The following is a 111,120-nucleotide window of genomic DNA, read 5'->3' on the forward strand; positions in this document are numbered from 1 at the left end:
AGAACTTCTAATATCTCGGATCTGTATATGTAAACAAGGGCAGTAACTTACAATGTGTTGAAGCAAGAGCATGTAGCCAGCCCTGGCAATATCCAAATATGTCCTGTTACAGGTAAAACTCTTTTCTTTTATATCCATCTGATTTTCAGATTAACAGTACTGAGGGTTAGCAGGACAGTTGGGTATGACAGGCTCAGCCTTTATTCACCATGTTAAGGTATCAATGAAAGAGCTGCCATGACTAAATGAACATGGGTTATTAACGTATATTTGGTATAGAATTGAGATTTACCACCATTTTGAAATACACCAGTACTTTCCTAACTGGTAAAAGGTCCACATCTGTTTTCTAACCCTCATTCTCACTAGCAATATGGCATTTTCTGCAAATTGACAGGTGCACTTTAACACACCTGTGTTCTCACCCTCCTTTTAACACACCTAACACATTTAACTTGTTTTTGGGAAAGTCATGTGTCAGAACATTCCGAACATGGAACAGTTTTTCTTTCTTCTCTGTGTGTCACTGACCATACCTGGGAACTTAGCAGCTGACCCGTCACTTATGGACACAATACATAATTTCCAGATGTAAGATTGTCCTTTACCGAATCTCTTATCTCCACCCATCTGTATTAAGGAATTCTTTTCAAAAACACATTGACGGTGCCCATGTACCTAGAATTCTAGAATTCGAGGACGGTGGTCAGCTGATTGTTTTCCCAGGCATGATGCAAAATATTAGCTTTATATGTTGCTTTGATTGCTTTATCATGAATGTGTGTGGGTACAAAGGTGTATGATTGGATTTTCTGTCCATTTTGGGGTTTAATGGCTTAGCAGGTGAAGGGGCTTATTTTATATTGCAATAAGTAAGTTTTGTTTTTTTGCTTTGTATTAATTGTAAGCTTAGGTTAATTTAAAAATGTAGTTAGGTTTAGATGTAATATCTAAAGTGTATACTTATGTGTGCCACATCCACAAAAAGTTGTTAGAATGTGTTATACAACTCCAAAATGAATAATGGAACTGAAATGTACATTTTTTTGCTGTTAAGTGTATAGTTTATTATTAAATATAAATAAATAAAACAAACGATTATAAACAAAAACGTTTTTTACTACAAAAGCAACAAACTGTACTGTGTCCCATACATTTCCTCTGGGCTTTGCTAGTAGTTAAACTGCATAAACACCTGGTCAGTTTATTGAATTCTGAGTTTCCATTTGGTAAAATCATTGATTCTTTATGCTTGGTCTACGTATTTACAGAAACTATTGCCATCCTTCCTAACAGCGACAACCTGAGTTGGCTGATATGTTCGAGGGAATAAATCAGGACTGTAAAAAATATTTAATTACATCTAAAAATACACTATGGGCCTGCATTTTGGTGTGCTGTTTCTCCACAGCCACCAGTCAGATTGAAAGTAGCTTATATTCTGGGGGGTAAGTAACATGGTGGTACAGCAGGCCTTTAGTTTAATTTTCAGATAACAGGAAATTGAATAGGGGCATGAAACAGTAAAAGAAATTAGAGATTTAGGCTACTGAGTCACTTCTCTGGATCATACAAATGAGTTCACAAAAACCTTACATGGGAAATATATCCATTCTGAGTGTAACAATACATTTGGTCAAATGTAAGTCATCTATTTATAATGCACTGTTACAATTGTTACTTCTTCCAACCCCTGAAGAAAGAACTTGGGAAAAAAATGATTGTTGCCAGTGTGTTTGGTTTTTGGTGTTATTCATGCTTCAGCAAACTTAAAGCTGAACTCCAGGATGAGCAAATATTGCCTGAGATGTGGTCACACTTGAAACTTGGTGTGCTAGTTTAGAAATTCACATTGTTTGTAAGTTTCCTGTATTAAAGACCAGTCACTCCGGCTCTTTCTTGTTGTGTAATGACTGGTTTTGTATTTGACCCTCCTCTAGTTTTCTGCCTGTAGTGGGTGCAATACAATAGTGATGCCACTGTTACTTTTACAAGGTAATACTTGGGTTTGCAATGACATTTTGTATTCACAAAGTTGATTTATATCCTTTGTGGGTATTGAGGAATATAGATAAATGAAAGCTTTTCTGCCTGGCGTTCAGCTTCAATGTAGTGGCATTAGTTGCATTTTTGAGTGATTTAGTGTGTGTCTTCTGCATGTTTCTGTAAACATCTGAGTGTGCTCAGTGTGAATAGGAGACTGTGAATATGCTGTAATTAAACACATAATCTTTTGTTGCAGATGGTGTCTGCAATTTAAATGCACATGTATATTATAGTGTTTCAGTTGATATTAGCCATAGTCAATATATACGGAATTGTATCTCATTAAAAAACACTTCTTACCTACATCTTTCACAGTACTTTACCTGGAAAAGGAGGGGTGTATTGTTCTGCCAGTACATATACACACATAACCGTATATAAAATGTTGCAGGACTTTTCATTATCTGCCAGTGCACATCTGAAAATGTCTCTATAAGTTAAATGTATACCTTCATTGTTGAAAACTCAGATGTTTATAGAATCATGTGAGTTGTGGTGGTTGTGATTAGACAGGTGACAACACTGAGGTTTGCCTTTGCTGATTATCATTTTATACTGTAAGGTGTGGATCCCGAGTTATATGCGTTGACAACATCAAAGGTGGAATGTTCAAGTGCCAGCAACAAAGTGACGGATGCATTTGCACGACTGATGTCTACAGCAGAGACAACGAGCACATCGGCAAGGTGAGCTAAACTGAGTTGCAAGTTATTCTTGTTTTTATATCTTTAATTGTTTTGGTATAGCATAGAACTACATTATTACTATTTATCTTAAAGTACATTAATGTAGTTTTAATATTTTGTAATGGGGAAAAGCAGGACGCTCATCTAAGTGTTGTGTAAAATTTTTGGCAGAATGGAGCCCAAAATAGCTAAATCAACAATTGCATGTATGATCTGTAATTGCAACACTGTGCCCACATAAAGATGAGGAGGATTGCTCTGCCCTTCACGTAGGATCCTATCTTCAAAGGGAATTTTCTATCATTCTTAAAATCCTCTTTAAAGCCAAACTGAGCTTTATTACGCTTAGCCACCCCATGGTAGCTATGGGTTCAGGGTCCTTGTCCTTTTTTTTTTTTTTTTTTTTTTTTAGCAGGCACAGGATGATGTAACTGCTGCACATGGGCACAAGAAATAAACCTGACAAGTTTTGGGATTGTGCACTAGCTGCGTTCCCCCTAGTCCCTTTTAGCTGGGTGCAGCACCCGGCACTTTTCAGTAACCACCCGGGCTGTTTTTGGGTGGTTACGGAAGAGTTAGGTCACAATATAGGGGTTGCCACCCGCCCCTATATTGTGCTTGGGTTGAACACTGACCTTATAATCTATGAATGTTCAGCTTGGTGCACAGTTATAAATTGCAAGAAGGAAGGTAAAAAGACTGTCTTTTCAGAAGAGGCCTAGTTTAGTAATGAAAAATGTTCCTGCTTTTAATTTTTTTTTTCGTTTTTAGGCCACTGTTCTGCTCTAATGTTTCCCTGTAACATACTTGAGCTAAAAAGTAAACATATTTATGTTAAAGTTTTTTTGTGGTGACATTTTTAAATGATCAGTGGATCCATTAATATAGACAGCTAAAAGTATCTGCAAATCCTGACTTTTTAAAAATGTTAGCTTTGCTAGCCCTTGTGTAGAGCAGGGAGGTAAGTTAAGCTTTTAAAGGACCAGCAGTGTGATTCAGAATATTAGAATGGTAAAGGCAAGGTGAATATTTATTAAAAATTAAAAGCAGTAAATGTACAAAATACGATTATGCCTTTACCCTAAGATTCATATTAAGCTGAATCTACTAGTTTGATTACTTTCTTTTTATGTAGGTTTTTTTACACACCTGCCTAATTCCAGAAAAACATTATGGCACCTTGAAACTTAACACTTAGTATCAAAAGGGGCCATAAAGTATTTTCTGAATTGTTCAGCTGTAAAAATGTTAAATAAATGTTAATGTATAACAACATTTTTTGTAATCCTTAATCCTGTCTTCTGAAAAGGAGTTAGCAGTAGGCATCTCAAATTTGTATTTAATGGAAAAATGACATACACGAGTATGAGAATCCTACTCTAGAGGTAGAATTTGCTAATCTGAGTATAAAATTCAGACATGAAAACATGGAACATTCAGTACATAGAGTGATTAGTTTCAGAAAATGGTTACAATAATGTGTATCACCGAAAATCTATCATTGTTCCACAGTCAGGTCATTCTTGAGATCTCCATAGATAAGAAAATTAGAAATCAAATTAGTATGTCAGTTTAGGCAGAGCGGACATTTGCAAATAGACATGTAAACAGCTTTGCCATTAAAACTATAGAATAGTTTTTATTTAGATCAGAGTACTCTTCATTAGAAGCCTCTTCTAAATCATTCTGTCCTGGGCAATAATGAAAAATGATTCTCTATTGTGTTATGACTTTTTTTTTTTTAAATTAATGCTGGGATTTGCTATTGGAGGTAGAATGTATAAAAGAATATTTTCAGCAATACAGAGCGACAGCAGGAAATGGAGAGCTAGGAAAAATAGCCGTATGTTTCTAAAACTCTGAAGATCAATCTGACTCCTCAATATTCCCTGAACCTCTTTTTTCCCCACAGTTTGCTCTAACACCACAAATGTCTAAAGTTGGCAAGAATAGGGAAGTAAAAAAAGAAAAAAATATTCACATTTGTCATTCTAGAGGTCTGCTGCTCTAGGCATTGGTCCTTTAAACAGGTATGTTAGGTACATTCATTAACTGAGCCCATATAGGGCAAAGTTCTTTGTAAAAATATTTAATCCAGTAACAGCCAGGCAATTGGAATTGTCAGGAATTTATCGATGGCAGCATCTGTATTTTTGTCTTATCCAAAGGTTTAAGTGTCAAGGCAACTTCTAATTTTATGGTGTTCAGCATCTACAGAATGGAGTTTGAATCAGATTATGAATACGTTTTTTTTGGGCTGTACAAAGAATGCAGCTGTGGAAAAAAAAGGCAGGGAATGGTCTGTTTTACTCATTGTAGATGTCTTGTTGAGTAGTTTTGGTTATGGGGTTAGTAAATGCAGTGTATCTATATATATCTTTATGCAGTCAACTCAGAAATACATTTCCAGAAAGGCAAATGCAGTGCATGTGTCAAACATAAATATAAAAAATATAAGCAGTACATGGGTTGTAGGAGTGGACACAGGTGTACTTGTCAACATCCAACAACTTATTACAGAATATAATTAGTCAAAATCATCATCAATATACCTGTTTTCATTGTTCCTAATAAAACTTTGCATAACAACCATAGTTGATGCAGTAAAAACAGAAACTTTATGTTTGACATTCTATGCTATCCCCATTCTTCTTAAAAAGAAATAGATACAATAAAAATTCTGGTTTCTGTCCTGAAATGCAAAACTATATATATATATATATATATATATATTCACCTATATACCATGTATGATGCCAAACCAACAATGTAGAAAGGGCATTTGTGATTGAGTCAGTGCACACACAATGCAAATATCTGAGCACAAATGTTCAAGCGAATAAAAGTTTTGCAAACCACACTCAGTGTAACAGTGATAAATATCCCCATGTGTAAATTTATACAGAAACAGGTAATTTTGTTAACCTGTAAACTAGTTCTGGCTAACTAATTCTAAGTGTATCTATAATACAAATTTCCTTTTAGGCCCTGTAAACTGTAGGAAAGAACATTAACACCTTAACCCACACCACTAACATTTTGTTTGTAATTTGTATTCAGACATGTAAGCAATAATTGCTGCAAGAAACAACTTCCTTCTCTTTGTTTGATACATAAGGTTCAATGGGTTGTCATGCCTATTTCAACATGGAAACTGTCATAATACAGTATATTATTAATCATGTATGAACTCTGCTTGCCATCCCTGTTTTTTCCATGTTCTTAATTATGTATGCTTCTAGTTGGGTTAACACACTGCTCTGTTCTCTTCTACTTAACAGGAAACCGCGGAGAGATGAGAACCTTAGCAAAGAGGCTGGCAAAGTTATTGCCAGCCTCCCTGACTTGTCTTTCATGCATGCCAAGGTGTTGATGTTCCCTGTCTCATTAACACCTTCAACAAGTTCTCAAGACAAGGTAGACTGATCAGACAAGGAAAAGAAATCCAAAAAGCATTGGATGTTTTATATCCAAACCTTTTTAAAGAGGAAGAACGTATCTGCTACATACAATCACTTCAGATGAAGTGTTGGTAAGCAGAATGACAAAGGGTATATATACACTCTGATGTATAGTTCAACACTGAATCTTTCATTTATACAAGAATTATTCCAATTAATTTGTATATAATAGCAAGGGGAACTTTTTTTTCCTGATGTGCTGGGTTACATACACTGGTGGATCCTTTCTTAGAAAAAAAAAAAATCAAAAACAGATAAACGTGAACATGCAAAACCTTCACTGCCTGTGAGCCTGTTGCGGTGACATCTTCTTACCCTTCTCCAGTTGTATTACTGTTGTTGTACTGCTACATATAAGTGTTCAGTGTTGCATTTTATGTGTTAATTTGACTTTAACAAATGTGGAGCTGACTCCAGTGCATAACCCACTCTCTGTAAACAGCAGCCCATTTGATAAAGATTGAGTGAAAGCATAATGCTGATGTTTCTGTAAAACTTGCTATTTCAAAAAGGCAGCAATGTTCATTTCATACAAAATTTTTGTCTGGTTTCCTCTTTTAGCGTGCACAGTTGGGCGTGCACATCATGGAACTTTATATAAAAATATACAGGCAGTCTGTGTTGCCCATATAGTCAGGAGTTGTGGAACTCCGGGAGGCTTGCATACACCAATCCCATTTTCTTATCTTTATTCATTACATTACAGCAAGTATAATGTCAGAATTGCAAGTGAGGACCTGAAAGGTTATTCAATATCAAATTACTGACATTCAATTTCTCTTGTTTGTAACTTCAACAATATTTCATCATACATACCAACTCTACAATAAATCACCCATACCATTGAAGGTGTCCACCCAATTTGAATCTCAGAACCAAATCGCATCTCGGAACCCATCAATACGGTCTCTACTATGCCCTGAGGAAGCCAAATGGCGAAACATCCCTGTATCTTGATGTTATTCTGAGATAAGATTTCATGCTTTTTGATTACCTATGACACTTTCTGTTTGGAATTACAAATTTGTTGAGCTTTGTTGAAATTAGGATGTCAAATATGATAAATATATAAAATAGTAAAGCACTTAAATATTGGGAGGCAGGGCCCTTATGATTGCAGGCAGCAGTCTAATCAGGTAGGTAGAACTAACAGGCAATGCACACATGTTTCCTGCATCTGTCGCAGAAAAAAGTCTTATTCATTTGTTTTCTGTGACAGATGAATGAACGAGCACTGTAAATTGGAGAAGAGAGAGGGTAGAACACACCAGTGGTAACTCCCTGTGCTCTCCTCGCTAGGAGTGAACAGTGGTTGTTTCCAATCAGTTGTTCCTCAGCCCACCGTGGTGGATTGATGAAACATTGGGGGACTGCTGTACACTTCATATTTAAAACTTTAGCTGACAATCATTTGATGTCCTTCATAGCCAAAACAATGTATTCACAATAATTTACATATTGTGAAAATTGATGAAGGTAATAATGAGTGCTCCTTTCTTTTGGGTGGGGCAGTACATGAGTGCAGTTAAAAGCTTTATAACACGACAGTCTTTATGGGACTAAAATGTTTAGAAAAGATTTCAGTGAAACCAATACAGGAATCTGCACCTTTTTTTTATCAAAGCTTTAAACCTGTATAAATTGCAGTTGTAGCAAAAGAAGAATGTTTGCAAATAAGTATAAACGGACCGACGGCAGCATAACCCCGTAATTATGGGCTGCAGCACAGATTAGACATTGCTGCAGTGGTTTTTGTCAAAAATGTCTCATAAGGTTATAACAAAGGTGTCACTGACTTGCAAATTTCCAGTTATAGAGAATCTCTTGTGGGCACCCAACACCAAAATTAGAGTAGGCACATACAATGTCTCATTCACTGCTTTGCATAAGCCTGCTCATTTCTCCTATGACATGTACCCTGAGTAACATTACATATTACTAGTAACACAATAGATTTAAACCTAACATTTCATTTGCATTTCACAGGCTATTGTTCTTGTAAGAACACCATCGCCAATGGTGTCGCCTTTTTTTCCTGTGGTGTGGGAAAATCTACCTGGTTGTCCAAAACTTTACTAACCTATAGATTTCTTACTTGTATGAAGTTATTGGAGCCCAGATGATAATAAAAATCTCAAAGGTCCTTTAAAAGTCCCCCTCCCTCCCTGCGCCCTATCCCTGCAAAGACCGGAGTGCTAACCACGGAGCCTGCCGTGCTCCTGCCCAGATTGAGCTAAGATTCATAGTTCAAAATAATGAGGATGATTACGGTAGTATTATGTTAAACTATTGCATGTGTTCGAATCGCTGTCCTGGTCCAGACACCAATGACAAAGCAGTTGCACAATAAACATATTTAATTGTGCCCCATAAAAAAAAGACCATAGGTGTAAGGCCTTCTGAACGAAGGGGCTATTCATTGCTACCTATTTGTCCAAACAGATGTTTTCTTCAAGATAGGCCCTTACTTCACAATAGTAGTGAGGAGATGGGTCAATCTTGCTGGAAATAAAAGCACTGCCAACCCATGACATGATGGATTCTCGCAGCAAAGTGAAACAATCAGCACCAGCTACAGTATCAAAAAGTGGTCCAAATATGCCCAACACTGACAATCTACACTACATTGTAAGCTTGGTAAGTTCACATCGCTGGTCTCTATAAGGCAGTGGTTTTCAACTAGGGTTCTGTGAAGTATTGCCAGCAGATCCCTAAACAATAAGCAGTTTGTGCCTCTCAGGTCAGTTTAGCTGGTAACCAATGATCATTTCGGGTATCTGCACGGGTCACGTTCTTCCCACTGGCAAGCAATGTAAGAGGTATTCTTTTCACTGATCACTTATGTACTGTGAGCTGTATAGTATATATAGAAAAAGCGTTCCCTAGGACCTGAAAGTCATTTCAAGGGTCCCCCATCTTACCAAGGTTGATAAAGCCTGCTGGAACATGCGGGCTTTTAGTTGCCCGGTTGCAATTGTGGCATTTGCAATGAATGTAGCCTCAACACCCCAAACACTCTCTAAATTCAGTTAGGTCCATAAATATTTGGACAGACTTTTTTCTAATTTTGCTTCTGTACATTACCACAATTAATGTTAAATGAAACAAGTCAGATGCAGCTGAACTGCAGACTTTCAGCTTTAATTCAATGGGTTGATATATCTGTACAAATATTTATGGACCTAACTGTATCCATGCACTTTATGTACATTCTCATATTTCCAGCAGCACTTAAGGATACATTTTTATTGTACAAACCTTAATATCACTTTAGTCACTATTAATATTCGGTGGCATCCGAGAAAGAAGAATTTATAGTTTTGTGCCTTTTGCACTGCAAAAGTGTCCATAGTGTATACAGTATTACTTTAGGATAATTTTCCTTTCTTAGGAGCCATTTCATTATAATATTAAAGTGTGTATACTTTGATTCAAAAAAATTCTATTTTATTTACATATATATTATAAACCTGTATATACTGGAGGGGGAAAACCTCTCCCTAGCTACACCTCTCTCGAGTTTTCATAAAATTGCCTTGCTAATGAGATGGATGGCTGTTAAAATTCTGCAAAACCTTTTAAGATTTCTGCACATACCCTGAAAGCTTGATTTTACTGTATGGCACTTTCAGTAATGATTGCAAGGAGCTATAAAACACCAGTAGGTATGTGGCACGACTGTATCCCATAAAAATGCCTTACCTTAATTCAACTCTTGCTAGCAGATGTGCTTTGTTCTGAAAACATGGACTGCAGATTACATTTTTTCTCACTAGGTGGTGCTGTTACACCTCCATTGACAAGACACTGGCTTCCAGATCACTGGACAGTTTTATGTGATCTGCATTACAATAATCATAGCAGTGTAAAGTGTCTATCAACAATGGAGACTGCATAGGCAAACAAGCCTGATAAAACCACCCTCAGGTGTCTGGCAGCAGCTCCCATAAATGCAATGAGAGGGGTCTTATTCAAAAATGCAAGAACTAGCTTTTTTTTTGAGAGAACAATAGAAATCAGATAATCATATACTAACTCCCTAATTGCTACCATTTAATAAATAGCTAAGGCTCTTTAATGAACATTTAAAGCTTGGTTATGGTGCATCGCTACCCACTTTTTAATGCCCCAGCAAGCCAACAGAAGCAGGTAATTCTCCTGTACCGCAAAAACTGCTACTCTGGTCTCCTGCTATAGTCAGATTTCATGACCAGCACCATTCGTTCCTAGCATGGCTTCCAACAAAAAGTCAGTTTTCCACCTATCCTTAACACCCTTTCTATCATCAGAGACCCCCTGACCAATACTGTGCATTGTAAAAATGTGATGCGTTGGGCAATAGAGCAAGGGGAAAAGAGGGTATAAACAGACTTCATTCATGCATTTCCCTCATTGTCAGCTGGTAATGTTAATGCCAGCTCCACTGATAACCTGATGGATTCAACACTTTAGTGTGCACAGTCTGTATCAAATATCATGCCTACATGAGAAACTGCACCAACATTACCAAAATGCACCAAAAAAAAAAAAACATTTTTTCGTTACCAAACCCAGTGATACTTGCCAGGTATAGGGGGCTCATTTGAAGTCCTCGATGTCAGCAAGGAGACTACCCATAAGATTCTTTACATGTAATGCCTAAGAAGACTAATCGAAACACTAGACAAAATTTTAGGGAATGCAAACATGCTACAGGGGTGGATGGAGAAAAGGTTTTCCATAAACAAAAATGTATAGACTAAAACATATAGTTGGGAAAATACATTTTTAAAGCCACTTTTTTAATTGTTAAACAATCATTTTACCAAATATGCTTTAACTTCATGTTGCTTCCTCTACTGACTGCCCAAGTAAAAAAAAGGTCCAGGCCACATGTGGGGTCCAGTCTCCAGCACTATTTTCAATGCTCATCTGAGAACTAAAAATCTGACCCTGAATAAACTTTTTCAAGTCTTTAAACTCATCAGTTTAATAAACATTTTTTAATGTTTTCACATACAGAAATCTTTATAGGTGCACTCTACTCAAACATAAAGGTAAATTTAGGTTACACAGTCTTCATGCTCTAGTACTATGCCTATGGTTGCTGGTTCTGATATGAAGCCAATGAATATTGTTTATGTATATGTTTTCTTTATTGTGGTTAGGAATTAATTAGGAATTATTGTCCTAATATACATGTGATTTAAATGTTTTATATTTACTTTTCAATGGGATACGGTACAGTGCTCGCCCCCAGCTACAGATCATATCAGAGATAATTTGAGACCTAGCAATAAACAATGAACTCCAATTGATTGGGTGAAATTTTATCAAATATAGAGAAATGCTGGAATAGTGAAAATAGTAATCAGTTAAAAGTTGTGTTTCAATTCTTAGTGATACAAATGGAGCACCTTTCATGCGTGCACAGTAAAGGAAGATAATGTTATTATTATTACACAATAATTATATTGCGCCAACATATTACGCATAGCTGTACAAAGTCTGTAGACATTTCACGATTCATACCTGATGAGCCATCCTATTGTGATACAAATTTAGTCTAAAACATGTATTCTTTTGTGCTTACTAATAAATATCAAATTATTAAGGGACACTTCATGTCTGTGTATAAAGCAGTGAATCTGACATTCCCTGGTGGAGAGTCATTTACTGTCATTTGAAACACAGGCACCTGGAAGATTCTCCACTGGGGAATGTTTCACCGAACGTCTGACTCACTGCTTTATAAATAGACCCCTTGGACAGCTTTGACACATTAAATTTTAGACACAATTCAGCAAAAACTTTCTAACTATATTCAGAGGACCAATAATGTATACATACTTTAACATGAAAATATCTGTATAATCTGTAATATTAACAATAATATGTATTAATTATTAATAATAATAATAATAATAATAATAATAATACAGACAATAAATTGTAGTTTCAGGTCATCTTTGACTTCTGCAGTCACAGGTATACAAAGTGGGTCCCCATTACCATCCACACAAATCTGATTTTACAAACTGCTGCACATAAAACATTCACTACATGACTACAAGACTGCTCCGCACAACATTTTAATTTCTTCTTGTAGTGCAGCCAGTACTTTAGCAACTATTCAAATACTGACATCTTTACAGCATAATACTACACATGTGCACATTCTTTAGGCCCCTCTGTATTCCTCATCATATATTGCAAAACTCAGAAATATCACAAAAGTTGAACATTGACAGGGTTTATGCTATGAAATAAAAACTCACAAGTATCCTTGGTGATATTCATGGAGTTTTGGCATATATGGCAATGTTGGATGCAATATACACACCATACTACCAAACCTAACAGCTTTACCTATATTGTTCTATATTCTTCCTCTTCTTGCCTTTAAACTCTCTCCATGATCTTGGTGATCCTACACAACAACCTCCGACTGACCGATGGTGAGAATGTGGCACCCACACCCATCCAGAATCAGATGTCCAGATCGATGGCATTGTCATGTGAATCAAGGGCTCACTGTTTCAATCCATGCAATGAAGTTGGAAGAAGAGGAGCAGTGATCTCCAGTTCTGCTGCAGCTCTCATTCTCATGGCCCACATTCCCGAGTCACCCTATGACGGTGAAAGTTGTGGGGGTGATATGTTCACTGCTGCTGTACACTTTGTGACATAGAAGTATCCTGGACATATATTTTCATGTAGTCCTAAATGAACTCACACTAGTAATCTATTTTTTCACTTGTTGTCTATTGCAATTTCATAGAAATTTAGAATTATGGCCTGGAATTGTTATTTCAGAGTCACATCAGAAAATACTTTTTAGTAGAAATTGTTCAAAATGTGTACTCACAAAAATGGTACATGGCTTGATTTAATAAAGCTCTCCAAGGCTGGAGAGGATTCACTCATCAGTGAACCTGGGTGATCCAATCTGGAATAAATCTGGTCCAGGAACAAACTTTTGCTAACGAATAGCAAATTACTTTAGGAAATCCATTCCGGGTTTGTAGGATCACCCAGCTTCACTGATGAAAGTGTATCCTGTCCAGCCTTGGAGAACTTAATAAATCAGGACCATTGACTTTAAAATCACAGTGACATAAATCCTTGCAAAACCTTAACTGACATTGCAATTAAAACTTTGACCAACCTACTTTTGTAAAGCACTTAGTGTAAAGATTATAACACAATGATAATATTTATATCATACAATATATGCCTGAAAAATGATCAGGGGTGGTAAGTAGTGCAAAAGTGAACAAATCAGTAATAAATAAAGCCAGCTGTTTATTGGGCCAGGTGTTTGCCCCTATAGGGGCAGTAGAGGCAGAGTAAGCCCTTCACAAATTGACACAAATATGGATAAAATGCACAATGTATTTGTTTTCTCTTTTATTAGAATTAGATTATTTTTAAGAAAAAATAGTAGTTATATTGTGAAGTTATATAAAATAAATTGTCCTATTTCAACCAAAATTAAAATGATATTTCTGGTAAAAAGTAAACTCTTTAAGGCAGGGTCTTATCCTCCTCCTGTGTCACTGTCTGTCTCTGTCTGTCATTGGCAACCCCTATTTATTGTACAGTGTATACAGTGTGTAATATGTTGGTACTATATATATCCTGCTTATTATTATTAAAAAATAGTAATAATAATAATTACTTTGTGCTGTTTTTGTCTTTTTTGTACATGTTCTAGTCTTCAAATATTACATTGTATGAAGGGGTGCTAAGAAGTTCCTGGCTTTGCCCAGAAAGAAGAGAGCCAGAGTTATGAAATAGCACATTTATTCAACAAATTCCCCCCTGAGACCTATGCACTTGGTACAGCATAGTTGCAGCTTTTCTAGACTGTTCAAATAAAAGTCCTTAGGTAGGGCCGCAAACCAGCTCTCAGCAGCATCTTTGACGTCAGAACTGTCCTCAAAATGTTGCCCCTTCAGGTGTTTCTTCAAATTTGGGAACAGATAATAGTCCGAAGGGGCCAGGTTAGGTGAGTAGGGGGGATGGTGGACCAATTGGAAACCTAGGGTGTTTAATTTGGCAGCCACAACGTTGGACGTGTGCACAGGTGCATTGTCCTGGAAAATTAAGGATCCCTTTGGTCAACTTTACACAGCATTTCATCCCAATTGCCTCCTTCACCTGGTCCAGGAGGTTAGCATAATACTGTCAGGTGATACTAGAGCCCTGAGGTAGGTAGTCCACCAACAGAATATGGTCTTTGTCCCAGAAAACGGACGCCATGACTTTTTTGGATCAGAAATTGATTTCAAGGGTTCCTCTGGGGTAAAACCGCTGAGAAAGGCTGATCTATACACTAGATGTGCTATCTACTTCGCTGTCATGTTCAGGATTGTCACAGTAGGCCCATGAAGCTGCGTTTGCATGTTAGTAGCTATGCCTGAAACAGAAGAAAGGCAGCCACAATGAGTTTGTTTTGGCTGTGACTTCCTATGTGGAATCCGTAGCCTTCCGTCAGTGTTTTTCTTGGAAAAACGGGATACACAAGAGAAGATTTCAGTTAACAACAATACAGTGGAGTGATACAGATCTGAGCCTCTAACCAGCAGGGACTCCCTGTGATAATTTGAGAGGAAGAAGATTGATTCTATCTGTGTGTGAGTGTTTATAACTCCCATAATACTTGAGGCAAGCACAGAGGGAGGGGGGATTCAGTGAATTGAACAGATGTTAACAAGCCAGAGATAATGAGACTGACTGTTCAGGCAGGACAATAACTAGATTGCAATGGTACTGCAATGAGACTGTGAGGTAATGCAGTTTATTATTAATACATTTATAAATGAAGAGTTTTATGTTACAAATATGAAATAAAAACTCAAAAAAATAAATAAATAAACATATATCTACATACATATATAATGCATTTTCAAAGTGATTTCCTTTAAAAGCTTTTATTGAAGAATACAGGTAGTCCCCGGGTTACATACGAGATGGGGACTGTAGGTTTGTTCTTAAGTTGAATTTGTAAGTAAGTCGGAAAAGGTGCATTATTTTAGTAAATGCAATTAGGACAGATGTTTTTCTCAACATATATTTAGGCAGCATGGTGTTAGTTACTGTAAAAAAATCCTCACTGTGAGTTAATCACAAACAAAGCAAAAAAAAAGCTGTGCTTTGATATATACAAATAAACAGCTGCAGAATTTGTCTGGGTTTTAAAGAGTTACAAGATGTTGCAGAACAGCAAAAGAATTCTTCCGCAAATCACGCGGAACCGCCCCCCATGAAGCCTCTGTGCTGCACACGAAGACCAGGGAATCCCCGTTCTATCTAGGAGTCATCCGTATGTCGTATGTCCTTAATTCAGGGACTACTTGTATGTGGTTGTGTTTAAGAGGAGTCTCTAGATACTAGGGCAAATTTAAAGGGATCAGAAAATGGTTTGGGGTCAATTTTATTTTGGGTTATTTAAAATAAATAATTTGTTTTATTCCTCTAAAACTGTTTGTGACTGTCCTGTGGATAAACATTACACACATCAAAAAATTTTCCCAATGTAATATGAGTCAGCTTACTTTGCAGCTCCCTTTGCCTAAATAAAACCTCCTGCCCTAAAAAAAGGGCGGAGCCTCTGCTGTGATGGTTCAGCAAAGCTAAAATAGCTCCAAATTTAAAAAAAGGAGACTAGAGCTCCATCTGGTGGTTGGATAAATGACAGCATTATATTATAATGCAAAATCATGTTTAAAATGTTATGTCTGTCTTAAAAAATGTTAGCAATGTTAACAATAGGATTGTTAATTAGCCTTAATATTATGGTATACATTCCCTACTAGCTCTGTAAGATAGCAAGGGGAGGTAAGGGCTCTGCATCGCAGCAAGGTGTGCAAATCCCATGAGGGGCTGGATAGAGATAAAAAGATTCACATACAATATATGTATTTCCCTGTGAAACAGCCTATGACAGCACTCATAAAAAAAAAGGATGTCACCAAAACAGGAAGACACGAACGGTTATAAAAACTTGACAAGGATTCTAGATGTTGTTGCAGTTTGTATTCCCACTTAAGAAAGGAATTGAGAAAAAATCTCTCCAAATGGGACACAAATTGCAGAAAAATACTGACTGAAGGTGTAAAATTGTTTGTGAAAATATTGATGAGCTTCTTTAAGAAGTGGTGCTGTGGTGCTTGAGTGGCAAGTTGCTAGCCGCCGGAAACCGTGTGTGATCACCTAATTGTCAGACTTAACTTTGAAGTGGAATTTCCATAGAAAAAAATAGAAATTTACCTTTACCAATTGCAAGCTTTCAATCCATCCAGAAACCAAGCCTAGTGCTGAACCCAAACTGGCTCAGTTTTCCTCTTTTTTCGGGGCCTCCTCCGGGTTCTTCTCACTTTGCCCAAACTTGCACTCTTCAGGTGTGAAATCTTGTGACGTTTCTTCCTGAAAATTTTAAAAAAATGTGCTGATCTCACTGCACTTGCATAAAATCTGCAATTTTTTTACCTTACAGAAAAGCCTCTGATGACCGGGCATGCATAAGATTGGACGTGTGCAGAAGGTGCAGTGCACATCCTCCTGGGATATGTGACGTATGTATCCCAGGAGGCTGCGGGTCTTCCCTTTAGCCTTTACAGCAGTAGTGTTAATGACAGAAGGGGAGCGATCCTCCCCGAAAAATTTAAAAAAAAACAAAAATAAAAAAGAACATTTTTACATTATATATAGTGTATTATATATAAGGATAGCAACATTTTTATATAATAATAAAATGTGGTGACAGGCCTGCTTTAAGGTGGTAAAACTAGTTATATTACTTGGACTGGTATCGGTTATATGAGTGATGCTGAAACAGTTCTACCCTAAAGCTGTATGCAGGTACCAAATTATACCCACTAGGAACTATCATTAGTAATCATTTGTAGTATAGTAACAATGAAAAAGTGATGTACAGATATTGCTGTTTTGTTTTATGGAGAGTAAATGAGGGGGTGCCCAGAGGGCTTCCATAGGGGAGTCATGGTGCTCAGTGGCTAGCACTCTCGCCTTTGTAGCACTAGTATTCCAGATTTAAAACTTGGCCAGGACACTATATACATACAGTTTGTAAAGTTTCCACAACCCAAAAATATGCAGATAGGTTAATTGGCTTCTCTCTAAAAATTGGCTTTGTTAATGACATGACTATAGAAAGATTGTAAGCACCATGGGGGGAGAGGACAGTGACATGACTATCGACTTTGCCAAAGATATAAGATAATATTAGGAAAAAACAGTGTTTGGTCTTGTTGGTGGTTTAGTGATCCATTTGGACAGATCAATAGACAATGTTGGTGACAACTAGATTTTTCCTTGAGATACTCCTGAATGTTCATGGCAAAAATCTAGCTTTAGCAGCAAAAAACTGATCTCTGTTGTATCATTTCTAATAAATAAATAATACATTTTAATTAATAAAATATACTACAAAAGAAATTCTGTAGAAAACTGCCAACATCTATTGAAAATTGTACTGGAAAAAGTCTGGTTCAAGCAGAATTGTTTTCATTAAAATTGTGTTTTCAGACCCCTATTATTTTTCTCATCCTATACTGGCCAAATAATTAGAACATTACCTGTGGAGCTTGTGAAGGAATTCTGTACATGACTTTTGGTATTTAATGCAGGTTTCTTATCTTTTAAGTGGATAACTCACCTTCCTTCAGGCTTTTCCATTTCTTAAAGTAAATTATATATTAGTAATATAAATTAGTATATTGATTTTTATTACCTTGTTTTTTTTTAATACAGACATCATCTAAAGCGCTTTACAACGTCTATATTTATAACACTAACTGTCCCTCAAAGTCTCTCACAATCATATGCCCCATAGTCTAATATTTCTAACAAAGTTTAAGGTCAATTATGGGGGGAGGATGATTTTGGATGTTTTTTGGATGCAGCAGAAAACCAGAATGCCCAGAGAAGACGCAGATAAACACAGCAGAACATACAACTTTTATGCAGGTAGTGTTCTGTTCTGGGAATGTCAGCAACTATCTGACTTTAGAGACTCCATTGCCAGACTAATCATTTCAACAACAACTTTCTCATTAGATTATACATTTTTTTGTCATTTTTGACCTAAGAAAGTCTCCCATAGGTTATTCAAAAGTCCTGTTCTGGACCCTGTTATCTTGTGTGGTGTCAGCAGCTCCCGCACACCATATTCCAGAGGACTTTTTATACAATAGAGGGGGTGCACACATACATTTGCAGCCCCCACCTCCTATCCATAAAGGTCCCAAGTCTAATAAAGGATCTGGTTTCAAAAACTAGGAGGGACCTCACGCAATTTAATGGGTGGATGGCTGGGTGTTTATGACGTCATCCACCCCTATAGGTGGGCAATACCATATGCCATTCAATGAAATGTTGAAATGTTGCACGGTTTTCTATTTCTTGTATAAATATCAAAACTTTTTTCATTAGCATTAGTAATTAGGAACTGGTGTACATAACCTTACCAGCTTTCAATTTACTGATCATTAAAAAACTTTCCCCAAGGAAGAGCACTTGAGAATGCAGAACTGAACTAATTAGATAAATATGTTTTTGCAAAAATGATCAATGTTTGTAATGCTAAATTTAGTGTAGACACAGACAAATGGAATGATAATTTCTAGCAGCAGCCGTCTGAGAAGCCAGTTTTGCCACTAGTTGGATAATAAATAGACACCACTACTGATTTCAATGGGGCATAATTAAAAAAAAAGTATATATGGCTTTTGTATGCTGTGCAACAATGTCATCTAGTATCATTTTAAGAAAACCAAACTTTGCTGTACTGCACGAAGCCAGATCCATTGTAGAGATTTATGTGTTAAATCAGCTGCAGCTGTCACATTCTGAATTGTTGGCTTTATTTTTAGCCATAAAAACTTCCCTAAAAAAATGCCCTGCATCTACCAGAACTAGCTATCAGAAATGCTGCAACATACCTCACGCAAAGAATATCTATAAATAGAAAGTGCTGTGGAAACCAACAATGTACTGGGTCCATGCTTTGCATCTATCAGGTTCCTTATTTGTAGCACATGTCCAGGATCACGAGACTTCTGTAATACAGACTCAACTTGTGTCGTACAAGCAGCAGTAAGATGCCTATAGCAGTCTCTGTATGTACTATTCCTAACAAAACATTTTACTATTACAAATAGTTATCTGTGGTATCAGATTTTCTGGGAATCAGGGAATCAGTCCAGAAATATTGGAGTTACCTTTACAATTATTTTGAAATCATCCAAGCTTGTCATGCGGATCTATTTTTACTACCTACTGTAGTTTATATCTAACAAATGTAGGACACGAGTCCTGAAGCGTATCTGTATGTGTTAGAAAACTTTCATCTGATGATTGGTAATGGTTGTTGAAGCCCCTAGAAATGCTACATGCACCTCAAAACTCACTTGATCATCTAGGTCAAACTTTTTTGGCCACTAGGCCATTTTAGGGGTAGGCAGGAGCACACTAGGCCGGACTCTCTCTCGAGTTCCACCCTAATGGCCCTGTCCCCCAACAGGAATGCCCCCTGAAGAGAAATCCCTCTCCTCCGTATGCATTGCATAGGAGAGGGATTTCCGTTCAGAAGGCGTTCCCTATTTACCCCGGCAGCGGAAGTGTTAACGATGGCTGCGGTAAATAGGGAAGGGAGACACCACACAGAGGCTCAACAGCCGCATGAGACTTCGGAGCTCCGGTAGTTTGTTCCAGCTCTGCCGCGGGTTGCCGGCCGGCATTAGGCCGGATCAGCCAGGGGGCCTTAGACCGTAACAAACAACCAGCTAGGCCATATCTGGCCTAAAGGCCAGAGTTTGCCGACCCCTGATGTAGGTGGTGTTTGCTATATCGTTGATAAACCCTTGTCTCCAACCATCTTTTATTATTATTCAGAGTACATTGAAGCAGGGAAGAGTATTTAAATTGTTACAGCGAAGGTTGGACAAGAATGGGGTCTTGATTATGACCTTGGTTGATAACAGACTCTCTCATTGACCCGGCCTAACACCATTTTGTGTTCATGTAAAGCAGTGTGACAACAATTCAACAACTGCCAACTGCTAAATGACAATACTGAACATTATCAAGTACACAATCTACTGTATATGTTGGGACATTTGCCTGACACTTATTAGAACTGAAGTTGACAGGGTAAACTACAAAAACAATCTTTAAAAAAAAATTACAAGGAGAATTGATAGTGGGTCACTACTACAAGCTTTGCCATGACCTGGATAAATGAGAACCTTTATAGGCACAATTAATGTAGTTTTAACCAGAATGACACATACACATTTATATTGCCTTTTGCAAAAGTAAAGAAACAATCGGCTTTCCGAATAGGTTGGGGAAAAAATAATTGGTATCATGCTAAGGATAGGAGTACCTTTCTAGGACTGCACTAAGAAACAAAAAAGATGGAAGGGGAAAAGTGAAACATTCCTAGACACAAAAACATAATTTTTAAAAATGGATGATTGAAGTAGCCCAGAGGGGCACATTGTAGCAGCAAAATGTTACAATAAAAGCCACACATTTGGGCACAACCTAATTCACTTTCACACACCTAGATTGACCAAATTCAGTTAAACTAACATAAAAAAACATATCAGTTCAATGATACAATATCTATTTATATAAATATATTTCTGGTTGATTTTTCTTTTGTTTTATTAACAAAGGGAAGCTAAATGTATGAAGAACACACATAACAAGATATGAATGTACAAATAGGAGGTGGTGCTAATCCTGTCTCCTGTTTATGTAATGGAGAGGTTCCCTATGTAACATAATTTGTTGAAGGAACGACATAGGAAAAAAAATGGGGTAAGAACAAAGCAAAGGGGCTTCCAGGCTATTTTAAGGTAATTTTTTTTTACATTTTCATTTACAGCATTTGGGTCAATACGTCAGTACATTGGTATAATAAATATAATAGGCCCCCTCCCAATATGTAGTCATGGGGTGGGCATTGCTAAACTGAACATACACATTCTAATCTAGAAAACTTGCTTGTCCTTAAGTATAGACAGGCGCCTTGTTACCCGACGCGTTTAGCCACAGGGGATTCCTCAGGAGTATGCAACAAGCGTTTATATTGTCAGACCGTTGTAATTGAATGCCACAGTCTATTTAGCTAATGATGGTGAATATAGGTGGTGAACTGATGTAAAGTTTAAAATTGTTAATGTGTTAGATTGAACAATATACTCATGTTCCAAATTCAGGAAGTCTCAAGTATATAGGATACCAGACTTTATAGGTTTTCCAAGGTTCAAGAGAAAATTATCAGAAGAATTTTCCCTGGGTCCTGCAATCAACAGACTGCAGGAGTGCTTGTCCGGCAGTCAAAAGGGTTTTCTGTGGCAAATCAAGATTGTATTGTAAATAAATAATCACATGAAATAACTTTTTTATGTAAAAGACATACAGTGCTTGCTTAGTCATTTTCATTATAAAGTCATGGGACGTTTGACCAGTTGACTAGACAAAGTGAACCCTGATCAATAATAGCGCAAAACATCTCGTATCAATGATACTAGATAAATTTATGGCATAAATTACATTTATTACCTAATGTATTTATTTGCTTGCATGCAATGCATTTATTATCCTAATGTAAGGAGAACATTTATATATATATATATATATATATATATATTTTCTCTAGAATCTACCTGGATCCTATCCAACCAAGGAAACCCTTTACCTCCTGTCCAATGGAAATCCCTGTCAACACTTAGTAAGTGTCTTTTTCTCGAATAACAATAATTACATTTATTAAGCAATCATTCTAAACACATGTAACACTTTTTCTAGTTCAACACGTAAATATACAATACATTACTGATCAAACATACTTTTATACACATTTATTACACACACAAATTGATCAACATACATTTATTCATATACAAACAAACATACTTTTAACAATACAAGAAACAACTTATGACAATTTTTTTAACAATCTAAAAAATTATCCATTCAATAATTTACTTTTCCATGTATTACTTTCCAATATATGACTAAGCTTTCTAAACAGCATTGAATGTTGTATTAGTATTTCTATATATTTTTGAACAAGCTCCGAATTGTTGCATTGTATCTTTGCTATACAGTCTGATAAAAGCTCTGGGTACGTCCCCTGAGGAAGCCTATTGGCAAAACGCGTCAAGGTATGAGAAGTTTTGTGCTATTACTTGATCAGGGTTCACTTTGTCTAGTCAATTTGTCAAACATCTCATGACTTTATAATAGATATGACTAAGCAAGCACTGTATGTCTATTATGTATGAAAGTTATTATTTCATGTGATTATTTATTTACAATACAATCTTGATTTGCCGCACAAAACCCTAGCTTTTTTCTGTCCCTCCTTCAACAAAGAAATGAATGTAAACTGTATGGAAGCAGTAATGGTGGTTGGATAATCCATGACAAGCTACGATTGTCCTGACACAGACGATGGAATTATAATGACATAAAGACAACTTATGCTAAATATTTGTTCCTTAAAAAGTAGGTGTATAAAAAGAAATATATACTTATAAATTACCTTTGAAATATACTTTATATCTAAAACAAAAATTTGGTCAATTTTGTAAATGTATTAAAAAGTAAAAACTGAAATATCACATTTACATAATTACTCAGACTTTTTGCAACAAAAATTGAAATTTAACTTAGGTGCCTCCCATTTCTCCTGGTTGCTGTCAAGATGTTTCTGCACCTTGATTTGAGTCCATTTGTGGTAGATTAAATTAATTGGACAAGAATTAAGGCATACACCTCTCTATAGAAAGCTAACAATGCATATCAGAAGAAAAACCAAGCCATGAGGTTAAAGACTACACAGGAGTGGCATAGCGGGAGCCCTAATTTGAATCCTACTGAACATATCTGGAAAAACATGAATATGGCTATCCATCCGACCTGACTGAGCTTGAAAGGGTTTGCAAAGAAGAGCAGCAGAAAATCCCCCAATCCAGGTCTTCAAAGTTTGTTGCATCATATCCAAAAAGATTCAAGGCTGTAATTGCTGTCAAAGGTGCTTCAACAAAGTACTAAGTAAAGGGTCTGAAAACTTATGTAAATGTAATATTTCAGTTTTTTTCTTTTTCATAAATTTACACAATTGTCTAAAATTCTGTTTTCACTTTGTGATTATTGGGTGCAAAATGTAAATTATGGGAAAAAAAAAAAAACGATTGTAGCATGTAGAATGCAAGATAACAAACTTGAAAAAAAGTGAATACTTTCTGAAGCAACTGTATATATGTATTAAACCTAAGAAGGGGAATTTATGTTAAAAAGGTATAAACAGATAAAGGGATGTGGTCCCTCCATACAATAGGATAGTTGAGATCCATGCAAGGTATAGCCTGTTTTAAATATTAAAAGACATGCGGATTAGTGCTTTGATATACTATGTATTTCATAAGGAGCTAAACAATTTTCGTATATATAGATCATCTACTAAAGAAAAAGGTTTACATTATAATGGGTGAATGTTAGAGGCTGATGTATGGTTTTACCATTACATGATCATTTCCAAAGCAGAGATTCAGCTTGTGAATGAAATGCGAGTCATCTGCTGCTGGAAGGTGTCTGCTAACATAAGACAGTTTTGTAAATACAGAATTTAATGTTTCCATGGTAACCAAATATTTGTGAGAATTTCCAAAATCCAAGAGTATTTTATAAAATGCATCCTCATAAGCGGCATTTGTGGAGATGCAGCTCAGTAAGCATTTTAAAATTCTACACTATCTTTTCAAAAGCTAGATCAATAATACGCATTATTATAGAGGCTAACATATAGAATAACTTGCTGAGCACCCTTCCTGTGATTCTCTGCTCTTTATTCCTATTACATTTCTTTAGTTATTCAGTTTTTAAGGTTCACTTGTGGTCTGTTTTATCTTTTTGTATGAAAACTCCCTGGTGGAATCAATGTGGACCTGCTCCCTCCCAGAGCTATTCCATTATAAGGAATCTGGCTGATCTCACAGTTCTGTCTCTTTATCATGCAGACAGATTTAAAGTGCACCTGTCATTAGAGAAATGCCTCCTTTGACAGCTGGATGTAGCAGCTGCAAAAGACATAAAGCCAGAGTGGGAAGCTACAGGGTGATTCCAAATATTCCAAATAAAACTAGGTGTGGGTGGATAACAATTATCCTGTGGTCCAGCAGGCCTGAAGCAAGGAGCTAGGCAAGGGCCTCATGACAGGGGGAGTAGGGAAGGCTGAGCGGTTGGGGTTAAAAGGTAATAAAAAAAAAATAGTTTAAAAAAAAAGAGAAGAAAAGAGCGGGAAAATAGGAGTTTTGGATTGCAGGGTAAGGGAAGGGGGGAGGGAGAAGGTTAGGAGTTAAAAGAGGGGTCCCAGGGGTGGGGGGTCAGCATTTGTAAAATCTCCAGGGACTGAGCGCTCCCACCCTTCCTCTCTAAAGTTAAGTATAGGGGGGGCTATTGTCATAACAGCTGGCTGGGGATGTTTTTGTTTGGGTCCATGAAAGTTAAAGGTGGGGTAATGAAAAATATAGGGGAGATGGGGGCACAAAGAATGGTTTGGGTTCGGACAGTAAGGTTGGCCTTGCATGACACTTGGTTGTTGTGGAGGCTAAGTTGAGGAGGGAGATCCGCTAACTGTCCCCGAGGCGGTGTATGGGCGTCTGGGGGCCTGGCGGTGGATCGGAGACAGCAAGATGATGAAGGAGGATTGGTGACTTTCATGGACCTATATGTATAAGAGATGTACGATAATAATAATTGTATGTTGATAAAGAGACATGGTGTTAAAAAAAGGGGCTGCTGTGGCCAATTTTTTCTAACACAATGGTGTCCTTTCTTGGTAAAGGGGTGGTTTTGGGGGTGGAAGGGATTGGTCGGGCAGCAAAGGCTTCTTGTACTGTACCCCTGTCATGCAGTTTATTAGAACAGATTGTGTGGAATATTATTGTTACAGCATTGAAACATAGAATGCAGACAATGCACAGTGCATGTATCAATTAGAAGTACATCTTACAAAATTAGGGAAGAATGACAACTGACAACAATAGTGCCCACAATTTTTAACAATAATCAGTGAATAGGGTTGCAAGTCCATGAAATAGATCAAACCTGAGCTAACACCAAGTACTTAGTATTGCTGGTTTAGGGGGCTGGAACTGGTATCTATAACAAAGAAATCATAACGGAGCCCCTCAAGAGAATAGGGTAGTGGTGAGGGCATGTAAGGAACTACAGAGGAGTGAAGATTTCAGGTCGGGTAGATACAAGGAGAGAAAGATTGGAAGGAAGAAAACGGGGGAGAATTAGAAGCAAGGGTTGACATATATACTTTGTGAGGTGTGCCACTGAATGAGGACCTCAGATTTTCCTCAGCCAATGGGGATTCTATGGGGCCCCCAGGTAAGTTCAGTAAAGGGGGTGCCAGTTAATTCTGCACAGGGGTCTATTGGTGGCTAATGTTACGAAATTGTTTGAGGTTCAGTAAGAACAGTATTCAGGTAAAAGCAGAAACTCTGACCAGTAAAACCACGTTACAAAACTTTTGGGTGGTATCCATGAGAGAGCTAGTTGTGCCTCTGTTTTTTACTACACCGCACTGCAAAGTTTTAATAATAATTAAAGGATAGATAGATAGATAGATAGATAGATAGACAGACAGACAGATTTACCTGAAGCATCCTATTTAAAATCTCATTCTAGTGGATCCTGTTCATCAGTTGTGTTCTGGGAAGAGTTCCCCTCTCCATTTCTCCCTTTATTGCTTTGTGATAGGTATGTTGTTTGTCACCTATTAGGGCTATATTTATAAAACAGGGATTCCGGCATTCCCTCTGACATTCCCTCGTGGGAATCAATTACTGCCATTGAAACACATGGACCTGGAAGATTCCCATGAGGGAATGTTTGAGAGAGTATCAGATTCCCTGTATTGTAGCCCTAAGAGATGATTGATTATTCAGTGTTATGGATTTGTGTAGCTGTATGCTTGAGCTTTTGTAGCTAATCATTAGTTAGTAATGTTCGGGAATTTTCGAGAGTTTTGCTAATTTAAGGTTTTTGAGAGTTTTGTATTTTAAAATAACCAATAATGGCGCTGCAAATTTGATGCCAATCAACTGGTATTCTGTGTATTTATCAGTTTGAGGTTAGTTGTATGGCTGTATTGCTCTAGGGGTGTGATTTGCCTTTCTCAGCTATTGCGTACCCAAGAGGGGAAAGTGAGTCAGTCCATTACCTTCTTCCATCCTGTGGCTATAATGGTCTGTGTTTGGTCTCCTGTGCTGTGTGCAACCCTTCTAGCACTTTTTTATGCAGGACCTGATTATGAAGTTGATCGCCCTCTATTTTTTTGGCTACAACCAGCCTTTGTATCTGGGCCTGCCTGCCATTTTAGATCTATTTTCAGGTATATCCTTGATATTTATTATTAAGTCGAATATGTTGATAAGGGGATGCACTGAATGTATAAGATAGTTTGGGGTGTTTTCAGTGCACAATATTTGTGCATTTTTTATTTTAAGCCACAATAGTACCAGTGCTCTGCAAACAAAAGGCAGCTACTAGATCAGATTGTCAGAAAATTTTCAATGGTGTTCACTTATTACTCCACATTCAGCTAAAAAGTTTTTATCAACACCAATTTTAAATACAAGATTAACTAAGAATGTTATATAATGGGTTTAGTCCATACTTTGCTTTTGTGCAATCGGTCAGCACAAGTGGACAGAGAAACATGTTTATGATGGCATTATGCATTAGATTTGGCTATGAATTGTTTTTATAGTCTGCAAGATTACCATTTTTTTCTTAAATATTTATTTTTAACTATATTAAGCCCCAATGTGTAAAATGTTCTAAATTTGCCAGATAATTTTCATGGGAATGGGTGCCATTACAAATGTAATGCAATGTCGCTCCTAATGTACAAATATTTACATTATAAGCATTGGTACAATGGGATCTTGAGTTTAAATTCTTCCATAGATGGGTCAGGTATCTTTCAGATGTGTGGTCTAAAATTGCACAGTTAGCAGGTCACAGGTGCATAGTAACCTGATGTTATAAGCCCATCAAAGCACTCCAAGTAAAAGCGTTAGCATGCATTGCCCTTGGGTTTGCAGTGGTGGAGTGGTTCTTCCTCCAGAGCAGAGCATCCAGAAGCAACATATTTCTTCCAGGAACTGTGCCGCAATGCAAACTCAACTACATGCAAACACACGCACAAAATGATTCCCAGCTGCTCCTATTTGGTTGAGTGGAAATGGTTGGGAGCATGATTGTAGGCCACTGCAGTTTACCACAAGTATGAAATTGACCTTAGAACCTCTGTTGAGGTTTTAATGCAGTTAAAGCTTCACAGAGATTCTAACCCTTCCCCTGCTCCTACTAAAACTAAGTTACATTAGGAATAGCTACAAAACTGCACCTACATCAACTTTTATAAGCAATGACCTTCCTCTAAACAATGTTCCCGAAACAATGCTTTCTCCACTCTGCTTCAGCAGTATATGGTAGAAATGATTACAGCTACATATTGATGCATTAGATAACAAGCATTGTTGAACAGGTTAGAATTTTGAACTTTAGTGAAAATGAAAGTTTGTCTTGTCTAGTTTCTCTGCCCTGTTTCCTGTTTCTGATGAAGTGCATCTAAAAATAGATTTTTTTTTCTCTACATGAAGGTCATGAAATAAGAATTTCCGTGTGCAGCCATGAATATGTTCCATAAGAGGCTACAGAGAAACATTTGTTGAAGTGCTATACTAATCACCTAGGGCCCATTTTCACTGTTCTTAGTGTGATGACATGGGCGCTTTTTAACACATCTGTACACCTAAAATGTACCTAACTTATTGTTTGCCAAAAGAAGACACAACAATACATTTGTACCCAATTTTGCATTGTAGTGTTCTGTAGGGTGATACGCATTGTGTACAATTTAACATGCACTGGGGTGTATTACAAATATATATAGGATGCTGTCCATAAGGCACATGTAATACACGTTACCAACACACATTATTACATATGAAAATTTGTATCAATGTGCATGAAAATACACTTTAATTCATGTGATAACACACATAAAACAATATGTTTACCAACCCATTAAATACAAAATAATTGGTATTTCTTTGGATTTCTTTTATTTTGAGCAAATACTGTAGAATACTGTCTGTTAATCCAGAATTCCACTTTATTAACCTGAATTGTAACAATGGAAAAATGGGTTTTGTTATTCTAAAAAGAAAATATAAGTTTGTTAAGCAAAATAAACTATTAAGCAAAATAAATTATTAAGAAAAACACTTACAAATAATTTCCCTGCCTTTACAATATTTGTAATAAAATGATATAAAAATACCAATACCATGTTTGTTCTTTGTCATTTTTTAGGTTACTTTTTGGGTCTTGCTGGATAGCCAAGATTTGGAATACATGGATGAAGGCTAATAGGTACCTGAGAGTTAGGCATTTCATTCTTCCAAGTCTTTTGCAGTTAATTTGAACGTATTGCAATGCAATTTATTATATGTTTTCTTTGCAAAACTGTTGACTATACAAAACAAAACATTTGATTACACCGAAGTCATACCTCAATATTTAGCAATTTCTTATATTGTCTGGATTACATTTTACAATTTTTACTTTTTAGTTGACATATTACATTGCCTCTGCAAAGGACAGACCCTGATCCCCAAACACTCATCTGGCCTGCGATCTTTACTTCAGCTGGCACTGAATCGATTGTGTTGTGACCTGGGTATTATTAATAATAATTATAAACAGTATTTATATAGCGCTAACATATTACACAGCGCTGTACATTAAATAGGGTTTGCAAATGACAGACAGATACAGACAATGACACAGGAGGAGGAGATAACCCTCCCCAGAAGAGCTTACAATCTAAGAGGAGGGGGAAGTAGCACACAATACACAATAGGGGAGGGGTAATGTTGGCACCATCGTCCAGGTCATGTCACTGTACTCAGTCCTAGCAATTTGCATGCTGATATGCTACGAAAGGAGAAGGAGTGTCTAAGGATCAAAGATGGGATGAGTATAAAGGGGTCAAGACATGCTCTTGGAGACAGCTTTACATTTACCGGCATGGCTGTGTTCTGCCCTTCTACAATAGTCATGACAAAACACACCAGAATTGAAACATTATAAGAAAAAGCACTCTAGATGTGATATTGGTTTTCCTGAGCTCTTTGGAAGCTAGCTGAACCAGTACTGGTTGGCACACTGGAAAGCAACAAGTCTGTTGCCTGTCAATGGTGGTGAAAGTTTGCCTTGAACTATTACCAAGTCTTTGTGAGTTTGTGCCAGAACAGCAAATTCTGAACAATAACTGCACTGTGGAGAAAGGTTCAGCGGATCAATAAAATAGTTCAAACTGCTTCACTGACCTAAAACAAATATGCAAATTTGTAAAGTCAGAGCAAAGCAGAACTATTTGGCTGCATACTTGCTCCTGTTTGGTGACTGTATTTAAAAAAACATATTTAGCATAATACTCAGGCAGTTTGCATTTTAAGATTAACAATTTTATAGTATAGCATTAATGTTTCTCCCGAGAAAGTTTTCCAATATGACACAATTGTCACTATGTTTGCCTGTGCGAGATTTGTATTTTCTGTGTTAGAAATATAGGTGACATTGTAGCAGTTTATTGCACCCATGATATTATTTTCTGTGTAGATGGCATCATGTCTTACCGTTTACAGTTTTCCTAAATAGTTTTTTTCAAATCTGCTGCAGGCATTCTTGGCTGTAGCTGCTGTCACTAAATGCATTCCCCATTCTATATTGACAACGTTACTAGATAAGCACCCCAACGGCCAACCAGAGAAGCTCATATGGTCGACTGATAATGAATTGTGAGACAATGGCATACATTTCTCCCAATATTAGAACTTAAGAAAGAAGGGACACCCTTAGGAGGGGTAAACATGCAATACACGCTGTGAACAATAGAGTGGTTATGAATACATTGTGGTCAGTTCGAGCAAAAATACCCTGGTATTGGGGGGTTAGTGGGAGGAAAAGGTTTCCCAGTATCAAAGGTCAATGAAAAGAGAACAAATGCCTCAGTGGTCAGTGGGACGAAAAAATGTCCTTGTGTTATTGGTCGGTGTAGGGAAAGATGCCCGACTGTCATTGTCACTGTTATACCCCGGTGTTGGTGTTCGGTAAGGGACAAGAAATTTTATAATAGATTGTATCACCACAGATATGTAGTCCAAAAAAAGGGACAGGAGATGCCAGCTGATCATAATGAGGGATATGCGGTGGGAGTTCTGTGTTAGGGGATCAGAAGAGAAGGTGGCAGTAAGTCACTGGCTTCAAGTCTGGTTCTGTTCTTTTGAAAATCCCATTACTGTGGTTCCATACTAACACTGTCCAATGACTGTGATTCCCTTTATCAAGACAGTGAACACAACCGGTTTTGTTAAATGGGACCGCTGCTTCTCCAAAACATGTTGGTTTGGAAGTAAAGGGAAAAGCTGCGAGTGCTTACATCACTGCTATTCAGATTTGTATGGTTTCATTGTTGTCATGTGCATGCACTTGTTAATTATGTGAGGATTTTGTGTAGGATAGTATATGATTTTTTTTTCTTCCAACTCATAACTGGTAGTTGCCATGCAAGCTATGTCACTTCTGTATTTGCAGGAATAGGAGAAGGTCCTAGGTCCCAGGGTTGCAACCTGACCATTGGTCTCTTCTCTCTCCCTGCCATGCTAGTCAACCAAGCGGCAAGAGAGAAGAAACAGAGTGTTTTGCTACTTGGTTACCTGGGGTGAATATCCTGGGGTCCAAGGGATCCTGTGATCCCCCCCCCCCCCATATATTAGAAAACAATCACAATAAATCCAGGACTGTTGGGAGGCATTGAAGGATGTTTTTGAGGAAAAACAACTTTTTACTCAGGTGCTATGAACTGCTATAGCTTTTGCTATTCTCTTCAGATTGCAATGTTTCAAAAAGAAAGAAAAAAAATGACAGTAATACAACCCCCTTCAGAGTATACAGATCACTGAGGGGATTGCTGAAAGCAAAATCTTTTCAGTGAGCTCCGATTATCCCGAACTCAATGGGGAGTATTTACACTGTTGTCAGCAGTAGCTTTGTCATCTTGCTGTGGCATCTATTATATAGATATATATATTTTTCTTTTTCTGATGATTGAGTTTGTCGTGGGATGAAGCTCCCTCATCTGGTGATAGAGTGGGACAATCTGGCCATGTGTTATATGGTGGTGTCATGTGAATAGGAATCTATCTGACAAAGTCATCAAAGTGTTTTTGAACAGAACTTGCATGTTAAAAAACAACAAGGTAGATTTGTAAAAAAAAAAAAAAAAAAAAAAAAAAGGCAGCTATTATTTTTCCAGTGTAGCTTATAGTCACATGTAAATCCAAAAAACACAATGCAAAACATAACTGGAACAGAAGTGCAAGTTGAAGCTGAAAGTGTTCTACAAAGGTGTTGTTTACTAGGGTTGGGCTGCAGTGAATAATCCACAACAGGTGAATATGCCCTTATTTTAGTAAATTTCTCCGGAGTTGGTTGCATTTACTCCTTGTATGCTTTGGATTATACGTTCCAAAAGGTACTGAGATGTCAGATGCCGCATTAGGGGAATTCTCAATTTTATGTGTATCTCTGACACATTTAGGCAACACACAAAACTTATTTAGTAGAACTGTTGAGGTGGGGCCTCGCCACAAATCCTAGAAGAGATCGACTCATCTGCACTGCCATGACTCTTACCACCTAGGAAGACTTCTCTAAGTTCATCAAGTAGAAGGGGGAGGGAGACCTTCATTTCTTACTTGGCAAGATAGAATATCTGCATATGGTATTTCAGAACCAGGGGATAAGAGGAATGATGCTGCAGATGGTTTTGCAGGGACTTAAAAATGGACCCATCACAGCTTCCTGCATTTCCATAACACCTGGGACAGGCAGAAGAAAGAATCCCAGTTGTGTGGCCAAGCACTTAGACTGCCCCTTCCTTTCAAAGCTCCTTTCTACTAGCTCCTACAATAAAGACAAAGTTAAAGTGAGACTGTGATGCTAAATTTGTCCATGGCCACTGGTCACAGCCAAAGCCAGGCACCCCCCAAATGAGAGAGAAACCCCAGAGTTCCACAAGGTAAAAATACATCAACAAGTAGCTCCCAAAATGACTGACAAATATATCCCTATGTTGTAGTAGCTGCCACAGTTTCTCCCCCCCTAGTCCCTACAAGGTTAGGAGTAGCAAACATTAATTCCCGTGATGCACATGGACAACATATATTGCCATCACTGTCCCCCCTCTCAGAGAGGAGAAGCACTCTCTGAAGGAGGCTAAAAATGGAGGAAAACAGGTCTCCTACCACACTGCTGCCCAGACCAGGATCATACTTTACAACCATTCTTATATAAGTGGGACTCCCCTGTAGACCAACTCCATATCCTGGTGATGGGTGCTGGAATGCTTGTTGGTCATTTCTGCAGTATTGGGAAAAGAGCAGAAATTGGTGCAAAGGACAATCACATTTGTTTAAGATAGTTGATATAAATAAGGTCTTTGCAGAAATATTCCCTTTTTCGAATACATTCAGCTGCTTGTCAGGTGCTAAGATGTTTGTCAGTTTTTTATCTTTTAGTGTTGGGAATTCCAGCCGCTCTGAGTCAGTGGGTGAGTTGGGTGCTCTTATGGGTATTCCTTGGGATTCTGGAGGTCTTGGGTAACCATTCCTAATCAGCTTTCCTTTCAATTTCAGTCTAGTTCTTCTATGTTCCAATTTTTGTTCTCTCAGAGATAAGGGAAACCATGTCTGCAGAGACACCATTATCATGATGTGTGGCTTCTGTGGGCATTTGAAAATGTAAACTGATCATTTTTATGTATTTGAAGAAATGTTTTTAGGGGACATTTTGATATACTAGATGGCCAAACTGTGTGCTGAATGTTTTTATGACCTTGCAATAAATAACCCATTCAATGTTCACCTTCTCTTTTATTTTAATTATCAAGCTTCTTGCCATTTTATTCTTTCTTAATTGCTGAACCATAGTCACTGACATCAGGCAGTACAGTACTTCAGAAAGATATATGATCCACTATAAACTAGAATAGTATCTTTTACAAGGACCAACAGATTGCCAAATTATCCATACTGGATACACATGAATGAATCTACAAGTATCCTTTCAGATACCATAAATCTTCTATTTGTTTTCAGTTTATAACTGTTCAATGCACTTGTACAGCAGCAGGGCCTTCTGCCTATAAGCATTCACTTAAATGTCAAAGAAAAGTGTGATTCTGAGTCTTGTGAATGAGCAGGTGATCTGTTCCAAGGCTGCTGTCACATTGTTCTTCCCATGATCTGTGTCCTACAAATCTCCAGTCATTTGTTCCCTGTGCTGAGAAACAGTTCCAATGTTACCAGCAGCTGCTCTTATGACATAGAGCTGCAAGCTTTCTAAATTCAGTGCGCTGCTATAGCTGGCTGTGAATGTTGTAAAGCAAGCCAGAGCATGGGAGCACAGCTTTTAGGCAAAGCATGTTGAATCAGAAAATATGCCTCTTATTCATAAAAAAAATGGTATTATAAAATAGCCAAAAAGGATACATGATGTGTCTACTTTATCTGGGTTATTTGTGCAATAATTGCCATGATTGCTAAATAAAAGGTACCATGTAACATAGAATAGTAATGTTATTGCCTATTGCACCCACTGCGGTTTTACATTTTTCCCCAAAAATGGTGGGAAGGCAGCTATGTAATTGTCTCCCCCCACACCCTAAAGCCCCTACAGGCATGAGATAGACATCAGATTTCGGTCTCTGAAAATAATCTTTTGTGATGGTTCCCAGTGACAAAAGAATGAACAAGCACTGTACACACACCGACATTCTGCTCTATGAAGAGGGGAGGGGGAGGATAAGCAAAAGGCACCCCTTTCCTTATGAGAAATTACAATGGTTGTCCCTATTGGTTATTTAGTGACAGTTCCCTAAACCAGTGGTCGCAACCTTTTCGGACTCACGGACCACTAAATTTACCAGCTCCAGACCGCGCATGTGCGGGGAGCCGTGTCAAAGGGGAAGAAACTTCCCCCAGAATGATGTCATAATACCAAAACCTGTCCCCCTGTCCAGAGACAAAACCCTCCCACTTCCCTAAGCCTGCGATCTGTACAGGGGACATGCTCCGCGGCTTTGGCCAGTGTGCCTACCCAGCGGGGTCCTTCTCCTGACCCCACCTGGGGGCGCACCAGCCAGAGCCGCAGACCACCAAAATTTTCTTTTGGCAACTGCTGCCCTAAACAACATCAGGGGATTACTGTACACACACGCTAGATTTTTGCTGATGATCATCATTGTTCATCTAGGGCAGCCTTTTTCAACGTTTTTAACATTTTAAAATGCAACCACTGCCAATGTTTATAATATGCCCAGTTCATGGTACACTAGCTTGGTAGTCAATGTGAGGAATGTCCAGTGGAAAAAATGCCACCCTTACAAATAGCCACACAGCACCATTCTGTTCTATTCAGAGAGGGGGTGGGGGGTGGGGGGGGGGTTTGGATAAGAAAATTGCACCCTACTGTGCATTATTGGCTCAGGTGAAAATGTAGCATGTGTAGAGCGGTCCCTGGATGTCATTTATCAATCTGGCCTGACCGATTAGGAGTAACAATTATCTGGCATGTGTACATAGCTAATGACTAATGAAAACTCGGGGCTGGCATGGCGTGTTCATTGGACACAAGCATGTGACTGTGTTGTGCAACAACCATTCATAAACCATACTATTCAATGGTCAGATGTATGCACAGCCGGCCACCAATTTTGTCTTTATTGGCATAATCACTACGCTGTATTCCGAAAACAGGACACACAGCATTCACTTGTCATTAAACAAATATGTCTTTCCCAATTCATATATACAAACAGGACTTCAAAAATGTATTGTAAAAACAAACGAAAAAACATACACACTGACACCACAGTTTATTTTGAATGTTTATTGTATAATATAAAACTACAAAAAGACCGCTCATTTCCATGTACATTTGCCCAATTGTTTTTCTTTACAGTCCATACCTACATGTGAATACAGTAATGTGATATCAGACGTGTCTGTCGTATTGCATAGAAAAGGCACAGCACTAAGGTCTGTGGGAGGAAAAGGCGGCCTTTGCCTCGACAAGGATACTTTCATGCATTGCCCAATTCACAGCAACTGTATGTTTCGTTCAAAAGCTATAAACAATAATAAAACTTGCATAAAAACTGAGACAATTTGGTGTTCCATTATTCAAAAAACTATTTTTTGCCTAGTTAGTCTACATAAAGCAAACTAAAATGTTGGTGATAGCTAATGGAGCTGAGTGATCATATTATAAGGAGTAATGAAAAATGATGTTATTGACAGATAGAAGACTGCAGAACTGCAGGAGTATACCTTATAAATCTAGTGTCAGGGCCCCACAAAGAAAAGTGTTCATGTTTCTCAGAGCAAATTTGGATTTCAGCAAAAGAATGAAAGGAAGAGCCAGGTTGTTTGCATTCACAAACTTTTAATCCTGTGGGCTAGCCATGTTTAAAATAAAGTAAGGGGGCAATAACCTAATACAGCTTTTTTACCCCTGAGGAACCCTTGAATAATTTTCAGGACATGGGGAACCCCTACTAAAACCCTAGGTCAAGCAATGGAAAAAGACCTCTTACATTAGTATTAGTACAAAGAATGTCCCCTTGCAGCTTTGGTGTCTTGCTGACATTGCCAAGTGGCATTGACTACAAAACTATATAGTCACCATTACATGCAAGGTCAATCAGCCAAAGCACAAGGAATCTCTGAAAACTGGAGGAACCCTAGCTGAGAAAGTTTGTTCAATTATTTCAATGTACTGCAGTACACCGTATGTGATGGAATGCATTCATCTTATACATCATAGTAAAGTTCCATCTTTATATACCTGAAAACATAAAAAATATGTAAAAACGTTATACTATTTTCTTTTTAGGTATTGGTGAACATAAAACTACAATCATGCACAGGGCATTGAACACAAAGCTGTGTGATTGTAACACCATATTACAAGGCAAATGTTCAATAGGTAATATTTTGCCAGACATATTGGACTTCTTTTCCAGACAAAACTCTTTAAACACTGTAATATGTAAAAAGTAATACTTTTATCACGAGGCTCGTTTGCAAAAGTAAGGAACACAGCCATTAGCCTCAAGTGAAAAATCCAAACAAAGGTCCCAATGTACCATTTGCCAAAACAGACTGTGGAGACCACAGTTTTGTGTTAGGTGCCTCGGTAAAATCACTTTTTCCTCTGCAAATTGATGCTGACTTTGTTATGTCTACCAAATGGCTCCCTTCTTTTTGAGCATGAATATAACCTGGCTGACTGCAGATGCAAGGAAAAACACCACATAAAAAATAAAACAAAAATAACTACTTATGTGTTTAAAGTAATTTTTTTAAATACTGAGGGATAAAAAGCTGTAAAGTTCAAAAAGCAAAAACCAACCTATCTGGTTATGTTGATGTTCTAGAATGTGGTTTGGGCTGAATTACAATTTTGTTAAATATTTCTCTGCTGATTGATTGTTGCTTTCAATCTCCTACATTGCACTAGAGAAATAAAAAGGGGAATATTATTGGATGACATTTTAATGAATAAAGCTGCATACACATGTCAGATTTTTATCGCCCGATAATCGGCATCTGCCATATATCGGGCGAAAATCTGGCATGTGTACAGTCGGCGGCGTCCATCGTCCGAACGACCGTCCTGGCGGATCCACGGACGATGGACGACAGCCGATCCTAATGAAAGGGAAGGAGCGGCACCCTGCTGCGCGCTCTCCCCCTCCTCTCTCCATAGAGCAGAACGGTGCTGTATGTACAGCACCGTTCATGCATCGTGTAGTCCTTCCATCGTTAAAGATCCTTTCCAACAACAAAAATTGCACGTGTGTACGCAGCTTAACGGCAAATGTGTTTTAGGGATACAATTCCATGGCCATTTAAATATTTCCCAGTAACTATAAAACATAATTTTGGAAATGTAAAATGTATTTTGAGTAGGCCATGAAAAGTAATACCTGTTTCCCATTAAAATGTACCTTATGTTGAGCCATTTTTTTAATCCCAGTTTAGGACAGAATGGGGAAGGATAAGAACACCACTAGTGGGATAACCTGGTGGGGTTCCAGTCTTCCCCATTCTCACCACAAAATGGGAAAAAAAAAATTAACTCAATTTATACTGGTATCATATGCCACTTCAATATTCAGAAATACTCTGAGCATTTTCAAATAATGGAACACCAAACAATGGCGTGAACTGTGCATCAATGAAAATGGTATGGCGGACGTTTTTCTTTGCCTCCCACCCACTTCTGAAATGGACGTACATTCCTAAACACGGTACATTCCTACCATACATTCTGTACATGTTACAATCCAGATGTTAGCTTCACAATAAAATAAATATATTTACAAAAGAAAAAAAGGAAAAAAAATAAAAGGTATAAATAACTTAAAGAGAAACAAATCACTTCAAAATCAAAGCGGATTGGTTCTGCTCAGTTCTTGTCATGTCATTGCACGTTATTGTGGAAAGCAAAATCAACTTCAGCAATTTCAACCCTTTATTATTTTGTTCTTCAAACCAAATATCTATTTGATGAATTAAAAGATTTCTAAATCACTAGCTTCACATAGGTGGCACAAACAATGAAAATTGGTAGACAAGGCAAATAAAAAAATAGTATTATAATGATAATATGCTTGGAATCAGGGCAAAGCCATTTTGTAGTTTCCTTTCTATGTGGTGTACAAGGCAATGTATGTATTTTACAGCTTTTTTTTTCTAAAAATTACAATTATTGTGTGCAAATTTTTGACAAAGTTATGGGAAAATGACCTATGGTAATACAGCTGTGGCCTGTATTGTCCTCCATTTTTAAACTGGTCAGAATTAGATCTCACATATGTAATCTCAGTGCTTTCTTTTTTAGAATTCATTAAAGATCCAGTCACATGTTGAGCTTTTTAGCACCATAATGCGCATGCCTATTTATTTTTAATACGCAACACATGTTGCCATGCAGTACAAATAGAAAAAAAAAGGGGGGTGGGTATTTTGCAGCAAAAATAAAACTTGCTTTGGGAAATGCATACATGTGAATGGGTCATACAACAGTGGCTTAATATTGATATAAATTAAGTGGGTGAATTGATGTGTGAACACAGCTTTAAGTGCATGATGACCTTTTTAATGTCTCTTCACATTGCTGCTCATGTTGTTTGCAAAGCAGTGGTAATATTTTATTTTATAATGTACAGAATAAAATAAGTAAGAGTAAAATTTCTCCCAAACTTTTATTGCTCTCTGTGTCATAATAGGGACTCCTTAATTTATTCTCCATTCTACAAATTATATTTTTATTGCTTTCTGTAACCCTATTTACTTCCTTTCCTAACAACTATCTGTTAGAAAGTGGGGGGAAATATACCATGTTGCCTAGTTTTGGTGATTTTTATATAGGTTATTTTAAATATGTGCAAAATACACCTAAAGTAAAAGTGATTGAAAAAAAATGATTGAACTATTCTCCATCTATCAATAAAGTTAAATTGTAAACCAATATAAAAACACAAATTAATGTGGCTCTGCACTATTATTCAATTTTATGTTTATGTTATGTTTATTTTTTAATGTGTTTAATATGTTTTATTTTTTTAATTATTTTTAATGTGACAGTTTAGGCATCTGAAATTACCATGTTTTCAAGTATCTTTCCATTCTTGAACAGCAGAGCTTAGATTGGGGAAGCTACAGAAGCAGCACAAGGCGCTGACCTGTAATGCTCTTATGCCAACAACAATGTGATAGAAGAAGAAAGCAGTTCCATTTTATTATTGTTTGATATACACAGATGTCTGATAGAAATTAATGCGAGTAATGTGTGAATATTTTTTTAAATAGGTGATGAGGAACTTGTAGAGGAACAACTTAACTGCACCATTGAAAAATCAGGTTACTTGTGCTTTAGAAGCCCCATACACTTCTAGGGGGTGATATTGCTAATGCTTTTATTGATTTTAGCATTTTGTTAGCAGAAACAGTTTTAACCAAAAAATACTAGGAAAGAGAAAATCAGTGTATGTATATGGATGTCGAATTAAAGCTGAATTGGAGGGGACACCTATGATAAATATTAATTGATATATATATATATATATATATATATATATATATATATATAGACCAAGTTTACAAACTTGATATCACCTTTAAAATTAATAAATTAGTGGAACATTTCCAAAATGTGGTATTGTTCAAAAGCCAGGAGACTTAATAATAATTTACACAATTCATATTATAGGTACAAAATGGCTACTGCCTCTAATGCCAGCTAGAAAATTATATGAAGGAAAAAAAGAGCGTAGAACATAAATTATTTATTCTTCATTATATATTTACATATTTTATAATTTTATTGGTGTTGCTATTGAGTTAACACCTCCCACCATAAAATATGATCCTTAGATAATCAATACATACATGCTATAAAATAAATAAAAGATCTATATGTTTGTTTAGTAAAGGAATATGTAGCTGAATAAATTCACATTTCCTGTGTGCATATAAATATATTCCCAAACTGTAACACATGAAACTCTTCACAAACACAGTGCCCTGCTGCCTTCACGCGGACCGTGCTTGAAAGAGCGTCCACGTGGTGCCTCTTTAAAGTGCCATTTACAGATAAACCCAATCTGATCGACGGCAAGAAGTGAGCAGATACCACTTTATATTGCCCGATGACATAAAACATAATTTAACATTTCTTAAATAAATTAATATAAAAGTAATTTCTAAGGAAGCCATACACAATAAAAAGTAGATTGCAACCTGTAGTTAACAGCTAAAAGTACCATACAGAAAGCAAAGAAATACTGCACAGAGGCTGGAGAAAGGGCTGGATTATTTCACTTTATCTGGAACATTTACTCTTAAACCGAAAATGTGCCATAGAATGCTAAAATAATTACAAGAATCTAAGGTTTTTCAGAACTGGGATGAGCAACAAATCAAGATGATATGGGAAATATAGCAGGTAATAAATCCCCCATGTCAATCAGTCAGATTCCAATTTCCTTCAACAGGGTTGAAAACAGTACAGGGTTGGCTGTTATGGGCCAAGCTTCTGCAGTCCCAAAAATACCTCTGAAATTGATTTATTCAGTAAAACACAATGAAGATGATAGCATGAAAAGGACAACAATCTATAATTACTAGTGAGAGTAAAATATTTGAGCCTACTTCAATAATCTAAATTTTGACTGGTTGCCTCACCTTGAAAACCATAAAAAAAGACATTTACTTCCTTGTGGTATAGAAAATAATATAGCACACATCCTATTTGCTGCAGAGGATACTGCTCTAGCTTCTTTTTTTTCAATTTTGGAATTGTGTAACCTTTTTATGCATCATTCCATTGGTTAAATAAAGTGAACATCTCAAGAACCTCAATGTGTCCAAACTAATACTACTGCCAAAACACATGCACCTTGTGGTACCAGAAAGTACGTGATGTGCATTTATTGGATTTCTTTACATTTAGAGAGCCTACGGGTCTTAACCTATACACAAACCAACTTTTCCCCCAACTTCTGCACCACAATCCAGGATCCGTTTAAGCAAAGCAGAACCAAAAAGGAGGAAGCCCACCATAAACTTATATATACCTTGAAGGCACCATAAGGAGGGTGTATTAGCTTGGACATACTGATGACTCTGACAGGTTCTCTTCAACAGAAAACATACACAGCACAGGAATGGCTACAAAACTATTTTTACAATAGGAATAAACTGTAAATTACAAAAAACATAAACAAGATTCATTTTTGTTCACAGAAGACATAGCATTGATAAGAGTAAATGTCCCTTAATGTACAAGAAAGGAATAGAAAACTAGCAATGATGTAAAAAGCCAAATGATGATGTCATACTGGGCAAAAACAATCATCTCTTTGTTTCAGCTTTTACTTTGTTGCAGAGGGGAGGCTTTCCATATACAATACAAAATATACTGTAGGTAATATAAAAACACAAGAGGCACAAACACCCAAAATATGGACACCGATTTCATTTACTGGTCTTGCATGCATTAATGATGGCAGCCATTTTAAGCAGAGTGTTTCATATAATGAAGAGGAACTAGTAACATCCTTCTTTCATGAGGTCAGTGGCTAAGCAGGACCCTGTATGGCATTAATAATGAGCAGTAATGGCAGCCCTCGCTAACATTCTCTCTCAACCAGGTTTGTAAGTAGTTCCTAGTGAACTAATAGACCAAATATTGGTTTGCACTGGCTGCTTTCATTATGCATGGGAGGCCGATACAACTTGAAAGCTATTCCCAAACAAAATGTGATATTTTAATTTTAGGCAGGCCCAGAATCATGAGCCGTATTCTCGTCTAATATCTATTGGTGACTCTTCATTGTGAGATGTCTCAGAGTCATTGCCTGTGTTCCCCAGCCACAGCAAGAGCTCAGGCAAGGGTAAAAAGTAAAAACAACATAACATCTTGATGGATTCCTGTAGACTAGATCTTTGGTTAAAAAATCTCCCAGCCCAAGTCTCCACTTTATGGGTGATTTAGCTGATGACTACCCAAAAAGTAGAATATCAGTTTTTTTTGGAAATAGCCTTTAAGAAACATTGGCAGACCTTTTTTAAAAAAGCTGGTACACAACAAAAACGCCCATTTGGACATGAAATCAGGTCATAACTGGTAGTTCTTTTGCTGTTTGGAACATAAAAGCAAGCACCTCATAAAGCATGTGTATCATCTTGTCTGTGCTCCAGTTTTTATAAACATTCTGCATTTACCTTTGTACACAATAAAAGGGGTCAAGTGTCTGATCCGTTGATAAGAAAAAGGGTTGATCGCGTATGCCCATTTTGTTCTATTTTTAATTTAAAAAAAGGCTTTTCTATTGTGAGAATAGAATGTCTCATCTTAAAACAACCGGGAGGTACAAAAATTGCATATGTACCCAGTTAAGGGGGTAGAAAAAGGTAGTGGCCACTGCCTTGGCTTAGCATGTTGTCCAAGTAAAGGAGGTCAGGTAATTGGTATATAATGCCAGCTGTTTGTAGGCATTGATACTTCCTGTGTAAGGTTTTCAAAGTAAATAAAATGTGAAAACTATGTGAGGGGAGGGTGTACAATGTGGGCAATCATTGGTATTCACGAGGTAGCTGGGAGGTATTTATATACAAATTAAAAAAAAGCAGGAAAAACACACAAGTTATAAATAAACTAATTTTCCTAATCATAAATAAAAGACCTAGACCCAATTATTTCAACTCTTATAGGGACATCCTACCCTCCATGTGCTCTTCTGACATTAAACTGGGATGATATTCTACTTCTTTAATATGGCCAAAATCAATGACCTGCCAAGCACAATATTGACTTAAAAATGATCATTTACACCTTGAACCTACACTGTCTGTACTGAAAACAGCCAAATAATAATCAGTAGAAAACTTGTTAGTAATAGAAACTAATTTTGTTTGGGTCAAGGGTATTCAGGCCTATTGGTCATCATCAGGGAGTTTTAAATTCTGTATTGTGGATTGCTAAATAGTATATTGTAGGTAAGAGCATCTGCACTGTCCCTTGGTTTTGAGTTGAGAAAAAACTTGAGAGCTTGGACAGTTACCAACAGAGAGCTTTTGCTACAGGAGCATCTCAAACATAAAAGAGTGGTGAGCAATTCGGTATGCCATAATTATTAGTTGTGGGTGGTCCAGGACTAAAGCGTGCCAATTGCGTATACACAGTGAACCATTTATTAAAACACAGTCCAGTTGAAACCACAGACACCAATAATTAATCTCAACTACAAGAGTGAAATCTGCCTACGACTGATTGTGTTTTAATAGTTGATAGTTTTTACCTTACAAAAGGTACCTCTGCCGTGACTGGCAGACCTGTACACTTTAATGCCACCACTAATAAAAAAACAAATACAGTTAACACCCATATAGCTCTAAAAGTGAAGATGAAATTGAGAATAAATACCTAGATGACAAAATAAATAACACTTTTTGCAAAGCGATCTAAACACGTTTTGGGTTTTAAAATCATTCTGTTCCCCTTCTCCATGACAAACATTTCTTGCAACTAAAGTAGGAAATAATATCCCTCCCCCTTGCCTCAAAATACAGCTGGGTGGCCAAATACCTACATGGACTGGAAAGTTTGGGTCAATATTGTACATCTCAATTAGAAAGGAAATTTATATGCAAATTCTAACAAATATTACTTATTTAGAACACTTGTTCCAGTGGATTTTTTTCTTTTTTTTTCCTTTTATATAGAAAATCAATATAATAAACAAGAGAATCTGTACAAAAATATAAAAACATTCAGGCAAGGGGACCTAAGCAGCCATTTATATGCAATTTGTACTGGAAAAGCAGTAATTAATGCCGCCAATTTTTTCTTTTTTTTTACTCCCAAACTAAAATGGGCTAAAATGCCAAAAAATGGGGCTCTGATTACCCAATAAAATTTACCTCTTGCAATAAAACCTATTGAAAAAATAGACAGTTATGCACATGCAATTTACAGCGTTCCCCAACACAATTCTTGTGCTTATACATGTATAACTCAAACTGGTGTCTAAGTTGACACGGTAGTTTGTATGAAATCTTCAGTGGACTGTAGTACGATTGGCCATGGAGAACGACTTATAAAGTATCTCCAAAGCAGTCATACAGAAGGCACTCCGTTACAGCGTAATGTAATTTAAAAACAAGATCCTTTTTGTTTTTCAAAAAAGGCAAAAGTATGCATGCACAGTGCTGTGAATCTGTGGGGCAGGGATAAGGATTATGTAGAGTCAATGACATGTTCTCTTAAGATCCAACCAAAACCTCCATTATATGGTCTAGTTCTGTGAGGTCCATCTTAAAAGGCTGATTTGGAGTTACCGGTTGGCTGCTATAAGGAGACAGTGTTTTGAGGAGTTCGTCTGGTGCCATCTTAGAGGCCGCTCCAGTATTTGATGTGCAAGGGTCAAAATCGTACATGGACGTGTCAATATCAGAAAAAAGAATGTCATCTAGGGTCAGGTCTGTGAGAAAGCCAGTGGAGGTTGTTAATTCGAAATTCCCTGGAAGGGAATCTATTAGTTTTGGCTCACTTGTTCTGTTATCTTGTGTTCCCTCAGGCTTAAGAGATCCTGCTGTGACAGTTTCATCCTTTAGGTCTGGTGAAGCCATTGCCTCTGTGGAGGTAGATGTTGGACAAAGCTCCTCAATTTCATCCAAGGCTGAGGAGAAACTGTCTTTTACTGGCTGGACAGGAGGCAGCGGTAAAGGTGGTGGGAGCTTGCTGCTAGGAATATTCTGCTGGACTGTTTGGGAAGTGCAAAACGTGTCCTCCTCAAGCAGAGAGGCTGGGGTGAGGCAAGACTCTAGTGGTGTAGTGTTTATTAAGTCAGTGGGTTGTAGGGTAGGCTGGGAGGCAAGATGGCTGAAAGCAGGCTGTGCCTCCTGATACGTGTCACAAAGAGGGTCTGAAGACTGTGACGTGCTAATAAACACAGGCCTCAGGCTGCCTTCTTGTTTCAGCTCCTCCTGTATCCGTCTTAACATGTTATTAATTAAAACTGTTTTCTGCAAGCTTGGCTCTGTCAAGGGCCTGTGATTGTAGAGTTTCATAAGGGAAATGTTGAAGATAGTCTGGCGCTGTAAGGTGTAGGATACCTTCGAAGGCCCATCGGTCGGTGACACCACTTTGCTTTCCATCCCATCTTCATGCTCGTCAAACTTTCGCTTTCCCGCTTTACCCAACATATATCTAAAAAAAAAATTACAGATGATCAGACATATCATTTTATAAAATATCATTATATTTTCTAAAAGTAGCTTTTCCTAAATAAGTGATTGGTATTTCAAAGGTGTGAACCAAAGACGTCTCTAGAGGTACATGCCTATGTGTTCCTGAGCATTGGAACCTTGACCATTGTTATGTTTCAACCTGTGGTATGACAGCTTGAAACACTGCTTCTTATTGACAACAAAATCAAATGGCAAAGCTGAAGACACTTGTAAATGACTACAAAACACATTAAAGTGGGCACTACCTGCAGGCCTCTAACTAAAATAATAAAAAGCCATTACTGGTTCTTTACAACTTCCTGGGATCAAACCACTAACCAGAGCTTTTCAGCCAAGGTTCTGACATTTTCCATATACATTGTTAATCATTTGGTCCGGGGTGTTGTTTTTAAATGGTGTCTGGTTTAATAATCTGTAGCGGCTGCACCTTGTAAAAAATTTCTAATGATAAAGGGGCATATAAGGTTGATATAAACAACTGATAGTTTACCAAGCAGATTGAATACATGACTCTTCAACCAAACCAGCGCAGCTTTTGTTTAATATATGATCATAGAAAAAGTGCATTTGCAATGTTAGGGCAGCATGGTGACTCAGGGGTTAGCACTTTGGCCTTTCCAGTGCTAGGTTCTAGGATTGAATCCCAGCCAGGATACTATCTACATGGAGTTTACAGGTTCTCCCCATGTCTGTGTGGGTTTCCTCTGGGTACTCTGGTTTCATCCCAAAATATGCAGTTAGGTTAATTGGCTTCCCCCTAAATTGATCTTAGACTACATTAATGACATATGACTATGGTAGGGACATTTGATTGTGAGCTAGTTTGAGGGACAGTTAGTGACATGACTATGGACTTTGTACAGCGCTGCATAATATGATGGTGCTATATAAATACTGTGTAATAATAATAAAATGGTTTTTATGTACAAGTAAAAGACTTCCTTATGTAGACTTAGATATGATGTCACCAGCCCCAACAAACTCAGAGCTCTCACTTTAGTTACACTATTTTTTTGCTCTTTCGCTGGCTGCAACATAATGGGTGAGGGGCATAGGAGCTAAGCCAATAACACAAAGTAAATATTTAGATGCTCCTAGAAGAGAAGAGGACTACAACATGTAAGGAGACAGAAGTTTGTGCTACTGAATTGTCTTTCCTGAAGTAGTCAAGTCCAGAGGCAAATACAACTGAACGTTAAAAATTATAACAGAATGGAAAATTCCTGCAAATATAAATGTAAATCACTTAAATTCTGCTTTTATTTTACCTGTAATTTTTTTTAAGTTGGTGACAAGGTTTTCGAGTTCCAATGTAAGACAAAGCAATAAATGGCATTTGATAGTACTGAAGATCAACAGCGCCACAAACTGATCATTATTAAAATAAAATAAAAATATATAAACCAAAGCACTCTGTTTTTCAGATAAAGGGTTAAGAGAACAGTCATTAAATCATACTGTTATGGGAATTACTGTTACAGCTTGCAAGTTCTAAAGTGGCAGCATGTCATGTCAGTCCCCTGATAATTATCAGGATTAGCTCTAGATAGGAGATGATCCCTGTGTTAGCACGAATGAAAGAGCAGACAGATCGCAGATGCTTTAGAAAAGATTTAGGCAACTAGTGCCCTCTTTCCAAAACCACAAAAAGTTCTCTGCTCCCTGAAAAATGTACTGTACCTGACTAAAGAACCCACAGGTGTCCAAAAGTCACATCTAACTTAATTGCTAGTCTTTGCAAGCCTCTACTAAAACCAATTCATTGGATGTCAGTGGGATTATAATGCTTAAATTCAGTAGTGGTAAACTGAAAGAATGTGCCCAAAACATTGGTGGTGTGAATGCCACTCAAATCACAGATAAATGATCTCTGGTGTATTGCCGTTGGCTCTAAAAAGTGGCACTAGCTCAAGAACTATGCATGTATGCAGCAAATAGGAATGTCAAGTATCCGTAGCTCAATGAACTAGGGTCTCAAGGAACCATGGTGTTCTTCAAAACCTTGTTTGAGAATGTCTGTTCTAGCACCAAGGAAAATTAGGGTCTATATCATAAGGACTTGCTATTACTTGATTTTCATTCTCATGCATCTGTAGAGTAACCAATACTAAAATTTACAGGTGACAATTAGATCAATTGTGTCACAGTTTTCACAATTTCCACACATAGTGGGCCTATGTGTTGTAACTGACTTATTGTATAAAAATGAAAGTTTAGAAAAGAAAATGCAATTCACCAATTATTTAGACTGGTATAAACTAAATGCAGAAAAAGTGGAAGACGCATTGTCTAGACACAACAGTCCTGGTTCAGGGTCACCCTCCTCAGTCACAGCTGGCTAGTACATGTTTTTTTTTAATAATTACAGACGAACAACACATGTTAACCTCTGACAACAATTTGATTAGAAAGAATCACAATGCTGGAGTCATGCCACAGTTTATTGCCTATGTGCTGAATAACCACATACAATAGAGCCCTATTGCAGAATCACTAGAGGACCTCCTGGGTGCCAATCTTAAGTCAAGGCAACCCCATTATGGAAGATTGGCCTACTCTAAAATAGTACCAAATTGAAATGTTTATTCACATCAAACTTCATATACTAAATATATATAAATTTAGAATTAAACCTTTTGTTAAATACAATAGCCATTTCAATGACCTTATTCTTTAAATTGCCCAGCAATTTCCCCACTATTGTGGACTTTGCTAGTATGTTATAGAGCGCTTAGGATTCAAAATATGAAAGCTTACAGGTATATATTTCCTTATTTAGCTTATTTTGTCTTTTGGCCTCACATTTTAATCAAGCACACTTTGGTATATTGCAGAATAAGTTGACTCCCTAAGTGCAGCTTTTTCAGACAGTAAAGCAAGCCCAACCCATTACTTTTTCATTACCATGCTTCACAGTTTATTTCATCTTATAAAATGCTGTCTGCTATGAAATGCTTTGTGACAAATATGTCTGCTGTTACAGTGGACAAACAACTATGTTTGGCACATGAGTACAAGGTATATTGATCCCAGCACATGCAAGGGAAGCCAGGAATGCAGAGATTCCTACAATGCGCATGAGCAGCTCAGCCTTTTGCGTGAGATGATCAGGAGGTAAGATGCATTATTGCAGAAGGGACATTGCCTGTGCCTTTCTGCAGTAATGATCTTCTTGACCATACAAACCTAAAAGTTGCAATGTGCCTATGTATTAATAGAAAAAAAAAATAAGCACTGCAATGCAAACACAATGCAGGTGGTGTGCTAGTACGTGCAGCCTGGTGTGAACAAGTCCTAAGATAGTAACAGAAAAATAACTCAAGTGTATATTATCACCCTATTACAAAAAAGACAGGGTTGAACGAAAACCATAATTATCAAATTCAAAGGTCAACTGTCTAAAACTTCATTATAAAATCAAATCAAATGCATCTCTGTTAATATGAATATGTTGTGGTGTCCCATATAAAACCAGATGCCAGTGTCAATAACCACAGACATTTTTTTCCCTCAACTGTTTTCACTTCTCTCTTTTATTGTTTATCTGCTGTATAAATTTTCAGAAGCTGCTCATTTATTGTGTGTGACTTTTTCTAAATGTCTCATAACTAATGATCAATAGCTACAGCACAAATTGCCACTGCAGTTCTATACCACAAAATAAGCACATCTTGTAGGCTTATAAAGAAAAAGTTGGTTTTCCTGAACAATATTGGGTATGTATAGTAGCAAATTCCTGTTCTTAAACTAATATAATTATTTATAAACTGACTGTGATGGGGGTTGCTAGCAAAAGAGCAATTTGTGGCTCTCCATCAGGATGCCTTCTTCCCCTTGACCAGCAATGTAAGAGGAATTCTTCCTACTGACCACAATGATATACTGGGAGTTGTGGATATGGTAATAATAGTAGGGGTTCACCTAAATATCATTTCAAGGGTTCCCCCATGGTAAAAGGTTGAGAAAGTCTGATGTAGATAGACCATAAGGTAAACTTTCTTCACAAACCTTTAAATTAAAGCAAAATACCCGTGTAAGAATCGTCAGTTGGAATAGAAATGGGTTCTTGAAGTCAAATTCCAAGGCAGTAGCACTTTTATTAAGTAAGCTAAATATATTCCCCTTTCTGCCTGCAGCATGGTAATGCAGACAAGCCTGCTCTTTGCAAATGTATACATTTTTTAAATAGATATTTAAAGGACATGATGGAAACAAACATAATAGATAAAGGTTACAATTGAATTCCCTTCTGTTGTTTGGTGAGTCAAAGTTCTAGCTAATGAAAAATGTGCATGGTAGTTAATTTTACTATTAATGCTTAAGTCTCTCATTAAGTTTTACCAGGCGTAATTGTCGTAGCAATATGTCCTGCCATTAAAGTGAGGCCTTAAGCCAGTGCAGTGTAAGTAATTCCTTATACATATTGCTGGCATTTGCAGTGCTTTGAAACCTTAAAGAGAAACTCTTATAAGCACTATTTGTATATAAAAACCTACAGAATGAAACAGTGAAACTTATCAATATCAAATATTTGTTATACAAGAAAAAAATACTTTCAAGGAGTAGCTCTATCAGCCATCTGAACATAAAGAAATTCAGATTTTGTTCTTGTGTGTGCATATTCTTTCAACCCGCCATTGCCTAGTTGACAAAGTGAGCAAGCCTATTTCCCACAATACAGTAGGCATTTTGGAAGGTGTATTGCAGTAGACTACATATTTGGGGCATTTTCTGGCTTCTATGGAAGTTGGTAAACATTTTTAACAAATTATTATTACGCATTATTACGCCATCATATTACGCAGCGCTGTACAAAGTCCATACTCATGACACTAACTGTTCCTCAAAAAAGCTCACAATCTAATGTCCCTACCTCAATCATATGTCATTAATACAGTCTAAGGTCAATTTTGGGGGGGAAAGCCAATTAACCTAACTGCATGTTTTTGGTATGTGGGAGGAAACTTTAGTACCCGGAGGAAAAAATCCAAGTCAATGTTGTCTTTAGGTAAAATGTAAAAACAGAAAGGTTTATTCACCTATGTACAATTATAATGTTGGATAATCCAAGTAAATCATAATTATCTGGAATCATATTTGGCACCTACGCTGGATATAGATTTTTTTTCCTTTACACCACCTCCAACCCACATTCTCTGTATATTTTATTTTTTCAAAAACATGGGGAATACACATCTAGAAATTAAAAAAATAAGTTCTAAGGGTGTAATAGTTGGCACAATAATTGTGCATGGTGTGGGCATAGAGAAAGAAGGGTACAGGCAGAGTTTGGGCCTGTGGAAGCATGGTGGCTCCGTGGATAGCACTCCTGCCCTTGCAGTGTTAGGGCCCTGGTTTGATTCCCAGCCAGGACATTATCTGCATGGAGTTTGCAGGTTCTGTCTGTGTGGCTTTATTCTGATTTCCTCCCTAATCCCAAAACATGCAGTTAAGTTAATTGGCTTCTCCCTAAAAAATTGACCTTAGACTACATTAATGACATATGACTATGGTAGGGACATTGGAGTGTGAGCTCCTTTGAGGGACAGCTAGTGACATGACTATGGACTTTGTACAGCGCTGTGTAATATGATGGTACTATATGAATACTGTGTAATAATAATGCTACATCCCACACCACTATGTCTACTTGAACTCCATCCTATAAATTTTTGCTGCGGTGTTGTACAATGTTGCTTAGTCACACCTTGTTTTCCATGGAGACAGTGATAAAATGTAATAAGCGGGCTGTGGGCACCCTCTGAGCAGAGGTACCCAGTTTAGGCTCTGTATAGAGATGCGGGTCATGTGTGTTGGATGTCAGCAAGAATTTCATTTTTCTAAGGGAAAATTATTAACAATGCAGCTTTAAATCCCTTAACCGTGAGAACAAAGGGGATTCTAATGAGCACCAGAATAAAGAAAACCACCTAATAATTACAGGGATAAAATAAACAGCATAACACTACTTTCTGTTTTTAGCCAAAGAAGAAGAACAAAAATCTAAACACGCATATAAAATGCAGGAAAGCAAAGTGGATGTGCACACTTTGGGAATGTTTGGCAGCTGGAGAGTCACAGGCTGCTTAGGAATGCACAGCTATATAGCACAGAGACATTCCAATGTATGTAATCATACAATAAAAATGAACCAGCGGGTTTCTGAAATGTATCTCTAAACATCTGCACTGCAACTAGAAGAGGACACAGACTTAACATGGAATACTTTACAACCACACTACAACGGAGCTCCTAATTTGTGCCATTTCTCCCAATATCGGAAGGTCAAAACTTTGAAGGTCCAAGGCTGGAGAAGGAGATAGAGCAAAAAATATATATACCTTCCTGCATGATATACATAACATAATATTTTACCCTATTCATTGAAGAAATGGCCTGTCACAGCATAAGAAATGAGTATACTGGAGAGGCTTATCATGTGGGTTTATTAACATATATATTATTATTATTATTATTATTATTATTAAACAGGTTTTATATAGTGCCAACATATTACCCAGCGCTGTACATTAAATAGGGCTTGCAAATGACAGACAGTTGCAGACAGTGACAAAGGAGGAGGAGAGGACCCTGCCCCGAGCTTACAATCTATGAAGTGGGGGAAATATCACACAATCGAAGGGGAGATATGGAGTGATGGGAAGTAGTGAGAGTTTTAAGAGACAGAAGAAGACGCGTAGGCAAGCCTGAAAAAGTGTGTTTTGAGTGCTTTTTTAAATGAGCAGAAGGTAGGAACAAGATGGTTAGGACAAGGAAGACCATTCGAGAGAGTGGGGGCAGCTCTAGAAAAGTCCTCGAGCCGTGCGTGTGATGAGGTTATGAGTGAGGAAGTCAGTAATAGGTCTAATATAATAAGAAATACCCATGGTTAAAGAAATGTGCACAGTAGGTCAATTTACAAATAATATATGCTATTGATTGATTGATTTAATTTCTGCCAAGATAATAGGCTGTGCTACATTATCTTTTTCTGATCAATGTAAATATCTACATGGCCTGGGAGAAGAATCATAGTTCTGATCATTTAAAAAAAAAAAAAAAAAACTGTGACCAGGCAGGTCTATTATTGCAGAAGGGCCAGGAGTTGTTACATCTGCAATAAAATAACCCTACCAGTCTGATCCCAATTGTTGAAATTGCACTCATCTGTCCCTGCCCTGGAACGGGCTCTGCAATCTTTACTTGATCTTCTTCCTGGAGTAAGATTTTTGGCCATCATGATTGGCCAGGCTGGGATAATGTAACTGCCGCAACTGCGTGCAGGAGTTCATTCTAGGATACCTGGCATATCTCAGCACCCTTTCCAATTTTCAAGACATTTCAAGAAAAAGAAGACAATAGGCTGGTAACTATGTTTTATTGCAGAAAGGGCATAACCCATCCCTTCTGCAATAAAAATCCTGACAAAAACCTGTTTCAATGAGCAGAAGAACAAAAAAGTGGAGAAGATTTTTCTATTCTCTGCTTTTTAAAAATAAAAAATAATAATAATACAGTTAGTTTTATATATATATATATATATATATATATATATTTATTTATTTGTATTGCAAATCACAGGATAGCAATGAAAACCTCACTGCCTGTGCAGCAACCATTCATTTTCCTTACCCCACATAAATCAGAACCATCAGAACTTAGAAAAGAATATCAGAGGAACACATATACAAAGAAGCAGGAATGGACATGCAGGATGTGTGCAGTGTTCACTATCAGATTGCAGACATTGTAAATTCCCCCTCTAGTGGTTAGAAATTTCCCTGCTTTTGTCTCAATAGGAATTTCAGGCAACAAGTGAAAATGATCAATGAACTTCTAATGTAATCTTGAAATACAAGGTAGTGCTCAATTTCCAAGAAAACTTGCATCAGACTGATTGATGGCTGTTAGAAAATTAAAGTCCTGACATTCCACAAAAGGCTTTCTATGTGTGAGAGCAAACTCTCTACCACTATTCTGCATTCCAAAAAAGGGTTTCCAGGTCACCAGTCACAGGGGTGGCATTAGGGGGAGTAGGGTGCAGTAAAGCAACGCCTAGATAAAATCCACCTGCAAGGTTTTGGTTTTTATATCCTGTAATCATTCTAAGATTTAAAGTGTACAGTGGGCAAAATAAGAAAACATTCAATGCCACTCTGTAATACGTGAACATTTCCCCATGTTTTATCACTTTAAAAATGCTGCAAGTACAGAAAATTTATGAATATACCTGCCCGAAATCCAGTGAGCTTCTACTGGCAGCCATCTGACAATGGTGATGTAGCTGCAGTGAAAGCCAAAAAGTGCTGTCAAGTCTCTCTAAAATCTCCCTAAGGGAATGGAATGCAATGCACAGTCTTCATCTTTATACCACAGAAGCAACATGTCCCATAGTGCAGAAAAAAAAATATTTTGTAAAGGGGTAAAACATGAGAAATGTACATGTATTACAGAGACGCGTTGCATTTTGCCAAACCAAACACTTAAGTTTTTCTATATGAATAAAATGTATTTTTTAAATTACGCTGATCAGGTCTAACCTGCAAAGTTAACATTTACTAAAAATATTGTGATCAATTGTCTTCTTGCTACAAAGCAAATGATGGACATAGGGCTGTGATCCAAATGAATACATTAGAAATTTCTTTATCATTTGCAATGGATGGGCTTCGGCTTGGTTGTGGTAACTGTCAGCCAGTAGTTCAATATGGCTGCCTTAAGTGAAAGACCTAGTTATAGGTTGTGAACCTCTATCTATGTGATACACCAAAACTATGATGTCCATTCCACAACTTCCTCACTGAAACTTCTACTTCCTAACATATGTTGTTTTTGGACCCTCTAATATGCCATTGGAGGGGGTCAATCACCTCCACCAGAAGAGCCAGCTAAGTTAAAACTGGGATTTGTAGTCCTCACATCTGCATCACACTGACACCACTGAAAACTTTAGTCAGTGGTAATAATAGGAATATAAATTTGGAAAAGAATACATTCACTTTGTGCACATTTTCATTCCAATCATCTGCAATGAAGAGGAATTATCCACTTTAAACAAACATAAATGTGCTTACAAACATTATTTTATTCTACCAAAGAAATCTGAACTTTTTACTTCTGTTACCTAATATGCATTTTTAAATGAATGTTTCTTCTTCAGCCTCTAAATGAACCTCCTGTGCCTTCTACATGAAGTGTTCCCGGCCTTTAATAAGCTGAGCTGTCTCTTTAAATGGGAGCACAAGAGCCCATTCATAAGGACATATGGGCAAGAGGTCAATTTTTTTTTCTTCTGTGTAAAAAAAAAAAAAATTGTCATTTTCCAAGAAGGGGTTTCTATATGCAGGGTGCAATTTGTGCAAAAGCTGGAAAAAAGACGACTCCAAGACTCCAGAATCATTCTGATGTTCATTCCTGCTTAGATCTGCTCTGAACATATAGTGCAATATCAGTTTAAAGCCGGCTGTACAAAGACCGATAACATTTTGCTAGAAAATTCACAAACTGTCCATGTCTAAGACAAATGCCAATGAAAAAAACTCTTATTTTGACTCGAACAGTAATCATTTCAAGCACTACATTTCTAGTATTAGATTGTAAGCTCTTCGGGGCAGGCTCCTCTCCTCCTCCTGTGTCACTGTCTGTATCTGTCTGTCATTTGCAAACAATTTAATCTACAGCACTGCATAATATGTTGGCGCCATATAAATAGTGTTTAATAATATTAATAATAGTGGTAGGATTGTACAGAAAACAAAGAATGCTGGAGGACTTCCCCAACCTGCACCATTGGCTGCATCACATTATTAGTGATGTCAGTGCAATACATTCAGAAGCCAGGGTTTTGGCTATGTAAATTGGCCAATGCAAAACACCAACATTCTCTATAGAAAATAATTGTTACCAGATGCATGTACTCAAAAGCAGGAAATAAGTCAGAGACATGGCCTCAAAATGGCAGAAGAAAAGACAGAAGTAATCTTAGAGTTAGTTTACTGAAGGAGAAGATTACTCTTGAAACAGGCTTCCAGCAGACGTAGTAGGTCTACCAAAGGTAGGTGCATTCAAATATGCTTGGGTTAAACATAGATCTCAACTCGTACAATATTAACCAACCAGCACACACTCCCCAACTCCAAAAGTCAGACTCAGTGGACCACGTGTTCTTTTTCTGATGTAACTCTTCTATACTGTCTATCCCAAAAAAGTCCCCAAGCCTGTGGGGGCAAGGTTTTGATTTGGGGTTACTTTAGTTGGTCAGGCCTAGGTTCAGCAAAGTTATTGTCCAAAAAATGAGGTCACGTGACTACCTGAATATAATGAGTGACAAGGTTTTTCCACAAAATCTTTTTTTCTTCCCTGATGGCACAAAAATATGCCAGGATGACAATGCAGGGATTATTTGGGTTCAAATTGTCGTTGAGGGAGCATGAAACATCATTTTCACACATGGAGTCCAGATCATAATTCCACTAAGAATTTTTGGGATGTGCTGGAGAAAAATATCAAGCAGCAGTCCGACTCTTCATCATCAATACAAAATCTTGGTAAAAAAACTAATGCAACACTACATAAATGTTAAAATATCACAACAATGGAAATAAATGTTGTGATATTATATAAGCCTATAGAACCCATATCTTGGTTAATGTGTGCTGTATTTAAAGCAAAAAGTGGTCTGATGAATTATTAGAATGTGTTTTTCGGGCAGCCAGTATATATTTGAAAATGTACTACTCCTAATCCAAGTGCTTGTTTCAGATCTGTGGCTCAAAGTATTGATCATCCATATTACAGCCAGGTTAGCACTGACAGCCTACAGACTTCTTGTAGCAAAGGTTCCTTTTAAAGGGTACCTAAACTCAGAAATCTCACTTTACATAAAAGTGTAGACAACCCTTCTATGTTACGTAAAAATTCAGTTTTTTGGGCCTTTTTTTAGGTGCAACACCCTTTTTTGAAATAAAAAAAAAAAGGGGTGCAGCACCGCCCACTATCAAGAATGAATGGGAGAGCAAAGCCACCCAAGATACCTACATCACGCAACCCGGGAGGCTCTTGGGTGCTCCTTCTGCGCATGCCCGAGCATCTCGTGCATGCGCAGAAGGAGCCTTTTCGTGCAAAGGAAAAATCTTTCTGATCTCAGGCATGTGCAGTGAGATCGGCAAGTTTTCTTTTCCAACCTACGTCACCCGATCTCGCACTTAAGTTGTGTGACGTAGGATGAAGAACCGAAGATGGCGGCGCCCGGAGACAGACGCGGGACCCGATGCAGGACACCCCCGGGTGGATCAGACTGCCCTGCAGGATTGAAGTGTATTTTTTTCTTTGTAGTTTTCAGTTTAGTTCCTCTTTAACAAGTGGATAAACATTAATAATAAGCTCTTCGGGGCAGGGTCCTCGCCTCCTCCTGTGTCACTGTCTGTGATTTGCAACCCCTATTTAATGTACAACGCTACGTAATATGTTGACGCTATATACTGTTTTTTTTATAATAATATTATTAATAATAATAATAATAATAATAATCATAATATTAATAAAAAAAACATTTTGAATATCCAAACACATTTTGATACAAGCTCTACATTAGCACAAGCACATTTTGTGTATGTGACCTCCGCTTTGGCACTGGTAATCCACCTGCTTTATTTCACCATTACAGGACTTGATTTCAGCTGTATCTGCCATTTGAGCCACACAAAGCTGCGATGAATGATTGAGTCCTCAGAGAAGGAACATTCAATAAGCATTTTCCCCTCTAGTGGCAGCATGCCTCCACCTGACTGAGAGAATACAAGGAGCACTCACAGAGAATGTGTTAGAAAATGTGCACAGGCTGTTCTATAAAAGAACACACAATAATGTATTCAACTGAACAGGAAGCAGTGCAATGAAAATAAGGCTCATCTATAGAGCCGCAACCCCTAGGGTCAATGCAGCAAATCTCTCAGATAAGATGACCCAAAAAAAGTTCCTCTAAATTTACTTATTGGTAAACAAGGTTTCCTTGCAGCACTAGGGTCCTGGTTTAAACTCCTACCAGGGACTGTAGATCTATATATCTCCATGCTTTACCAGTGTTAGTAAATTGTTAGGTGCAGCGTGTGTGTCAGGGACATCATACTTGGCACAAGCTTGACATCATGCAGGGGCTCAGATCAGAATTAAGCTTTAATTTAAAGTTTAATCCAGGTGCTCACAGGATCCACTTGAAAATAAAGGAACTAAATCATTTTGCCAGCATCCTAATGCTGATAAATACTTCACTGGAGAGACATCTCATGAAAATCCCCACTTTTGCTCAACAAGGCCGCCATTACAATGCCAAATAGTGGTGTCATGCTACAATTGATGGATTAGCCTTTATGTAGGATAGATAAGTAGTTGTCCAGCTGCAGCAAGTGACACTTTTATGACCTTGTCCATGGAGGGGGGGAAATCTCAGAAAAGATACTGTAATGTAAAGATGTTTTCTGACTACTGGTGGGCAACTAGTTATTTAGGCTGATCACGCAGAACCTGGTATGGGGGTGGAAAGTGGTACTGGCATGGCTATGTTTCCTGACCTCATTCCAGGAATGCCAGTTGCCTGTCTTGGTACTATGCTGATACAATGGTTACATTACTTCCTAGGTTTCTAATCTGGAAACAGTGACTACATCGGAGAAGTCACAACTCCAAACGTGCGTTCTTGTTTTAGGTCAGTGACTCATTGGGCCTGATTGATTAAAGCTCTCCAAGGCTGGGGAGGATACACTGGGTGAACCTGGGTGATCCAGCAAGCCTGCAATGGATTACCTAAAAGTCATTTGCTATTTGTTAGCAAACATTTTTAATCCTTTACCAGAACCATTCCAGGTTTTCTGGATTACCCAGCTTCACTGATGAAAGTGTATCCTCTCCAATCTTGGCAAGCTTTAATAAATCAGCCTCATAGTATTGAAGCAAGTAGGTCAGCATTATAGTCAGGGACTTAGCAATTTTTTTAAAAAAAAGGATCAGCCATGGCAGCCTGAATGTTCTACACGAGATGTTCTTTTTGAAAGCAGCAGAAGTTAAAAAAACAGCAATCTGTTCCTTCCTTCTCAAGTGATTCTTATTCATTTTTTTCTGCATAGACATACTGCAGATTGTACACCAAAAGCTGCTTTGGTGCCTGTCTTCAACAATTTCTTTAAACTCTCGTGGTGCTGTAAATGTTAACTATTTAAAATGCTTATTTTTAACTGCTTGCTACCCATGTATGTAAAGATATTGTTAAGGTAAGTTCCAAAGCTGCTAAACTGAATTCTGTTCTATGACAAGTATCATTTTTGTCAGTTTTTGCTGTGAAATATTTGACACGGGATGTATGATCAGTATTGTATGGCTGAAGTATATTATCAGCATAGAAATCCTGCCTGCTCCGCCTGGAAAACCTGCCGGTTCATGACAATAGGGGAATACAATTTAAATTCCTTTGGCAGGTAAAACAATTCACATATACATACTTTAGTATGATCCGGTATGATTTCATGACACTGAATACAACCCTATAAAATTCTCACCATCTCAGGCAAGATACAAATAGAGGAATATGGACGACATAAAATATTATGATCTCCTACGAGTCTATAAACAACTTTTTAAGTATAATTATCCAAATTTAACACTGTGCCACATGTTTCTAAGTAGCTTAGTCCCAGCAGTAACATCCATGTTAATTGGAAAGCGAGACAAGACCTTCTTTAACAAATAAGCAATGTAATTATAAAGCGAGTTAATAGCGTAGAGCCAGCTAATGTGTTCCAGCGATATTTTGAAACTGTAATCTGATACTACTGTTTCCATCCTCGTGCTCCTCTCCCTTGTTGCATGCTGTACTATTTGGAGCCCAGAGGGCAAAGCCAACTCTAGCTGTTTATTAATGTTCAGATACTGGCTAGGACTGCCATGTATGCTGCACACCACCCACGGCAGTCTATTCACACAGACTTTCTCACAACTCCATGCGGCCTACATGGGTGACTTGTGTAGCAAGGAAAGTCATACACCCAACAGGCGGTTAAATATACACTAACTAGAGTTCTGTTGAGACACAAAGTTTTAGAGACATGCTTGTAGAGCAGCCAATCAGATAAGCAGAACCATAAAATCTTGTTTCTTATTGGTTGCCAGAGGTTTCTGTGCACCTCTTTACCTCATAGCATTATTTAACCAGAATTTTGGATGTTTGGTTAACTTGGTTATTGTTTTTTTTAAGTCCAATTGACTTCTGATCTGATAAAAGAGCAGATTAATGAACAAGGTGGAGGGACAGGCCGCATTCAGACATCCATTTTTTTCTCGCTGGAGATGGATGGCCACGCTGGACAGGAGAGAATAATGTGTGCATGCATCCTTAAGACTTGTTACACTCAGCCTTTTTATATTTTATTATTAATAAACAGGATTTACATAGCGCCAACATATTACGCAGCGCTGAACATTTTAATAGGGGTTACAAATGACAGATACAGATAGTGACACAAGTGGAGGAGAGGACCCTGCCCACGAAGAGCCTAAAATCCTTCCAATCTGATAAAACAATTGGATGTAAAGTGGATTGCAAGTAAAATATACTCCTGACTGAACACATCTGATGTTACTAACCTCGATCATTTTTGGGTAATTCAAACATAATATTTAATACCAATTGAAAGTACACGTTGTGCCATGTATGCAAATGATTAATAGGTGCTAAATGACATTTTGTAAGTCTTTCCAAAAAAACCAATCAGAAGGTCAGACCTGTGTGGAGTGTTTACAGACTTACCAGGCAGAAAATGTTGCGTGCACAACATGATGTGCCCAAGTGTATCAGTTCTTTTTAAAAATATTCAAGCAGATCCAAATCCTAACATTAAATTTTTATATAGTATACGTAACATGTCTTCATCATTCATTTTGATTCTTTTTAATAATACTTTGTGGTCCTGCTATTGTGTATCCTTGTTCAGCAACTTTCTAAATTTGTTGTCACCCTTTACACATGTCTCTACAATCAAGCAACTATGATCACATATATTGAGAGCACTGTCTCTATCAGGAAGCTGGTCCTGAGCAATGATGTGAAACCAACACAGGAGAGCTTTATTTTTTGAAAGTGATAGAAAAGGGCTGGGGGAGCAGAGCAGCAATGAGGTGCAAAATAAGTTTAACAAGCTTTTTAATTAAAAAAAAAATTGACAGCTGGTTGGGACATTCAGTGCTTTGGTAAACTAAACTTCAAGTTAGGGTTTAGATCCGCTTTAGTGGTGGTCAGAAACCCTTGGGAGAGCTTGTAACTCAGGTGTGAAATTTTGTGAAAAGTTTGCTCAATGATGCATAACAAAGTTTGCAAAGTGTATTTTAGGTGAAGTGAGAAAGGGCTTAGTCCCCTGTAAGGGAGAACAGTGACGAGTTCATCCCAACCCTGGCATGGTTATAACTGGCCCAGAGTTGAAAAGCTAGTATGCTGAAAGTCCTGAAAGTTCCCCATAAAATGAAATGTAGAATGGAAGACGCCCTCGAGTGTACTCATTAGGGAAATATGGGGAGCTGGTATTTTATTGCTTGTATAGCGCAGCATTCAAGAAACATGTTTCCCATTAACATATCTGGGTCTTATTAGGGCACTGCTAGAACAACAGCTGCAGTCCTGCCGACATTTCAGTTAACGTGAATTTGCAGCATTCTGAACCAGCATAAGGTGATTGTATTGATTGCTTTGGCTTTCTAATGTACACACATGCAATATTTGTTGCTGGAAACTTTTGTTACACTATGTATGGTAATCAAGATCATCTCGGGTGACAATCTAGTGTATGTACGGTGGTCTCTCGATGTTGTTTAGCAAAACGCTGCAGAGGATGACTTAGTGGGGATGACCATTGTCATGGTGAAGGTCATAGTTAGATACCTCCCTTTTGTCCTTCACCTCGCTTCTCTAAAGATCTGAGCAATGTTGTGTGTAAATCACACATTCCAGTTGCCAGAAATGGAAATCTAAAGTCTGCATTCAGCTTTAGTAAATAGTTTTCAGCAACAGTATGAATGAATGAGCACTGTACACAGCACGGTCTGTTGTATGGAGGGGAGGACGAGATGGAGGTGGCCAGCTGCTTCCTCCCTATTAGGTAACAGTAGTTGTCATTAGTGATCTGGCAGGACAGGGAACAGCTGTACATAAATTAGATTTTCTCCTGATATGATCACAAACACTTCTTGGTGACAAACATCTAGCTTTTGTTTGCTTAAAAAACCTTGCCATTTGGTATAGGAATTTATCCCAATGCTGCCTAGGCTGGGGCCCTGCACATACACCATGTATTACACAGAATGCTGTGTAGCCGCCTGTGGAAGGAGGATGAGTCTCACAGTCTGTTTTAAAAAAAAATACTGATAAGCACAGGCCTTACTACAGTTTATGAGAACGTAATGGGTAGTTTCCTAAGACAACAAATATAATACAAACAAGAATCGCTGTCAAGTAATGTGGCAACACAGAAAGTTTTTGGTCCAAAAAGTCTGCATATTTTAATTTTATGGTTGTTGGGAGAGAAAAAAATGGACAGAAATTAAGGTGTGGCAGATGTGTTTCTACATAAACGGTGCAAAAAAAGCAGGACCTTTTACTAATATATTGTATAAATGTGCTCAGTGTTACTAATCCTGTAGACTGATATTGAAATAAATATTTTAATGACCCATTAATGCACATTATGCAATGCACATTAATACATGGTATATGCATTAGAGGGATCAGTAACATTCATACAGAAAAGCATCAAAATGCATTAAGGCAATCCAGCTCAGTACATGCATCTTGCAGTATACACCAAAGCATGTAAACATACTACATAACACAATTTTATAGTGTGCTGCATTGGAAAAAAATAATTTGAACAAGAAGCCTTAATAAAATGCACAGTAACACACATTATCATTGCATGCATCACTGCATGTGTTAATGCAATGCTCAAGGATGTACAGTTCATATGTGGACCTGAACAGTCATATGTGGACATGAGCAGTCCAATAGTACATGTCTTATTGTGATGCCCTGCTGTGCAGTACAGTGCAGGGCGCTGTAGAAGTTGCATTGGAGTGCTATTCAGAATAAATGGCATCACATCACACCAACATGTAAGTTGTGTGGTGTGGTATCAAGCACATTACTACAACACGAAAATGTTAATGGAGCCTTAAATGCCAAAACATAGAGTCCATGAAAACTAATTCGAAATAGATGGCCAAAATAAAGGTCCCAATTCTTAATACTTCTCAGGTCAATGATCACCTATGGTGACAGACACAGTAGCTGGTTAGAGGGGAAGGGAAAACAAAGATCAAGTTTTATTATACTGTTTTTTTATAACCTGCAAAATGAAGAGTAGTAACAATTTGTAGCAGCAACAGTACCTTATCATATATATATTGGTTATTTCGTGTATTTGTATACACACTGCAAAACAGAAATATTTTATTTTTATAAATGCATTTGGTGAAATGTTTTTATAACGTAAACTACTAGGTGTTTCTAACTTTCCTCTGGAATCATAAGCAAATAATGACTTGTATGTACAAAGAGCTACAAATCTTCCCATGTGATAGTGCTTAAAGCGACCCTGGATTATCAAATATACAACTGAAGCACCTTGTAAAGAAAACAGAATTGGGTTTACTTGTCGTGGACTGAAACTTTACACCTGATTCACAAAAAACAATTTGCTTTGAAAACAATATGCAGTGAGACAAAATGGAAATAATACTAAGAAAGACTTGTGTTCACATTTAATGGGTTTTGATGAATTAACCATAACTGTATGGAATGATGGCAGGCCTACGTTAAAACATATACGATACATACCTATATATATATATATATATATATATATATATCCTATTATTAGAAAGCTAAACTCTTTAAAATCAGTTCCTGGAATTTTAATTAGCCGCTGTTTTCCCATGTTTCTACCATTCCACTAGTGAGATCCCTATGCTTCAGATTTCAATCTGGCAAGGGGATTACACTGTCTGACTTTTAATTTATCCTACATTATGAAGAATGCATAAAAAGATAATTAGGAACACCCTAATTATCAAACAGTACAAACAATAAGGAGATCCCAGATCTCCCCAAAAAATAGGCTAGCAAGTGTCATCGCCCACAGTCTACATCTATGAAAGAATGACCTTCTAGCAATATCTGAAGCAGAACTCCAAGACAAGCAAATATTGTCTAAACACAAGAGGTATGTGAATTGTTACTTAAATGTTGATGTGCTTTGTGTTTTTCTTACAGATCTGTACAGTAATCCCCTGGAAAGCTTTGCCTCGTTGCAGGAATTTCTTTTAATAAGACCACTAACTGCTGCTCTGACTCTTTGTGCAGGGTGACTGGTCTTGTGTACGCCCCCTGTAGTTTTCTATAAGTAGGCTGTAGTGGGTAGGCCTGTTGGATCCCTCCCACACCTCTCCAGGACATGTGTAGCACAGCAACGTGATGCAAATATTACCTTTTACAATGTATATCTGTGTTTGCAAAGGCAAAGTGGATTTATATCTTTTCTGGAAATTTAGGAATACATTTGAAATGAAAGTTTTTGTATTCAGAGTTTAGCTTTAAGTAATGCACTGGTAACAGTCCAACTTAGAGAATTACTACAATTATATTCTTGAGAGGCCTGGAATGATCTTTAACCAAGTAACCTCATCTTCAGGACAGCCGAGAGAATGTCTGTCCAGGTCCAGAATATCCTACAGTATTAATGTACCAGGCTGGGAACAAGTTGCCCTTTGTATAATGTACCAGGGCAGTAATATATGTAGAAATCTTTCAAAAAGCTGAAAACATCTTTTCCAGCTGGAAAAATCCAGTATTTTGAGGGGTTTTGTTTCCAAAAGCAATACAAGACATTAATCCTATGGCACACGGTTATTGCTATGCATACATTAGAGAGAGTTCTGGGACCTGGCACACCCCACATTAGAGAAAACATGCAAATACACAGCATACATATTCTGAAAATCATGTCAATTTTTATGGGTTGTTATTCATCTTAAATAGTAAATGAACAAATGTGTTTATTTTAACATGTTTCATTTTTATTAATGCTAAAAAAGAGAGCGGTTCAGGTACTGGAATATAACCAATGACCACCAATTTTATTACTTAGGACCACCCATCACTAGTATGGGCCAATACAGACACTGAAAATAAGAAGACGTTGGAGCAAATCTGACTGGCTGTGTGTCAGGTACTAGACGGCACATTATATTTTTAAGGTATCTTAATATTATTTGTTTATTAAAAAAACACACCTTAGAATACACATCTTATTAGTTTTAGAAAACCACAACCAGAACATGTATTTTAATATTAGTTTTATTTTTATTTTATTTCTAGAAAAAAAGAAAATTTCTATAACTAGCATTAGATAAATGCATTGTAGAATGGTTGCTTGTTTTGGCACAGTTGTATGCTTATCTTCCTATTTTTTGTATCTTCTACCACTTGTTGGGAAAAACAAAGTACCTTTGGGGAAAAGCAAGAGACATATGGGCTGTAAACCAGGACCAACATTCTGATATAGGAGAGGTAAATAATATTTTTCAAGGATGTGTAACAATGAGGTGCTAAATTTGTAAACTGATAATTAGGACTGAATGATCTGTGCCCGAAATGGCAATACAATGCCATCCGAGGTCATCAGCTGCCTAATCCCACATGACATCATTACTACGGGTTGGGCAATAATAATCCGAACAGATCAAAAGATGGATTGTGTGCTTTCTAATGATAGAAAATAGAAAAAATAAAATGAGGTAAGTGTCCATTGTGCTGGTATTACACTGTGATAATGAAAACCATATACTGTGTTTAATGAAACCTAGGAGAAATATAGGAAGTGTTGCTGATTTCCTACTGAAAAACCACACACAGCCTGGCTGTTATGCTAAGACTATTTTTGTGGTGGGATGACATCTAAAATTTTGATGTTGATTGCAGAGCCCCTGAACGTGGTATTGCAAGGTGACTTGGGGGGGGGTGTAAGGTTAAGGTACATTTTTTACATTTTTCTTTATTTTTTAAAAAGCTTAATAAATCAAAGGCAATTGTGACAAAATCATATTTAGGTGCTTTGCAATTAACTTAAAAATCTCTTAATGTAAAGTAAAAATGCTAAATTTGAAAAATTAGCTTATTTTTTTTAAAATGGCTCAACATGAAAATATGATTTTTTTGGGTTAAACAGCTTTGTAAATATGACCTAATCATAGCTAATCTGCAAGCTTGGAGTAATGGCAGCTCTATACTTGTTCACAACATGTTTTACTTTTAAGTGTAATGCTATTAGAGTGGCCTGTAAAATCCAGAAAGCAATTTTGAATTAGTACCGTGGTGCTTAAGGTATTTTTGTGTGACATAAAATTTTCATATACTGTGCACCATTTTTGTACAGTTTTATAAATTTACCCTAAACTAAATATCTGTATGTCACTGTAATGCCAGCTAAAGAATGATAACGTACCAGAAAGTAATCATTAAGTCTTGTTTTTTTTTTGTTTTAACCTACATTAAATATATTTATTTTTTTAAGTATTGAGAAACTCTCAATTCCTTAACTATCAATTTAAACTATGTTACTACATGTGGATAAAGAAGGAATGGGAGTAGCCTCAGAACCTCAGTTTTTAATGTGGTTTGTGACCCCACTGGGGGAGTCAACCACTCTATTTGTCCTGTTTTAGGGAAAATCCACAATTTTGAGTTGTTATTGGAAAAGGAACAGAGAAGAATTTTACTAAAGAGGACATGTCTTCAAGTGACAACTGTCTGAGAGGGGATCTCCCATGTTTTAGGGAGATTTCTTCTTACAGTTGTGTCTATTGGACAGGTAGTGAGCAATTTTCCCCAATGGGACACGGTCTCACTCCCCCAATGGAAACCTTGCTGAACCTCCAGGTCTCTCTGGTTAATGATGGCCCTCCTGCGTTCTTTTCAGGCTAGGGCCCAAGCCTCCGGCCATCTGGCCCTGTAGATTCTCAACTACCTAATGTCATGGAATTTAGGAATCTTTTTAAAGCTGAGGTACGAGTTGGTTTGTGCTGCTTTATTAGCCAGTGATTTTGCCTAAATACACGTTATGTCTGTCTGACGGTACATCAGGTGACCCTCCAACCCTGGCTCTGTTTTGGAACCCAAAGCATCATTAACATGATATTCCAGTCTTGGCTGTTCAAGAACCAGCAACTGGGCAGAGCCAGGAACAGTTGATTAAAGAGCATCTTAAAGGTTTGAATAGCAGACTAAAGGGTGGTGGTATGGCAGAAAAAAAGAAGATTGTTTGCAGTGAGGGTTTAGCTATGCTGCTAACTCCTGGAGTAACCTGACTTTGGAATTCAACAGCTATTCGTCTACTTTAAAGAAATATTCTCCAGCAAATGTAATCATCCAAATAATATTATTACATGCAACCCATAATGTTATTTACATTTATAAAGTATGATTTATGCAATTTCCTTCTATCTCACACAACAGTATACAGATATCCATACTTAAACAAGGCTGCATATCACATTACGTTAAAAAAATAAATTAATTCCAAATAAATGCAGAAAGCCTTTCATTCAGAGGTTTCTTTAGTCTTTTTCGGTCATAAATTAGTACTGTTTTTTTGTCAGCAATTATTACACTGACACAAAAGCACAGAAATACGGAACTGTAGATCAGCTCTGCAACATTACACGCAATCACACAGCAGAATATTCTGAACAGGAGAAGGAGACAGAGGAAAGTGGGCGAAAGAGGAAGGAAGCTCTATGACTAGCTGGGAGAATTTCTCTGCAAACAGTAGCCTGACTCAGGACTCGTGCTAGGTGTGCACAGCTGTTTAATATATTAACAAGAGTCTGGAGCCAATGTGTGTCCGTAATTATTTCAGACCAGGGTGTGAGATCTACTTCTAACTGCTTGTTCGTAAAGTGCCTAAGTTCCTTGGTTTAAGAGGTTTTTTTTAAAAACATTTGTACTCCTAAACCTTAGGCTCTGTTCATTGGCATTTGCTGAAAAACTGACCTTTAGTGTACTCTGCTCCTCTAGTGGAGTATATACCAGGAGGATAAAGAAAAAGAGGTAGAGAAAAAGAAAGCTTTTTTTGAAAAACAAAAAGATAGATGTCTAAAAAAATATATGTACTTTATAAATTTGATTTAAGAGTAGATTCGATCTAAAATCGTTCATGGGTAACCTATGGTGTAAAAACATGACATATGCAGTTGTTTAACATGGTACTATACATTAGTCTGGGGTGATGGAGATCGTTTACAAACCTAAACAAAATAATAAGGGTCAAATAGCGAGTCCCAACCCGACACGTTTCGCCTAAAAAGGCTTCTTCAGGGGATTTTTTGAGGTCGGCAGACCCATACTATGATAATTAGAAATACAGAGATTGCTTATTCATACCCATAATTCATAATTAAGCAAAACTAACAAAATACTTTTAAAAGTATACACTAAGTATATACCAAACATACTCAATGCTGATCTACTAAGCCTTATACATATTGTAGATTTGCCAATCAATGGCATTAGAAATGTTTGCAATGTGACCACCTCACCTAAACACAACAGCAATCACAACAGAAACATTATAGAAGTAAAGCTATGCTGGGTCCAGCAGCATGTTTTAGTAATAGCAGGACAGACACATTATAATGCGGCCAAGCAGAAAAAAATAACACAATGACAAACCATAGTTCTGCTACATTTGTATCTTATTGTAAATTAAATGGCCAATATGGACATAAATCAGATATAAGCTGCATGTTGCAAGAACAAGAAAACAAAGCTATAATTATAGCTTTGCTGTTAGGCTATTTTTACTCGCGATGTATTAACAATCACTTCCTGTAGAACAGGTGATGTTACTTTAAATACCTTCTACTTGAGTGTACAGTGAGCATGTACACTAACAGCCCCACCAAAATAACACTCTCATTATTCATGGCATCAACCATTAGAAGTTGCTTTGTGACCACTTGTACAATCAGAATCATTGCTGTTCAGGTTATAAATTCTGACATTTTTCCAAATCTTTATCATCAATATGTAAACAAATAAAGTATAGTAATAAGAAAATAAAATGCTGGTGAAACTGGTGTGGTATTCTATCATTACATGATAGGAAACGCACCGAGTAGCAGCGGGCTAGGTACTATCTAATCAACACAACTGTGTAATGAGAATGTTCCCCCTGCAATCATCTCTTTCCTAATTCAAAGATAGATTTATACACTTCCTATCCTCTGATGGCTGTGGGATGCCTCCTCGCCCCAGGGTCTTTGGCACAAGTTCACAATGTACATCTATGCACCTTCTGAGAGATAAAATATATAATAAAGACTTTTTCTCCCTCAAAAAAGAAGCCCACAGCAGTGAATATCTTCTGTTGTTACAACAATTGAGTATGTATAGTCTCACAAATGTTCTAAAGTATACAGGTACAAAATGCTGTCTAACACAGATGAGTGGTATGGTGCACACACCTGACCTAAACTCACCTAATTTTGATTTGTTTTTGGTGCAGTTAGCCTTAGATCATATGTTCATATGAGAGAATTTTTACATTTCCATTCATGCCTTTGGAAATATAAATTCCACTTTTAGCAGGTTAACTGCAGGTCAGAAGAAGGTCAACTGCACATTTCAATGAATTCTGAATGATCTCAAAAGCATTTCATATTAATGCTATTAACACAAACAATACCCAATCCAGTGAGTGGTTTCCAACTAGACCCTTGGCTGACAGTTCTAATCTTTTACGCCCGGGCTTGTTTTTGTACTGTGCAATCTCTATTCAGTCCTATGGGGAGCATGGTCTCTATGATCTTTCAAAAGGTAGTTCATCAACCCATTTACATGATTTGCTGGTCACTCCAATGACAGTCTCAGAGAACTTTAAAACATCAGGCTCAGAGTAACACCAGTGTGCTTCTTTGCTGAGAATTACATGCATGTATTGCAGAAATGTAGTGTGTGTTGTGTCCTGTTGTCTAAAAATGACCAAAAGTTTACAGGACAGGGAGATATTTTGTGACCCCTTGTCCCAGTAATGTTATGGTGAACAGACATGCTCTTCGTTTGATTATACAATCAGGTAATAAAATGCCTGTAAAAGTACATCTTTTTCTAAAATTCTAGTTGAGCTTACAAATCCTTGTTTGCAATGTGTGAAGGAAACCACACACAGCAGAGGGATACTTCTCTCAGAAATACAAATGTTGTTTTGTTAAGCCTTCAGAAATAACTACCTAAAGAAAAGAACTATTGATGTTTATTTATATTTGGCTTTGTGGATGAATTGGCAGATATGCACACTGCTCTGTTAAAGATATGGCAGATATGCACACTGTTCTGGGAATAGGACTAAATATTTTATATTTGTGCAACAGTGGTGTACAGCACATTGTTCAAAACGGCAATTACAAGAAGGATTTTCCATGAAATCTTATACCTGCAAGATTAGAACGCCCGCTACAGTTCTCCTGGCTACATATTTATGTTACTTTGGTAGCAGAACATTGGTGAACAGAATTTTCCAAGTGGACCAAGCATTATTGATTCTGATTGAAAAAAAATCCTTTCATACTACACAAAATATGGGAAATCTAATTAAAAAAAATATTTAGATTGGGTAAAATGCATGATAATGCTTTTTCTCTTGATAAAAAGTACCTATAAAGAAAAGAATACCTTCACCACTATGTGATGACCCGATGACCAAATAGGAACTGAAATGTCCCCAGTGGGGTCACAGACATGCTGCAGGTTCTCAACATCCTTCTCTACATTGCAGCACTGTTGGTCCTATATTGTAAGGGATTGTAAAGGATAATGTCAAAAAGCGTTAAAAGAAGAGGTTTTGAAGGACCTGTTGCCTGAAGAAAAGGAAGCCTGCAGGAGCGAGCAAGTCTATCACCTTTCTTATCATCCCCTGGATTAAAAGTGCAGTGAATCCTTGCAATTGGAAGGGGGACCTACTGCAAAATAAATGTGACCCCCTTCCTCTCCCTGAATTTTTTCCAATTCTTCTATAACTGATAGCAGCAACAACCATTACATAAGCCACCCTGTAGAAAATGACGCAGATAGCTGCTACTTCAATACAACATTTGGCATTAAGTAACAAGTTTACTATTGAAAATATTTTCTTCATTTACTGCGCTAGCCACTGCTGATAAAATAAGAAAGCTTCCGCTGCCAACTGAAGACAAATTGTTGATGTCTAGAATTCTGGTTTCAGGTTGATTAGTATAATTTTTATATATTTATTTATTTTTTGCTCACTGGTAAGCTGTGCGTTCAGCATTTTAAAGTTTTGCTTAATGGAAAACATGACTAATGATATTTTTCAGAGCTCTGATTCAGTATGACTCAGAGATAAAGACTCATTAGCAAAAAAGTCACTTAAGTATTTCAAAATCAAATAAAGAGATCTGATAACGCCAAATACCTTTCTTAAATTAGGTCTAGAGGGCCCTGGTTCTTTTTTAGCAAGTCAAATATCTATAACCACATTCTTGAGAAACAAGAGAACACTACAGCATGTTTTTGTGTTAAATGTAACATTAATACGTTACTTAATAAAAAAGGCGATCTTTAGGCTAATTTCTGATTCATTTTTTTACTGTGTGGTAAACCACATTTAGCCACTGCCTAAAAAAGTTAATATTGATCAAACGTTTTTCCTTTTTTTTTTTTTTTTTTAGGAGCTTGCAGCCCTTGCCCTGGACATGATGACACCCCACCCTGTGCAATAGCTGCTCAAGCATTGTATATGTGTGCCCTGGGCCCAGAACAACTATATTTGCAGGCACTCTATTATTAAGATGAGAATGAAGGATGAAAATATTGGGACCCACTATGTAGCTACAGCTTGTCTTTTCCTTGCTCCACACATTCAGTTTGAAGGCCCTATCTCCATTTTTAGCAAAGTGTTGCACAAGTTATTTTGCACTGTAACACATTTTCTACAAAGCAGGGCACCACTACTTGCAAATGATTCCCATTTGTGCCTTTGAATTTGCTAAAATACATGCAGGTTTTGGTGTGCTGTCCAAGTGTTTTGAGGTGCCATTCAAAATAAAAAACAAGACAACACACACTCCTTGTAACACTGCATATACCAACCCCTGGCCTACTAAAATATATAGATGGTAGATAAAAGCCTCAAATCCATTAGAAATAGTTTTTTAGGTTTAAATTATTCTGCATTGCAGTAATACTGTATACTCTAATACTAATATTGTGTAATAAAGTAATACATGCGACGTGTGTTGCTATGACACCTATTTTGTATGGCAACCCAACTTTCCAAGGCAATGCAACTTACCGTATTTTTCGGCGTATAAGACGCACTTTTTCTTCCCCAAAACCTGGGGGGAAAAGTGGGTGCGTCTTATACAGCGAAAATAATTAAAATATCATACTCACCCGATCCCGCGATGCTGCGTGCTTCTTCTCTCCTCTCCTCCTGGCTGCAGCGCATGTCTCCTCCTCCTCCGAGTGAGGAGAAGCCGGCACACGTGACCCCGCGATCCTCCTCCCCCGAGCGAGGAGAAGCCGGCACACGTGCCCCCGCGATCCTCCTCCTCCGAGCGAGGAGAAGCCGGCACACGTGCCCCCGCGATCCTCCTCCTCCGAGCGAGGAGAAGCCGGCACACGTGCCCCTGCGATCCCGGAAGCACGCTGATCCCTGCCCTAACGGAGTTCCCCTGGCTGAGAACATACGGTACCTGTAAGTACGCACAGTAAGTGGCACAGGGTGATCAGAAGGGGATGAATTGGCACAGGGTGATCAGAAGGGGATGAATTGGCACAGCTAGACAAAAGGGTCATGTGTTTTTTGGCATGTTACTGTCGTCTATTTATTTTCAATAGGCTGTTAATGAACCACATGCACATTAAAGCATTGCAAAGAAGTAAAAGTCCCTGTTAAGATGTTCATAAACTTCCTGTACAGTAACTGGGACAGGAAGTGAGGTGAAAGTCTTTAATGGTAACATGAACAGCTATGAACGCACTTTTGTTAATACATTAAGCGATTTCCAGTTGGCAGATTTCATCATTAGGGGCATCAATAGAAGTCATAAATTCACTAATCTTCATTTATAACTTTTTTAGGTTGTGTTTACCTATAAAAAAATCCATATTCTATTGGCTCCAAATACAAGCAAGTTAATGCAAAGGTTAATAAAAAGAATTGGGGTGTTTGAAATCATATTTTTCAGGCTTTGAAGCAGCTTTTGTAACCTTTGACACCAAAAGCCAACAAAAAAACCCTGTGCTTTTCATTTCTGAGCTGCAGGGTTTTTCCAGGATAAGGTTATCAAACTATGGGAATTTGCAGAATAATAAAGTGTATTGGGGAACCGCCTTACTATTACCAGACTGCTAAACATTAGCATGAGCTGCTCTATGTATATACATGAGTACAAATTACATATTAAACATTGGACAGATTTCCCCTCACTTCCTGTTCCAGTGTCACCAGTCTAAGAAATACAAAGGTGCAGGCGACTCTGGAATATGGTTTAGAGAACACTAAAAACACATAAAAGATGTTGTAATCTCTTCCCTTTCTGCTAAAAGTAGAATTTTACAGAGATGTAAAATAAACAAATTCATGCGGTTCTGTAATCAACCACACATTCATAAATGTATTTTTTAAATGTAACCAGTGCAAGTATCTGAACTTGATCTGCTGTCAGTGGCCATACAACAATTCATGGGATGGATGAAGAAAGCAGAGTGGCAGAGGGATCAGCTTCACTATCCAGTCACAAGTTGAGGACGATCCAAAACAATCTGGGTTTAAAGGAAGTGAGTTCAATAATGCTGGACTTCACATTGTAGATATCTAATTGAATCAGATTCAGTAAAACATAAAACTATACATAACATTAAAGGTACTTCTTGCCTTGAATGAATGCCCCCTAGGCACAGTTTTCTGCATGATCAGGAGCAAAGTGTTTGCAGATCATTACATCTGACAAACCTTTACACACAATGCAGGTAGGTCTAACACTGCCCTTTCCAGTCACAACAGAAAGTCTGTACACCTGTTGTGAACTGCAAAAGAAGGAAGTATTCCTATAAATATATTGCACAATGTAGGAAAATATAGACATGTAAAAAAGACGCAAAAAGAAAAACAAAAGTGAATGTGAAATGTTATTTGTTCAGAGAGACTTGTTCAGTTTCCCTTTAAATGTTCATGGATGTAGAAGAAACACACCCAGTTCCATTTGAGGGACTATTATTATCCAGCATTTATAAAGTGCCAACATATTTTACTGCTGTACAATTAGAAAAATATGTGCAGACATTGCATGCCAGTACAGTACACGGGGAAAGAATGGAGGGAGAAGGTTCTACTGGTGACAGTTTACTAGAAGGAGAGCGAGAGTTCCAGAGATGCACAGCAGTCAAGGAAGGGATTAGAAGGGGTTTTCTGCTGAGCAAGATGTTATTTTCGCACAACAGAAGAATATATCATAGAAGCCATTATATCCTGAAGACGGTGCAAGTCAGACTGCATCCTGCTTTCCAGGCCTGTGCCAGTGGAGCTGAAAGCAATCAATGGATCTAATGTGAGCAATGAGCAGGCCTTCAAGATATCCTCTTCATTGTACTCGACCATGCTACAATCGGGACAAAATCCCCCAATATAGATAGCACCACAGTAATACACCAAAAATTGGGTGCATGTGAAAATGATTTTCAAATTGGAATTGAAAGTATTATAATGAGATAAATTATGGACTTTCAATGTTTACTATGGTCACATGATGACATGGTTAAAAACGACCTGACAAACCATAAGAGCTTGTTCTGCTGAGTTTGCTGAGCTAGTCCACATTTTATGCCTTGTGTTGCATTAAGACAATCATTTCATTTGAATAGCCTGGCCATTAAAACTAAAATTGTGATCTGCAGATGGTAACACAGGTTGGTGAATTGTGGTACACTGAAGAATGAATGGCTCACCAACGCATGTGCCATGAGTTAAGCACAGCTGTACAGTGCATTAAAGCAAGTTATTCAAATAAATGGGCCTAACATAGAGTAGTACATCAAAATGTGCAGGGACTGAATCTTCCAACACATTAGTAATGCGTGTATGCCATGCACACTACAACACAGCAGTGTATATGTAGTCTTTTTTCCCCCCAATGTGATTTTCACCAATAGGAATATTTACCATGGTTTATGATAAAGACACCACACAGTTCCCTTTGAAGGAAATATTTTTTTTACCACCATTAAAAAAATAATCATCCAGGGACAAGATATAAAGTCCCTAAAACAGGGGTGCCCACACTTTTTTGGCTTGCGAGCTACTTTTAAAATGACCAAGTCAAAATGATCTACCAACAATAAAAACTTAGTCTTAATAACTGCACGGTAGAGTTTATTTTGAAAGGCCGGGCTTCGCCATCTACTCACGTTGCCTTTGCGATCTACCGGTAGATCGCGATCCACCTGTTGGGCACCCCTGTCCTATAACATATATATTTCTAACTCTCGCTTCTGATAGGGCTTGTATTTGAATCACACTGAGGAAAACATTGCTGGAAATATTAGGGCCGAGTGGGCCCTCCAAGCTACATTAAAAGCGGGCAATACACCATTACAATAGAATTCATCAATCTCAATCTAGACAGTGTTTGGAGCAAGATTCTTTTTAATGACAGTTATATATATAAAATATTTAAATTTCATGTTAAACATTGTATTATTAAATCACAAAAAAAAAAATTGTAATGTTCATGTCATTCGTCTACCATTGAAAATATTCATGTAAACTACACATCCTTTTTTTTCTCTCTTGGACACAGGTGATATTCCTACAAATAAGTAATTGAAAATATTCTTTGTTACTGTTTAGATTTGAAAGGTTAATGAGGTGTCAATCCAGGTTCATTGCCTAATTTGCTCCTATGGGTATTATTAAATCAGTAAAATAATACACAGAATAAACAGATGAGTATAAACAAAATCTTATTACCAGGAGGGCATGTAATAAAAAAAAATGGTTTTAATGAACAGCATTCGATAAAGGTCTACATCCTTAAAAATTAGACATATCACTGATTATAAAACACTCTATAATTTGAAATTATTTGTACTAACCATAGCTTTGTGACTATGTGCTCAACCATATGTTCTATATTGCTATAAGCTATTCGGAGTAAAGGTAAAAACGATTTCCTGGAGAGACACTTCTGGGTTACCTTGCCTTCACAGCAGGGGTGTCAAACTCTGGCCCGGGGGCCAAATCTGCTCACAATATTTTTTTTGGCCCCCAAAGGAATCCCCAATATGAACTGCAGCTGGCCCGCCGCAGCATTGGAATAGCGCCTCTACTACAATTCCCGGCATCACTCGCGTCTATAGACCAGCGGCCTCTCTGCCTAAATGTGGCCCCGCATTGGACTGTTTTATAGATGCAAATAATGCCGGGAACTTTAGTAGCAGCAATTTTTCAATGAAGAGGGAGTTTCAGCAGCAGGCCATTAATAGGATTTAGCTCCGCATTGGCTGTGTCTGGCATTTCCAGCACTCCCCCTCAGCTGTACTTTTCCTTGCTACTCCAAGGCATGGACTTGAATGGTTGGTTTTTCATAGAAGAATATTGTTATTATTATTGTTAGCCTGTTTCAAAAAGGTTACCATTGAAACCTAACTCAGAAGGCTACAAATAGAGAAAGAGGCATATGATTTTTTCTTAAAAAAAAAAATAAAATTATGCCTTTTTCTCTATTACAAGCTTGTTCCCAATTGAATGTGACACAAAACCTCTTTGTTTTCATATGAAATGGGTTTATATCTAATGAGAAAAAAAGTTCCCTCAATGTTTTCAATAAATTTCAAGGTTGGTCCGCGACTTTGTCCAAGTTTTTAATTTTGGCACTCTGTGTATATGAGTTTGAAACCCCTGCTCTACAATGTCCCAAAATCCAAGGCTACTCTGGCATGAAAATATCAAATTACCTTCCTGGTTCAGGAAGATTGCCTTTTCCACCTTCTTCATAAACTTTTGGCCCATCATTGTTTTATTGCCCATCAGAAGGTCTTAAGAGGCAGGCAGCAGGGGGTAGAGTCAAACTCTGGGTCGATATATTTTCATAACCAACGGGGCCAGGATTATGGGGTCCCCACGCACAGATGTTGAGGTACCTGTAGTGATTCAGAGCTCATCAAGAGGAACCATTGAAAACTACAAGTATCCAAAAAGATTGACATCCCTAAAAACATTGGATCAGAGTTTGGTGAGTATAGGCAATGAAGCGATGGGCAACTGAATTTTTTCTTCTGTCATTTTGGCACACAAAGTTAGCTCACTAAATTGGAGGTCTGGCGGTACAAAATTCTAAATCATTTGGCATAAAAAATAATAGGAAGAAAACCCAGCATCCATACATGTATTTATTCAATATTTTTAGATATTTCCCATATCATCATCAGCACTCCTTTTCTGTATGTCCATAGAACATCATGATCCTACCAGATAGGGGAGAGCACATTGCACTCCTGAACTTTCCTGAAACATTTAATTAATTTTATACTTTTCCGCACTCACAAAGCGATGGTGCCGCAGCTATGAAACAGGTATGAATGCTTTAGTTTAGCAGTGTTGTACACATCTCCCTGAAGGCAATTAAAACTAGTCAGACCTGCTGTGGCAAGTTTGTGTGGATCTTCAGAAGGAAAAAAAAAGAGAAGATACAGAGAGGGAGAGAGACATAGAGAAGTAGCCTTTAGAGTTCTTGCAGCATCCACCCCCAGTCATCTGCATAGGTTACCTCCAGTCATGGGCGTTTCTACAGCGCTGCAGCCAGCTCAGCTTCACACAGCACACAGTGGAAAATATTAGGAATCAAATAACCAAGCATGTAGCTGATCACAGCTCACCAACAAATGCCTTCAACGTTTAGATCAGAACCTTAATACATGTTCCCTACATTCAAAATTAAATCATATTCATACACCTGTGACACTGATGTTTTATTGTAACAGAGAAAGCTTCAGAATTTGAGGGGAAAAAAGAACTGATCATCTACAAATAAAACATGAAAACAACAATTGTAATTAATATATGTAGAATGTGATATTACACAGTATTTATATAGTGCCAACATATTATGCAGCGCTGTACAAAGTCCATAGTCATATCACCAGGTGTCACTGAAAGGGGCTCACAATCCAAAGTCCCTACCATAGTTATATGGCATTAATCAAATTTAACGTCAATTTGGATAAAAGACAATTAACCTAGGAGAGAGGAAACTGGAGTACCCAGAGGTAACCCTCACAAACATAGGGAGAACCTGCAAACTCCATCCAGTGTCCTGGCCAACATCCAAACCTAAACCTTGCGCTGCAAAGGCCGGAGTGCTAACCTCTGAGCCACCATGTTATATGAAGAGTTTTGCATAAAATAAAAAGACACAAGTAGAGTTCCACATGTAATATTTGTCCCTAAAGACTGTCGTGTAAAATTATATGGGTTAATAACATTTTCCCCAGAAGTCAAATCTGATCTGCAGGTATGTGACCATCTTGTTCAGAAATACCCACACTTTGCTTGTCTCTTCTTTGCTCCCTTTCACACCCTCAGATCATGAGTATATTTTTACTTCTGACAGAATCTCAAAGGAAATCAGCAACCAACTGTAAGCAACCAATTTTTAAGTTTCCAATTGGATATATTGGTAATCATCAATCAAAAATACATAATAAATATGGTGCATAGGAACAATTAAATAAAATCTGATAGGAATGTTGATTACTTTATAACTAAAAAACACAATCAGAAGAGCAGAATATCAAACACGTGTGCAGCGTGTTCTGACTTTCGATTGATGGATTGGGAATTTAATAAAAAAAATCCATGTAAACTACAATTTACAGATTTATATTCATCCCTGTGCTTATTTTTACCTAACCCTTTCTCAAACATGACTTGTAATCAACAGACTATACCAGGCATGGGCAAACTACGGCCCGCGGGCCATAAATGGCCCAATAGGGATGTTCCTCCGGCCCTGGCTGGTGCCACCCCGAGCAGGGTCAGGAGAAGGACCCCACTGGGGGCGGGTGCACCAGCCAGAACCACGGAAAACATCCCCTGGATCTCAGCCTACCGTGGGAAGGGTGTGCAGCTCAGAGCCTGCGATGGGAGAGCGGGCAGGCTGTGTCACTGCACACAACCCGCCCACTCTCCCATCTCAGGCTGCGATGGGAGAGTGGGCGGGGTTATGCCATCATGACGTCACATTCAGTGGCCTCATGATGGCATAACCCTGCCCACTCTCCCATCAGCCCGGACCCTCTGTCAAATTTTTTTTCAGATTGTGGCCCCTGAGTCAAAATGTTTTCCCACCCCTGGACTATACCTTCATTATCAGCACAGTATCTATGGTATTGTAAAAACAAAAGCTGCATCCCTCTAGGCATATATTAGAAAATATATCATCAACACAAACACGCCTGCAAGGAATGCTGGAAATGGCTGCTAGGCACAGACACCAATCACACAAGCAGGAAATTCTGGGGCATTCTGTGCAGGGGATTCCACTTCTATACACAGTTTTATATTCACTTATAAACCTGATTGCTATTAGAATTTGTCTTGCTCAATGTTGTGTTTAGTTTTAATGGAATTCACTGGCACAGTACTTTGTTGTCATCACCAACTGCTACAGTCCTGTTTTAAAGCAGACATTTTCACCAAACAGTGCACGTTGGCTCTTATTTATTAAAGCTCTGAAGAAGTTGTACTGTCATGCTCTAAAGACTGAAAAAGTTATACTGTCATGGGAGAACCTGGGTAACTCAGGAAACCTGAAAAGGATACCCCAAAAGTCATTTGCTGTTAGTTTGAAAATGTTTTCAGTCCTGGACCAGATCCATTCCAGGTTTGCTGGATTACCCCAGCTCTCCCAGAATAATCAAGCTTCTCCAGTCTTAGAAAGCTTTAATAAGCTGGGTCTACACGGACTGTTTCCCCAGCGTTTAACCTGAGTCTTTAAAAGACCACATTTTGAAATTCCCATGAATTCCAATGGGCTAATCTATACCAGGACGTTTCCTTAAGGCACGTTTTTGAGCGTTATTGCAATGTTGTAAAAATTAAAAGGCGGGGTTAACGCAGGTAAACGCATCTATTGATTTGATTAAGGGGCTTTTTCCTGCATTTTTAAATTCTTGAAAACAACGCAAAAAAAGCGGCAAAACACGGCATAGACGTTTTCCAGCACTTTAAAGGCTTTACTATATATTTACACTTGTTTTCTCATAATAAATACATTGTCTGATGTAAATAAACTACCTTTTTTGGTGCCCACTGCATACATAGCCCTCCATTGCCTGCAGCTTTCTGGGACATCCTTGTTGCAGTAGGCCTCAGACTGTCTAAAGGCAATCTACAGATCATGTGCAAACCCAGACAGCACAGAACCAGCTGGGAATATCAGAAAGTGACAACTGGCTCCTGCAGGGCAGAGCAGAAAAACAAATAAACGCTGTGGAAACTTTGGTTGCAAGAAAGACTGTTGAATTTCATGGACAACTTAGTAGATGTTTCTAATCCAGCCTCTTTAACCCAAAGGAAATCTTGAAATACATTTTGTGTCTCAGGAAACTATTGATAGAGTTAAGTAATTGAGGGCTAGCGGGAGTATTGCCCCTAACATGGCAATCAAGAAAGAATGTCCTTTACAGTGTTAGTAAAAATGCCACCCATATAGATTAAAAAGTTATAAAGATCACTGGTGTCATCCTACTGGCACTACTGAATGTCATTGAACCTGGGATTGTGTTGGCACCAGATGAGAGGTCAACCAGACAAGGCACCCCTAAGGCCACTGGATTCGAACCTTATGGTTTTACAGAACCTTGGTTGAAAATGGCTGTCTTACATGGACAGTACTTGGCATATGGCATACAAAGCAGATCCGCCAACGTTGACTATCCAATTCAATCAATTGCACACATGTGTATGATATTCTGAACTTCCTGATATTTCCTGAGATATAAAGTGATCAGAATTCTGATCAGAACACACTGCATGGCTTTCAATATTTACAAAACATATCCTATCTATTCACATTCAATCAGGAATGGAACAGTTAGTCAGTCAGCAGGAGATTTCCTTTAAGATGCACTTCATTTTTGGTATTTTTATTGGATCGGAAGAAAACAACAAAATAAATGGCGTGCACTACAGTTTAGCCACAAAACTAAAATCATTGTGGTGTTCTTATGGATCCCTAAATTCACATACAAGCATCATATTGCATTATATTATTGATCCTTAGAGAACCACCGCACGTGAAATCAGCAATCTGGATCTATTTCAGGGTGTCCCCAATCTCCCTGAAAACTCTAGCTACAGACGGCAGTCAGAGAACATGCTGTACTCTGTCAGGAGCAGAAGAACCAGCCCTCCTCCCTGAGCTGGCTGCTGTCTATTGCCAGTGCAATCATGGAATGTGAACACTGTAGGCTGCGGTTTCAACACCGAGCAACAGAAAAAAAAACTACAATTTTCAGCCTCCGATCTCAGTAAAACCTAAGGGTGCTTCTCTGCTGCTGCTGCAAAACAAAAAACAGACGACTGTCAATGAATCATTCATTTGTTCTCAATCAAATGACTCACCTATCACCTAAGAAAAATCATGCAGCACGTGTACTTTAAAATGACTGCTCAAAGTTTTAACATGACATGTAGACTGTAGAAAATGTAATCAGAAACTTTCACTGAAATATTCCTGATTTTGGGAAAAAACAAACTTATTCTCCAAAACACCAAAGTTTCAGTTGCCTATTTATTGGTAGGGGCAGCACGGTGGCTCAGTGGTTAGCACTCTGTTCCAAGTTTGATTATCAACCAGCTTTATATCTGCATGGAGTCTGCAGGTTCTCCTTTTCCTTGTTTTCTCCGGATACTCTGGTTTCCTCCCATACTCCAAAAAAATAATTGGCTTCCCCCCAAAATTGACCTTAGACTGTAATAGAGACATATGACTATGGTAGGGTCATTAGATTGTGAACCCCCTTGAGGGACAGCTAGTGACATGACTATGGACTTTGTAAAGTGCTGCGTAATATGTTGGTGCTATATAAATACTGTGTAAATAATACACACGCACCAAGTTCATTTTTGTTCACTGGCAATTTCAAGTTTCCCTGTTGTGGCCCAGCAGGCAGCCTGACCCAGAAACAAAAATAAACATTTCCCTGTGATTCAATGGGGTAAATTTACTAAGAATATTTTGGCTGTTCACTTAGCAAAGTATGTTTACACTCTGAAAGGAATTTTATTCTTAGCTTAGTAAATTAAGTGAAACTCTACTGACTTCAACCATGCATTTTTTGCAAAGTGAATTTTCTATCACATTCACACAGTGCTGCATAATATGTTGGTGCTAAATAAATACTATTTATTATTATTATTTTTTTTTATTAATAATAATAATAATAATAATAATAATAAAAAGAAGAAGATGAGCTATAGGTCCTGCACACACCTCATTTTGCAGGATTGATTCTGACCACGTGTAGGTGAAATATAATAAGTAACGACTGTCTATCCCTGCTGTAAAGAGGAGCAGTTGTGTTGGCAATATTGGATATATTTCACCAATCCAACCCCATAATAAACTGTGAATATGGGTAATAAAAGGCACGATACAGATAGGTAATATGTGAGGGTAGTTTTAGAATTAGATTTGTATTTGTTTCAGGTCATTCTAGGAAGTTGTGACACCTATAAATTTGAAAAAAGCCAACAACAACCCCTTTATGTTTGGGACTGGTTTCGGAAAGCTGAATTTATTTATTTTATTAGGCAAGGAGCAGCATGCAAACCAGTATCCTACAGTGAGAAAATCCACATTTATGGTGAACTATTCAGAGAAACAATAATCTGATTGCTTGCTATAGGGCTCTGCACTTTACATGTCATCTCTGTTATATGCACTCCTAAATAATCTTGATCTAAAATCTGATCACATAAACATATTAAAAATAAAAAGCTGATTGGTTGTTATAGACACAATTCATTCTGGTTTCTGAATAATATTTTTATCTCAGCAATTTTTAATAGACCAAGCTTAATCTCCTAGCAGCTAATGAGTTACACAAGGGCTGGAAAGCAAGCTCAGTAAGCTACCAGCATACTGTACAAACTGTCTACATTTAAATGGACCTTGCCCCTTCCTTCTAGCTATAGTAGCTGTGCAGCCTGCGATCTTTGGACTCGGTAATCAGCCAGTTTTCTCTGCTATTCTTCCTTTACTGCCAAGTACTGTTGCAACTGGAGCCATCTCCTCTTGTGTCCGGCACACACAGACGACAGAGCTGCGGGACTGCAAAGAAATCACTGCAGCCATTATTTAAATCCCCCATACAATGTCTGCACACATTGCCAGAGCTCTAACATTATCGTTAATAAAAAAAGGCAGACAAGGCTTAGGTTCCTGGACTGGAGGCATCTTTGTCACTTGCAGGCCTGTGTTCCAATGAAATCCAATTTTCTATATACACTAAGCCAAGAGGAATAATTAATTTTTTAAATTCATTAAACAGCCCTTCTGAAAGCCTAACAGGCACATAAATGACTTTTGCTGTTAAATACTGAATAAGGAGTTTTGTCTAACAATTAGTTATATATTATGCACACTCCCTGGCTATGCTGGCTTTAGCACTAATGGTTGTAAGCGCTACTTGACTTTAGTTTTGGTAAAGCTGAACTCACTCAAAAGGGGTATTTAGGCTGGGTAAAGGGAATCAGGGCCAAGCGATTCTATGGCTGCTTATACATCTCAAATATTTCCACAGAAGGTACCTTCATTATTCTCCTCTTTTGCTGCCTCAATAATACAGGTACTCTTTTTTTGATCAATTTTGATATGGTTTTAAGTAGAAATATAAAATTTTCATGGTGCCATACTTCTGTGCCAATCAGAAGGAAGCATTTCCTCAGTCTTTTCCTTCCTCAGGGATAGAACTGCAACATTGTAACTTTGTATCAAGTCAGCAGGATCAATGTAAAATAATTGTGAACACAGCCAGGGTCCACCATGTTCATACAAGACAACCAAAGCCAGATCCTAGTATAGAGAAGCTTGCAGTTGCCTCACATCAGAATGCAAAATCTTGCATTCTGTCTTTTTAAGGTTTAAAGTGCTATGTCTCCGCCTGAACGGCAGCATGTCCTACTGTATATTGTTCTCCTAAACTAATCAATTTTGTACCTTACTACCTTAATTGTACCAATTTTGTATCTTACCTGTAGATCCTGCCAGTATCAGCTTATTTCCCTTGCAGGCTGACAACCCTAAGCCACTGCCTCACAGTTAGAAGCAGCGTTGTCAGCCAGCCCTTTAGGAAATTCTTCATTCGGCCATTAGATTGCCTATCCGATGCACCAGTAAAGTAACTGACGGAGTTGGCATGGTAGTCTGACAATGCACACACATCAAATCTTTGTCATCTGAAATGAACAGTAGTGTTCATCTTGGGTGAAATCTGGCGCATGTACAGGGGTCCCCCTATAATATTATTTACTCCATCTTGGCAGACTGATGAACAACTGATCAGGACTGACAACTGATCTCCCCTATATCTCCATAGAACACAATGGTGCAGAAGAACAGGAGAGCTGCTACAGGATCTACAGGTTTGCAATACATTCACAGATAAAATAAATCTGTATATTGATAAAACATGCTGCCAAAACATACTAAATACATTCTGGATTTACATACACTTGATAGTTTATGCCTTTTGACATGGAATGAGATTAGGAAACCATGCACATGTGAATCGGTGCTCTGAAACTGCTACACGTACGGAAGGCTGGCGTGACATAATATGGTTGGAAAAAGAAGCCAGTGACGTCACTCCATTTATGAAATCTTGGCAACGCCACACAGACTAAACAGTCCTCTGCCAAGACACATGCCAGAGATGACATGAAAATCAGCAGATATTCTACTTAACCCCAAGTACGGCCTAACCATGCCATTTCTCACCAGTCCTGTTATATTGCAGGTTCCCCAGGGACACAGATCACTCCATCACAAGATGGTCAAACACATAAACCCAGAACTAGGGGCACTTTAGCTTTTTCCATACTTTTTCAACAGAAGTACTGCTAAGAATGCTCAGTCTCAGAATGTGACAGCAACAGCATTCCCCAGCTGAATTTAAAATAAACCATTTAGTGACTTCAGGATCTCCATACAGTAATAATACTATACACAAATAAAGGGCGACACGATTTCTTGAAGATCTAGATTATGATTTTGCAAAAAAAAGTATGCAGTAAAGTTAAACTCCGAGCATATGTCAAAGGGGCTCCACCAGCACTGTGAGGGTTAATGCTAGGATATTGTTAAAAGTACTTTTACTTACCTTTTTCTTTACTGGGCAGGCTTCCTCCTATTCCTGTGATCACTTTGGTCTGGCTGGTTGAATGGTACAAAATTGAAGAGTAAGGCACTGGCAGAGCAAGGTTTAAGATGCTTTTTAATGGCAAAAATGAGCCCCACTGCAAAGTTAGCTTTGACATCACTCACCACTTACTGGAATTGGTGGTAGAATCAACAGGAATAAGTAAAATGTTAGCCTTAATTTTCCCATAAAGATTAAAAAAACTAAAATACTAACTAGCTAGAAAAAAGAAGCAATGGTTTATTAAAAATGTGCAAGCTGCAATAACTAATTCCTTTAAAAAATGCTAGTTGCCTGACTGCCATTGTGAGTTAATGCAAACAATACTTTCCAAAACCTAGTTTACATGGAAGAGCACATGCAGCACTTGTATGCACATTAAAACGTCTTTAAAGCAGCACACATTAACATTAACGCCTCCACTATTTTCAAAGGAGTTGGGGTGCATGAAAAGGGATTTAAGGTGCCTAACTGGTGAATACTGCTTTTTTGGTCCTTGAAATTATGATGCCAACAATGTACTTTGTGCGTCCTTCCACATTACTATGAATAGAGATTTCACACAGGAGCATTTAAACTCTATGTAAAAGGTCCATGTAAACTAGGCCAGCTGTAGAACAAGTATATAGAAAAAACTACAGATATTATCTACTGTGCACTTGTATCCAAAAAAAACACACCAATCAAATACAAATTATTTATATGCCTTTTTTGTTTTAGAAATCCATAGAGCTAAAAGTAATACGTGACTCAGTGATTTGACACATATCCATAAAGCCAAAGCTACATGGCTATTTTAATCTTATGACATCGTGGCTGACAAAGCCCACATCAATGAAACATGGCAAGCTACCAGGTGATCACACGCAATCATGCAGTGCTGCCATTATGTGCAAAAAGTTGAAGCTACGTGGGACTGTGTAGCTTGACTTATGGACAGTTACTTCTATCAGGATTTATTAATGGTTGTAAGTATGATACCTAGTAGACAGACTAGTTTCAAGAAAAAAATGGAATGACTCTTCAAGCTGATTGTAATGAAAGAACCAGTACTGGACTTATGTATTGAACATCTGCATTGTCTGTTGCACACAATTGGATTGCAGCTTTTTCTATCTTAGGCTAGACACAAAACATATAAATGCATAAATAAGTCTGAAAGTCACCTACAACTAAAACTCAAACTCCTAAACATCTTAGTCATAACCTTCAAACTGCTGGTCCCTGGGTTAAAGACATCCCACATACGGACGACTCCTAGATACAAATGGGGCTTCCCTGCTCCCTCATGTGCAGCACAGAGGGTTGGAGGGGGGCGGTTTGCATGACTTCTTTTTGCAAGAAATCTTTTGCTAAACACAGCTGAGACTGAGCTCTTCTGCAAGCCCTTGTAACTATTTAATGACCAAGACAAATTCTGCAATGGTTTCTTTTTGCATACCAAAGCACAGCTTGCTCCAAAAGTTAATGAATGTCTAGGTTCCATAAAGTTTGCTTTATTTGTGATTAGCTCACATACAAATTCAACTTAAGAACAAACCTAACAGTCCCTATCTCGTATGTAACCCGGGGACTACCTGTACATCAATAATAACTCTGCAGGAGATCCTGGATTCTTTAGAGAATTCCATGGAATCTGGAGCAAGGTATTGTATTTTTGTCATTAATAACATGCGCATTGCATATGTTCATTTTGACTTTGCTATTTCTTAAGTGAAATGATAAAAAGTATATAAATCTTTTATTTTTATACGGGCGGTTTTTGAAGTGCCATCCAACTTTTTCCACAGGACACAAACATGGCATCGCTGAACATTCATTTGCATGATGGAAAAAATATTTCTAACAGGGTACAGCAAGCCAATCTTCCAAAATATTACAAAATAAACACAAACACCCAACCACACACAGTAGAGGCTGCTGGATTCATGGCTATAGTTGCCAAGTTGCCAGCATTTTGCCAATCTGGCTTTAGAACAAACAGATTCAATGCCAATGTATGCAAAAGGCAAACTTCAAACTTCAGGTTTTTTTTCCACCAAAAGGGATGACAACAGTAATTTAAAATATTTTGTGGAAAACAAGTTACCTACCGCCATCTGCAACTAAAAGCGCACTTAGCTAACAGATTTATTAAAAATTATTTGCTAAGTGCGAAATTAAACAGGCCAAAAGGCGTGCAGGGAGATATAAGGAAACTGTTTTACATACACTTTAGGAATGGGTAACACACAAATAGTTATACTATAATAGTTATGAACCAATGATACTGGTGTACAAAAGCATTATGGCTTTTCTTGCTGTTTGCTTTCCCATGGCCTTCTGATGCAAATCAGGATGAGCCATTGCTCTGTGTAAATCTCATTTTCAGTTATTGAGCTCTGTAGACTCTGTTCTGCAAGGCAGGTAAGACTTAAACATAAGACTATGGTAAACATAAAAAAAAGTGGAAACAGCTCCACCTGCTGGCCACTAATGTAAGTGTGAAACATTCAAATGCAATATTACAACTATACTAGATTAAAAAATGAAAACTATATTTGTAAATTTTTTATACCTGAACATGAAAAAACACATACAAAAACAACATACGTAGATGTAAACTATGAATTATGACTTTGAGTGGAATAACTTTTTAAATAACTGACCCCCCCCCCCTAGTAATGAAGAAAATTGATACATATAATAATTTGTTACATTTTCTTTTTTTCTGTATCTGAATATAATTTCTTATGTGAATAACCAAAAAGTGCACATGCATATAGGAAAAAAGAAAAATGCTTGATATGCTCAAAATACATGTTCAATACGCATACTTGCTCTTTCATGGCTATATGCATGCAGTAACACATGGTTATAGTGCATGCAAGTTCCCATGGTACACTGGTCTGCATTGCTGTGTGTTGATGCACATGATTTCATCACAATTTCAGCAATGTCTGGAGGTTGACATGATAAAGCTGTCATAAAAATGAGCCAAATAAAAATATTAATTCCTGTACTTTTGCACATTCCTATCCATGGAATGGTAAAGCCCATTACTGCACGAAAAAATGCAGCGTTCAGATATTTTTCCAAACACACTGCACTGCAGAGCAACATGAACCGGCACTTCTAGATCTAACAAACTTCCTACAAAAAATGCAGTAAAACGCATGTCGTTTTCCATGCAAGACGCTCACAAGTGTGAACAGGCCGCAAACAGCTCCAATATATGAAGCGAGCAGATGGATTTGTATCTCCACAACGATGTAGCGGAGCAATGCGCCCAAAAAGTTTTGCTCTAAAAGAAAAATAATCCTGTTGCTAAATATGATTATTTAAAAAAAAAAAAAAAAAAAGCTACACCAAACCAATACAAATGTATAGCCACAAATGTTATTAATAAAAGTGTGAGTGAATGGAACAAATCTAAGAAAAAAAAAAGCTGTCAATTCGAATATCCCAACCTGTCTCTGCTCTCTCAGTGGGAGTCATCGGGCGAAGGGAAAATAAAAAAATGACATGGATATGGACCTACAGTGACTACATAGAGAATTTGGGAAGCTGAGTAGAAGACAAGAAGGTAAAAGGAACAAGAAGCACAGCTGAGCCATGCTGTGGAAGCCTTGCCGCTTGCAATTGTCTAGAGAATCTTTACTGGAGACAAAGGTCCAGGAACACATTGTGGATTGCTGGCCATCTGTCTACAGCTGCAGATACCAGGGGCTTGTCCACAGCCTTCCAACATGAAACAAATAACACACACTTTTTTCTTGCTATTTACAAATATTGTAAAGAGCATTTCCTTATCTGATAGCAAAGAGAAACAAGAAAAACAAATAAACAAAAACAACAAAATAAAATCAAGAAAGCTAAAACAAGGTGAACACTTCAAGCAATATTAACCCTTGTGATCAAGGTTCTATGAAGACTCTGAAGATTTAATAAAGGCTGCAGAAACTCTAGCTGTCAGAATAACTAAATGACACTCCTTTTACTATCCAAAAGTGCTTAACCTCCATTCTAGCCCCAGCTGTCCCTCTATAAACCAAATACCAACAAAGCATTTATTTTTTAAATGTCCAATGTGACAAACTGAAAGTAACTTTGTATCATTCCATTTCCCAGTAGCTGGATCCTATCATCTACAAACTGTCAAGGACTAAGCTTGGCTAGAAAGTCCTGGAGAAGTGCTGAAAGTAGCATGGGACAGCTACAAGGAGAACCTGATCACACAGCTAGAATCATCTGACATTTCTTCTCTTGTCAGCCACAAAATAAGAAGAATGTGGCACCAACAGTAGTGCAATATAAGTGATCTTTTTAAATACAATCCTAATCTTATGACATGAAGAAGGGGCATTTTCCAGCAGCTCTGAAGAGCTGTCACCAATGGAAGTGAAATAATATCAAGCAATGAACACAAGTGATGGAACTTGTGCCAGATTGCGATGTATGGCACCAACCTAAGACATGGGGGTGCATGGCATGGAAATATATACATGCATGGCAAATAGGAGTTTGCAGGAATAATAATAAAAAATATATTAAATGGGAAATAAATAAGTTGTACTCACCACATGCAGTTTCACCTGAGGTCTAAAGCATCAGGATGGTCCCCCCTCCTTTCCCCTAGGCTAGCAGCAGATCCATATGTTGGTAGGGCTGCACAATTATGCCAGTGCCTGGCTGACAAGCAATGGAGGAGGAGGTGGGGAGAGACAGCAGAAAAAGCCACTGGCTCAGGCTTGCCTGTTCTCCCAGCACTTGCCATGAAACAATATGACGTTAAGTAAAGCTCTTGCAAGCTCCTTGCCCTGGAGCTCACGTCAAAAAGCTCCTCCTATGTCCCTAGCAGAACTCCCTCCTCTAGCTGTGTCTCCTCTCCCCCTCCTTCTTTCTACCCTTCCCCCTCCTCCTCCTCTGATCTGCAGACTACAAGGCTAGGGAGTACAGCAAGCAGCTCCCAGCCATAGCACATGCCCCACTTGGAGGGACTGGCCAATTGTAGGGAGGCCTCTCACATATCACTTACATGTGTCTTTGTCCCAAGAGATGAAGAAATGTTCATGCAAATCTGCTGCAAGCAATGTGTGTGCTGGTGGCTGCATGCAGAGGTGCACACTCCATGCTGACCTGTCAAATCTCACTCTCCCTGATCTGGTGCAATGTTGGAGGGGAGGAGAGCAGAATCCTACAATATAAAAAATGCTGGAGAGCTTGATTTTTTTTTTTTTTTGCTCAAGTTCTCATCAACTACTCTGCGTTATTTTAAGAACAGCAGGATTTCAGCCTGATATTATAGGTGCAGTTGCTAGCAAAATGCAGTGTCCTCGTTATACCCCATCACTGTCAAGGCAACTGCTATAGTAAGATATGTGTTTTAATGGGAAGTATAAAAAAGGCTGGTCTTAACAAAAGGGGTGTTGCTAGGAACCCCCAAATATTTGCATGGTTTGGTGTATTGGGAGTATGTGACCTCTGAAGGATGCAGATTGGGGTTATTTTCCTTTATAGGGGCTACAAGCTTAGTAAGAAATTATTATTAATTAACAGGATTTATATAGCGCCAACATATTACGCAGTGCTGTACACTAAATAGAGGTTGCAAATGACAGACAAATACCTCATGACCTCATCACACGCACGGGTAGAAGACTATTTTAGAGCTGTCCCAACTCACTGGAATGGTCTTCCTCGACCTGTTCGGCTTGCTCCTACTTTCTGCTCATTTAAAAGAGCAGTCAAAACCCATTTTACAAACTTACCTACCCATCTTCTTCTGTATTTTGAAACTGTCACTACTTCCCACCACTACATATCTCCCATCCTATTGTGTGTAAATTTCCCCACCTGCTAGATTGTAAGCTCTTCTGGGCAGGGTCCTCTCCTCCTGTATCACTGTCTGTATCTGTCTGTCATTTGCAACCCCTATTTAATGTACAGCGCTGAGTAATATGTTGGCGCTATATAAATCCTGTTTATTATTATTAATAATAATAATAATATTAATACAGACAGTGACACAGGAGGAGGAAAGGACCGGAAGAGCTTACAATCTAGGAATTGTTTCAAATAAAGCCTATCCTGTGTGTTGTGTGTACCAACACCTATGAAGTTTTAAATACATTTAGATTTTTATGATGGTGTTAAAGAGTTAGGTAACTGTTCATAGTGTAGGCTACAGACCGCCGGAGATGGTGCTCGCAAGAATTGTGCCGTGTATGGAACTTGTCAAGAGATACCAACACTTTAAAACTGAATATTCGCTTGTTTGATGTGATCAGCTGTGACTCAAATATTAAAGCGTAGCTAAACTCAGAATTTTCACTTTACATAAATGGGTAGACAACCCTTTTATGTAAGGTAAAAATTCTATTTGTTTTTTTTTTTTTAAGTGCAACAGCCTTTTTTTAAAAAAAAAAAGGTGCAGCACTGCCTCCTAATTCTTTGAATGAAAGGGCAAAGCCTTGGGTGTTCCTTCTGCGCGTGCCTGAGCATCTTGGGCATCCGCAGAAGGAACCTTTTCGTGAAAAGTGAAAAAAATTACCAATCTCAAGCAAATTTTTTTCCAACTTATGTCACTTGATCTTGCACCTGGGTCGGGCGACGTAGGAAGAAGAACGCGAAAGAAGAGGCGAAGATGGCAGCCTCTGGTGCGCTGGCTCGGAAATGGATGCCAGGACGACGCGGGACCGGATGTAAGACACCTCTGGACCGATCGACTGAGCTGCAGGATTGAAGGTAAGTGGATTTTTTTTTGTTTTCAACATTTTTCAGTTTACGTCCTCCTAAAGAATTCCAACGTGACTGGGCCGCAAGGGTTCCTTGCTCAAGGCTCGATTAGTAAAGCTTGTAAAACAAACACTACATCTACCATATATTTTACACCCAGTAAGGGAATGTGGTTCTTTTTAAATTAAATCTCTTTTCTTTTTCTGTTTTCCAACTTTATGATCTGTTGTATAGACCACTACAACAAAAAGTACCACTAGTCCTTTTATTTAACCTCAAAATTATTAATCAACTTTACAGATCGATATAAGGGAGATGTAGATGATAAAAAAAACTTTTGTCTGTTTAATACATTATTTTTGAGTAATTCTTTTCTGCTGACATACCGGGCGTGTCCTTTACCTAAACTGTTTGTGCTATATTATGTCCTGTTTTCCTTCCTCAAAATTTGGGAGGAATGCCTAAAATGCACACCTACAACACATTGCAGCTAATACACACACGTGTGGGCAGGGCCCTATAGCATTACACATTTATGTGTTTCATGATGCATGTAATCATGCTGGAATTTCTGCAATTGTTCCTGTTAGTTTGTGTTTTCTGTGTGCTATATATATTGATCATATGCATTTATATATATATAAAACTGGAGGGTCCCATATCTTGTAGCAAAAACTTGGGGAATAGAGTTGTGAGTAGTGTTGCTATTCAGGATGGTCACAAAAGTCCATTTTGGTTTGGTTTTGTCAATTTTTCAGACATCGACAATATTCAGCTAAAAAAAGTTTACAAGGTGGGATATCCAATAGTGCCCTAGCGCACCAATAAACCTATGTGGAAGAGTAGGGGGTTGTAGAAACCATGTTTGGTGCTGGTAGCCTGGCAGGCAGTCGCACTGTTCTCGATCTGCTAGTCCGGTCACTGTTTTGTGGCACTGTTTTGTGTTAGGACTAGAGACGGTCTACTTTTGATTGCAGGCTTCACAAGCATGTGTAAACATTGCAACTTAGTCTGTATCCTTTTTCAGTTCTACAATTTGTACATTTGTGAACAGGGTATTTGATTCCACATTTAGGTTACAGAAAGCAATTTTCATCCTCAATGTTTTTCTCCTCCCAAAAACTGAAATATATTTGGGTGTTTATATTTAATTTTTGTAACACTGTTTGATTTAAATTTAAAGTCGTCCCCCCGAAAAAAATATATTTGGATGTGTATAGTAAGTAGTAATGTGTATAGTAAGTTTCTGTAACATTATGCGTATGCTTAGAAGCTAGGAGACTTAATATTTTTTTAGGAAGACCCCTCCATGAGTTTTTTGCCCGACCTTTCAAACTTTTTGATGGTGCTGTCCAAGTGTAGCTTTTTAAAACTGTATACCCATTTACAGTATACTTAGTGGAACTAAAAGTATACCTAAAGTGGAACTAAAGTTCCACTTTTACAAATGCTCAGGCATGCCATTATTGCAGAAAGGGATAGGCCATGTCTCTTCTTCAATACTCTGTCTTACCTGGCTGATCACGCTGGTTTCTGGCAACAAAGCTGAGCTGCGCATGCTCAGCAATCCCAGCTTCCCATGCTTGTGCCGAAGATGCAGTTACATCATCATGGCACTGCCAATCAAGATTGCCAAAGATTGTCTCTGTAAAGAAGAAAAGAAGCAAGACAGCGGCGCCCTGTGATGGAGCATGGATAGGTGAGCCGCGCAGGTTTGGTTCCACTTTAAGGATTGCCACTCTAATTTTATGCTACCAGGAAAGCTATTTGTGTGTTAGGAGTCTAATGTATCTGTGTACATCCAAATTACGTTTAATAGCTTAAATAAAAATATGAAGTTAGCACAGATTAAAATTAATACAAGGCCATGGCTAGTAGATGGGCCCTAGATTGTCCTAATGCAAACCATATGCCATCAGGCAACTAAATAGAGAGTAGGCATGATATTTGAAACACACTTGGACAACCATAAAGGTTATATATATGCTAATCACAGTCTTTTGGCTCAAAATCAAGTGTAGTATCTGTTCTTATCAGTTTAGTATTTGATACGTCCCATATCTGTGGAGCATATTAGCAAAAACATTTTTAAAACTGGAAGATGTAAGCATGCTCTGTTTTTTGGGCCTGATTTATTAAGCCTTCCCAAGGCTGAAGAATATACACTTTTAGTAGACTATTAGTAGACAAGGATAATAAAGCAAATCTGGAATGGATTCATTAAAGGTCTTTTGCTATTTGTTAGCAAATGTTTTCAATCCCGGATCGGATCCTTTCCAGGTGTGCTGGATCACCTAGGTTCACTGATGAAAATGTATCGTCTTCAGCCTTGGAAAACTTTATTAAATCAGGCCCATTCTGTCCTCGCCACACATTGGCCCTGATTTATTAAAGTTTTTCAAGGCTGGAGAGAATACAGTTTCATCAGTGAAGCTGGGTGATCCAGCAAACCTGGCATGGATCTGGTCCAGGATTGAAAACATTTGCTAACAAATAGCTAACAAATTGCTTGATTTTAGGAAATCCATTCCAGGTTTGCTCAATTACTCAGCTTCACTGATGAAAGTGTATTCTGTCCAACCTTGGAGAACCTCAATAAATCAGGGACATTGGCCTGATATTACAATACCTTTGGGACCAGTGCAACAAAAAGAGCTGTTAGAGAAGGCATAAGACTAAGATAAAATAAGGAAATATATCTGTCAATTATAATTAAACAGGTCCTATGGTACTGTGGCTCTTGGTGATCAAAAGCTGCCATTAGATAGAGCTTAGAAGCCAAACATGTCTGTGATGATTGGAACATTTTTACAGTGTGGGTAAAGAAACATTAAAAGTGTCACTCTCAAAAAAGCATCCTTCATGATTAGCAGAGCGTGCATACTTCATATATTTATACCTTTCTTCCTAAAGCAATCACTGTTATACTATATTTGTTGACCAAAAGCTCAACTTACTGTTTCACCAGCAACAGTGTCCCAGGTGATGCCTAGAATTCTAGAGGGACAGGCATCCTTAGTTAAGGACAAGAGAAGGCAAAGGTGCACAGCCCAGTGTAGCAGAATCTGTATCTCTGAAGAATCATACAAAACCTTTCATAAGTTAACTAGCATTTTATATTAACTTTAAAAACAAGCTGTTCCTCCAGTCTATTCCTACCCTTCAAAACCCTGAATTATCAAGGCTTCCCACTAAAGGGTGGTGGCTCGGGACCTTATATTGCCCCTTTTTTCAAGATGTCCTGACAAATAGATTTGTGTTTGGGCCACCCAGAGAATTCTGTTGGGCATTTTTTTAAATTAATGATTAGGGTGGAGTTATTGAAGGGTTCCTTCTCTCGCTCAGTAGTCACATGAACAAAAAAAGTGGATGTGACCAAGCAGGTAGATGTCGCTTCACAGCTGATGGCTTGTAGTGTCACACCTTATTTTGCCCTCTGCTTTAAACCAGGGCTGATCAACCTAGGGGGCATGGAAGGCTAAATTTTTCCAAGCCTGGATGCTGGAGCGCCACACTCTCCCCCAACACCCTAAGGTATTAATAATTCTGGATACACAGGGTGCTATGGAGAATGGTAGGTATGACTGTGCTAATAGTGAAGGGGGCCTAAAAGGGTATGATGAAAATAATATAAAGAGTGCAGGGGTAAGGTGTATGTAACATTCTGAGTGCAGGGGTCAAAAGAATGTACAGGAGTGCTCCCTTGCACACACACATATATACACACACGTAATATACAATTACTTACCTATATGCTGGCATAGCTGATTCAGAATGTCCCTCCCTCAGATGCTAAGAAGAAAGTTTCCTCAGTGCCTTGTGTTTTGATAAATTAGTTGCCTGTTAGATAGCCCAGTTTTATACTAAATAGGGCCCAGAAGTACAATGAAAAGAAAAGAATACTGTACTGAATATTCAGCAAAATGTGTTTGAGGCCACTTTCAGTTTACACTGCAAACATATGCTACACTCCTTTACACCCAAAATACCTTGCAAATACTTGTTAAGCAGAGACTGTTGACACATTGAACACTGGTTAAAAATATGTAATGTACAGCACAATGGGGAAGTCAGGAAAATGTAACATACAATGAAGAGGTCATAAAATGAAACAGTGCTTTTGGCATTGCTAGCTAGTGGGTGCAAAAATAAGAACCATAAATGTAGTGAGTATGTGTAAAATAAGTCCCACACTTTGTGTTGATGGGCATAGAAATATATCTCATTGTTAGTGTCAATGAATATGAACATAGGTACTATTGTTGGTGTTAGTGGGAGCCAAAAAAAGAGTCTGTGCCAGAGATGTAGCAACAGATTTAGTTTCACAAATAACATAAAACAACAAAGAATGTCAAAAACTGACCCTACCATGCGTGACAACAGGAAAATGTACATTGGGCTGGGTGGACAGAATTTTACATCTCCATGGTCTTATCTGAAATGGCGCCTTCTTCATTAAACTGAGAGCCTTTGGCCACCAAGTGTGGAAAGAGTCGTAATCTATATTGCTGACATATAATTGTGGCAGGGACATTAACTTAAAGGTATACATGTTTTTTTGTCATATTAACCAATTACAGAGGGCCATATGATGTGAATCATTCTAGTTAATTAAGATTTTTTTATATTATGATTATAGGTGTTACAATCACATCAGTTTACTTGAATGTAGTCTTTTTGATAATTTGTTTTATATATACTGTATAAACTTAATGAGCTTGATATTATAATGTCATCAATATGTGTTAAAGTGGTATAAAACTTTCTTAACCATATGTTGTACTTAGGAGCAGATATATTTAATTATTGCATGCTCCACCTCTGCTTCCTGCTTTGCAGGGCTACACAATGGTTGTGCTTTACTACTATTCCCTATAATGGAAACAATGTACTCCTTTTGTTGTTGATATCTCATCTCAACAGTTGTTAAGCAGAGAGGTTAACTGAGGATGAGTGATAAACAGAGCTTGACTAGTAGTTAGTCTACAGATACATACATATATATATATGAAAACTATAAAAACTATAAAAGTACTTTGAGGTGAAAAAAGTTATATTATCTAAAATGATGTGCCTCCTAGCAATACCTTCAAGATACTTTGTTATGCAACATGCAATTGTGTCATCATTATTGTAATTTTTGTATTATTATTTTTTTAAATAAATGTTTATAAAGTGTTATTAAATGTTTTCCATGCGGAGAATATACTTACCTCTCCTATTGCTTAAATTGGTGAACACCACTGTAATGAAAAAAAATTTCTAGCTGGAGTCTATTCTGAAACCACACTTACAAGAGTTTTGGATTCCAGGCCCACCACTGCATTCAGTGGTTTCCCCGCTGGCCCTAAAGTGACTACAGGACACAGTCTAAAAACATGCTTAGCACTGGCAAAATGTAGAATTGTTTCACTTTAGAGCTCCTGTTCATGTGTAGGTAATGTGTGTGCGAATGTCTACATGCTTCCAAGAGTTTGCCAGAAGACATTTCTATCAATCTGCAAAAGATTGCTGGCATTGTATGAGAGAAGGAATTTTGGTTTACTACTTTATTACTTATAATATATATATTTGGTGCGGATTTAGAGTTTGAACAACATAAAATTGCTCACTGATAGTTAGGAAAACAGGTTTGTGAGATGGGACAGATAGTGATAAGGTCTCTGATATCTTGCCACCATAAGACAGATAATATATTGGTTGGCAAGTTATGACTTCATCTATCTGGTTGGTTAGCCTGAGATAGGGTGCGCCATGAATGATAGAGGGACTACATAACACAAAGGTTTAGGAGGGCAATGAATGAAGATAAATTGGTCGCTCAGGTTGCTATGTTTGGATAAGTGGGATATGTAGAAGTTTTAGAAGAACCAGGAGGGAGACAATGGCAGGTCCGTGAAAGACTGGGACCAGATCTGGGACATCACAGCCCATTGCAGTATTAATGTTGTCCCATTGTTGTAATAATGTTAAAGGCCAATTATAAACTACTTATGCAATGGTATATGGTGCCTCAGCAGTTAAAGACCTTTGTTCCTTATTCTATTGGTCAGTGTTTTTGTGGGGGTCAGTTTGAGGGCATATTGCCTAATAACTGCCCTAAAAGTAGGAGATACTGGGTCAACTTGTATCAGCTAGACTATACTTTACTAGGTAGTTCATTCCCTAGGCACCCTGCTGAAGCTCTACCCAATTTAAACCCCCCTCATCCTACCAAGACCAAGTTCCATTTTTTTACCATTCTTTTTTAAATCAGCCAAAATGGTTCTGTATAGGGGCCTGGTGGTCTTATACTCCAACTATAGCAAAAGTTAATATCTGGTTTATACAGGTTTTACAAAATATCTGGTTTTTGAATAACGAAAAAATGAAAGCAAACTTGATGAACTCCATGGACAAAATGAACATGTTCGGTCTCCTTGGTTAGATCATTTAATTTTAGATTATAATCCTTGAATTATAGACCTTATATTGCTTACTTCTTTCCTTGTGACACACATACTCCTGAAATACAGGGGCATATTAGTTCACTTCCTTTGAGATAGCTCCTGTCCTCCCTTGCACTCCCCACCTTCCCCTTTTCTTCTCTTTTTCCTTGTTCAGCTCTTCTTAGGTTTTCTGTGTTCTTTTTTCACTTATTCTCTTTTTCTCTTCTTTCTTTACACAATACTGAATACTTTTTAATCCCACTGTCAGGCTCTGAAACTCAGAACACCTTGTATGTTTCCTTACTTAAAGAGGAACTATACTAAAAAATCCCCCCTAAAAATACATTTACCTTCAATCCCGGAGGGCAGTCTGATCACTCCGGGGGTGGCCAGCATCAGTTCCTGAGCATGCGTGATATCGGCAAATTTTTCTCTTTGAGCAAAAAGGCTCCTTCTGAGCACGCCAGAAATGCCCGAGGGTTTGCGCTCCTATTTTTTTCTCGACCGCCTAGGCAGCCTAAAATTAGGGGGCGGTCCTGCACCCCGTTTTTTTTTTTTTTAAAGGTGTTGCACCTAAAAAAAAAACAGAATTTTTACCTTACATAAAAGGGTTCTTTACACTTTTATGTAAAGTGAAAATTCTGAGTTTAGGGATGCTTTAACAGCAACTTTATTCGCCCTCCCTAGTTTGATTTTTTTTGTGTATTATGCATTTGCTGCTGTACTTGCATTTCTTAACCTGGGCTGTTAAATTTCCCATTTTTTTATTTTTATCTCCAGCATGGACCTCTAGCATGCTAATTTAAAATTTCATATTACTGTTTTTTGAGTGTTAATTTTTCTCATCATAGTTCTATAATTTGTGTTAAGGAAAAAGACAAAAGGAGCAAAAAGAGAAATTAGAGTTTTTAATGTATGTATGCATCTTTTTTTTAACACTCCATTAACATCCAGGGCATAGACCACAGGGGATATCCGCTATTGATCATGTCAATCTGCACACAGTTTTTACAGAACTGCAGATCCCAGCACCATTTTGCTAGTGAGGAAGAGCAGTGTGAACCTGACCTTCGTTAATCTAAACTTACCACAGCATCTTACTGGTTAACTGCACAGATCAACTGAAACAGATTTGAAAAACCTCCCTTTACTTAAAGCGTACCTAAACTCACAATATTCACTTTACATAAAAAGGTAGACAACCCTGTGAGCTTGACGCAGGTATCCCAGGTGGCTCCTGAGTGCTCCTTCTGCACAGAAAAAAAAGTTTGCCGACCTGACGCTTGCACAGTGAGATCGGCATGTTTTTTTTCCATCCTACGTCACCCGATCTCACGCCTGGGTAGGGTAATGTAGGATAAAGGACCTAGAAAAAGAGAAGAGGATAGTGGCGCGCAGAGCGCCGGGACTGACTCAGGAACCAACGCAGGACACCCCCGGATGGATCAGACTGCCCTGCAGGATTGAAGGTAAGCATATGGTATTTTGATGGTTAAGACTGTATGGTATAGTGAAGATGGGAATTAGCCATACACTCCCGGTGAAATTTATGTATTCAGAAAAAAGACATTGGACACAATAAACAAAAATATTTTGGTATAGATTGTTATCCCAAAGTTATTGTTTTTTATTAATAAGACATTGTTGAGTGGGGTAATACCATTTCAGAAACATAGTCTTGTCCGCAGATCTATGAGGCTGATTGCCTTTACATTCCACGGAAAATTACTTGCATCTTACTTACTTTCTCCTGTATTTGTTCAAACTTTAAAAAAACAAACAAACAAACAAACACAAAAACAACAAGTGCCCCATCTGTCTAGAACATTTTCTCATGCGTTCTTACAGCATCTTTGTGTGTTTATTCAAATTGTGAGTACTGTAACTTCCTATTAGTATGGTATCTGTGATGATCCCACTTCTCCACCAAGCTGTACCTGTCTGCTTGTGGTCACTTGTGCAAATTGAGTCATGCAAATTTGTGCAGTTAAGCTAATAAATAGGGCTACCAGTACATGTTCCTATTCACCTGTATATTGTATTTTATATACAGGTAACACAGGGCCTGACTTATTAAAGCTCTCCAAGAATGGGGAAAAGAAAACCTGGGAGATCTAACAAACCTGAAATGGATTTTCTATTAAATCCTTTGCAATTATTTGGCAAATATTTTCAAATCTGGACCATATTTTTTCTAAATTGGCCAAATTACCCAGGTTCTCCCATAATAGTCGATCTTCTCCAGTCTTGTAGAGCTTTGATAAATCAGGCCCAGGATTATTATTATTATTATTAAACAGGATTTATATAGCGCCAACATATTACGCAGCGCTGTACATTAAATAGGGATTGCAAATGACAGACTAATACAGACAGTGATACAGGAGGAGAGGACCCTGCCCCGAAGAGCTTACAATGATCTAATCATTCCTCATTAATACATTTCAGCATTATAAGGAATATGTATGATAATACTGCAATTTTTTAAGCTATGTATGACTGTAAGAAATCTCTGGGGTTCCATGGGACCCTGGTTGAAAATGGCTGGCTTAAAAGCTATGAGGGTTCACTAACCTATTATTCTGAAGGTAAAAAAGTCTTTACAGAACAAAAACACAAAAAAAGGCAAATATTTAAAACCCCAACCCAGTTCATGATATACCAGTCTATGTATTATTGCCAGTATAATGACATACAGAGAGCGTATACCCTTTATCCCTGGACAGCCCACATTTGCACTGGTTTGGTATTTGGGACCGTTTCATGAAGCTGTTCCTACTGTGTGTGCAGATATCTGTGACAATGATAAAAATGTGACATTATAAGTTTTCTTGAAAGCCATGGACTAATGTAAATGGGTTAGCCTGTATTGAGTGGATTGCTGTGAAATATCTAAACCACATATAAATTATATTGATAAATATGTTTTAAGTTTGACATAAATGCAGCTTTTAAAATGAGGACTAGGGAATCATAAATCATAGATTTGGCCAGAGTGCTTAGAATCAGAATACAATTTCCTTTTTCTAGAATATTTAGCTTTATCTAAGTTAGTTACACAGCACATGGCATAGTACAGACTAAGCAGACCAGCACCTGCTCAATTAAACATTAACATGTCTATCTAGCTAGTATTAATAAAAGACCAATCACCAGGTAACATCTTACCTTTACAACTAAACAGATTTGAAAACCCGAAATTATCTTTTAAACAAATTTTAATTGAGTGCCTCTGGTATAGTGTGTGGTCTCACACATGGCTGTCTGCACCTCCAGGTTTTGTTAGGATCAATGGTGCCTGATCCAAGCGGGATGCAGCTCTCTTGATTGGCTAGGGTACCTAAATTTTGCAGCACGTTGCTCTGCATTTCAGCAATGCATCACAAAACTAGCTTCTGCTCTGTCCATAAATGCCTTCTATGGCCCCCAGAGAACACAGTAATGATGATAAATAAAGAGATATCTGATTTACAAAGCACTACTTATTTTCCCAACAGATGTTCCAAGGACTAACTGATCAGTCCAGCCTCTAGAAATGATTCTCCAGATTCTGTGTGTAGTCTGAGATCAAAAAGACAAATTACCATTTGCACAACTTCAAATGTGTCCCAAAGGGTTCGGCCCGCACACTCCACTACAATAAAGTTGTTCTCATGCCGACAACACCCAGACCCACTGGGATTGACTTGTGATAGGAAACTTTTGGCAACTGTGCAAAAGGATGTGTGGATTTGGTTTATCTCTAAACAAATAATGTAATTTCACCAAAGAACACACAAAATTCTGCATTACTGCTGATTTGGAGATGATATGTTGCTAGGAGGCAGAACAGATAATTGTCCCAGGAAATATGAAGAAATAATGTCTGTAGACATTTTGTGAAGATAAACTGTTTAACAAGGAGTTTTAAGTCTAAGACATTGCACTTAAAATAAACCAACGTTTTCTCTGTAATATTCTACATATTTTAAGCAGATCTAAATTAAATAAAAACCTCTTGTCCAGAAAACACGGAGATCTGTACATAATGGATTTAAAATGCAGAATACACCTAATGATTTTACACTATTAGATAAATAGTGTGATTTTTATGCACACACAGTGTATAAAAATCAACTAAACAAGTACATCAAATATCATATTTTTAAAGAGGCAAATAAGCCAATCCATTATGGGGTCAAGTTATAGGCAGTGTTATCATCTCTCATTTGTACTACTGTAACCTCCTCCTCTCTGGTATTCCACTAACCCGACTCTCTCCTCTACAATCTAAAATGAATGCTGCAGCCAGACTCATCCATCCTTCTCACCGCTCCTCTTCCGCTGCATCTCTTTGCAGATCTCTACACTGGCTTCCATTTCAAGTTAGAATCAAATTCAAGCTCCTGTGCTTTGCCTTCAAATCCCTCCACATTTCTTGTCCCAGTTACATTTCTGACCTGGTAAAAAAAATACCAGCCACTTTAGCCGCTCCTCCGATGACCTTCAACTGACTTCCTCAATCTTAAGCTCATCAAAAGCACAGCTACAAGACTTTTCTAGAGCTGCCCCAACTCTCTGGAATGGTCTTCCTCGTCCTATTTGGCTTGCTCCTACTTTCCGCTCATTTAAAAGAGCACTCATAACCCATTTTTTCAAACTTGCCTACCCATCTTCTTCTGTCCTTTGAAACCATCCATACTTCCCACCACTACATATCCCCCTCCTATTGTGTTTTATTTCCCCCACCTACTAGATTGTAAGCTTTTCAGGGCAGGGTCCTCTCCTCCACTGTCACTGTCTGTATTTGTTTGTCATTTGCAACCCCTATTTAATGTTCAGTGCTGCGTAATATGTTGGCGCTATATAAATCCTGTTTACTATTATTATTAATAATAATAATAAAAATAATTGACCTCCGCCATTCACACTGCAGGGTGTATACAAAATGTGCAAATTTACCATAACACATTTTTATAGAGTTCCAGGTTCCTGTTGCGAAAGTATAAGAAATCAGCAAAATACAGTTATGAATTTTTACTAGACCATTTCTGTAAACTAGATGTTACCCTTTTTTATACTTCCAAAGGTTAAAGTTACTATAGATTTCAGAGGATCCTCATATAAGCAGGCATAACCCAACTGCACGTAGGTAATAAGATAATAGGTAACAATCATCAGAGTAGTGTCCCCTTCATAAGCATTTGACTTTGTCAAATCATAATGATTATTCCTTTGTAGAAAGATTTAATGATGAGAGGACCTTGTTAACTGTATTTCTTGCTTCAATGGTAAAACTATAGAATATGGGCAGATTTTTATAGGACTCAAAGAGCAGTCAGCTAGCAGCTGTCTGTTGAGTGGTTGTACTGAGTGTCTCCGAACTATTTCCACAAATGTTTTTTCATAAACATATCCAAAGTTCTGTATACAACCCTGGTAACCTGACCTCATACCAAAAAAACTTCATTGCATCATGTGCAATGGGATATGTGGCTTAGCTTAGTGAATGAGGTGAAGCTTTGTGAACTTCAACCATTCAATCATGTGCAAGAAAAATCCTGTTTCTTTAAATTTCTTTGTACACGATTGGGTAGTTTTTGCAAAGCAAATTTTCACCATATTCACCAAACTAGGTGAATTATCCTTTGCCAGGAGATAACCAACTTTGCCAAGCATCTATATTCCTTTAGTAGGACAACCCTAATGCAATCCAATGCGGTAACACTGGAGCAGATTGTGTAGCCCTGCAATGCAGACAGAAGAACTGAGCATGGCTGCCCTCAAACTATACATAGAAAACACATTTATAAAACACTAGCACACATATGAGGGTATTTACATCATGGTTAATCCATCATGCGTATCCAAAAAAATAACATATTCCCTTCAGTAATGTATTATTGAAAACATGTTTTCATGTAAGATTTGTGAAAAGATATTATGTAGATCTTGGCTTCTCTGCATTAGGGATGTTGAAATTTTCACAAGAGGAACTCAGACTATTGTAATCATATAGTCATTAATAGTATTATGAAGTCTGCAAAGTACTGGCATGAGGGCAGGAAAGCTATTGCCCCTTGAGATGCTGTTGTTTTTAAAAATAGGGTTTGGAGCCAGAAGAAACGCAGTACATAATATTTTTACTGCTGTTTCTGTTCTTTATATATAAAATGTAGCCGAAAGTAAAAATTAAAGCAAATATTATTAGAGAAATTCAAAGATGGCCATTACTGCCCCCTCCTAAAAATGCAGGTTGTCATTCTAATTTTTCTCCTACCTGTTGATTCTGTTCATCAACAGCATTAGCCAGCAAGTAATCAAAGATAAGCAACAAGAGATAGAACAATATATTGTCTCCAGGTGCTGTCAGTTTTTGTGGTCCCACCAACACCAGTTTTATCCACCATCACCAACCACACCATCAATGGCACACCTGTAATTCAGCATGCTGCAGTAGATTATTATAGATACTTCTCTTCATTGCACTTAATAGCTCTCCTGTGACAATAGTGATGGAGTGCAACCCAGAATGAGTCCATGATTGGAACTCAGACACGTAGGGGGCAGTATTAATAATATTATTATTATTATTATTATTATTAATAATAATAAACAGGATTTATATAGCGTCCACCTATTACACAACACTGTACATTAAATAGGGGTTTCAAATGACAGACAGATACAGACAGTGACACAGGAGGAGAGGACCCTACCCCGAAGAGCTTACAATCTCAGTAGCTAAAATTAGGGACTTATTTTCTGGAACATGGAAATTGATTTCAAGACTTATGCAGTATAAAGACCTGTGTATACTGATCATGTGGCTTGGGATGATTGGCTTCTGTTCAAATCAGATTTTGCATTTTTATACCAGCCTATGGGAATGGAAAAAAAGCAACTAAGCAGGTCAAACAGAGATCTACTGCAAGTCAACTTCCCCTATGAATGAATTCAGAATGGTTTGTCAAACTGATGCCATTGATAGCCTAAAGTGTGTCAACATGGGCCTTAAACCTATTAAGTTAGGTTGGCTTTTGAAGTCTTGCAAACTGTAGGAACCTTAAAAAAGGTATATTTTTATTTGAAGCAACACATTTACTTAATATGTATGTATGGTTTGCCCTGCAAATTGATATTCCAGTAAGGACAACTTCTGATGTACAAGGACCCTTACATTAGAATCATTATTATGTTAATGTAAGTAGCACATTTAAAATATTGAAATGGCTTGTAAAAATACAATAGTAAAATCACATATGCAATTTTAGTGATTGGGTTTACATATACTTTTAAGTTTTAAAAACATAATTGTAATGAGTCTGGCACAACTATTAGATCAGCAATATAAGCGCTATACAGTTTTCTATGATGGGTTTGTCACAGTCTGCCTAATTTATCATGTTTTTAATACTGACAAAAATTTGGCTGCCTAAATCATCACTATCTGGCCATCCAAGTTCCCTGGGGAAATGACTTGTCTAGAAGTAATGTCCTGTGCTCTGCAAGTTCCACTCCTGCCCTCTCCTCCTCTGTTAAACCCGCTTATGTGATTGGTGGACAGCAGAATTTAAAGGAAGATGACTGATGCAGGTAAAGCTGACAATACACCAGTTTTAGAGAAGGAGAGAAACAACAAAGGTTTTTTTTAGGCTATTTAATCTTAGTTTTTGCAGAACATACAATAAATATTATTATTGCAAGAGTGACATACAGTTAGGTGTTCATAGTAAACCCCACCTCGTTTCCATACACAAGATATAAAGGGGACTGCGAGTCACCATCTCTAACTACTACCCCCAAACTTTTTAGGAAGAATCGATTTGTCCCATTTCCTTCTCCAACTAAAGCTCACCAGAAGAAGATTTCTCCCACCAGTTGCTGCGGTGGTATAACAACACATACAGGAGACCCTTTAGAACTCTCATAGAAATAAACAAACTATCTAAATGCACCTCCAAGTGTAAATCTCAAGGATAAACTCCTGTTGTTTCTTTATTACTATCCTGGAACAATTAAAATATCTTACCTGTCTCAAGTTCCCCTGAGGAAGTCAATAAGGCAAAAGGCGTCAGGATAAAAGAGCCTTAAGGATCTTCCTCATATTGTTCCAAGTAACTGATCTTTTTTTTAAACTAAATAGAATAATGTCACTATAGAAAAAGGAATGTCTGTATAGATAATACCTCTTTATATCTTGTGTATGGAAACCAGGTGGAGTCAACTATGACCACCTGACCGCATGTTACTTTTTCAATAATTATATTTATTGTATGTTCCGCTAAACTAAGATAAAATTGCCTAAAACCCTTTGTTGTTTCTCTTCTCTTAGATATTTTGCAGTATTCAGGGGTTGGTTATGTTACATTAATTACTTGATACAGGGGAGTATAACCATACTTATTCGGTTGTAATTTTGTTACATAGTTTTAACCAGTTAGTGTTTAACAAGTGGAAAATATATAGCATACATATGTAAATTTGATGTGTGCTGAGCTGATTAAAATGTGCATTAGGACAAAGGTTCAGTTTTCCATTGGAGTACAAGTAAATGTGCCTATATACCAGTCTTACAGGTCTAAGTCATGTTCCTTTGTGATGCAAAAGCATTGTAAAATAAACCAACACTACCCTTACCATCCCAGATGGAGTCAAATCCTTCTTCATTTATGTCTCTCGTGCTAACCCCCTCCTAGACACAAGCTACAGGCTTGTGAACCATTAGTGACACACCTATCACAATATTTTTTGGCTCACTCTAGTGCAAGGTACATCCTACAAGGGACAACTCTTCTATGAACTCAGTAGCAGTGCAGCATCATTGCCACGCCATAAAAAAGTGCCACATTGGTAGGAGCTCAATGGCAGGCTGAACAGGTATTTGTGGGACTTTGCAGGGCCACTATGAGAAAATTATTACCTATGAAGCCTGCATTATATATTTTAATGGGAGTCCATAGATCCACTTTAACAGTTTTTGATAAATTGATCCTAAATAGTGTATACACTAGTACATACACACATTATCAATGTTTAGTGACAGTTCCTAAAATCAGTTATTTGGAAATATGTGGATGTATTAATTCTACTAAAGAATAAATGAAAAAGAAAAGTTTTACCTTACTTGCTCTACAAACTGCATGGAATTTTTACAACACATTACTGTAGATCTCTCAATGTGTAATTGGAACAAGAATATGTTCTGTAAATCTCTACAGAGGTTACCAAGTTAATAGTAATTAACCAGCCAGACAATCTGTAAGAGAGGATAACTGTAGACCTAGGGCACATATATGTTGACACAAAAAATACTGTTACAAATATCTATTTACATCACACGTAAGCAGACAGAGATACGCAACTATACGCAGACATATGTATATGCAGCTAAAGAAAATGAGAGTGACAAAAGCCAGTTTTCTTTCTAATGCACAACAGAGTGAGCCTGCTGAGTGGAGTAACCACAAATATGATAAGTATTTGAGCTATTCAACAACTAGAGACTGGTCAACAAGTTGGACGAATGCAGCAGTGCCTTCTCTATGACTGCACTTCCAAGTTCTGAAAATGAGCAGCAGCTGGTGTTTTTCACTTTTCCATTTTTTTTCTATGTGCAGAGAGCTAAAAGGGGCTTTGAAGTATTTGTAAAATGGCTCACTCACTCTAGGCAATAGTTGTGGCAAAGTAAAATTTTACAGTACACTAGATTTTTTTCAGTGTGCCACAGGTCTTGTGGTTGTATTGTGAAGATCTGTGCCAAACCTAGATGTTCGAAAAAGCAAAAGCATGTAAGCACAGGAGAGCAGAGGAGAATAAAGTGATTTCCAGCTGTTGTAACTTTAAAACAGCATTTATCTTCGCAGAGTCTGTGCTCACATTGCTCATTCTCCTGTGACAATTTTCAATTTTGTAGGTCTCCAATGGCAATGTGATGTTATGATATTGGGCAGTAGTCATGCACTGGTTCTCTAAGCTTCAACGACTAGAAGTGGATGGGACCTGGGACTTGTGATAACTGTGAACTTCCAGGGCTATTTCAAGACCATAAAACCCAGGTGCCCAACCTGTGGCCCTTTGGTACTTTTTGTTTGGTCCTCAAGCCCCAGTAGTCCTGTTTTTTCTACTTAAATATCTAAGCAAGATAAGGGGTATCTAAACTCAGGGTGAAACATTTAATATATTGCAACTTTCCAGTCTTTAGTTATGATGACTGCATTAGCTTTGATGTTTTTAGGCCAGAATTGCTGTGTCCTTGTAATTTCTAACTTGCTTGTAACAATATTATCCTACTTACAATCTTTATCTAGAATCAACTACAATTTTTCCAGCTTCATGTAATGAAGATAAAGAGAGGAGCATAGCCTAGTGCAGTGTTTTCGTTTTTAGGCTTTCGTGGAAGCCTAGGGTTCCTCTAGAGATTGCTAGGGTTTCCTTGAGCTTTGAGCAATTTGGACCTCTTACATCTGTTACTACTGACACCATCGAGCTTTTTGGCTATCGGTTGGGGTGACAGTCTTGCTACTGGCCTGCAATGTAAGTAGTATGCTTCCCAATGGCCACCCCACCAATGTACTGTGAGCTGTGTATAAAGTAATTGTAGTAGGAGTTCGCTGATGGCCTGAAATTTCAAAGGTGCCCCCGTGTTAAAAAGGTTGGGAAACACTGGCCTAGTGTGACAACCATGCCTCTCTCCAAAAATACACTGGAGGAGAAAGCTCTAGGACAGAAAGTGTTATTTGTAGGATTACAGGGTTTTCCTCTATGTCACTTTTTCTGTTCTATTAAAATATTTATCTTTTTTAAGGGTCTATATAAAAAAATATCATGTGTAGTATTGGAATTTTATTTTTATTTTTGAGGGGGCTAAAGAGAGCACCCATATTGGAGCATCAAACTGAGAACAAACTGTAATAAAACTCTTTTGTAACGTGTCCTTGATCTTTCTGTTCTGCAGCATGTCATGAGCCTCCAACCACCTGTAACCAACCTGTATGATGCCTGTAGTTTTTGAGAGTCTTCTGTAGCATGCCAACCATGTGTTATGACCTCAGCTTTCTAAAGCCTTATATACACTAAATAATCTGTGTGATGCTTCGATGTCAGAGCCTTTTATATCAAGTAGAATGACCACTACAGCAATATAGGTTTGCTAAGATCAACTTGTTAAGCAATTTTCAGTTGCACTGAAATGGGCAGGGTGTCATCCTTTTTGCCTCCGATGTGTATGGGCTGTAAGGATTAAATCTGGCATATGAATCTTCTAGCGTATCATGTCAATCATATTCATATAGCACAGACAAAATCAAGGGGATTACTTGTGCTTCACGTTTGTTTTGACTGAGCTCAATGGGGGATTATATTCAGGGTAACATTTGGGGTTGCCCAGAGATCATAGCTGTAAAAGAGCCCAGATTTTTTTCAACTAAAATTAATGGTAAAAATATGATCTTCAATAAATGGTAAGGAAAATCATGTTGAATTAGAGCCCTGGACAGTATTCCAATGAACTGTTCTCATGCTGATACCATTTACTGAAAACTGGTTGGGAATACTTTTTGTATTCATAAGTGTAACTAGGATTATGTTTTAGTGGTGAGGAATCTGTATGGTATGTCCTGGTGTCCAGTGGTCTGGCTGTAGAATTATTACTATATGAAACACAAGAAAGAAAATAGTAACCCGGTGGGATTTTATTTGGATGTTAGTGAAACAAAACATCTTGTATTGATAGTAAACACTTATTTTAAATATATATTAATTATTAGATATGTCTTAAAATGAAACCATCAGGATGGATGTTTCCAAATCTTTTTTCACTATTCTGTATTTCACTAATCCGTAACAAACATAGTTATTGGATGTCAGAATGTGATTGTTATAGATCAGCAACTCGGTGATGAAACATGAAAGTAGGATAAGAATGGCAGCACTTGAACCTTCAAAATCAAGTCAACAATGGTAGTTCCCATATGCCATCATAATGTTGTAATTTAATTGAAGCCTGGAGTCCTGTTCCAGCAGCAGCAAGGTCATACCACTGCTCTACAAAAAGCCCCAAAGGAAGATCCCAAAGTGCAAGCAACAATTTTTCCCCTAACAAAGTGTGTACAGGAGGCTTCAATTTAATGAAAACATTATCATAGCTGTACATTGTTATTGGCACAGTATAGGTTGCTCCTTTACTTCCTTCTTGAAAAATCAATCTTTTGATACCATGAAACAGGTTTAATACTAATACTAATTAATTACCCACAGACTGGGGGAGCAGTTGATAAGTTACATACATGTGTTATATATTCAAAATTATGTATTTTATGACATCCTTATGTCATGTTTTTAATGTTTGTTAATAAAAAATGTAATTATAAACAGCTTTTGACCTATGTTTGTGTCCATTGAAAAAAATTCCTACTGATCCTGTGAGAAGTATAATTTGAATTGTGGTAAATTAGAGTTTGGGATTTGATTTTTATATGGTGACAGGTACAAATATTTATCAGTTCTCATACATTATTAAATCTTTCGATCAATTACAAATGTGTTTTTGTTTTTTTTTATCTGTGTCTCCATCAGGGAGACTTATGTCAGAACAGGAAGTGAAGAGAAATCTTCAAGTATAGAAAAGAATAACAATAAAAGAGTTACAAAAATTGCTGCAAATTAGGGTTTATATGCACTTGCTACTGGCTTATTATGACACTATATTTATTGGCAGATATGTTGTCAATCGGACATAAAGTTTTTAATGTTATTTCATAACTGTGATGTGGAATTCACATTCTTGTTAATAGTTTGCATGAGCCTAATGCAAAGCACAATGATATGTAGGTATATCTGGTGTACACATTTTTATAACCCATATCTCCAGGAAATGTACAAAAAAATAATTGTATTGCTCATATAAACTACCTTCGGGCTTTTGTTTTCAAACTGGCAATAAAAAGATGACACCAAGAATCAATTCAGATGCTATCAGTCAATGTGTAGCTGGGAGAAGTTTAATTCAAAATTAGATTTGATCATGTGTATCTAAATCTGAGTTTGATAATCATAGGCACGGTTTATTGCTGATTTATGGGCCTACTTAAACACTGTTCATAAGTCCTAAGTAAATTACCTTTTCAAAGATCATCCTAGTAATTCCCATACATGCTAAATATTCTATTTAAATAGCTAAGAAACAATGGAAAAACATTGTAGAAACATTGTAGAATGTAAATTGATTTCCAAGGGTATTTGGATTTAAAGGAAACTATAATATTTCCTGGATAA

The 111,120-nt window shown here is 37.7% G+C and overlaps 2 protein-coding genes and 1 non-coding gene across 3 annotated transcripts in view; 2 read left to right on the forward strand and 1 right to left on the reverse strand.

Moving 5' to 3' along the window:
* AFTPH (aftiphilin) overlaps positions 1-6,452 on the forward strand; it is a 50,378-nt gene extending 43,926 nt beyond the window's left edge. The window contains exons 8-9 of the mRNA XM_072409561.1: positions 2,609-2,732; positions 6,014-6,452. Of these exons, the coding sequence (XP_072265662.1) occupies positions 2,609-2,732; positions 6,014-6,158 (269 nt within the window). The 3' untranslated portion in view covers positions 6,159-6,452. The remainder of the gene's footprint in view (positions 1-2,608; positions 2,733-6,013) is intronic.
* A 28,787-nt stretch (positions 6,453-35,239) lies between these two features.
* Positions 35,240-89,515, reverse strand: SERTAD2 (SERTA domain containing 2). Its single transcript, XM_072409564.1, has 2 exons — positions 89,281-89,515; positions 35,240-45,145 (listed from the first exon to the last, which is right to left on the reverse strand). The coding sequence occupies exon 2, from the start codon at positions 45,139-45,141 to the stop codon at positions 44,200-44,202; it is 942 nt and encodes a 313-aa protein (XP_072265665.1). The 5' UTR covers positions 45,142-45,145; positions 89,281-89,515; the 3' UTR covers positions 35,240-44,199.
* Positions 89,516-93,421: 3,906 nt separating this feature from the next.
* Positions 93,422-93,607, forward strand: LOC140330287 (U2 spliceosomal RNA). The gene has a single exon (XR_011920737.1). It is a non-coding gene; the product is annotated as a U2 spliceosomal RNA (small nuclear RNA).
* Positions 93,608-111,120: the final 17,513 nt, after the last annotated feature.

The sequence above is a fragment of the Pyxicephalus adspersus genome, chromosome 4 (genome assembly GCF_032062135.1).
Source record: "Pyxicephalus adspersus chromosome 4, UCB_Pads_2.0, whole genome shotgun sequence".
Classification (NCBI taxonomy): domain Eukaryota; kingdom Metazoa; phylum Chordata; class Amphibia; order Anura; family Pyxicephalidae; genus Pyxicephalus; species Pyxicephalus adspersus.

What these genes read in the sequence shown, in the direction of transcription:
- SERTAD2 (XM_072409564.1), bottom strand. Translation starts at nt 45,141, where the DNA reads ATGTTGGGTAAAGCGGGAAAGCGAAAGTTTGACGAGCATGAAGATGGG.